Source organism: Gymnogyps californianus, unplaced genomic scaffold (assembly GCF_018139145.2).
Source record: "Gymnogyps californianus isolate 813 unplaced genomic scaffold, ASM1813914v2 HiC_scaffold_60, whole genome shotgun sequence".
Lineage (NCBI taxonomy): Eukaryota > Metazoa > Chordata > Aves > Accipitriformes > Cathartidae > Gymnogyps > Gymnogyps californianus.
Genome location: NW_026114453.1, coordinates 3,013 through 147,191, shown reverse-complemented (window position 1 = coordinate 147,191; position 144,179 = coordinate 3,013). Strand labels below are relative to the sequence as shown.

The following is a 144,179-nucleotide window of genomic DNA, read 5'->3' as shown; positions in this document are numbered from 1 at the left end:
TAAGCAAAGTCATATTTCTGAAAGCATTTCCCAGTAAAAGGTAACTATATTAACATATCTGATCCTTGAGCTCCTTATTCCATGTTCCTTTGCTCACAGTCACAAATCTCATTCCTGTCCACGTTACAGTGCTTCATATTAATTGGTGATAAAACCATCAAATAGTAAACCAAAGTACATTTTAGTGGCAACATACTAAGAACAAACAATTACAGTTCAGGCTGCTGAAGGGTGACACCCTGCCTCCTGACACCCTGCCCCTTGACCTATATCGGCAGCATAGGCAGGATGCCACCCACATTATCCATGTAAAGGTATGAGTCTCGGAAATCACACTGCCATTGGTGGAGCCAAGGGGCGGCGCAACTCTTACCTGCATTCAAAAGGAATTTGCATGCTTGGCTGTTGTTGCCAGATGACCTGGACATTAAGTGTCCCTGGCAGTCTGCCAGAGCCATGGTATCGCTTATGATCCTGTGTTTACTGTCGGTGATCAGGTGAGTCGCCATATGGGTGCATTGTTGCTCATCTTTCTTACTGCCTCAATAAATCTTTGTTTTATAATGTGTTGTCAGACTCCATTACTGTTTGGACCACAAAGGGTTAGCAGTCTTACTTCACAGGAAACACAGAGAATACAAATAGTGAGTGGAAAACATGTCATCAGCATCAGTGTCTGATGCATTAAATATTGAGAAGTGACAGCAGTATGAGCAAATTAGGTAAGTCATTCCAGACAATTGCATTGCCATGCATTATGTATATCCAATGTATTTTGTCAGAAGTTCTTGTTTTAAAATGTTTTGCAGTCTTCAGGGCTTAAGGGGTTTGTTGTTTTCTCACTTTTGCTCTTCCTATTCTCTCCCCCTTCCTGCTGGGGTGGGGTGTGAATGAGCAGCTGTGTGGTGCTTAGCTGCCAGCTGGGGTCATCCCACCACAACACAAGTCAAGTGTATGCAGGCAACTACATATATATAAATATGGAATCTCTTTCAAAGTCAAAAGGAAATATGTGGATGAGGAACTGGCCCCAAATCTTTGTAGGTAGCTTAAGATACCTTTCTTATTTAGTGCACTCTATAAGATAGTAAATAAAGTTATCTTTTCAATAACACTGCAGCTTACAGGCTAGGAACCTGCTAGGTAGATGGGGTCCTTGACCAGATACTACTTTTAGCATGGTGATAACAATACTGAACTTTAGGGATGCTGAAATTCCCTCTGTATTTCGAGTACTAATGAAGCTAACATTGTACTTCTGTCAGCACAGCGGGCTCCAGAGTGAGTCGAAGAGAGAAATACCATTTATTCTCACCTTGAAACAAACCACCACCATCTTTTTGTCCTTTTAAAACCATCTTTGATGCAGTCCTCTCTCCTGGTTCTAGATACTCGGATCTTTTCTAAACATTATCTCCAAACATCTGAATGTTTTCTCTTTGGCTCATAAAGCAAAACTCTTGCACAAGTCATTGTCACTTCCATCCCGAACAGCTGTAAACCCCACTTTTCCTCTTGGCTGCTACAATCTTCTCTGCTATTTGGAAGGTGTACACCAAACCCCTTCACGTGCCTTCTCATTGGTGAGCATGCTAGTCCTCTTCTGAGTGATATTTTTGAATTGCCATTTCCTCCTAAACAATTAATGAGATTCCTCTGTTTCACTCTTCCTATTTCCTTCTTCCCCTATCTCTCCCTTGCTCAAAAATAGCAATGCAACATTCATTAATAATAATTAAGCATCTCTCATGCAAACAGCAAAGCTGGATCAGTTCTTCACCATAGTCATGTGATGGGATGTTGTTTCTCAACTTTCTCAACCTTCCCATTTGTATTTTTAGGGCAGGAATTCTCTTCTCTTTTCTTTCAAGAGTCCAGAGCCACAGGCTGTCTATCCTTATTTGCACTTTTGGGCATTATCAGACTAGAGGTATTGATTACTGGAACTTAAAGTTATTGATAAAGGTCCAATTTTCCAACACTCCATGGAAGTGAGAACACCGCCATAGTTAAGGGATATGCAAAAGTGTTTGGAGAACTAGAACCTTTATTGTAAGCAAAAATAGAAAAAAAAAATCCTTAATTTTCAGATGCTATGAAGAAGTTTTAGCTTATTTGCCTTGAAACCAAAGAAATCTGACAGAACAGTTCTCTAAAGCTAGACTTTACTGGTGCAGGTTGGGGTTTTTTTCCCCTAAGGAAACTTATGCAACTGCAGACTATATGAAAGACAGAATTCAAATGACTATGTGCTAAATGCTCACTGCAGTGAGATGTGCAATTACAGATAGCTCTGATATACCCTGTAAACAAATGTGCTCAAAGCAAAAATGGTTCTGGCTCCAGTTGCAATAATTTGAAAACACATTGCCGGTATCACCTAAATAAATGCTTTGACCATTAGAGTGGAAAGGGTGACACTTCAAATTGTGTTTGGATATGAAATTAAAAAAGCTTAAAAACTATTCACCAGAGGAAGGCACTTATCCAGAGCATAAGACACATTTATTTTGCATAAGTGCACCAGGTGACAGGAGAAGTCTAAGCCATTTTACAAGTGATTTAATAGAAGAGACGGCACATATGATACACTCCATCTTTCTGAAGTCACATAAAGGAAAAGACAAAAAAATACAAACAAAATTCCTCATAAACTTCTTCATTATTCATGAAGGCCATATATAGTGACTTACAATGTGTGTACCTTAAGTTGTTTTTTTTTTTAACTGTGGTTTCTTAGCATTATGTACAGTCACAATGACCCTGATATTTTATAGCTTTTATGCCTATTGTAATATAGACCATACATAAGATAAAGTGGTGTCATTTCTTAATCATTATGGGATTTAAGTTTGGCTTTAAGCATATGACTATACTCTGCCAGTGACACATTAAAAACCCAAGATAAATAATATTGTGGCATTGTGAAATAATATGGGCCAAGATTATGCCTGGTAAAGATGACACCCTTTCAGTGATTCAGGTTTGAGAATCAAAAACCCATATCAAAGTGAGGAAACAAAAATAGAAGCTCAGTTACAGCAGCCTTACAGAACACAGTGCTTAATCCAAGTTTTTATCCTGGCAGCTGTCAAGCAGTTAACATTGATGAAAGTGCCTACAGAACTATAAAGCATTATTATTATGTATGTATGTCATGGCCAGAATTCTTTTTACCTTTATAACATGATATACTAGAGCAGTCTGAATATGAAATACTTCTATATCACTACAGTAAATCATAGCTCATTAAAATGTCACAGTGCTGAAAGGAAGTGCTGGAAGTACTGCCATGCCAGTACTACTAGAAATCAAAATCTGTAAGATGCTATATACCTAAAATATCTCTCTTCCATACCCATTTTAAATTGAAAAAGAGCTCGTCAGAAGCAATGAAATACCTCATTACACATACTGTTACTTAAATTGAAGGATGTCAAACAGTGGCAAATTTTTCTTTTAAAGGTTTGATTACTCCAGAAGGCAACAAGCACCAAAATAATGCATATCTGCTAGAACTAAAATGCAAAATGTCCTGTGAACCATATTAGAAACACAAGATAGTTTTAATGTATTCTTTTAATGGGCTATGTAATTTATGTCACAACAGCTGCACATCACTTGATCAATTAAAAAAAAAAATCCCAAGAAATGACAAAATGTGCTTATCTGTAACTTCCATTCACGTTTAAGGATAAAGGTAATATGTCAACTAAAAACTACACAGCCAGATGATGCCTACTCTAATATTTGGCCCATATGGAAAGATTGAAGGAACTGTGGTTGTTTAGTCTAGAGAAAAGAAGACTGAGGGGAGAAATGATAACAGTCTTCAAATCAGCTGCAGCAAAGAGGGGAACAAATTGTTCATGCCTATGGAGGATGGAACAGGAAATAATGGTCTTCTATTGTAGATCTTCCCCTGTTTTTTCAAATTTTTTTCTCTAGGAAAATTGTGCTTGTGCAAAGCCACAATGAATTCAGTGTGGTTTTCAGTAGACTGTACTCAGTCTGCCTATATAAAGAGTTTTCAGAGATCTTCAAAATCTTCAAGATAGTTGTGAATAACTAAAGCAGAAAAATAAAAAGGTCCAAAAAATTTTAACATATTATCCCTAGTCTCATTGTAAGGATTTCTTTCTTTTCACAGTTAGTACAAATACTGTTGTTTGTTTGACTTTTGTCTACTTTCAATTTGGTAGTCATGACATCAAGTTCCTACAAAAAGAACAAGTAGTTGTTCCTTTAGGGTCAGGAAAAGATTTTCCATGTAAAACTGAGTTTTTATTGAACATATTTTCTGTCTCTTTTAGAGATTTTTCCTCTTTAAATATCACTTTATCTTCTTCCAAAAATTGTTTAGCAGCATCACCAATGTGCATAAACTTTCCAAGATAATGTAAAAGAGATCCTGTCTCATCTTGCTGTTTTTAAATCTCATCAGTGCTATTAAGGGTCCACAGCACATTCTTCCCACCTCATACTACTATTTGTACACAGGTAAAACACATTTACATTTCCATAAACAGGGAAGCCACCCTCGCCAACCCCAACATTTTTACTGAGAGAGAGTGAAAGGGGACTCTGGGTAGTACTTTGGATAGTATTGTTCAGCATATCTACAGTGAATACACTCTTCCATATTAAAAGGAGACACCCAGACAGGCCATATTTTCTTTATTGTCCTTCCGACTCATTGCATGTCCTCATGCACCTCATGATTTGAAACAATGTACTACTCTGACTGAATTGCTCTGACAAAATAAAGTCTCATTGGCCAGTATTTTTCTTCTTTCAAATTCAAAACTTAGAATTAGTTATTGCTTCATTTTTTCCCACATTTCTGTCAACGTTCTCCTTGTGACTTGCATGCATCTGGAGTAGAAAAAGAGCTCAGTCCCACATAGGTCTCTTCCCACTCACCCCAAACCTAAAAATATTACCTTCAGAGTACCGAAGAATATTAACACACCCTTCCATACACTCTAAGAGGAAGATTTTTCCATTTTTATCATACTTCTCTGAACACCCCACAGTCTGTAACATTTCTTCATTAGTATAAGCATAATAAATACAACTTGAGAGAAGATAAATAGTGAACAGGTAGCTGTAATAAAGGAGGTTTATAGTGATAAAGATGGAGGGAAATGCTACAGTAAGTTTTCACCTCCTCTTTTTTATGTGATTGGGTACATATGTGTGTCAAAATGGTTTTGTCGATTTTTAGTTAAAACCCTCAGCTACTTTGTAGCACAGCTACAATGATACAGCTCTCTACAGCTTATATCCAACTCCTATAACAAATAAGTTTATCTTTGAATTTTGTTATATTTCTACAGCAAAGCTTAACTCAGTAGCAAGTCAAATACCATTAGCATGTGATGATGCAATGAAAGGAAGGCAGCTGAATCATAATTCTAAATTCTCAGTAACTTATCATACCAGCAGACAAAATAGACACATGTTCAGTTCTGTGAAAGTGCACTGACACATAGAAGAATCTGACATAAGAGACAGTAAAGTTTCAGGCCTGCTTTGATATTTAAAGAAGAATGCAACCACTGACAACAGGATCAAAGAAGTATTTCTACAGCCTATACGCATCAAACTAGTTTGATTTTAACACTAACACATCTAATTAGCTAAAGGGAACCTGGGTAAATGTCTTGAAACATACCCTGAAGCCCCATAGTTCCCAATGCTGAAAGTGAGTCAGTGCATGCAAGGTTTTGCTAAAAATAATTTGCTAGCCTTGGGTCCCTTTTCCCTGTCTTGGTGTCGTGGTTTAACCCCAGCCAGCAACTAAGCACCACACAGCCGCTCGCTCACTCCCTGCACAATGGGATGGGGGAGAGAATCGGAAGAGTAAAAGTGAGAAAACTCGTGGGTTGAGATAAAGACAGTTTAATAGGGAAAGCAAAAGCTGCGTGCACAAGCAAAGCAAAACAAGGAATTCGTTCACTGCTTCCCATCGGCAGGCAGGTGTTCAGCCACCTCCAGGAAAGCAGGGCTCCATCATGCGTAACGGTTACTTGGGAAGACAAACGCCATCACTCCGAACATCCTCCTTCCTCCTTCTTCCCCCAGCTTTATATGCTGAGCATGATGTCATATGGTATGGAATATCCTTTGGTCAGTTGGGGTCAGCTGTCCCGGCTGTTTCCCCTCCCAACTTCTTGTGCACCCCAGCCTACTCGCTGGTGGGGTGATGTGAGAAGCAGAAAAGGCCTTGACTCTGCATAAGCATTGCTCAGCAGTAACTAAACCATCCCTGTGTTATCAACACTGTTTTCATCACAAATCCAAAACACAGCCCCATGCTAGCTACTATGGAGAAAATTAACTCTATCCCAGCCAAAACCAGCACACTTGGTAGGCAATGGTTTGGGAAAGACATTTCTGTCTGATGAATTTGTTTCGGTGCAGCTCTTTCCTATTTAAAGCCAAGGGTGCAGACATGGGCCCCAAGCTGCATACCCTTACTGCTTACACAAAGGAAACTGGAAAAGTCTTCTACTTCAGTTTCCATATCTCCCAAGTGCCTTACAGGCTTGTGTTGTTTCTCAGCACATTGAACACCTCAAGGATAAAAGAATAATGATCCGTTTTCAAGCTCTCCTGAAGGTCTACCCTTTATGGCTTCTTTACCCAAATTTGGGATCTTTAAGGAACTCTCCTGATCTCACCAAAGTCAAAAGCAGAACTACTTAGCCACCTACAGATAACCCCGTGTCCTGTTTGGCAAGTCTGAGACCCTGAGGAGGCCACTCTGCTTGCTGCCCCCATCTTGTGCCCCCACCTCATGACGGATAGGTGCCATGATCACCCCAGCATTTGGAACAATCACAAAGCGCAGCCAGGGTTCACGGCTTGCCCTGGCAGGCCCCTGTGGTGGGTTGACCTTGGCTGGACACCAGGTGCCCACCAAGCCGTTCTATCACTCCCTCTCCTCAACTGGACAGGGGGAGAAAAAATATGACGAAAGGCTTGTGGGTTGAGATAAGGACAAGGAGATCACTCAGCAATTACCATCACGGGCAAAACAGACTCGACTCAGGGAAATTAATTTAATCTATTGCCAATCAAAATCAGAGTAGGGTAATGAGAAATAAAACCAAATCTTAAAACACCTTCCCCCCACCCCTCCCTTCTTCCCAGGCTCAACTTCACTCCCGACTTCTCTACCTCCTCCCCCCGAGCAGCACAGGGGGACGGGGAATGGGGTCAGTTCATCACACGTTGTCTCTGCCACTCCTTCTTCCTCACACTCTTCCCCTGCTCCAGCATGGGCTCCTCTCTCCACAGGGTCACAGGTCCTGCCAGGAGCCTGCTCCAGTGGGTCACAGCCTCCTTCAGGCACATCCACCTGCTCCGGCGTGGGGTCCTCCACAGGCTGCAGGTGGATATCTGCTCCACCGTGAACCTCCATGGGCTGCAGGGGGACAGCCTGCCTCACCACGGTCCTCACCATGGGCTGCAGGGGAATCTCTGCTCCGGCGCCTGGAGCACCTCCTCCCCCTCCTTCTTCACTAACCTTGGTGAAGCTGATTGGCTCAGCTTTGGCCAGCGGCGGGTCCGTCTTGGAGCCGGCTGGCATTGGCTCTGTTGGACATAGGGGAAGCTTCTAGCAGCTTCTCACAGAAGCCACCCCTGTACCCCTCCCACTACCAAAACCTTGCCATGCAAACCCAATACAGCCCCATACCCGAGACAAGGTAAAACTTCCTTAGAAGAAAGTCACAGGGTTTGAAGACAGACAGTTTTCATAGAATCGTAGAATCATAGAATCATAGAATAGTTTGGGTTGGAAGGGACCTTTAAAGGTCATCTAGTCCAACCCCCCTGCAATGAGCAGGGACATCTTCAACTAGATCAGGTTGCTCAGAGCCCCGGCCAACCTGACCTTGAATGTTTCCAGGGATGGGGCATCTACCACCTCTCTGGGCAACCTGTTCCAGCATTTCACCACCCTCATCGTAAAAAATTGCTTCCTTACATCTAGTCTGAATCTACCCTCTTTTAGTTTAAAATCATTACCCCTTGTCCTATCACAACAGGCCCTATGAAAAAGTCTGGCCCCATCTTTCTTATAAGCCCGCTTTAAGTATTGAAAGGCTGCAATAAGGTCTCCCCGGAGCCTTCTCTTCTCCAGGCTGAACAGACCTTTTAACCAGACGTTTCCCAGTGCTCACCTTAGCTGGACACCTCACCTCACAGATGATCCCTGTCCTGGTTTCGGCTGGGACAGAGTTAACTTTCTTTTTAGTAGCTGGTACAGTGCTGTGCTTTGGGTTTAGTGTGAGAATGATGTTGATAACACTCTGAGGTTTTAGTTGTTGCTAAGTAGCGCTTATCTTAAGCCAAGGACTTTTCAGTTTCCCATGCTCTGCCAGCAAGCAGGTGTGCAAGAAGCTGGGAGGGAGCATAGCCGGGGCAGCTGACCGGAACTAGCCAAAGGGGTATTCCATACCATGGAACGTCATGCCCAGTATATAAACAGGGGGGAGTTGGCCAGGAGGCAGGGATCGCAGCTTGGGAACTAACTGGGCATCGGTCAGCGGGTGGTGAGCAATTGCATTGTGCATCACTGTTTTTTTTTCTTTCCCCCCCCCTTCTTTTTTTTGTTATATTCCTTTTCATTACTATTATTATTATTATATTTCATTATTACTATTGTTAGTATTATATTTTACTTTAGTTATTAAACTGTTCTTATCTCAACTGTCGTGGTTTAACCCCAGCCAGCAGCTAAGCACCACGCAGCCGCTCGCTCACTGCCCCCCACCCCTGGGATGGGGGAGAGAATCAGGAAAAAAAAACTCGTGAGTTGAGATAAAGACAGTTTAATAGGACAGAAAGGAATGAAAAACAATGATAATGATAATAATAATAATATGACAATATCAATACTAAAAGAATTAAACTATACAAAGCAAGTGGTGCACAATGCAATTGCTCACCACTCGTTGACCGATGCCCAGTTAGTTCCCGAGCCGCGATCCGCGCCGCTCGGCCAACTCCCCCCTGTTTATATACTGGGCATGACGTTCCATGGTATGGAATACCCCTTTGGCTAGTTCAAGTCAGCTGCCCCGGCTCTGCTGCCTCCCAGCTTCTTGCACACCTGCTTGCTGGCAGAGCACGGGAAACTGGAAAGTCCTTGGCTGAAGATAAGTGCTACTTAGCAACAACTAAAACATCGGAGTGTTATCAACATCATTCTCACACTAAATCCAAAACACAACACTATAGCAGCTACTAAAAAGAAAATTAACTCTGTCCCAGCCGAAACCAGGACAATATCCACCCCTTATTCTATACCATTTACGTTATGCCCAGATCCCACACTTTCCAATACATTTCCAATTAATCACCATCACCTTTCCTGTCTTTTAATATATACATATAGATATCATTCCCGCAGTCTATGGGCCGTCTCTATCAAATGTCTGTTGAGTTCATTCAGTCCATGACTTTGAGCTCCATCTATCGTAACAGTCTGTCTGGGCAGGAGGGATGATGCAAAGTCCGCTCAGTCGGCAGAACAGGATTGGGCTTCGGTGTGATGTGGCAGGCAGGTGACATTGGGCACAGCAGGAGGATGGTGTGTGGTGTCGGATTGTTGCATGCTGAAGTCAGTCCTGGTTCCATCACTATTGCACTTCACTCAGTTTTATCAAAGTTCATTCTTCATTAATCTAAGTAATTCTTACTGTAATACCATTAATATAGCACATAACAGTTATAATAATGATGACATACAGTGGCAGGATTATATAGCAATTAATAGCATACAATTTAATCTATTGGCTGTTCTCACCTAAAATCAAATCCCCTTGAGGCACACATCGGACTTCCCCATCCTTCCGCATCACCCACCAAGTGCACCCAGGCCCTTGAGCAAAAGCAATCCCAAGAATGGGTTTGCCTTTGCCTGAGGCAGGAGTAACCCAGACTGTTTTCCCTAGCATATTTTTTATGTGCACTACAGGGACTTTATCCCCTTCTACAGTACGTAAAAATTCTGATTGGGCAGGGCCAGCTCGATTGGCAGATCCTCTAGTGTTGAGTAACCAGGTGGCCTTTGCTAGATGTGTATCCCAATGTTTGAAAGTCCCACCACCCATTGCTCTCAATGTGGTCTTTAACAATCCATTGTATCGCTCGATTTTTCCGGAGGCTGGTGCATGATAGGGGATGTGATACACCCACTCAATGCCGTGCTCTTTGGCCCAGGTGTCTATACGATTGTTCCGGAAGTGAGTCCCGTTGTCTGACTCAATTCTTTCTGGGGAACCGTGTCGCCATAAGATTTGCTTTTCAAGGCCCAGGATAGTGTTCCAGGCAGTGGCATGGGGCACGGGATATGTTTCCAGCTAGCCGGTGGTTGCTTCCACCATCGTAAGCACATAGCGCTTACCTTGACGGGTTTGTGGGAGTGTGATATAGTCAATCTGCCAGGCCTCTCCATATTTGTATTTCAGCCATCGTCCTCCATACCAAAGAGGCTTTAACCGCTTGGCTTGCTTAATTGCAGCGCATGTTTCACATTCATGGATGACCTGTGCGATAGTGTCCATGGTCAGGTCCACCCCTCGATCGTGAGCCCATCTATATGTTGCATCTCTTCCCTGATGGCCTGAGGTGTCATGGGCCCACCGAGCCATGAATAATTCACCCTTATGCTGCCAATCCAGATCTACCTGAGCTACTTCAATTCTAGCAGCCTTGTCTACCTGTTGATTGTTTTGATGTTCTTCAGTGGCCTGACTCTTAGGTATGTGGGCATCTACATGACATACTTTCACAACTAGGTTCTCTAGCCAGGCAGCAATATCTTGCCACAATGCAGCAGCCCAAATGGGTTTACCTCTGCGTTGCCAGTTACTCTGCTTCCATTGCTGCAACCACCCCCACAGAGCATTTGCCACCATCCATGAGTCAGTATAGAGATAAAGTATTGGCCATTTTTCTCGTTCAGCGATGTCTAAAGCCAGCTGGATGGCTTTCACCTCTGCAAACTGACTCGATTCACCTTCTCCTTCTGCAGTTTCTGCAACTTGTCGTACAGGACTCCATACAGCCGCCTTCCACCTCCGCTGCTTTCCTACAATACGACAGGACCCATCAGTGAACAGGGCATATTGCCTCTCATTTTCTGGCAGTTTATTCTACAGTGGGGCCTCTTCAGCATGCATTACCTCCTCCTCTGGTGATATTCCAACATCTTTGCCTTCTGGCCTGTCTGTGATCACTTCCAGAATTCCTGGGTGACTAAGGTTTCCTATTCGACTTCATTGTGTGATCAGTGCAACCCACTTACTCCATGTAGCATCAGTTGCATGATGTGTAGAAGGGACCTTCCCTTTGAACATCCAGCCCAGCACTGGCAGTCGGGGTGCCAACAGGAGCTGTGTTTCAGTACCAACCACTTCTGAAGCAGCTCGAACTCCTTCATATGCTGCTAATATCTCCTTTTCAGTTGGAGTATAGTGGGCCTCAGATCCTCGATATCCCCGACTCCAAAACCCTAGAGGTCGACCTCGGGTCTCCCCAGGTGCTTTCTGCCAGAGACTCCAGGTAGGGCCATTCTCCCCGGCTGCGGTGTAGAGCACATTTTGAACATCTGGTCCTGCCCGGACCGGCCCAAGGGCTACTGCATGAACTATCTCCCGTTTAATCTGTTCAAAGGCTTGTTGTTGTTCAGGGCCCCATCTAAAATCGTTCTTCTTCCGGGTCACTTGGTAGAGAGGGCTTACAATCAGACTATAATTTGGAATATGCATTCTCCAAAAACCTACAACACCTAAGAAAGCTTGCGTTTCCTGTTTACTAGTTGGTGGAGACCATAGCTGCTATTTTGTTAATCACATCCATTGGGATGTGACGACGTCCATCTTGCCATTTTATTCCTAAAAATTGAATCTCCTGTGCAGGTCCCTTCACCTTACTCCGTTTTATGGCAAAACCGGCTTTCAGAAGAATTTGGATTATTTTCTCCTCTTCCTCAAAAACTTCTTCTGCTGTGCTGCCCCATACGATGATGTCATCAATGTACTGCAGGTGTTCTGGAGCTCCACCTTTTTCCAGTGCATTCTGGATTAGTCCATGGCAAATGGTGGGGCTGTGTTTCCACCCCTGGGGCAGTCGATTCCAGGTGTACTGGACGCCCCTCCAAGTGAAAGCAAACTGTGGCCGGCACTCTGCTGCCAAAGGGATTGAGAAAAATGCATTAGCAATATCAATTGTGGCGTACCACTTGGCTGCTTTTGACTCCAGTTCATATTGAAGTTCTAGCATGTCTGGCACAGCAGCACTCAGCGGTGGTGTGACTTCATTCAGGCCACGATAGTCCACTGTTAGTCTCCATTCTCCATTAGACTTTCGCACTGGCCAAATGGGGCTGTTAAAGGGTGAGCGAGTCCTGCTGATCACTCCTTGGCTCTCCAGTTGACGAATCAGCGTATGGATGGGAATCAGGGAGTCTTGGTTGGTGCGATATTGCCGCCGGTGCACCGTTGTGGTAGCGATCGGCACCTGTTGTTCTTTGACCCTCAGCAACCCCACAACCGAAGGGTCCTCAGAGAGACCAGGTAAGGTGGACAACTGTTCAATTCCCTCTGTCTCCAAGGCAGCTATACCAAAAGCCCACCGATACCCCTTTGGGTCTTTAAAATACCTCTCCTGAGATAGTCTATGCCAAGGATGCATGGGGCCTCTGGCCAGTCACAATGGGGTGTTTCTGCCACTCATTCCCAGTTAGGCTTATTTCAGCCTCCAATACAGTTAGCTGTTGAGATCCCCCTGTCACACCAGAGATACAGATGGGTTCTGCCCCTTTATAACTTGATGGCATTAGAGTACACTGTGCACCGGTATCCACTAGAGCCTTATACTCCTGTGGGTGTGATGTGCCAGGCCATCGAATCCACACAGTCCAATAAACCCGGTTGTCCCTTTCCTCCACCTGGCTGGAGGCAGGGCCCTCTAATCCTGGTCAGAGTATTTGTTACTCACTTCTTGTAAAAATGACTTAGAGGTCCCTTCAAGAGGGTCAGAAGCCCTTCTACTTTGTCTGGAAACCGGAGCGGCATCTTTCCTGGAAGAATCCCCTTTTCTGGTTGTTTTTCCTTTCAATTCACGTACCCGTGCATCTAGGACCGAGGTGGGTTTTCTATCCCACTTCCTCATGTCCTCTCCGTGGTCACGCAGGTAAAACCACAGGGTACCCCGTGGTGTATACCTTCTATATTCTCTCTCTTGATCAGAGGAACGCTCACTCCTAATAGCTGAGATATTGGTCTGTACAGGTGGGGAGTAGGAGGTTTTGATCAGTTCGATCAGTTCTTCGGACTTTTCGGACAGTTTTTCCACAGCCGAGACACAGGCTCGTAGGGATGAAGAGAGATTTTCTTCATATTGCCGGAGTTGGCGAGCCATTTCATCCACTGTCGGTGCCTCTTCGTCTTTCCAAGTTAGTACTGCCAATGGGTTGGCATACGATGATGGTGCGCTCTGTACAAACTTCCGCCACATGGGTCGTGTGCATTGAACTTCATCTGCATCTTTGGGTAATTGTAAACTGTCCGGGTCATAATAAATCATCTCTAGCACGGCTAATTCCCTCAGGTACTGAATACCTCTTTCCATGGAGGTCCACTTGCCTGTCGCTAGGGTTGCAGTAGCTGCAGTGTCTGTTGTGGGGGCTGGAGTAGCCGCCTTGCCTCTTGCCAGGGTTGCAGTAGCTGCTGTGTCTGTTGCAGGGGTTGGAGTAGCTGCAGTATCTGTCGGTCTGTTTTCCCTCCCTTCCCCCTGAGGGTGCTGCATAGTATTGAGCAGTGTTTGGTAGATACTAGCCAGGGCCCAGCACAGTGCGATAGGTTGTGCCTCTTTGGAATAGCCACAGCATTTTCCTTTCAGATAATCTATCATTTTATCAGGGTCCTGTAGTTGTTCAGGAGTGAAGTTCCAAACCATTGGAGGTGAGAAGTTCTCTAGATACCTGCCCATTTTCTCCCACATGCCATGCCACCCATGGTTATTAAGCCTCGGGGCAGATTTCCGAAAGGTATTCTTAAACAGTTGTTTAACCTTAAACAAGGCCTGGAACACATTCAGGAGACATAACAATAGGAACATGCTGGTTTGAACATCCCAAGGATATTCAAAATTCTCAAGAGCCACTGTAATTTGCCTGGAGGAGAAGGGGAAGGTGAAGAAATGTGTCTCCCCTGTGGCTTGGCTCTCCGATGAGAAAAGGTACAAGGTGTAATTATTAATAGTTTCTGATAGACGGCTCCCGAAGTACGGAGGTGACGGCAATGCTGAGTACAAATACCAGATTAGTTCCACAACCAGCAATTCTATCATATCATAAGCCAGTGTTACAAAGTACAACACCATGATAACTCTGGCCCAGTTCCCACGGGTGATAAACAGCACAACAGGGAGCATATACTGCAAGTAAGGTATTACATAACGCACCTTTAAGAACAAGCGCACCAACTTTGAGAGCAAATACATCAACATTGTGACCAGCAACTATTGAACTAATATAATGTATGTTTATAACAAATTTGTTCTAACACATTCCAGTCAGATTTGTCGTTATCTCAACCCGTTGTGCCCCACGTTGGGCGCCAAAAAGGACTGTCGTGGTTTAACCCCAGCCAGCAGCTAAGCACCACGCAGCCGCTCGCTCACTGCCCCCCCACCCCTGGGATGGGGGAGAGAATCAGGAAAAAAAAACTCGTGAGTTGAGATAAAGACAGTTTAATAGGACAGAAAGGAATGAAAAACAATGATAATGATAATAATAATAATATGACAATATCAATACTAAAAGAATTAAACTATACAAAGCAAGTGGTGCACAATGCAATTGCTCACCACTCGTTGACCGATGCCCAGTTAGTTCCCGAGCCGTGATCCGCGCCGCTCGGCCAACTCCCCCTGTTTATATACTGGGCATGACGTTCCATGGTATGGAATACCCCTTTGGCTAGTTCAAGTCAGCTGCCCCGGCTCTGCTGCCTCCCAGCTTCTTGCACACCTGCTTGCTGGCAGAGCACGGGAAACTGGAAAGTCCTTGGCTTAAGATAAGTGCTACTTAGCAACAACTAAAACATCGGAGTGTTATCAACATCATTCTCACACTAAATCCAAAACACAGCACTATAGCAGCTACTAAAAAGAAAATTAACTCTGTCCCAGCCGAAACCAGGACATCAACCCACGAGTTTTACTTTTTTTTTCCTTTCCTCCTCCTCACCCCACTGGGATGGGGGAGGGGGAAGCGGCTGCGTGGTGCTTAGTTGCTGACTGGCGTTAAACCACAACAATCCCAAAAGCCAGGATCCTGACAGGATCCACGCACCTTGCCCCTCCCTCAAGCCTTCAAAGCTAAGAAGGGCTAGCTAGCACTTGGATGGCAGTCCACTCAGCAGCCAGCATGTGCAACTCCTGCCTCATCACATGGCGTGGGAGGAGTGGGTGCAGGAACCTCAGTGCTATGGGGTGTGGGGGGCCATGGCCAGCTGCAATGACACTGCTCCTTGATGCCTTCACTTGCCTTTGCTTCCTGAAGGCCCTGGCAGCTGATGGCTTCAAGAAGAGGGAGGAGATCCAGTGTGACAGCCAAGGTAACTCTCGCCTGGGGCCGGGGTGACGCTGCTGACTGGGAGGCTGCCAGCCAGCTGTCACCAGAGCCCTGAGCCTCATGCAAGTCACAGACAGGCGTGAGGGGGCCATGGCTTTTCCTCAGCCAGGCTGGGTCCCAAAAGGGGATGTTTTTCATGTCAGCTCCATGTTGGGTGGGGGCTGTTTTGCTGCTTTTTTTTCTGTATTTTTGATCATCTGGTTATATATAAAGCTGGTCTCCCAGTGGCTCACTCTTCCTGGGCAGGGTGAGCTGCAGTGTGGCCGGATTTCAGGCAAAAATGAGGCGTGTGTGTGGGTCCCATGCCACGGGAGACTTTGGAGAAATGCCCTAATTTTACCATTTTATAAGTATTTTCTACCTGTTCAGGCATTTCCCCTTTCTGTAGGTGCTGACACATCTCAAACTTTCATTAAACAGGCATGTCCCTGGTTTATAGAAAGGATATTGTGACTTTAAGATTCATAATTATATTCTTGTTTTGAGGTCTCCGCAATGGCCGTACAGTTTGAAAGCTGTTTTGTAGTGTTTACAATGAGTTGACTAGCACTTTTTTAACTGCTTTGGAGCTCAGTCATGCTAGTTATTTTCTCTTTCCTAAAACTGTTTTGGTATTGTGAGCTCAATCTTATTGCCACCTTCTTTTCCACTGCCTGTTCATACCTAGCCATGACAGGCTTAAAAATCTGTGTCATATCTAGAGGGTTTCACACTATCTAAATTAAAATACAGTCAAAACTCTAAGTCCTGTCACTGATTAGCTCCTGTTGCTTAACTCAGTGTAGTACTTCAGTGTGCTGCTTGCAAAGTTGTAGACAGTAAATAAACTCAGTTTTGCAGATTTGTGTCTAAGGCAAAAGAATTTGCCTTAGACGCATGTAATAAAATTGTGGATGAAGCTGCCTGACAGCCGGATGAATGGGCTGTGCCACGTGGCAATGGGATGGGATGCACAGCCGTGTTGGAACAGAGCACCTGGTTATTGTAATGCAGCGGCATTTCTTTCAAAAAAAATTCTGCTAGTGCAAGAGGCAGGATGTCTAGTCCAGCCTTGGACAAAACAGGGATTAGATGTTTCCACCTTCAAATACCTTTCCACCTAAACTCAAGAATGACTGCAGCGGTCCTAGTGAAAAATGTGTGAATTAGAGAAAAACATGAAGGGACAGGGCAGGGGCAAAGCTGCTTCCTCTGCATGGCCTCAGCTTCCTAAGCCACAGGCTGTGCCTTTATCTGTGAATTTCATTGCCACCAGTAGACTTTTAGGCCGTGAACTTGATTTTTTTTTTTTATTTATTTTTTTTAAATGTCTCATGCTCAGGCCTCTAAATCATCTCCTGGCAATATGTTCCACAGTTTAGTTGCATATAAAGTACTTTGCTTGTTCAGACTGTCATGGTTTAACCCCAGCCAGCAACTAAGCACCACGCAGCTGCTCCTCACTCCCCACTCCCAGTGGGATGGGGAGGAGGTTCGGGAAAAAAAAAAGTAAAACTCATGGGTTGAGATAAGAGCAGGTTAATAACTAAAGTAAAATATAATACATTACTAACACTAATAATAATAAAAATATAATAATAAAATAATAATAGTAATGAAAGGAATATAACAAAAAAAGAGAAATAAAACCCAAGAAAAGACAAGTGATGCACAATGCAATTGCTCACCACCCGCTGACCGATGCCCCAGCAGCGATCCACCCTCCGGCCAACTCCCCCTGTTTATATACTGGGCATGACGTTCCATGGTATGGAATACCCCTTTGGCTGGTTCGGGTCAGCTGCCCCAGCTATGCTCCTCCCAGCTTCTTGCACACCTGCTTGCTGGCAGAGCATGGGAAACTGAAAAGTCCTTGGCTTAAGATAAGCGCTACTTAGCAACAACTAAAACCTCAGGGTGTTATCAACATCATTCTCACACTAAATCCAAAACACAGCACTGTACCAGCTACTAAGAAGAGAGTTAACTCTGTCCCAGCCGAAACCAGGACAATATCCACCCCTTATTCTATACCATTTACATCATGCCCAGATCCCACACTTTCCAATACATTTCCAATTAATCACCATCACCTTTCCTGTCTTTTAATATATACACACAGATATCATTCCCGCGGTCTATGGGCCATCTCTATCAAATGTCTGTTGAGTTCATTCAGTCCATGACTTTGGGCTCCATCTATCGTAACAGTCTGTCTGGGCAGGAGGGATGGTGCAAAGTCTGCTCAGTCAGCAGAACAGGATTGGGCTTCGGTGTGATGTGGCAGGCAGGTGACATTGGGTGCAGCAGGAGGATGGTGTGTGGTGTTGGATTGTTGCATGCTGCAGTCAGTCCTGGTTCCATCACTACTGCACTTCACTCAGTTTTGTCAAAGTTCATTCTTCATTAATCCAAGTAATTCTTACTGTAATACCATTAATATAGCACATAACAGTTATAATAATGATGACATACAGTGGCAGGATTATATAGCAATTCATAGCATACAATTTAATCTATTGGCTGTTCTCACCTAAAATCAAATCCCCTTGAGGCACACATCGGACTTCCCCATCCTTCCGCATCACCCACCAAGTGCACCAGGCCCTTGAGCAAAAGCAATCCCAAGAATGGGTTTGCCTTTGCCTGAGGCGGGAGTAACACAAACTGTTTTTTCCTAGCATATTTTTTTATGTGCACTACAGGGACTTTATCCCTTCTACAGTACGTAAAAGTTCTGATTGGGCAGGGCCAGCTTGATTGACAGATCCTCTAGTGTTGACTAACCAGGTGGCCTTTGCTAGATGTGTATCCAATGTTTGAAAGTCCCACCACCCATTGCTCTCAATGTGGTCTTTAACAATCCATTGTATCGCTCGATTTTCCCCGAGGCTGGTGCATGATAGGGGATGTGATACACCCACTCAATGCCGTGCTCTTTGGCCCAGGTGTCTATAACGATTGTTCCGGAAATGTGTCCCGTTGTCTGACTCAATTCTTTCTCGGGTTCCATGTTGCCATAAGATTTGGTTCTCAAGGCTCAGGATAGTGTTCTGGGCAGTGGCATGGGGCACGGGATATGTTTCCAGCCAGCCGATGGTTGCTTCCACCATTGGAAGCACATGGCGCTTGCCTTGGTGGGTTTGTGGGAGTGTGATATAGTCAATCTGCCAGGCCTCCCATATTTGTATTTCAGCCATCGTCCTCCATACCAAAGAGGCTTTAACCGCTTGGCTTGCTTAATTGCAGCGCATGTTTCACATTCATGGATGACCTGTGCGATAGTGTCCATGGTCAGGTCCACCCCTCGATCACGAGCCCATCTATATGTTGCATCTCTTCCCTGATGGCCTGAGGTGTCATGGGCCCACCGAGCCATGAATAATTCACCCTTATGCTGCCAATCCAGATCCACCTGAGCTACTTCAATCCTAGCAGCCTTGTCTACCTGTTGATTGTTTTGATGTTCTTCAGTGGCCCGACTCTTAGGTATGTGGGCATCTACGTGACGTACTTTTCACAACCAGGTTCTCTAGCCGGGCAGCAATATCTTGCCACAATGCAGCAGCCCAGATGGGTTTACCTCTGCGTTGCCAGTTTACTCTGCTTCCATTGCTGCAACCACCCTCATAGAGCATTTGCCACCATCCATGAGTCAGTATAAAGTATTGGCCATTTTTCTCGTTCAGCAATGTCTAAAGCCAGCTGGATGGCTTTCACCTCTGCAAACTGACTTGATTCACCTTCTCCTTCAGGAGTTTCTGCAACTTGTCGCATAGGACTCCATACAGCCGCCTTCCACCTCCGATGCTTTCCTACAATGCGACAGGACCCATCAGTGAACAGGGCATATTGCCTCTCATTTTCTGGCAGTTTATTATACAGTGGGGCCTCTTCAGCATGCATTACCTCCTCCTCTGGCGATATTCCAACATCTTTGCCTTCTGGCCAGTCATGATCACTTCCAGAATTCCTGGGTGACTAAGGTTTCCTATTCGACTTCATTGTGTGATCAGTGCAACCCACTTATTCCATGTAGCATCAGTTGCATGATGTGTAGAAGGGACCTTCCCTTTGAACATCCAGCCCAGCACGACAGTCGGGGTGCTAAGAGGAGCTGTGTTTCAGTACCAACCACTTCTGAAGCAGCTCGAACTCCTTCATATGCTGCTAATGTCTCCTTTTCAGTTGGAGTATAACGGGCCTCAGATCCTCGATATCCCCGACTCCAAAACCCTAGAGGTCGACCTCGGGTCTCCCCTGGTGCTTTCTGCCAGAGACTCCAGGTAGGGCCATTCTCCCCGGCTGCGGTGTAGAGCACATTTTGAACATCTGGTCCTGCCCGGACTGGCCCAAGGGCTGCTGCATGAACTATCTCCTGTTTAATCTGTTCAAAGGCTTGTTGTTGTTCAGGGCCCCATCTAAAATCGTTCTTCTTCTGGGTCACTTGATAGAGAGGGCTTACAATCAGACTATAATTTGGAATATGCATTCTCCAAAAACCTACAACACCTAAGAAAGCTTGCGTTTCCTGTTTACTAGTTGGTGGAGACCATAGCTGCTATTTTGTTGATCACATCCATTGGGATGTGACGATGTCCATCTTGCCATTTTATTCCTAAAAACTGAATCTCCTGTGCGGGTCCCTTCACCTTACTCCGTTTTATGGCAAAACCGGCTTTCAGAAGAATTTGGATTATTTTCTCCTCTTCCTCAAAAACTTCTTCTGCTATGTTGCCCCATACGATGATGTCATCAATGTACTGCAGGTGTTCTGGAGCTCCACCTTTTTCCAGTGCATTCTGGATTAGTCCATGGCAAATGGTGGGGCTGTGTTTCCACCCCTGGGGCAGTCGATTCCAGGTGTACTGGACGCCCCTCCAAGTGAAAGCAAACTGTGGCCGGCACTCTGCTGCCAAAGGGATTGAGAAAAATGCATTAGCAATATCAATTGTGGCGTACCACTTGGCTGCTTTTGACTCCAGTTCATATTGAAGTTCTAGCATGTCTGGCACAGCAGCACTCAGCGGTGGCGTGACTTCATTCAGGCCACGATAGTCCACTGTTAGTCTCCATTCTCCATTAGACTTTTGCAGTGGCCAAATGGGGCTGTTAAAGGGTGAGCGAGTCCTGCTGATCACTCCTTGGCTCTCCAGTTGACGAATCAGCGTATGGATGGGAATCAGGGAGTCTCGGTTGGTGCGATATTGCCGCCGGTGCACCGTTGTGGTAGCGATCGGCACCTGTTGTTCTTTGACCCTCAGCAACCCCACAACCGAAGGGTCCTCAGAGAGACCAGGTAAGGTGGACAACTGTTCAATTCCTCTGTCTCCAAGGCAGCTATACCAAAAGCCCACCGATACCCCTTTGGGTCTTTTAAAATACCCTCTCCTGAGATAGTCTATGCCAAGGATGCATGGGCCTCTGGGCCAGTCACAATGGGGTGTTTCTGCCACTCATTCCAGTTAGGCTTATTTCAGCCTCCAATACAGTTAGCTGTTGAGATCCCCCTGTCACACCAGAGATACAGATGGGTTCTGCCCCTTTATAACTTGATGGCATTAGAGTACACTGTGCACCGGTATCCACTAGAGCCTTATACTCCTGTGGGTGTGATGTGCCAGGCCATCGAATCCACACAGTCCAATAAACCCGGTTGTCCCTTTCCTCCACCTGGCTGGAGGCAGGGCCCCTCTAATCCTGGTCAGAGTATTTGTTACTCACTTCTTGTAAAAATGACTTAGAGGTCCCTTCAAGAGGGTCAGAAGCCCTTCTACTTTGTCTGGAAACCGGAGCGGCATCTTTCCTGGAAGAATCCCCTTTTCTGGTTGTTTTTCCTTTCAATTCACGTACCCGTGCATCTAGGACCGAGGTGGGTTTTCTATCCCACTTCCTCATGTCCTCTCCGTGGTCACGCAGGTAAAACCACAGGGTACCCCGTGGTGTATACCTTCTATATTCTCTCTCTTGATCAGAGGAACGCTCACTCCTAATAGCTGAGATATTGGTCTGTACAGGTGGGGAGTAGGAGGTTTTGATCAGTTCGATCAGTTCTTTCGGACTTTTCGGACAGTTTTTCCACAGCCGAGACACAGGCTCGTAGGGATGAAGAGAGATTTTCTTCATATTGCCGGAGTTGGCGAGCCATTTCATCCACTGTCGGTGCCTCTTCGTCTTTCCAAGTTAGTACTGCCAATGGGTTGGCATACGATGATGGTGCGCTCTGTACAAACTTCCGCCACATGGGTCGTGTGCATTGAACTTCAATCTGCAATCTTTGGGTAATTGTAAACTGTCCGGGTCATAATAAATCATCTCTAGCACGGCTAATTCCCTCAGGTACTGAATACCTCTTTCCATGGAGGTCCACTTGCCTGTCGCTAGGGTTGCAGTAGCTGCAGTGTCTGTTGTGGGGGCTGGAGTAGCCGCCTTGCCTCTTGCCAGGGTTGCAGTAGCTGCTGTGTCTGTTGCAGGGGTTGGAGTAGCTGCAGTATCTGTCGGTCTGTTTTCCCTCCCTTCCCCCTGAGGGTGCTGCATAGTATTGAGCAGTGTTTGGTAGATACTAGCCAGGGCCCAGCACAGTGCGATAGGTTGTGCCTCTTTGGAATAGCCACAGCATTTTCCTTTCAGATAATCTATCATTTTATCAGGGTCCTGTAGTTGTTCAGGAGTGAAGTTCCAAACCATTGGAGGCGAGAAGTTCTCTAGATACCTGCCCATTTTCTCCACATGCCATGCCACCCATGGTTATTAAGCCTCGGGGCAGATTTCCGAAAGGTATTCTTAAACAGTTGTTTAACCTTAAACAAGGCCTGGAACACATTCAGGAGACATAACAATAGGAACATGCTGGTTTGAACATCCCAAGGATATTCAAAATTCTCAAGAGCCACTGTAATTTGCCTGGAGGAGAAGGGGAAGGTGAAGAAATGTGTCTCCCCTGTGGCTTGGCTCTCCGATGAGAAAAGGTACAAGGTGTAATTATTAATAGTTTCTGATAGACGGCTCCCGAAGTACGGAGGTGACGGCAATGCTGAGTACAAATACCAGATTAGTTCCACAACCAGCAATTCTATCATATCATAAGCCAGTGTTACAAAGTACAACACCATGATAACTCTGGCCCAGTTCCCACGGGTGATAAACAGCACAACAGGGAGCATATACTGCAAGTAAGGTATTACATAACGCACCTTTAAGAACAAGTGCACCAACTTTGAGAGCAAATACATCAACATTGTGACCAGCAACTATTGAACTAATATAATGTATGTTTATAACAAATTTGTTCTAACACATTCCAGTCAGATTTGTCGTTATCTCACCCGTTGTGCCCCATGGTTGGGCGCCAAAAAGGACTGTCGTGGTTTAACCCCAGCCAGCAGCTAAGCACCACGCAGCCGCTCGCTCACTGCCCCCCACCCCTGGGATGGGGGAGAGAATCAGGAAAAAAAAACTCGTGAGTTGAGATAAAGACAGTTTAATAGGAACAGAAAGGAATGAAAAACAATGATAATGATAATAATAATAATATGACAATATCAATACTAAAAGAATTAAACTATACAAAGCAAGTGGTGCACAATGCAATTGCTCACCACTCGTTGACCGATGCCCAGTTAGTTCCCGAGCCGTGATCCGCGGCCGCTCGGCCAACTCCCCCCTGTTTATATACTGGGCATGACGTTCCATGGTATGGAATACCCCTTTGGCTAGTTCAAGTCAGCTGCCCCGGCTCTGCTGCCTCCCAGCTTCTTGCACACCTGCTTGCTGGCAGAGCACGGGAAACTGGAAAGTCCTTGGCTTAAGATAAGTGCTACTTAGCAACAACTAAAACATCGGAGTGTTATCAACATCATTCTCACACTAAATCCAAAACACAGCACTATAGCAGCTACTAAAAAGAAAATTAACTCTGTCCCAGCCGAAACCAGGACATCAACCCACGAGTTTTACTTTTTTTTTCCTTTCCTCCTCCTCACCCCACTGGGATGGGGGAGGGGGAAGCGGCTGCGTGGTGCTTAGTTGCTGACTGGCGTTAAACCACAACAATCCCAAAAGCCAGGATCCTGACAGGATCCACGCACCTTGCCCCTCCCCTCAAGCCTTCAAAGCTAAGAAGGGCTAGCTAGCACTTGGATGGCAGTCCACTCAGCAGCCAGCATGTGCAACTCCTGCCTCATCACATGGCGTGGGAGGAGTGGGTGCAGGAACCTCAGTGCTATGGGGTGTGGGGGGCCATGGCCAGCTGCAATGACACTGCTCCTTGATGCCTTCACTTGCCTTTGCTTCCTGAAGGCCCTGGCAGCTGATGGCTTCAAGAAGAGGGAGGAGATCCAGTGTGACAGCCAAGGTAACTCTCGCCTGGGGCCGGGGTGACGCTGCTGACTGGGAGGCTGCCAGCCAGCTGTCACCAGAGCCCTGAGCCTCATGCAAGTCACAGACAGGCGTGAGGGGGCCATGGCTTTTCCTCAGCCAGGCTGGGTCCCAAAAGGGGATGTTTTTCATGTCAGCTCCATGTTGGGTGGGGGCTGTTTTGCTGCTTTTTTTCTGTATTTTTGATCATCTGGTTATATATAAAGCTGGTCTCCCAGTGGCTCACTCTTCCTGGGCAGGGTGAGCTGCAGTGTGGCCGGATTTCAGGCAAAAAATGAGGCGTGTGTGTGGGTCCCATGCCACGGGAGACTTTGGAGAAATGCCCTAATTTTACCATTTTATAAGTATTTTCTACCTGTTCAGGCATTTCCCCTTTCTGTAGGTGCTGACACATCTCAAACTTTCATTAAACAGGCATGTCCCTGGTTTATAGAAAGGATATTGTGACTTTAAGATTCATAATTATATTCTTGTTTTGAGGTCTCCGCAATGGCCGTACAGTTTGAAGCTGTTTTGTAGTGTTTACAATGAGTTGACTAGCACTTTTTAACTGCTTTGGAGCTCAGTCATGCTAGTTATTTTCTCTTTCCTAAAACTGTTTTGGTATTGTGAGCTCAATCTTATTGCCACCTTCTTTTCCACTGCCTGTTCATACCTAGCCATGACAGGCTTAAAAATCTGTGTCATATCTAGAGGGTTTCACACTATCTAAATTAAAATACAGTCAAAACTCTAAGTCCTGTCACTGATTAGCTCCTGTTGCTTAACTCAGTGTAGTACTTCAGTGTGCTGCTTGCAAAGTTGTAGACAGTAAATAAACTCAGTTTTGCAGATTTGTGTCTAAGGCAAAAGAATTTGCCTTAGACGCATGTAATAAAATTGTGGATGAAGCTGCCTGACAGCCGGATGAATGGGCTGTGCCACGTGGCAATGGGATGGGGATGCACAGCCGTGTTGGAACAGAGCACCTGGTTATTGTAATGCAGCGGCATTTCTTTCAAAAAAAATTCTGCTAGTGCAAGAGGCAGGATGTCTAGTCCAGCCTTGGACAAAACAGGGATTAGATGTTTCCACCTTCAAATACCTTTCCACCTAAACTCAAGAATGACTGCAGCGGTCCTAGTGAAAAATGTGTGAATTAGAGAAAAACATGAAGGGACAGGGCAGGGGCAAAGCTGCTTCCTCTGCCATGGCCTCAGCTTCCTAAGCCACAGGCTGTGCCTTTATCTGTGAATTTCATTGCCACCAGTAGACTTTTAGGCCGTGAACTTGATTTTTTTTTTTTATTTATTTTTTTTAAATGTCTCATGCTCAGGCCTCTAAATCATCTCCTGGCAATATGTTCCACAGTTTAGTTGCATATAAAGTACTTTGCTTGTTCAGACTGTCATGGTTTAACCCCAGCCAGCAACTAAGCACCACGCAGCTGCTCCCTCACTCCCCACTCCCAGTGGGATGGGGAGGAGGTTCGGGAAAAAAAAAAAAGTAAAACTCATGGGTTGAGATAAGAGCAGGTTAATAACTAAAGTAAAATATAATACATTACTAACACTAATAATAATAAAAATATAATAATAATAATAATAATAGTAATGAAAAGGAATATAACAAAAAAGAGAAATAAAACCCAAGAAAAGACAAGTGATGCACAATGCAATTGCTCACCACCCGCTGACCGATGCCCAGCAGCGATCCACCCCTCCCGGCCAACTCCCCCTGTTTATATACTGGGCATGACGTTCCATGGTATGGAATACCCCTTTGGCTGGTTCGGGTCAGCTGCCCCAGCTATGCTCCCTCCCAGCTTCTTGCACACCTGCTTGCTGGCAGAGCATGGGAAACTGAAAAGTCCTTGGCTTAAGATAAGCGCTACTTAGCAACAACTAAAACCTCAGGGTGTTATCAACATCATTCTCACACTAAATCCAAAACACAGCACTGTACCAGCTACTAAGAAGAGAGTTAACTCTGTCCCAGCCGAAACCAGGACAATATCCACCCCTTATTCTATACCATTTACATCATGCCCAGATCCCACACTTTCCAATACATTTCCAATTAATCACCATCACCTTTCCTGTCTTTTAATATATACACACAGATATCATTCCCGCGGTCTATGGGCCATCTCTATCAAATGTCTGTTGAGTTCATTCAGTCCATGACTTTGGGCTCCATCTATCGTAACAGTCTGTCTGGGCAGGAGGGATGGTGCAAAGTCTGCTCAGTCAGCAGAACAGGATTGGGCTTCGGTGTGATGTGGCAGGCAGGTGACATTGGGTGCAGCAGGAGGATGGTGTGTGGTGTTGGATTGTTGCATGCTGCAGTCAGTCCTGGTTCCATCACTACTGCACTTCACTCAGTTTTGTCAAAGTTCATTCTTCATTAATCCAAGTAATTCTTACTGTAATACCATTAATATAGCACATAACAGTTATAATAATGATGACATACAGTGGCAGGATTATATAGCAATTAATAGCATACAATTTAATCTATTGGCTGTTCTCACCTAAAATCAAATCCCCTTGAGGCACACATCGGACTTCCCCATCCTTCCGCATCACCCACCAAGTGCACCCAGGCCCTTGAGCAAAAGCAATCCCAAGAATGGGTTTGCCTTTGCCTGAGGCGGGAGTAACACAAACTGTTTTTCCTAGCATATTTTTTATGTGCACTACAGGGACTTTATCCCCTTCTACAGTACGTAAAAGTTCTGATTGGGCAGGGCCAGCTTGATTGACAGATCCTCTAGTGTTGACTAACCAGGTGGCCTTTGCTAGATGTGTATCCCAATGTTTGAAAGTCCCACCACCCATTGCTCTCAATGTGGTCTTTAACAATCCATTGTATCGCTCGATTTTCCCCGAGGCTGGTGCATGATAGGGGATGTGATACACCCACTCAATGCCGTGCTCTTTGGCCCAGGTGTCTATACGATTGTTCCGGAAATGTGTCCCGTTGTCTGACTCAATTCTTTCTCGGGTTCCATGTTGCCATAAGATTTGGTTTCTCAAGGCTCAGGATAGTGTTCTGGGCAGTGGCATGGGGCACGGGATATGTTTCCAGCCAGCCGATGGTTGCTTCCACCATTGGAAGCACATGGCGCTTGCCTTGGTGGGTTTGTGGGAGTGTGATATAGTCAATCTGCCAGGCCTCCCCATATTTGTATTTCAGCCATCGTCCTCCATACCAAAGAGGCTTTAACCGCTTGGCTTGCTTAATTGCAGCGCATGTTTCACATTCATGGATGACCTGTGCGATAGTGTCCATGGTCAGGTCCACCCCTCGATCACGAGCCCATCTATATGTTGCATCTCTTCCCTGATGGCCTGAGGTGTCATGGGCCCACCGAGCCATGAATAATTCACCCTTATGCTGCCAATCCAGATCCACCTGAGCTACTTCAATCCTAGCAGCCTTGTCTACCTGTTGATTGTTTTGATGTTCTTCAGTGGCCCGACTCTTAGGTATGTGGGCATCTACGTGACGTACTTTCACAACCAGGTTCTCTAGCCGGGCAGCAATATCTTGCCACAATGCAGCAGCCCAGATGGGTTTACCTCTGCGTTGCCAGTTACTCTGCTTCCATTGCTGCAACCACCCTCATAGAGCATTTGCCACCATCCATGAGTCAGTATAAAGTATTGGCCATTTTTCTCGTTCAGCAATGTCTAAAGCCAGCTGGATGGCTTTCACCTCTGCAAACTGACTTGATTCACCTTCTCCTTCAGGAGTTTCTGCAACTTGTCGCATAGGACTCCATACAGCCGCCTTCCACCTCCGATGCTTTCCTACAATGCGACAGGACCCATCAGTGAACAGGGCATATTGCCTCTCATTTTCTGGCAGTTTATTATACAGTGGGGCCTCTTCAGCATGCATTACCTCCTCCTCTGGCGATATTCCAACATCTTTGCCTTCTGGCCAGTCCATGATCACTTCCAGAATTCCTGGGTGACTAAGGTTTCCTATTCGACTTCATTGTGTGATCAGTGCAACCCACTTATTCCATGTAGCATCAGTTGCATGATGTGTAGAAGGGACCTTCCCTTTGAACATCCAGCCCAGCACCGACAGTCGGGGTGCTAAGAGGAGCTGTGTTTCAGTACCAACCACTTCTGAAGCAGCTCGAACTCCTTCATATGCTGCTAATGTCTCCTTTTCAGTTGGAGTATAACGGGCCTCAGATCCTCGATATCCCCGACTCCAAAACCCTAGAGGTCGACCTCGGGTCTCCCCAGGTGCTTTCTGCCAGAGACTCCAGGTAGGGCCATTCTCCCCGGCTGCGGTGTAGAGCACATTTTGAACATCTGGTCCTGCCCGGACTGGCCCAAGGGCTACTGCATGAACTATCTCCTGTTTAATCTGTTCAAAGGCTTGTTGTTGTTCAGGGCCCCATCTAAAATCGTTCTTCTTCTGGGTCACTTGATAGAGAGGGCTTACAATCAGACTATAATTTGGAATATGCATTCTCCAAAAACCTACAACACCTAAGAAAGCTTGCGTTTCCTGTTTACTAGTTGGTGGAGACCATAGCTGCTATTTTGTTGATCACATCCATTGGGATGTGACGATGTCCATCTTGCCATTTTATTCCTAAAAACTGAATCTCCTGTGCGGGTCCCTTCACCTTACTCCGTTTTATGGCAAAACCGGCTTTCAGAAGAATTTGGATTATTTTCTCCTCTTCCTCAAAAACTTCTTCTGCTATGTTGCCCCATACGATGATGTCATCAATGTACTGCAGGTGTTCTGGAGCTCCACCTTTTTCCAGTGCATTCTGGATTAGTCCATGGCAAATGGTGGGGCTGTGTTTCCACCCCTGGGGCAGTCGATTCCAGGTGTACTGGACGCCCCTCCAAGTGAAAGCAAACTGTGGCCGGCACTCTGCTGCCAAAGGGATTGAGAAAAATGCATTAGCAATATCAATTGTGGCGTACCACTTGGCTGCTTTTGACTCCAGTTCATATTGAAGTTCTAGCATGTCTGGCACAGCAGCACTCAGCGGTGGCGTGACTTCATTCAGGCCACGATAGTCCACTGTTAGTCTCCATTCTCCATTAGACTTTTGCAGTGGCCAAATGGGGCTGTTAAAGGGTGAGCGAGTCCTGCTGATCACTCCTTGGCTCTCCAGTTGACGAATCAGCGTATGGATGGGAATCAGGGAGTCTCGGTTGGTGCGATATTGCCGCCGGTGCACCGTTGTGGTAGCGATCGGCACCTGTTGTTCTTTGACCCTCAGCAACCCCACAACCGAAGGGTCCTCAGAGAGACCAGGTAAGGTGGACAACTGTTCAATTCCCTCTGTCTCCAAGGCAGCTATACCAAAAGCCCACCGATACCCCTTTGGGTCTTTAAAATACCCTCTCCTGAGATAGTCTATGCCAAGGATGCATGGGGCCTCTGGGCCAGTCACAATGGGGTGTTTCTGCCACTCATTCCCAGTTAGGCTTATTTCAGCCTCCAATACAGTTAGCTGTTGAGATCCCCCTGTCACACCAGAGATACAGATGGGTTCTGCCCCTTTATAACTTGATGGCATTAGAGTACACTGTGCACCGGTATCCACTAGAGCCTTATACTCCTGTGGGTGTGATGTGCCAGGCCATCGAATCCACACAGTCCAATAAACCCGGTTGTCCCTTTCCTCCACCTGGCTGGAGGCAGGGCCCCTCTAATCCTGGTCAGAGTATTTGTTACTCACTTCTTGTAAAAATGACTTAGAGGTCCCTTCAAGAGGGTCAGAAGCCCTTCTACTTTGTCTGGAAACCGGAGCGGCATCTTTCCTGGAAGAATCCCCTTTTCTGGTTGTTTTTCCTTTCAATTCACGTACCCGTGCATCTAGGACCGAGGTGGGTTTTCTATCCCACTTCCTCATGTCCTCTCCGTGGTCACGCAGGTAAAACCACAGGGTACCCCGTGGTGTATACCTTCTATATTCTCTCTCTTGATCAGAGGAACGCTCACTCCTAATAGCTGAGATATTGGTCTGTACAGGTGGGGAGTAGGAGGTTTTGATCAGTTCGATCAGTTCTTCGGACTTTTCGGACAGTTTTTCCACAGCCGAGACACAGGCTCGTAGGGATGAAGAGAGATTTTCTTCATATTGCCGGAGTTGGCGAGCCATTTCATCCACTGTCGGTGCCTCTTCGTCTTTCCAAGTTAGTACTGCCAATGGGTTGGCATACGATGATGGTGCGCTCTGTACAAACTTCCGCCACATGGGTCGTGTGCATTGAACTTCATCTGCATCTTTGGGTAATTGTAAACTGTCCGGGTCATAATAAATCATCTCTAGCACGGCTAATTCCCTCAGGTACTGAATACCTCTTTCCATGGAGGTCCACTTGCCTGTCGCTAGGGTTGCAGTAGCTGCAGTGTCTGTTGTGGGGCTGGAGTAGCCGCCTTGCCTCTTGCCAGGGTTGCAGTAGCTGCTGTGTCTGTTGCAGGGGTTGGAGTAGCTGCAGTATCTGTCGGTCTGTTTTCCCTCCCTTCCCCCTGAGGGTGCTGCATAGTATTGAGCAGTGTTTGGTAGATACTAGCCAGGGCCCAGCACAGTGCGATAGGTTGTGCCTCTTTGGAATAGCCACAGCATTTTCCTTTCAGATAATCTATCATTTTATCAGGGTCCTGTAGTTGTTCAGGAGTGAAGTTCCAAACCATTGGAGGTGAGAAGTTCTCTAGATACCTGCCCATTTTCTCCCACATGCCATGCCACCCATGGTTATTAAGCCTCGGGGCAGATTTCCGAAAGGTATTCTTAAACAGTTGTTTAACCTTAAACAAGGCCTGGAACACATTCAGGAGACATAACAATAGGAACATGCTGGTTTGAACATCCCAAGGATATTCAAAATTCTCAAGAGCCACTGTAATTTGCCTGGAGGAGAAGGGGAAGGTGAAGAAATGTGTCTCCCCTGTGGCTTGGCTCTCCGATGAGAAAAGGTACAAGGTGTAATTATTAATAGTTTCTGATAGACGGCTCCCGAAGTACGGAGGTGACGGCAATGCTGAGTACAAATACCAGATTAGTTCCACAACCAGCAATTCTATCATATCATAAGCCAGTGTTACAAAGTACAACACCATGATAACTCTGGCCCAGTTCCCACGGGTGATAAACAGCACAACAGGGAGCATATACTGCAAGTAAGGTATTACATAACGCACCTTTAAGAACAAGTGCACCAACTTTGAGAGCAAATACATCAACATTGTGACCAGCAACTATTGAACTAATATAATGTATGTTTATAACAAATTTGTTCTAACACATTCCAGTCAGATTTGTCGTTATCTCAACCCGTTGTGCCCCATGTTGGGCGCCAAAAAGGACTGTCGTGGTTTAACCCCAGCCAGCAGCTAAGCACCACGCAGCCGCTCGCTCACTGCCCCCCCACCCCTGGGATGGGGGAGAGAATCAGGAAAAAAAAAACTCGTGAGTTGAGATAAAGACAGTTTAATAGGACAGAAAGGAATGAAAAACAATGATAATGATAATAATAATAATATGACAATATCAATACTAAAAGAATTAAACTATACAAAGCAAGTGGTGCACAATGCAATTGCTCACCACTCGTTGACCGATGCCCAGTTAGTTCCCGAGCCGTGATCCGCGCCGCTCGGCCAACTCCCCCTGTTTATATACTGGGCATGACGTTCCATGGTATGGAATACCCCTTTGGCTAGTTCAAGTCAGCTGCCCCGGCTCTGCTGCCTCCCAGCTTCTTGCACACCTGCTTGCTGGCAGAGCACGGGAAACTGGAAAGTCCTTGGCTTAAGATAAGTGCTACTTAGCAACAACTAAAACATCGGAGTGTTATCAACATCATTCTCACACTAAATCCAAAACACAGCACTATAGCAGCTACTAAAAAGAAAATTAACTCTGTCCCAGCCGAAACCAGGACATCAACCCACGAGTTTTACTTTTTTTTTCCTTTCCTCCTCCTCACCCCACTGGGATGGGGGAGGGGGAAGCGGCTGCGTGGTGCTTAGTTGCTGACTGGCGTTAAACCACAACAATCCCAAAAGCCAGGATCCTGACAGGATCCACGCACCTTGCCCCTCCCCTCAAGCCTTCAAAGCTAAGAAGGGCTAGCTAGCACTTGGATGGCAGTCCACTCAGCAGCCAGCATGTGCAACTCCTGCCTCATCACATGGCGTGGGAGGAGTGGGTGCAGGAACCTCAGTGCTATGGGGTGTGGGGGGCCATGGCCAGCTGCAATGACACTGCTCCTTGATGCCTTCACTTGCCTTTGCTTCCTGAAGGCCCTGGCAGCTGATGGCTTCAAGAAGAGGGAGGAGATCCAGTGTGACAGCCAAGGTAACTCTCGCCTGGGGCCGGGGTGACGCTGCTGACTGGGAGGCTGCCAGCCAGCTGTCACCAGAGCCCTGAGCCTCATGCAAGTCACAGACAGGCGTGAGGGGGCCATGGCTTTTCCTCAGCCAGGCTGGGTCCCAAAAGGGGATGTTTTTCATGTCAGCTCCATGTTGGGTGGGGGCTGTTTTGCTGCTTTTTTTCTGTATTTTTGATCATCTGGTTATATATAAAGCTGGTCTCCCAGTGGCTCACTCTTCCTGGGCAGGGTGAGCTGCAGTGTGGCCGGATTTCAGGCAAAAATGAGGCGTGTGTGTGGGTCCCATGCCACGGGAGACTTTGGAGAAATGCCCTAATTTTACCATTTTATAAGTATTTTCTACCTGTTCAGGCATTTCCCCTTTCTGTAGGTGCTGACACATCTCAAACTTTCATTAAACAGGCATGTCCCTGGTTTATAGAAAGGATATTGTGACTTTAAGATTCATAATTATATTCTTGTTTTGAGGTCTCCGCAATGGCCGTACAGTTTGAAGCTGTTTTGTAGTGTTTACAATGAGTTGACTAGCACTTTTTAACTGCTTTGGAGCTCAGTCATGCTAGTTATTTTCTCTTTCCTAAAACTGTTTTGGTATTGTGAGCTCAATCTTATTGCCACCTTCTTTTCCACTGCCTGTTCATACCTAGCCATGACAGGCTTAAAAATCTGTGTCATATCTAGAGGGTTTCACACTATCTAAATTAAAATACAGTCAAAACTCTAAGTCCTGTCACTGATTAGCTCCTGTTGCTTAACTCAGTGTAGTACTTCAGTGTGCTGCTTGCAAAGTTGTAGACAGTAAATAAACTCAGTTTTGCAGATTTGTGTCTAAGGCAAAAGAATTTGCCTTAGACGCATGTAATAAAATTGTGGATGAAGCTGCCTGACAGCCGGATGAATGGGCTGTGCCACGTGGCAATGGGATGGGGATGCACAGCCGTGTTGGAACAGAGCACCTGGTTATTGTAATGCAGCGGCATTTCTTTCAAAAAAAATTCTGCTAGTGCAAGAGGCAGGATGTCTAGTCCAGCCTTGGACAAAACAGGGATTAGATGTTTCCACCTTCAAATACCTTTCCACCTAAACTCAAGAATGACTGCAGCGGTCCTAGTGAAAAATGTGTGAATTAGAGAAAAACATGAAGGGACAGGGCAGGGGCAAAGCTGCTTCCTCTGCCATGGCCTCAGCTTCCTAAGCCACAGGCTGTGCCTTTATCTGTGAATTTCATTGCCACCAGTAGACTTTTAGGCCGTGAACTTGATTTTTTTTTTTATTTATTTTTTTTAAATGTCTCATGCTCAGGCCTCTAAATCATCTCCTGGCAATATGTTCCACAGTTTAGTTGCATATAAAGTACTTTGCTTGTTCAGACTGTCATGGTTTAACCCCAGCCAGCAACTAAGCACCACGCAGCTGCTCCCTCACTCCCCACTCCCAGTGGGATGGGGAGGAGGTTCGGGAAAAAAAAAAAGTAAAACTCATGGGTTGAGATAAGAGCAGGTTAATAACTAAAGTAAAATATAATACATTACTAACACTAATAATAATAAAAATATAATAATAATAATAATAATAGTAATGAAAAGGAATATAACAAAAAAAGAGAAATAAAACCCAAGAAAAGACAAGTGATGCACAATGCAATTGCTCACCACCCGCTGACCGATGCCCCAGCAGCGATCCACCCCTCCCGGCCAACTCCCCCCTGTTTATATACTGGGCATGACGTTCCATGGTATGGAATACCCCTTTGGCTGGTTCGGGTCAGCTGCCCCAGCTATGCTCCCTCCCAGCTTCTTGCACACCTGCTTGCTGGCAGAGCATGGGAAACTGAAAAGTCCTTGGCTTAAGATAAGCGCTACTTAGCAACAACTAAAACCTCAGGGTGTTATCAACATCATTCTCACACTAAATCCAAAACACAGCACTGTACCAGCTACTAAGAAGAGAGTTAACTCTGTCCCAGCCGAAACCAGGACAATATCCACCCCTTATTCTATACCATTTACATCATGCCCAGATCCCACACTTTCCAATACATTTCCAATTAATCACCATCACCTTTCCTGTCTTTTAATATATACACACAGATATCATTCCCGCGGTCTATGGGCCATCTCTATCAAATGTCTGTTGAGTTCATTCAGTCCATGACTTTGGGCTCCATCTATCGTAACAGTCTGTCTGGGCAGGAGGGATGGTGCAAAGTCTGCTCAGTCAGCAGAACAGGATTGGGCTTCGGTGTGATGTGGCAGGCAGGTGACATTGGGTGCAGCAGGAGGATGGTGTGTGGTGTTGGATTGTTGCATGCTGCAGTCAGTCCTGGTTCCATCACTACTGCACTTCACTCAGTTTTGTCAAAGTTCATTCTTCATTAATCCAAGTAATTCTTACTGTAATACCATTAATATAGCACATAACAGTTATAATAATGATGACATACAGTGGCAGGGTTATATAGCAATTAATAGCATACAATTTAATCTATTGGCTGTTCTCACCTAAAATCAAATCCCCTTGAGGCACACATCGGACTTCCCCATCCTTCCGCATCACCCACCAAGTGCACCCAGGCCCTTGAGCAAAAGCAATCCCAAGAATGGGTTTGCCTTTGACTGAGGCGGGAGTAACACAAACTGTTTTTCCTAGCATATTTTTTATGTGCACTACAGGGACTTTATCCCCTTCTACAGTACGTAAAAGTTCTGATTGGGCAGGGCCAGCTTGATTGACAGATCCTCTAGTGTTGACTAACCAGGTGGCCTTTGCTAGATGTGTATCCCAATGTTTGAAAGTCCCACCACCCATTGCTCTCGATGTGGTCTTTAACAATCCATTGTATCGCTCGATTTTCCCCGAGGCTGGTGCATGATAGGGGATGTGATACACCCACTCAATGCCGCGCTCTTTGGCCCAGGTGTCTATACGATTGTTCCGGAAATGTGTCCCGTTGTCTGACTCAATTCTTTCTCGGGTTCCATGTTGCCATAAGATTTGGTTCTCAAGGCTCAGGATAGTGTTCTGGGCAGTGGCATGGGGCACGGGATATGTTTCCAGCCAGCCGATGGTTGCTTCCACCATTGGAAGCACATGGCGCTTGCCTTGGTGGGTTTGTGGGAGTGTGATATAGTCAATCTGCCAGGCCTCCCCATATTTGTATTTCAGCCATCGTCCTCCATACCAAAGAGGCTTTAACCGCTTGGCTTGCTTAATTGCAGCGCATGTTTCACATTCATGGATGACCTGTGCGATAGTGTCCATGGTCAGGTCCACCCCTCGATCACGAGCCCATCTATATGTTGCATCTCTTCCCTGATGGCCTGAGGTGTCATGGGCCCACCGAGCCATGAATAATTCACCCTTATGCTGCCAATCCAGATCCACCTGAGCTACTTCAATCCTAGCAGCCTTGTCTACCTGTTGATTGTTTTGATGTTCTTCAGTGGCCCGACTCTTAGGTATGTGGGCATCTACGTGACGTACTTTCACAACCAGGTTCTCTAGCCGGGCAGCAATATCTTGCCACAATGCAGCAGCCCAGATGGGTTTACCTCTGCGTTGCCAGTTACTCTGCTTCCATTGCTGCAACCACCCTCATAGAGCATTTGCCACCATCCATGAGTCAGTATAAAGTATTGGCCATTTTTCTCGTTCAGCAATGTCTAAAGCCAGCTGGATGGCTTTCACCTCTGCAAACTGACTTGATTCACCTTCTCCTTCAGGAGTTTCTGCAACTTGTCGCATAGGACTCCATACAGCCGCCTTCCACCTCCGATGCTTTCCTACAATGCGACAGGACCCATCAGTGAACAGGGCATATTGCCTCTCATGTTCTGGCAGTTTATTCAACAGTGGGGCCTCTTCAGCATGCATTACCTCCTCCTCTGGCGATATTCCAACATCTTTGCCTTCTGGCCAGTCCATGATCACTTCCAGAATTCCTGGGTGACTAAGGTTTCCTATTCGACTTCATTGTGTGATCAGTGCAACCCACTTATTCCATGTAGCATCAGTTGCATGATGTGTAGAAGGGACCTTCCCTTTGAACATCCAGCCCAGCACCGACAGTCGGGGTGCTAAGAGGAGCTGTGTTTCTAGTACCAACCACTTCTGAAGCAGCTCGAACTCCTTCATATGCTGCTAATGTCTCCTTTTCAGTTGGAGTATAGCGGGCCTCAGATCCTCGATATCCCCGACTCCAAAACCCTAGAGGTCGACCTCGGGTCTCCCCAGGTGCTTTCTGCCAGAGACTCCAGGTAGGGCCATTCTCCCCGGCTGCGGTGTAGAGCACATTTTGAACATCTGGTCCTGCCCGGACTGGCCCAAGGGCTACTGCATGAACTATCTCCTGTTTAATCTGTTCAAAGGCTTGTTGTTGTTCAGGGCCCCATCTAAAATCGTTCTTCTTCTGGGTCACTTGGTAGAGAGGGCTTACAATCAGACTATAATTTGGAATATGCATTCTCCAAAAACCTACAACACCTAAGAAAGCTTGCGTTTCCTGTTTACTAGTCGGTGGAGACCATAGCTGCTATTTTGTTGATCACATCCATTGGGATGTGACGATGTCCATCTTGCCATTTTATTCCTAAAAACTGAATCTCCTGTGCGGGTCCCTTCACCTTACTCCGTTTTATGGCAAAACCGGCTTTCAGAAGAATTTGGATTATTTTCTCCTCTTCCTCAAAAACTTCTTCTGCTATGTTGCCCCATACGATGATGTCATCAATGTACTGCAGGTGTTCTGGAGCTCCACCTTTTTCCAGTGCATTCTGGATTAGTCCATGGCAAATGGTGGGGCTGTGTTTCCACCCCTGGGGCAGTCGATTCCAGGTGTACTGGACGCCCCTCCAAGTGAAAGCAAACTGTGGCCGGCACTCTGCTGCCAAAGGGATTGAGAAAAATGCATTAGCAATATCAATTGTGGCGTACCACTTGGCTGCTTTTGACTCCAGTTCATATTGAAGTTCTAGCATGTCTGGCACAGCAGCACTCAGCGGTGGCGTGACTTCATTCAGGCCACGATAGTCCACTGTTAGTCTCCATTCTCCATTAGACTTTTGCAGTGGCCAAATGGGGCTGTTAAAGGGTGAGCGAGTCCTGCTGATCACTCCTTGGCTCTCCAGTTGACGAATCAGCGTATGGATGGGAATCAGGGAGTCTCGGTTGGTGCGATATTGCCGCCGGTGCACCGTTGTGGTAGCGATCGGCACCTGTTGTTCTTTGACCCTCAGCAACCCCACAACCGAAGGGTCCTCAGAGAGACCAGGTAAGGTGGACAACTGTTCAATTCCCTCTGTCTCCAAGGCAGCTATACCAAAAGCCCACCGATACCCCTTTGGGTCTTTAAAATACCCTCTCCTGAGATAGTCTATGCCAAGGATGCATGGGGCCTCTGGGCCAGTCACAATGGGGTGTTTCTGCCACTCATTCCCAGTTAGGCTTATTTCAGCCTCCAATACAGTTAGCTGTTGAGATCCCCCTGTCACACCAGAGATACAGATGGGTTCTGCCCCTTTATAACTTGATGGCATTAGAGTACACTGTGCACCGGTATCCACTAGAGCCTTATACTCCTGTGGGTGTGATGTGCCAGGCCATCGAATCCACACAGTCCAATAAACCCGGTTGTCCCTTTCCTCCACCTGGCTGGAGGCAGGGCCCCTCTAATCCTGGTCAGAGTATTTGTTACTCACTTCTTGTAAAAATGACTTAGAGGTCCCTTCAAGAGGGTCAGAAGCCCTTCTACTTTGTCTGGAAACCGGAGCGGCATCTTTCCTGGAAGAATCCCCTTTTCTGGTTGTTTTTCCTTTCAATTCACGTACCCGTGCATCTAGGACCGAGGTGGGTTTTCTATCCCACTTCCTCATGTCCTCTCCGTGGTCACGCAGGTAAAACCACAGGGTACCCCGTGGTGTATACCTTCTATATTCTCTCTCTTGATCAGAGGAACGCTCACTCCTAATAGCTGAGATATTGGTCTGTACAGGTGGGGAGTAGGAGGTTTTGATCAGTTCGATCAGTTCTTCGGACTTTTCGGACAGTTTTTCCACAGCCGAGACACAGGCTCGTAGGGATGAAGAGAGATTTTCTTCATATTGCCGGAGTTGGCGAGCCATTTCATCCACTGTCGGTGCCTCTTCGTCTTTCCAAGTTAGTACTGCCAATGGGTTGGCATACGATGATGGTGCGCTCTGTACAAACTTCCGCCACATGGGTCGTGTGCATTGAACTTCATCTGCATCTTTGGGTAATTGTAAACTGTCCGGGTCATAATAAATCATCTCTAGCACGGCTAATTCCCTCAGGTACTGAATACCTCTTTCCATGGAGGTCCACTTGCCTGTCGCTAGGGTTGCAGTAGCTGCAGTGTCTGTTGTGGGGGCTGGAGTAGCCGCCTTGCCTCTTGCCAGGGTTGCAGTAGCTGCTGTGTCTGTTGCAGGGGTTGGAGTAGCTGCAGTATCTGTCGGTCTGTTTTCCCTCCCTTCCCCCTGAGGGTGCTGCATAGTATTGAGCAGTGTTTGGTAGATACTAGCCAGGGCCCAGCACAGTGCGATAGGTTGTGCCTCTTTGGAATAGCCACAGCATTTTCCTTTCAGATAATCTATCATTTTATCAGGGTCCTGTAGTTGTTCAGGAGTGAAGTTCCAAACCATTGGAGGTGAGAAGTTCTCTAGATACCTGCCCATTTTCTCCCACATGCCATGCCACCCATGGTTATTAAGCCTCGGGGCAGATTTCCGAAAGGTATTCTTAAACAGTTGTTTAACCTTAAACAAGGCCTGGAACACATTCAGGAGACATAACAATAGGAACATGCTGGTTTGAACATCCCAAGGATATTCAAAATTCTCAAGAGCCACTGTAATTTGCCTGGAGGAGAAGGGGAAGGTGAAGAAATGTGTCTCCCCTGTGGCTTGGCTCTCCAATGAGAAAAGGTACAAGGTGTAATTATTAATAGTTTCTGATAGACGGCTCCCGAAGTACGGAGGTGACGGCAATGCTGAGTACAAATACCAGATTAGTTCCACAACCAGCAATTCTATCATATCATAAGCCAGTGTTACAAAGTACAACACCATGATAACTCTGGCCCAGTTCCCACGGGTGATAAACAGCACAACAGGGAGCATATACTGCAAGTAAGGTATTACATAACGCACCTTTAAGAACAAGTGCACCAACTTTGAGAGCAAATACATCAACATTGTGACCAGCAACTATTGAACTAATATAATGTATGTTTATAACAAATTTGTTCTAACACATTCCAGTCAGATTTGTCGTTATCTCAACCCGTTGTGCCCCATGTTGGGCGCCAAAAAGGACTGTCGTGGTTTAACCCCAGCCAGCAGCTAAGCACCACGCAGCCGCTCGCTCACTGCCCCCCCACCCCTGGGATGGGGGAGAGAATCAGGAAAAAAAAACTCGTGAGTTGAGATAAAGACAGTTTAATAGGACAGAAAGGAATGAAAAACAATGATAATGATAATAATAATAATATGACAATATCAATACTAAAAGAATTAAACTATACAAAGCAAGTGGTGCACAATGCAATTGCTCACCACTCGTTGACCGATGCCCAGTTAGTTCCCGAGCCGTGATCCGCGCCGCTCGGCCAACTCCCCCCTGTTTATATACTGGGCATGACGTTCCATGGTATGGAATACCCCTTTGGCTAGTTCAAGTCAGCTGCCCCGGCTCTGCTGCCTCCCAGCTTCTTGCACACCTGCTTGCTGGCAGAGCACGGGAAACTGGAAAGTCCTTGGCTTAAGATAAGTGCTACTTAGCAACAACTAAAACATCGGAGTGTTATCAACATCATTCTCACACTAAATCCAAAACACAGCACTATAGCAGCTACTAAAAAGAAAATTAACTCTGTCCCAGCCGAAACCAGGACATCAACCCACGAGTTTTACTTTTTTTTTCCTTTCCTCCTCCTCACCCCACTGGGATGGGGGAGGGGGAAGCGGCTGCGTGGTGCTTAGTTGCTGACTGGCGTTAAACCACAACAATCCCAAAAGCCAGGATCCTGACAGGATCCACGCACCTTGCCCCTCCCCTCAAGCCTTCAAAGCTAAGAAGGGCTAGCTAGCACTTGGATGGCAGTCCACTCAGCAGCCAGCATGTGCAACTCCTGCCTCATCACATGGCGTGGGAGGAGTGGGTGCAGGAACCTCAGTGCTATGGGGTGTGGGGGGCCATGGCCAGCTGCAATGACACTGCTCCTTGATGCCTTCACTTGCCTTTGCTTCCTGAAGGCCCTGGCAGCTGATGGCTTCAAGAAGAGGGAGGAGATCCAGTGTGACAGCCAAGGTAACTCTCGCCTGGGGCCGGGGTGACGCTGCTGACTGGGAGGCTGCCAGCCAGCTGTCACCAGAGCCCTGAGCCTCATGCAAGTCACAGACAGGCGTGAGGGGGCCATGGCTTTTCCTCAGCCAGGCTGGGTCCCAAAAGGGGATGTTTTTCATGTCAGCTCCATGTTGGGTGGGGCTGTTTTGCTGCTTTTTTTCTGTATTTTTGATCATCTGGTTATATATAAAGCTGGTCTCCCAGTGGCTCACTCTTCCTGGGCAGGGTGAGCTGCAGTGTGGCCGGATTTCAGGCAAAAATGAGGCGTGTGTGTGGGTCCCATGCCACGGGAGACTTTGGAGAAATGCCCTAATTTTACCATTTTATAAGTATTTTCTACCTGTTCAGGCATTTCCCCTTTCTGTAGGTGCTGACACATCTCAAACTTTCATTAAACAGGCATGTCCCTGGTTTATAGAAAGGATATTGTGACTTTAAGATTCATAATTATATTCTTGTTTTGAGGTCTCCGCAATGGCCGTACAGTTTGAAGCTGTTTTGTAGTGTTTACAATGAGTTGACTAGCACTTTTTAACTGCTTTGGAGCTCAGTCATGCTAGTTATTTTCTCTTTCCTAAAACTGTTTTGGTATTGTGAGCTCAATCTTATTGCCACCTTCTTTTCCACTGCCTGTTCATACCTAGCCATGACAGGCTTAAAAATCTGTGTCATATCTAGAGGGTTTCACACTATCTAAATTAAAATACAGTCAAAACTCTAAGTCCTGTCACTGATTAGCTCCTGTTGCTTAACTCAGTGTAGTACTTCAGTGTGCTGCTTGCAAAGTTGTAGACAGTAAATAAACTCAGTTTTGCAGATTTGTGTCTAAGGCAAAAGAATTTGCCTTAGACGCATGTAATAAAATTGTGGATGAAGCTGCCTGACAGCCGGATGAATGGGCTGTGCCACGTGGCAATGGGATGGGGATGCACAGCCGTGTTGGAACAGAGCACCTGGTTATTGTAATGCAGCGGCATTTCTTTCAAAAAAAATTCTGCTAGTGCAAGAGGCAGGATGTCTAGTCCAGCCTTGGACAAAACAGGGATTAGATGTTTCCACCTTCAAATACCTTTCCACCTAAACTCAAGAATGACTGCAGCGGTCCTAGTGAAAAATGTGTGAATTAGAGAAAAACATGAAGGGACAGGGCAGGGGCAAAGCTGCTTCCTCTGCCATGGCCTCAGCTTCCTAAGCCACAGGCTGTGCCTTTATCTGTGAATTTCATTGCCACCAGTAGACTTTTAGGCCGTGAACTTGATTTTTTTTTTTATTTATTTTTTTTAAATGTCTCATGCTCAGGCCTCTAAATCATCTCCTGGCAATATGTTCCACAGTTTAGTTGCATATAAAGTACTTTGCTTGTTCAGACTGTCATGGTTTAACCCCAGCCAGCAACTAAGCACCACGCAGCTGCTCCCTCACTCCCCACTCCCAGTGGGATGGGGAGGAGGTTCGGGAAAAAAAAAAGTAAAACTCATGGGTTGAGATAAGAGCAGGTTAATAACTAAAGTAAAATATAATACATTACTAACACTAATAATAATAAAAATATAATAATAATAATAATAATAGTAATGAAAAGGAATATAACAAAAAAAGAGAAATAAAACCCAAGAAAAGACAAGTGATGCACAATGCAATTGCTCACCACCCGCTGACCGATGCCCCAGCAGCGATCCACCCCTCCCGGCCAACTCCCCCCTGTTTATATACTGGGCATGACGTTCCATGGTATGGAATACCCCTTTGGCTGGTTCGGGTCAGCTGCCCCAGCTATGCTCCCTCCCAGCTTCTTGCACACCTGCTTGCTGGCAGAGCATGGGAAACTGAAAAGTCCTTGGCTTAAGATAAGCGCTACTTAGCAACAACTAAAACCTCAGGGTGTTATCAACATCATTCTCACACTAAATCCAAAACACAGCACTGTACCAGCTACTAAGAAGAGAGTTAACTCTGTCCCAGCCGAAACCAGGACAATATCCACCCCTTATTCTATACCATTTACATCATGCCCAGATCCCACACTTTCCAATACATTTCCAATTAATCACCATCACCTTTCCTGTCTTTTAATATATACACACAGATATCATTCCCGCGGTCTATGGGCCATCTCTATCAAATGTCTGTTGAGTTCATTCAGTCCATGACTTTGGGCTCCATCTATCGTAACAGTCTGTCTGGGCAGGAGGGATGGTGCAAAGTCTGCTCAGTCAGCAGAACAGGATTGGGCTTCGGTGTGATGTGGCAGGCAGGTGACATTGGGTGCAGCAGGAGGATGGTGTGTGGTGTTGGATTGTTGCATGCTGCAGTCAGTCCTGGTTCCATCACTACTGCACTTCACTCAGTTTTGTCAAAGTTCATTCTTCATTAATCCAAGTAATTCTTACTGTAATACCATTAATATAGCACATAACAGTTATAATAATGATGACATACAGTGGCAGGGTTATATAGCAATTAATAGCATACAATTTAATCTATTGGCTGTTCTCACCTAAAATCAAATCCCCTTGAGGCACACATCGGACTTCCCCATCCTTCCGCATCACCCACCAAGTGCACCCAGGCCCTTGAGCAAAAGCAATCCCAAGAATGGGTTTGCCTTTGACTGAGGCGGGAGTAACACAAACTGTTTTTCCTAGCATATTTTTTATGTGCACTACAGGGACTTTATCCCCTTCTACAGTACGTAAAAGTTCTGATTGGGCAGGGCCAGCTTGATTGACAGATCCTCTAGTGTTGACTAACCAGGTGGCCTTTGCTAGATGTGTATCCCAATGTTTGAAAGTCCCACCACCCATTGCTCTCGATGTGGTCTTTAACAATCCATTGTATCGCTCGATTTTCCCCGAGGCTGGTGCATGATAGGGGATGTGATACACCCACTCAATGCCATGCTCTTTGGCCCAGGTGTCTATACGATTGTTCCGGAAATGTGTCCCGTTGTCTGACTCAATTCTTTCTGGGGTTCCATGTTGCCATAAGATTTGGTTCTCAAGGCTCAGGATAGTGTTCCGGGCAGTGGCATGGGGCACGGGATATGTTTCCAGCCAGCCGATGGTTGCTTCCACCATTGGAAGCACATGGCGCTTGCCTTGGTGGGTTTGTGGGAGTGTGATATAGTCAATCTGCCAGGCCTCCCCATATTTGTATTTCAGCCATCGTCCTCCATACCAAAGAGGCTTTAACCGCTTGGCTTGCTTAATTGAAGCACATGTTTCACATTCATGGATGACCTGTGCGATAGTGTCCATGGTCAGGTCCACCCCTCGATCACGAGCCCATCTATATGTTGCATCTCTTCCCTGATGGCCTGAGGTGTCATGGGCCCACCGAGCCATGAATAATTCACCCTTATGCTGCCAATCCAGATCCACCTGAGCTACTTCAATCCTAGCAGCCTTGTCTACCTGTTGATTGTTTTGATGTTCTTCAGTGGCCCGACTCTTAGGTATGTGGGCATCTACGTGACGTACTTTCACAACCAGGTTCTCTAGCCGGGCAGCAATATCTTGCCACAATGCAGCAGCCCAGATGGGTTTACCTCTGCGTTGCCAGTTACTCTGCTTCCATTGCTGCAACCACCCTCATAGAGCATTTGCCACCATCCATGAGTCAGTATAGAGATAAAGTATTGGCCATTTTTCTCGTTCAGCAATGTCTAAAGCCAGCTGGATGGCTTTCACCTCTGCAAACTGACTTGATTCACCTTCTCCTTCAGGAGTTTCTGCAACTTGTTGTACAGGACTCCATACAGCCGCCTTCCACCTCCGATGCTTTCCTACAATGCGACAGGACCCATCAGTGAACAGGGCATATTGCCTCTCATGTTCTGGCAGTTTATTCAACAGTGGGGCCTCTTCAGCATGCATTACCTCCTCCTCTGGCGATATTCCAACATCTTTGCCTTCTGGCCAGTCCATGATCACTTCCAGAATTCCTGGGTGACTAAGGTTTCCTATTCGACTTCATTGTGTGATCAGTGCAACCCACTTATTCCATGTAGCATCAGTTGCATGATGTGTAGAAGGGACCTTCCCTTTGAACATCCAGCCCAGCACCGACAGTCGGGGTGCTAAGAGGAGCTGTGTTTCAGTACCAACCACTTCTGAAGCAGCTCAAACTCCTTCATATGCTGCTAATGTCTCCTTTTCAGTTGGAGTATAACGGGCCTCAGATCCTCGATATCCCCGACTCCAAAACCCTAGAGGTCGACCTCGGGTCTCCCCGGGTGCTTTCTGCCAGAGACTCCAGGTAGGGCCATTCTCCCCGGCTGCGGTGTAGAGCACATTTTGAACATCTGGTCCTGCCCGGACTGGCCCAAGGGCTACTGCATGAACTATCTCCTGTTTAATCTGTTCAAAGGCTTGTTGTTGTTCAGGGCCCCATCTAAAATCGTTCTTCTTCTGGGTCACTTGATAGAGAGGGCTTACAATCAGACTATAATTTGGAATATGCATTCTCCAAAAACCTACAACACCTAAGAAAGCTTGCGTTTCCTGTTTACTAGTCGGTGGAGACCATAGCTGCTATTTTGTTGATCACATCCATTGGGATGTGACGATGTCCATCTTGCCATTTTATTCCTAAAAACTGAATCTCCTGTGCGGGTCCCTTCACCTTACTCCGTTTTATGGCAAAACCGGCTTTCAGAAGAATTTGGATTATTTTCTCCTCTTTCTCAAAAACTTCTTCTGCTGTGTTGCCCCATACGATGATGTCATCAATGTACTGCAGGTGTTCTGGAGCTCCACCTTTTTCCAGTGCATTCTGGATTAGTCCATGGCAAATGGTGGGGCTGTGTTTCCACCCCTGGGGCAGTCGATTCCAGGTGTACTGGACGCCCCTCCAAGTGAAAGCAAACTGTGGCCGGCACTCTGCTGCCAAAGGGATTGAGAAAAATGCATTAGCAATATCAATTGTGGCGTACCACTTGGCTGCTTTTGACTCCAGTTCATATTGAAGTTCTAGCATGTCTGGCACAGCAGCACTCAGCGGTGGTGTGACTTCATTCAGGCCACGATAGTCTACTGTTCGTCTCCACTCCCCATTAGACTTTTGCAGTGGCCATATGGGGCTGTTAAAGGGTGAGCGAGTCCTGCTGATCACTCCTTGGCTCTCCAGTTGACGAATCACCTTATGGATGGGAATCAGGGAGTCTCGGTTGGTGCGATATTGCTGCCGGTGCACCCTTGTGGTAGCGATCGGCACCTGTTGTTCTTCGACTCTCAGCAACCCCACAACCGAAGGGTCCTCAGAAAGACCAGGTAAGGTGGACAACTGTTCAATTCCCTCTGTCTCCAAGGCAGCTATACCAAAGGCCCACCGGTACCCCTTTGGGTCCTTGAAATACCCTCTCCTGAGATAGTCTATGCCAAGGATGCATGGGGCCTCTGGGCCAGTCACAATGGGGTGTTTTTGCCACTCATTCCCAGTTAGGCTTACTTCAGCCTCCAATACAGTTAGCTGTTGAGATCCCCCTGTCACCCCAGAGATACAGATGGGTTCTACCCCTTTATAGCTTGATGGCATTAGGGTACACTGTGCACCGGTGTCTACTAGAGCTTTATACTCCTGTGGGTCTGATGTGCCAGGCCATCGAATCCACACAGTCCAGTAAACCCGGTTGTCCCTCTCCTCCGCCTGGCTGGAGGCAGGGCCCCTCTAGTCCCGGTCATAGGATTCTCCACTCACTCTTTGTAAAAATGGATTAGAATTCCTTCTCATAGGATCAGGAGTAAGATCAGCCCTTCCACTCTGTTGGCCACACTGCTCACACTGCCCACCGGAGGCTGAAGCAGCAATTTTCCTGGAAGAATCCTCACTTGTGTTTGTTTTTCCTCGCAATTCCCGTACCCGTGCATCTAGGACCGAGGTAGGTTTTCCCTCCCACTTCCTCATATCCTCTCCGTGGTCAAGCAGGTAAAACCACAGGATACCCCATGGTATATACCTTCTCTCTCCTCTCTCTTGCCCAGAAGAATACCTTCTCCTAATAACTGAGGTATTGGTCCGTACAGGTGGGCGGCCAAACTTATCCTCAAATCACTGGAACTCTTGGGACCATTTCTCGGCTAGTATGTCTGGCAGTTTCTCCACAGCTGCGACGAGGGGGGAAGTGAGACTTTCTTTGTATTGCCAAAGTCGGCGAGCCAATTCATCTACTGTTGGTCCCTCTTCATCTTTCCAGTCCATTACTGCCAATGCATTGGCATATGACGATGGTGCGCTTCGTACAAAGTTCCGCCACATGGGTCGTGCACATTGGACTTCATCTGGATCTGTGGGTAACTGCCCATCGTCTGGGTCATAATAAACCATCTCCCGCACGGCTAATTCCCTCAGGTACTGGATACCTTTCTCCATGGTGGTCCACTTGCCTGGGTGACATACAACATCTTCCTTGAAGGGGTACCTTTCCCTCACGCCCGATAGAAGTCGCCTCCAGAGGCTGAGGGCTTGTGGCTTTTTTCCAATCGCCTTGTCAATGCCCCCTTCCCTAGAAAGGGATCCCAACTGCTTGGCTTCCTTACCCTCTAATTCCAAGCTACTTGCCCCATTATCCCAGCATCGGAGCAGCCAGGTGATAATGTGCTCGCCTGGATGACAGCTGAAGTCTTTTCGCATATCTCGCAGCGCACTCGGGGATAGAGATTGAGTGATTATCTCTGGTTCTGCCTCTTCCTCCTGTTCTCATGATGACCCTGCTTCACCTTCATCCTTCGCTAAGCGAACTGATTTTTTTGTATATTTCTTCTTCTGTATAGGGGCGATTGATATTGGCACTGGTTGATTCTCTAGTTCAGCTGCATCATCCATTGCCAACACAACACAGTGCCTGTCGCTGGGGTCTGAGTAGCTACAGTGCTTATCGCTGGGGTTTGAGTAGCCACAGTTGTGGGGACTGGAGTAGCCACAGCACCTGTCATCATGGTTTGAGTAGCTGCAGTGCTTGTTGCGGGAATTTTAGAGTAGCCGCAGTGCTTGTCGCCAGGGTTTGAGTAGCCACAGTGCTTGTCGCTGAGGTTTGAGTAGCTGCAGTAGCTGTCACCAGGGTTTGAGTAGCCGCACTGCTTGTTGCTAGAGTTTAAGTAGCCGCAGTGCCTGTTACCAGGGCTTGAGTAGCTGCAGTCATGGGAGCTGATCTCTGGGTGGTATTTTTAAATAGTTGTTTAACCCTAAACAAGATCTGAATCACATTCAGGAACAGGCTGATTCCTAGCAATAGGACCATGCTGAGTTCAACATCCCAAGGATATTCAAAATTTACAAACTCCTCCAATGCTATTGTAATTAACCTGGCAGAGAAAGGGAAGATGTGGGAAGATGTCTCCCCAATAGATTGGCTCCCAGAGGAGAAAAGGTAGAAAGTGCAATTATTAATAGTCTCCCATAGGTGGCTCCCGAAGTACAGAGGTGACAACAATGCTGAGTACAAACACCCGATTAGTTTCACGGCCTGCACTTATATCATAAGCCAGTGTTACAAACAACAACAACATGATAACTCTAGCCCGGTTCCCACAGATGATAAACAGCACAACAGGGAGCATATAATGCAAGTAGGGCATTACATAACGCAACTTCCAGAACCACAACACCAACCTTGAGAGCAAAAGAATCCACATTGTAACCAGTAACTATCAAACCAATACAACGAATACTTATAACAAGTTTGTTTTAACACACTCTGATCAGATCTGTCGTTATCTCAACCCTTTGAGCCCCACGTTGGGCGCCAAAAGGGCTGTCGTGGTTTAACCCCAGCCAGCAACTCAGCACCACGCAGCCGCTTCCCCCTCCCCCATCCCAGTGGGGTGGGAGGAGGAAAGGGGAAAAAAAAAAGTAAAACTCGTGGGTTGAGATAAGAACAGTTTAATAACTAAAGTAAAATAAAATACACTACTAACTAATAATAATAATATAACAATAATAATAATTGTAATGAAAAGGAATACAACAAAAAAAAGAAATAACACGCAAGAAAAGACAAGTGATGCACAATGCAATTGCTCACCACCCACTGACCGATGCCCGAGCAGCGATCCGCCCCTCCCGGCCAACTCCCCCTGTTTATATACTGGGCATGACGTTCCATGGTATGGAATACCCCTTTGGCTAGTTCAGGTCAGCTGCCCCGGCTATGCTCCCTCCCAGCTTCTTGCACACCTGCTTGCTGGCAGAGCATGGGAACTGAAAAGTCCTTGGCTTAAGATAAGCGCTACTTAGCAACAACTAAAACATCAGAGTGTTATGAACAGTATTCTCACACTAAATCCAAAACACAGCACTGTACCAGCTACTAGGAAGAAAATTAACTCTGGCCCAGCCGAAACCAGGACAAACTACAAAGACAAAAAAGCTGTTCAGGAATCGAAAGCACTGTCAGCCTGCAACCCAGGGGAACTGCTCCATCCTGCAAATCACCCTTTGAATCAAACCACATCAACAGGTCTTTCTTCCTCCCCACTAGACACGTCTCCAATTATTACTAATGCGCTGGGTTGACCCCGGCCAGCAGCCAAACACCCACCCTACCTCTTGCTCAACTCCCCTCTCCCATGGGATGGGGAGAAAATAGAAGGAAGGTGAAAAGACTCGTGGATCGAGATAATGACAATTTAATAAGGAAAGCAAAAGCTGCTTGCAAACAAAGCAAAATAACGAATGTAGTCATTACTTTCCATTGGCGGGCAAATGTCCAGCCACTTCCTGGAAAGCAGGGCCTCATTGCAGTTTCTTGGGAAGACAAACGCCATAAACATGAACATCCCCAATTCCTCCTCCTTTTCCTGAGCTTTTATTGCTGAGCACAACAGCATATGGTATGGAATAGCCGTTTGGCAAATTTGGGTCAGCTGTCCTGGCTGTGTCCCCTCTCAAACTGTTGCCCATCTCCAGCCTACTGGCCTTTGGGGAGGAGGGTTGGAGAGGAAACCTTGATGCAGTGCAAGCACTACTCAGCAACAGCCAAAACATCGGTGTGTTATCAACTCTCTTTTAGCCACAAGCGCAAAGCACAGCCCCATACAGGCTGCTATGAAGAAAGTTAGAATAGAATAGAATAGAATAGAATAGAATAGAATAGTTCCAGTTGGAAGGGGCCTACAATGATCATCTAGTCCAACTGCCTGACCGCTTCAGGGCTGACCAAAAGTTAAAGCATGTTATTAAGGGCATTGTCCAAAGGCCTCTTAAACACTGACAGGCATGGGGCATTGACCACCTCTCTAGGAAGCCTGTTCCAGTGTTTGAACACCCTCTCGGTAAAGAAATGCTTCCTAATGTCAAGGCTGAACCTCCCCTGGCACAGCTTTGAACCATTCCCATGCATCCTGTCACTGGATCCCAGGGAGAAGAGATCAGCACCTCCCTCTCCACTTCCCCTCCTCAGGAAGCTGTAGAGAGCAATGAGGTTGCCCCTCAGCCTTCTTTTCTCCAAACTAGACAACCCCAGAGTCCTTAGCCGCTCCTCATAGGACATGCCTTCCAGCCCTTCCACCAGCTTTGTTGCCCTCCTCTGGATGCATTCAAGGACCTTCACATCCTTCTTAAATTGTGGGGCCCAGAACTGCACACAGTACTCAAGGTGAGGCTGCACCAACACTAAATACAGTGGGATAATCACCTCTTGACCGGCTGGTTATGCTGTGTTTGATGCACCCCAGAATGCAGTTTGCCCTCTTGGCTGCCAGGGCACACTGCTGACTCCTATTGAGCCTGCTGTCAACCAGCACCCCCAGGTCCCTTTCTGCGGGCTGCTCTCCAGCCACTCCTCTCCCAATCTATACTTGTGCCCGGCATTACTCCGTCCTACATGCAGAATCCGGCATTTGTTCTTGTTAAATTTCATGTTATTGGTGATTGCCCAATGCTCTAATCTATCCAGATCCCTCTGCAAGGCCTCTTGTCCCTCAAGAGAGTCAACAGCACCTCCCAGTTTGGTATCATCAGCAAACTTGCTAATGGTACATCCAACTCCTGCATCCAGATCATTGATAAAAATATTGAACAGAACTGGCCCTAGAATTGTGCCCTGAGGAACACCGCTGGTGATCAGTCACCAGCTGGATGTAGCCCCATTCACTACAACCCTTTGAGCTCTGCCCTTCAGCCAGTTCTTCACCCAGCGCACCTTGAACCTGCTCATCCCACAGTTGGACAACTTGTCCAGAAGGATGCTGTGAGGGACAGTATCAAAAGCCTTACTAAAATCCAGAAAAACTCCATCCACCGCCTTCCCTTCATCCACTAGGCAGGTGACCTTATCATAGAAGGAGATCAAATTAGTTAAACAGGACTTTCCCTTTGTGAACCCATGTTGACTGTGCCTGAGGATTGCATTGTCCTTTAAATGTCTTTCAATAGTACCCAGTATGACCTTCTCCATAATTTTTCCAGGAACTGAGGTTAGACTAACAGGTCTGTAGTTCCCTGGGTCTTCCCTCATGCCCTTTTTGTAGATTGGAATAACATTGGCTAGCTTCCAGTCAGCGGGGACCTCCCCAGACTCCCAAGACCTTTGGTAGATGATCGAGAGGTGTCCTGCCGTAACATCCACTAGCTCCTTCAGTACTCTGGGATGAATCCCATCAGGCCCCATGGACTTGTGAACATTCAGCTGATACAGCTGGTCCCTTACTATTTCAGTGCCCACAAATGGAAAATCACTGTTCCCACACTCGTGGTCCTCTGACTCAGGGGACCGGGCAGCCCAAGGTCTATCAGTATTATTAAAGACTGAGGCAAAAAAAGCATTGAATGCCTCTGCTTTATCTTCATCCCTATTAGTCAGATGACCATCTTCATCAAGTATTGGTCCAATGTTTTCCTTAGACCTCCTCTTGCTATTAACATACCTAAAAAAGCCTTTTTTGTTATCTGACACAACACTGGCCAGTCTCAACTCTAATTGAGCCTTGGTCGTTCATGTTTTCTCCCTACATATGTGAACCATGGCTCTGTAATCTTCCTGCAAAGCCTGACCTCGCTTCCAGAGATCATACAATTTCTTTTTCCTCTTGAGCTCCACAAGGAGTTCCCTGTTCAGCCAAGCTGGTCTTCTGTCCCACTTGCTTGACTGATGACACAGTGGAATCGCCTGCTCCTGTGCTTCTAAAAGGTGGTTCTTAAAGACTGACCAGCACTCGTGGACTCCTAAGCCCTCAAAAGCAGATTCCCAGGGGACTCTGCTAAGTAGCTCCCTGAATAGCTTAAAGTTTGCTCTCCTGAAGTCCAGGGTAGCAACTCTGCTGTCCTTTTTTCTCATTACACTGAAAATTTTGAACTCAACCATTTCGTGATCACTGTGGCCAAGACAGCCACCTTCCATCACATCCCCCACGAGTCCTTCTCTTTTCACAAATAGCAAGTCTAGGAGGGCATCTTTCCTAGTTGGCTCACTGAGTACCTGTGACAAGAAGTTATCTATCTCCTACAAACTTCAAGAATTTCTGAGATCTGCCTGTCACAGCAGTACGATATTCCCAGTTGATGTCTGGGAAGTTGAAATCTCCCATAAGGACAAGGGCTACCGATCCAGAGATTTCTCCTAATTGCCTACAGAATAACTCATCAGTGCTTACATCCTGGCTGGGTGATAGGTAGTAGACATCCACAACAACATCTCCTTTGTTTTCCATCCCCCTAATCCTCACCCAGAGGCTCTCAACCACATCATCACTAACTGTAAGGGCTGTACAGCCAAACCTCTCCCTTACATACAGAGTGCAACTCCTCCACCTTGCCTGCCCTGCCTATCCCTCCTGAACAGCCTGTAGCCCTCCATCCCAGCACTCCAGTCATGAAGTTAACAACAACTCCATCCCAGCCAGACCCAGTACACTATAGCACAAACAGAGCTCAAGGCTGAGACTTGGACATTTCATGTACTGACAGACTGGGGAAAATCAACAATTCTGAGGGAGGCAGAGCTTCCGAATGAGAAGTTTGCTCTTCATGTTCATCCCACAGCTCCCAGTGTTTACAGTGTCTGTGAACAATGTTTGTCCTCAAAAGCCAGACATATGTACCTGCATGCACACACACACATTGATTGCAGGAAGGAGTGTGTAGAATTGTTCTTTTGTTTTTAGTTTCCTTTGAGTTGTGAGCAACTGCATCCCACCATGTATATTCTGTTGCAAAATGCCAGCAATAAAAGCCGCACTGCAAGAATGCACTCAGGAAGAGGAGTCCTATAACACTGGTGTTTGGTTTGGCACCACACACACTCTGGTAATTTATACTCTAGCAAGGGTCTTCAGGGCATAATCTTAAAGGCAGGGTAGGTGCGAGACCTTCCAAGACAACAAAATAGTTGTGATTTCCAAATCTAATCACAATGACAAAGGAGAATCTATTTTTAGAAGCCCTGCCTGAGCGCACAAGTATCAGTTGTGAACTAGCTAATGAAACAGCTTAATCTCTTCCTGTGACCAGTTTACTTCATGAGATATGTTCAATGAGCATCCTCAGCCACCTCTCTGTACATTCACATTCCTCCTTGAGCATCTGTCCTGAAGGCCTTGAAGCCAACTCAAGTCCTTTCCCTCGACAAACAGAAGAGCAAGCTGTAAGCCCTTCCTTACAACAGCTTAGGTACATCAGGGCAGGCTACCAGCAGTTGTCGTGGTTTAACCTTAGCCAGCAGCTAAGCACCACACAGCTGCTTGCTCACTCCCCCCTCAGTGGGATGGAGAAGAGAATCAGAAGGGTAAAAGTGAGAAAACTCGTGGGTTTGAGATAAGGACAGTTTCATAAGTAAAGCAAAAGCTGCATGCGCAAGCAAAGCAAAATAAGGAATTCATTCACTGCTTCCCATTGCCAGGCAGATGGTTAGCCATTTCCAGGAAAGCAGGGCTCCATCATGCGTAACGGTTACTTGAGAAGACAGATGCCATAACTCCAAATGTCCCCCCTTCCTTCTTCTTCCCCCAGCTTTTACTGCTGAGCATGACATCATATGGTATGGAATATCCCTTTGGTCAGTTGGGGTCAGCTGTCCTGGCTGTGTCCCCTCCCAACTTCTCGTGCACCCCCAGCCTACTCGCTGGCAGGGCAGTATGAGAAGCAGAAAAGGCCTTGACTCTGTGTAAGCACTGCTCAGCAATAACTAAAACACTGTTTTCAGCACAAATCCAAGACGTAGCCCCATACAAGCTACTATGAAGAAAATCAACTTTATCCCAGCCAAAACCAGTACAGCAGTATTGACTGGAGCAGTTTACACTGGCCCCAGTGTCCTGCAGCATCTGCATGCTGAAGGGAGAAGAAGCAAAGTTAAGAGTTATATTGCTCCATCTGTCCCTTCTACAGGTCTTCTGTGTATGCAGCTAAGACTAATAAAAAATGCCCACCTCTGTGCCACAAGGGGCTGCAATCTCTCTTTCAAGTGGCTACTCATTGTCTTCCAGGTATTCTATTGCTGTTTCAGCCTGATCTTCCTGAAACAAAGTCTAGTCCTGTCCAGGAAAGGCATTTTGATATCAAAAGCTTATGGCAAACTGCTTCTCAGGATAGGGTCTGCCCAGGAAAAGTGCTTGCTACTGCTTCCTCCAGTTCAGAACAGACACTGTTAGATTTACAGACTCTTGCTGCTAGGAGAACAAGAAATGTGCTGTTAGCTAACCACCATCCAGGAAATGCTGCCTGCTGGAAAGAGAATACCACAAGACTTGCCTCTATCTGTAAGCAATGGCCTGTCTCTGTGTGCATGGAGGTGTCATTTGGAGTCCTGGTAGAATCCTTCCACAATACAGACCGGGAATTTCTAACAGAAAGCTTTTTTCCCAATTCAGTTTCACCATCAAGGTGGTGCCTGCCCCTTTAAGCCACCCTCAACACTCCCCCTTTGATCTTTCTATAGGGATGACCATGATATCTCAAAATATGTTGGATTTCTGCATCAAGCCAGGCACCTTCAAGGTGGATAGTACAGGAAATGCAGAAGAGGAATGAGAGTTGATGCTCAAAAAGTTACCTCCTCAGAAAAAAAAAAGCACTAATCCCTAAAGAAAGGCTACAGCCAAGTTCCTTCTATGTCTGTATCTGACTCTTCTTCTCAGCAACTAGCTATTTCAGTTGAAGTAGCTGAAGAACAACCCCAGCCAGAAGACAGCAATGTTCTTATCAATTTTAACTAGAGGTCACTGGAATTCTGGAGGCCACAAACTTTTCAAACAAGAAACAACTGAGTGCTCCATACTCTGGTGCCACCACTCTCTAGATTGGCCAGTCTATTTTTGTGCTCACTGAGATTAGTGGAGCAGGCACTAGTGGCAGTGTGAGAAGCATTTTGTGAATTGGTCACTAGAGCCAAACACGGTTTGATCAGTGCTGTGAGCAACAACTTGGGCAACAAGAGCAGTAGCATCTGACACCTCTACAGCTGCTAATGGCTCATAACAGCAGCCATTCTGTGGGGGACACTTTGTTTTACTGGCCCAGCTTTAGGGGAACCTTGCCTTGTGCCCCCTTTGCTCTCATTCCCATTTTGGCTGTCTTTCAAGCTGTGCAACAGCTAATCACCAGAGAAAGGGGCAGCACTGAGAGAGCAAGATGAAGATGAAGAAGTCCACAGGGTAGTTGGGCTCCCTCTGCCCTAGACAACTCAATGGAGACTGTTGCAATATAACCCCAGCCTTTTCTGCTCAGATACTTGGATTGAGATATCTTCATTAGAACAAATGGTATAATGATCATCAAATGCAAACAGCTTCCCCCTGTAGAATCTATCTAAAACCTCTTCTAGGTATTTGTGAACCCCTCCTTTTAGCTGGAAAATCTCTCTGCACAGTGCCTGTTTAAAGCAAATTGGCAGAAAATCTGAAGGAGACAGTGACAGTGGGCTTGTACCAGATTGCCCAAATCACATCCTGGAAATGACAGGCTGAGAAGTAGCACCTTCTCAGTGACCATCAGAAGACACCACATATGTCCCACAACTCCAGCCAGTTCCAGATGGGATTGGTGGGTTGCCCATACTTAATGCTGGCTTGATGATGAACTCAAATAGATATTTAATGGTACAGTTTAAACATATCCCCCCAAACACATTCAGCAGAAAACACTTGCCTTTGAAAGTGCTTTGTGCTGACTTAATAGAATAGAAAAGAATAGAATAGAATAGAATAGAATAGAATAGAATAGAATAGACTATTTCAGTTGGAAGAGACCTACAGTGATCATCTAGTCCAACTGCCTGACCACTTCAGGGCTGATCAAAAGTTAAAGCATGTTATTAAGGGCATTGTCCAAAGGCCTCTTAAACGCTGACAGGCATGGGACATCAACCACCTCTCATGGTGGTGCCTCATGGTGGCTGGTCATTGACCAACTCTCATGGAGTTCACCTACAGAAAATTTCTCAGCTCCAGTGTGCCATTTCCGATCCATGGGGAAAAGAAGCAAGGTCTGACCATCCTTGGAAGATCCAATTGGTTGGGAGTTAGGATATAGGAGGGACATTTCACTTTCTGCTCTGATTCAAGTCAGAGGCTCTTGCCTGAACGTCCTACTCAAATGCTCCAGTGGCCACAAAACTGCCTATTCTGGAGTGGGATTTCTCTCTTTTGTCATCTACTCTAATCTGCAAAAATAAATAAATAACCATTTGTATTGGGTTTGCGTGGCAAGGTTTTGGTAGTGGGGGGGCTACAGGGGTGGCTTCTGTGAGAAGATGCTAGAAGCTTCCCCTATGTCCAATAGAGCCAACGCCAGCCGGCTCCAAGACGGACCCGCTGCTGGCCAAGGCCGAGCCAATCAGCAACAGTGGTAGCGCCTCTGGGATAACATATTTAAGAAGGGGAAAAGTTACTGCACAGCAGCAATTGCAGCCGGAGAGAGGAGTGAGCATATGTGAGAGAAACAACTCTGCAGACACCAAGGTCAGGGAAGAAGGAGGGGGAGGAGGTGCTCCAGGAGCCGGAGCAGAGATTCCCCAGCAGCCCATGGTGAAGACCATGGTGAGGCAGGCTGTCCCCCTGCAGCCCATGGAGGTCCACGGTGGAGCAGATATCCACCTGCAGCCCATGGAGGACCCCACGCCAGAGCAGGTGGATGCCCGAGGGAGGCTGTGACCCCGTGGGAAGCCCATGCTGGAGCAAGCTCCTGGCAGGACCTGTGGACCCATGGAGAGAGGAGCCCAGGCTGGAGCAGGTTTGCTGGCAGGACTTGTGACCCCATGGGGGACCCACGCTGGAGCAGTCTGTTCCTGAAGGACTGCACCCCATGGAAGGGACCCATGCTGGAGCAGTTTGTGAAGAACTGTAGCCCGTGGGAAGGACTCACATTGGAGAAGTTCATGGAGGACTGTCTCCTGTGGGAGGGACCCCACGCTGAGGCAGGGGAAGAGTGTGAGTCCTCCCCCTGAGGAGGAAGGAGCAGCAGAAATAATGTGTGATGAACTGACCAAAACCCCCATTCCCTGTCCCCCTGCGCCGCTCGGGGGGAGGAGGTAGAGAAAATCAGGAGTAAAGTTAAGCCTGGGAAGAAGGGAGGGGTGGGGGGAAGGTGTTTTTTTTAAGATTTGGTTTTATTTCTCATTATCCTACTCTGATTTGATTAGTAATAAATTAAATTAATTTTTTTTCCCCAAGTCAAGTCTGTTTTGCCCGTGACGGTAATTGCTGAGTGATCTCCCTGTCCTTATCTCGACCCACGAGCCTTTCATTATATTTTCTCTCCCCTGTCCAGTTGAGGAGGGGGAGTGATAGAGTGGCTTTGGTGGGCACTTGGCATCCAGCCAGGGTCAACCCACCACAGTCCTTTTTGGCGCCCGAACAGGGACATGAGGAATTCGAGATAAGGATAGCAATTGGGAGAGGTAACGGGCAAAACATGGACTGAATAATGTTAGAGAGCGGAATGATCGTGGGGAATTTTGGTTGTTGTAATTGTGGTGAAGGGACGAGGGGTGGATTGTGCGTAAATTGTCCACTTTCGTTCGGTGTCATGATGATGTTATTTTGATTTTGGTGTGGGGAATTCTTTTTTGTTGATGTGAGTGAAGTTTGTGAAGATTGTGTGATGAATGTGGATTTTAATGATAATTCTTAAATATGTGATTCACAGAGGCGAGGGGTGGAATGTATTGGGTTTGCATGGCAAGGTTTTGGTAGCAGAGGGGCTACAGGGGTTGCTTCTGTGAGAAGATGCCAGAAGCTTCCCCTATGTCCAATAAAGCCAATGCCAGCCGGCTCCAAGATGGACCTGCTGCTGGCCAAGGCCAAGCCAATCAGCTGAGGAGGGGAGTGACAGAGCGGCTTTGGTGGGCACCTGGCATCCAGCCAGGGTCAACCCACCACACCATTGGAACACAAAGGGATATTCCATGCCATATAACGTCATGCTCAGCAAAATATCTGGGGGGTAGTCTTTCCAAGGTAGCCATTCCTTGGAGAATGGCTGGGCATCGTTCTACTGGTGGGAGGTGGTGAGTGACTGCCTTTGCATCACTTGTTCCTCCCTCCCTTTTCTTCACTTATTAAACTGTCTTTATCTCGACCCATGAGTTTTCTTGCTTTTGCTCTTCCTTTTTTTCTCCTCCATCCTGCTGGGTGGAGGAGTGAGCGAGCAGCTCACGTGTGCTTAGTTGCTGGCAAGGGTCAACCCACTACATTTAGTCATTGCTTTTGCTTCAGGAAAAATCCCAGCCTGAATGACATTGTTACTCAAACGAATCTCCCACCTTGAGGGCAAGTGCTGCAATCATTTAGCTACAATTTATGCTAGGCTTTGCAACTAATGCCAAAAGCTAGTATTCAGAGTGCTATATCCATAGCAGAGAAAGGTGCATTCCTTAGTGGAGACAGGCACCTACCCATCTCAGCTACTAAAGGCCAGAAGCCCTGTCTCGTCCTCTGTCTTTCATTCCTGACTAATCTAGGTAAGGCTTCTCTTAGGCACTAACTTTTCCCCAGGCACTGTAAGCAGAGTGCTTATCTCAGGATTGAGAATTCCATTAGGCAGTGGAGTACCAAGACACTGCAATACCCAAGAAGGTTGGATAATACTGCCATCAGATCTTGTCACAGGTCTGTTAATCTGTATGATTTAGCAGGTGAAGGGGATGAAGTTTTGAGCAACAGAGAAGAGCCAGGGGCTGCTGATGCATTAGGAAACAACAGGGAAACACCTGAGAAATGCTGCAAAGGAATTGGGGCTTGATCCTCCAAAAAGGTGACACGGTCAACAGCCCAACTGAAGTGCCTCTATAGCAATGCACTCAGCACAGGTAACAAACAGGAGGAGCTGGAAGCCACTGTGCAGCTAGAAAGCTACGATCTAATAACTATCAAAGAAATGTGGTGGAACGAATCAAATGACTGGAGCTCTGCAATCAATGGCTATAAACTGTTCAGAAGGAAGGAGAGGCAGGGGGGTTGCCCTCTATGTAAAAAAAAAATAAAATGGATTGACTGCACAGAGCTGTCTGAAAAACAGCGATGAACAGGTTGAGAGCTTATGGGTGAAAATTAGAGGTGAAGCCAACAAAGGAAACCTCATGGTTGGTGTTTACTACAGGCTGCCCAATCAAGGGGAGGATGTTGACAAAGCATTCTTACTTCAACTACAGAAAGCATCACACTTGCAGGCTCTGATCCTGCTGAGGGAACTTCAATCATCCTGACATCTGCTGGAAAAGCAGCGCAGCAAGCTGCAAGCAGTCTAGGAGACTCTTGGAGGACATCAAGGATAATTTCTTAATCATAGAATCATAGAATGGTTTGGGTTGGAAGGGGCCTTTAAAGATCATCTAGTCCAACCCCCCTGCCCCTTTATATAATATATAAAGCCCCCTTTATTTATTGAAAGGCCGCAATAACATCTCCCCGGAGACTTCTCTTCTCCAGGCTGAAAAATACCAACTCTCTCAGTCTTTCGTCATAGGAGAGGTGTTCCAGCGCTCTGACCATTTTCGTGGCCCTCCTCTGGAGCCGCTCTAACAAGTCCATGTATTTCTTGGACTAGGGGCTCCAGAGCTAGATGCGGTACTCCAGGTGGAGTCTCGCGAGAGCGGAGCAGAGGGGGAGAATCACCTCCCTCAACCTGCTGGCAACGCTTCTTTTTATGCAGCTAGCTTTTTTAGTGCCGGCTCATGTCCAATTTTTCATCCATCAGTACGCCAAGTCCTTCCCCACAGGGCTGGTGACAGACAGCGAAATTCCAGTTTTTTAATGAATTAGTGCATGGCACCCCCTGGGAAACTGCCCTCGGGGATAAAGGAGCTGAACAGAGCTGGCAGCTCTTTAGGGATGCTTTTCTTAGAGCACAAGAGCTCTCGATTCCCATGCGTAAGAAATCAGGCAAGGAAGGCAGGAGACCGGCATGGCTTCTGGTCGAGCCGAAGCGCAAGAAGGAAATGCATAGGCAGTGGAAGCAGGGACACGCATCCTGGGAAGAATATAGGGACGCTGCCCGGGTGTGTAGGGATGGGATCAGGAAAGCTAAGGCACAGCTGGAGGTGAATTTGGCAAGGGATGTGAAGAACCATAAGAAGGGCTTCTACAGGTACGTTGGCCAGAAAAGGAAGAAAAGTCATGGCAGTCAAGCAAAGTCCCCAGTGACTGGAGAAAAGGGAATACCACACCCATTTTTTAAAAGGGTAATAAGGAGGACCCTGGGAACAATCTATCAGTCAGCCTCACCTCCGTGCCTGGTAAGATCATGGAGCAGATCCTCCTAGAAGACATGTTGAAGCATATGGAAGACAGGGAGGTGATTGGAGGCAGCCAACATGGCTTCACCAAGGGAAAATCGTGCCTGACTAATCTGGTGGCCTTCTACAATGGAGTGACTGCATCAATGGACAAGGGAAGCGCAACTGATGCCCTCTACCTGGACTTCTGTAAGGCCTTTGACATGGTCCCTCACAACATTCTTACTGCTGCATTGGAGAGATATGGATTTGATGTATGGACTATTAGATGGATAAGGAATTGGCTGGATGGTCACATCCAAAGAGTTACAGTCAATGGCTCAATGTCCAAGTGGAAACCAGTGACAAGTGGTGTCCCTCAAGGGTCCGTACTGGGACCAATACTATTTAATATCTTCATTAATGACATAGCTAGTGGGATTGAGCGCACCCTCAGCAAGTTTGCGGATGACACCAAGCTGGGTGGTGCAGCTGATTTGCTAGAGGGAAGGGATGCCATCTAGAGGGACCTTGGCAGGCTGGAGAAGTGGGCCTGTGCGATCCTCATGAAGTTCAACAAGGCCAAGTGCAAGGTCCTGCACCTGGGTCGGGGCAGTCCCCAATATCAGTACAGAATGGGGGATGAATGGATTGAGAGCAGCCCTGAAGAGAAGGACTTGGGGGTACTGGTGGATGAAAAATGGGACATGAGCTGGCAATGTGCGCTTGCAGCCCAGAAAGCCAATCATATCCTGGGCCGCATCAAAAGAAGCGTGGCCAGCAGGTCAAGGGAGGTGATTCTCCCTCTCTACTCCGCTCTTGTGAGACCCCACCTGAAGTACTGCATCCAGCTCTGGGGTCCCCAATACCAGAAAGACATGGACCTGTTAGAGCGGGTCCAGACCTTACTGCAGTCTTTCAATAGATAAACGGGGCTTATAAGATAGAGACTTTTTACCAAGGGCTGTAGTAACAGGACAAGGGGCAACAGTTTTAAACTGAAAGAGGCTAGATTTAGATTAGATATAAGGAAGAATTTTTTTACCATGAGGGTGGTAAGACACTGGAAAACAGCTTGCCCAGAAAAGTTGTGGATGCCCCATCATTGGAAGTGTTCAAGGTCAGTTTTCTAGTAAAAGATATCTCTGCCCATGGCGAGGGGGTTGGACTAGATGATCTTTGAAGGTCCCTTCCTACCCAAACCGTTCTATGATTCTATGATTCCATATCCGAGTTGCATGGGAAGTCCCATGGCAATAAATGGAACTGCATGCAAACACAATGGGAGGAGAGGAATGATGCACAGCAAGTTGCAGTAGCAGCGCCTGAAAATTCTGCCAATTCCCATCTACATCACTGGTCCTAGTACAGGAGAATTTGTGACAGAAAATACCAGTGGGAACCATAATTTGTACTAAGCAGCTATAGACAGCACAAATCAGACACAATCTGTGTCAGGTGCACATCCAAATTTAGGGCCTGATTCTGCTTCAGTGAAATAAGCAGGAACATTATTGTTAAATTTCAACAGAAGCAAGGCTAAGTCACTAGCTCCTAATTTAGGAAAACACACACAGACACTAAACTTTAAACTTCAGTGGGACTTGAGCGTTTTCTCAAAGCCAAGCATAGCTCCTGGCTGAAGTAGAGCTTTAGTTTTCATTCCGAAACCTATTAAGTCTACAAAAGGACTCCATAGAAGGCTTTTCATATGCAGCTTGGTTCTTATTACTGGCTAACCACAGTGACAATTCATTGAAGCTCTTTATACAGTACCATTTCTGAGTTGTCTTAAATATCTATATAATATTTAGAACAATTATAAATATATTAATGCATTGAAACATTTTTCCTAATCATTATATGTAATTTCTCCTTACATCCTCCTTAAGCAGATGCCTTGTGACTGATTTTCTCACCAAAGCACAACATTGTTACCCCAATGCTAGATAACCGATGTCACTTGAGCTATTATAGTTATGAATAAAACAGATGTTTCAGTCTCAACTTTTCAAAGCAGCTAAAGACTGAGCAAACCAAAACCTGATCCAGCAAATCCTCTGCACCAGGAACTCTGACTACCAACAACAGATCAATTTTCCACATCTACTTTTCCCATGTCCTGGTAACTGTGCAAAAGGAAACTTTTTTGCTGAAGGTGATTTTTTTCTTCACTTAACTCTCACTTAAGTTATAATTTCTTTTGAAGTCAGGTTTTAATTTTCCTTAAATCAACTTACCAGTTTCTCTATAGGAAGTAGTTTTTGTATCAATGCCCACAGGTACAATTTCTTCAAACACAACAACTTGAAGGTGTAGAAAAAGGTGAGCTCCTCCTAGGCTACTGTGCTGGTTTTGGCTGGGATAGAGTTAATTTTCTTCATAGTAGCTAGTATGGGGCTATGTTTTGGATTTGTGCTGAAAACAGTGTTGATAACACAAGGGTGTTTTAGTTATTGCTGAGCAGTGCTTACACAGAGTCAAGGCCTTTTCTGCTTCTCACACCACCCCACCAGCGAGTAGGCTGGGGGTGCACAAGAAGTCGGGAGGGGACACAGCTGGGACAGCTGACCCCAACTGACCAAAGGGATATTCCATACCATATGACATCATGCTCAGCAATAAAAAGCTGGGGGGGGAGGTTGGCAGGGGGGCCGCTGCTCAGGGACTGGCTGGGCATCAGTCGATTGGTGGTGAGCAATTGTTTTCATTTGCATCACTTGTCTTTCTTGGGGTTTATTTCTCTCTCTTTGTTATTTTCCTTTTCATTACAATTTATTATTACTATTATTATTACTACTATTTTATTTTATTTCAATTATTAAACTGTCTTTATCTCAACCCACAAGTTTTCTCACTTTTACCCTTCTGATTCTCTCCTATCCCGCTGAGGGGGAGTGAGCAAGCAGCTGTGTGGTGCTTAGTTGCCAGCTGGGGTTAAACCATGACAGCTGCTCTGAAAAAGTAAACAGAAGAACAATACACTAAAAATATCTAGTTGTCAAGATAAAATTATCCACTTGAATGTGCTGCAAGTACAGTGCATTTCTAATCTTTGCATCTTCACTAGAAGCTAATATTGCAGGGTCCTGGAGGCCTGAGGGGAACAACCATCTCTAATCTTTGATTAGGTTATATACAGAAAATGAAGTGGTACTTTCTGCAAATAAAACTGTCTGGAAGACAACAATACTGATAACAGGAAGAGCAAATAGCTTCTCCTCAAAAATAGCATACAGTACCCATAGCACTATGGGAGGGAAAGCTCATCAGAATGGCATACAGCTCTCTCCAGAGGTACCTCCAGCTGCTGTCACTGTCTGAACAGAGTAGTCAACACATGCTCAGACATAGGCAGGAGTTAGCACCTGACTCCCTCTGGTCAGGCACTGATGGCAGCTGGGAGAAGGGTCTTGACTCTGTGCATTTGTTCTAGAAAACAAAGGTATCTGGTTCATGGAATCAACAGTGCACCTTACAGGGAGCCTGGGACAACAACAAAATCTCCATGAACCCAAACCAGTACATTTGTACCAGTGCAAACTAAGCCAGGGTCTTAAGACAGAGTGAGGAAGAGAGCACAAGAATACATTGCAAGGATAAAGATATGGTGTGTGCGGTTCTCTTTTGGGCAGGATGGTTGGAGTAAAGGTGTGTGATAGGAATGATGGGGCTGGAACACGCCTCTTCCTTCACCTCTGTGCAGCCTGCACAGAGCTGGGAGTGACTCTGAAGCAATTTGTACCTGGGAATCAAAAGGAGAAGCAGGTCCAGGATTTTGGAAGGGGTCAGTGGAACTATGCCAACTGATGAGGCAACATGCAGGGGAAGGGGGAGCAAGGAGGAACAAAGTGGGGGTAGACAAAAGGGGTATAAAAGGGGCTGATTGCATGTAAAACGAGGCCAGTCAGTACCCTTGTCTGGCTGATCCCTGTGCCTGATCACTGCAATCTGTCCTATCTTCTTATTAAATCCTTATCCTTATCTTCTTATTAAATCCCCCAGCTCTGGCTGAGGGGTCTGCACCATCTACCCCAGCGGTGGCTGATGCCTCCACCCAGATGGAGCTGCTGAAGGGAGAGGCTGCAGTGCAGACCTCAGACTGCAGGAAGTGCCTAGACCTTTCTCCTGGGGCAGGGACAGGCAGCAGACCTGCCTGCAAAAGGTGTGCCCAGGTGGAGGACCTCCTGCAGCAGGTGGCTGAGCTGCAGGAGGCAGTGAGAAGGCTGTGTAACATCAGGGAGGCTGAGAAGGAGTTAGATAGCTGGTTCCAAGCACAGTCTGCAGTGGACCCACAGCCCATGGCCAAACAGCCAAAAACTCCCCCACCGGCACACACGGAAGGGAGGGGGGCCAATAATGCAGAAGAATGGAAGCTTGCAACGGCAAGGACCTGCAGGAGGAAGAGACTTCCCCCGAAGCCTGAGGTGCCCTTGCAGAACCGCTTCACCGCTCTGCAGACTGAAGAGGAAAGACCCATCACATCAGGAGAGGCGCTGGAGCTGAGTAAGGCAGCCCGATCTGCTCCCCGTATAACAACCAGTGCAACTAAAAAAAGGCGACGGGTGATAGTAGTAGGCGACTCTCTTCTGAGAGGTACGGAGGCACCCATTTGCCTACATGACGCACTCTCTAGAGAGGTGTGCTGCTTACTGGGGGCTCGTATCAGGGATGTCACCGAGAGACTACCAAGCCTCATACAGTCCACTGGCTATTATCCGCTGCTGTTGTTTCACATGGGCACCAGGGATACAGCCAGGAGCAGCCTGAGGAGTATCAAGAAGGACTACAGAGCCCTGGAAGCAGTGGTAAGGGACTCTGGAGCGCAGGTAGTTTTTTCATCAGTCCTCCCGGTCAAAGGGCAGGGGTTTGAAAGGGCCAGTCGAATCTGGCAAATCAACAAATGGTTATGGGACTCGTGCCACAGCCAGGGGTTTGGCTACTTAGACCACGGGACTCGCTTTGAGAAACCTGATCTACTAGGGGCTGATGGGGTCCATCTGTCAGAGAAGGGGAAGAGCGTCTTCAGTCATAGGCTTGCCAAGCTGGTGAAGAGGGCTTTAAACTAAAGTTGCTGGGGGAGGGGAACCTCAATCCATCCCACTCCTACCAGTTTGATGCCAGGGCCAGCAATAGATGCCCAGAGCCTGGAGAGGGATCACAGGTCAGCTGGAGAGCACCTGAAGAGCAGCACAAAGGAATTCCAGCCAGTAAGTCAGCTTCATCGGGGGCCCAACTTAAATGCCTCTATGCAAACACACGTAGCATGGGGAATAAACAAGAGGAGTTGGAGACGTGCGCACACCTGCAGGGCTATGATCTTATTGGCATCACGGAGACGTGGTGGGATGGCTCCTATGACTGGAGTGTTGGAATGGAAGGATACAGGCTCTTTAGGAAGGACAGGCAGGGGAGATGAGGAAGGGGTGTTGCCCTCTATGTCAATGACCAGCTGGAGTGCATGGAGCTCCGCCTGGGGATGGATGAGGAGCCAATGGAGAGCTTATGGGTCAGGATTAAAGGGAGGGCAGGGACAGGTGACATTATAGTGGGGGTCTGCTACAGGCCACCTGACCAGGAAGACCGAGAGGATGAGGCCCTCTATAGACAGATAGGAGCAGCCTCATGTTCACAAGCCCTGGTCCTCATGGGGGACTTCAACCACCCCGATATCTGTTGGAGGGACAACACAGCAGGGCATAAGCAATCCAGGAGGTTCCTGGAATGTGTTGATGATAACTTCCTTCTCCAAGTGATAGAGGAGCCAACGAGGAGAGGTGCTATGCTGGACCTTGTTCTCACCAACAAGGAGGGGCTGGTGGGGAATGTGAAGCTCAAGGGCAGCCTTGGCTACAGTGACCATGAAATGGTGGAGTTCAAGATCCTGAGGGCAGTGAGGAGGGTGCACAGCAAGCTTGCTACCCTGGACTTCAGGAGAGCAGACTCTGGCCTCTTCAGGGATCTGCTTGGTAGAGTACCATGGGATACAGCCCTGGAGGGAAGAGGGGCCCAAGAAAGCTGGTTAATATTCAAGGATCACCTCCTCCAAGCTCAGGAGTGATGCATCCCAACAAAGAGGAAGACAGGCAAAAACACCAGGAGGCCTGCATGGATGAACAAGGAGCTCCTGGACAAACTCAAACACAAAAAGGAAGCCTACAGAGGGTGGAAGCAAGGACAGGTAGCCTGGGAGGAATACAGAGAAATTGTCCAAGCAGCCAGGGATCAGGTTAGGAAAGCTAAAGCCCCGATGATAGAATTCAATCTGGCCAGGGACGCCAAGGGCAACAAGAAAAGCTTCTATAGGTACATCGGTGATAAAAGGAAGACTAGGGAAAATGTGGGCCCTCTCTGGAAGGAAACGGGAGACCTGGTTACCCGGGACATGGAGAAGGCTGAGGTACTCAATGACTTTTTTGCCTCAGTCTTCACCAGCAAGTGCTCCAGCCATACCACCCAAGTCGCAGAAGGCAAAGGCAGGGACTGGGAGAATGAAGAACCGCCCACAGTAGGAGAAGATCAGGTTCGAGACCATCTAAGGAACCTGAAGGTGCACAAGTCCATGGGACCTAATGAGATGCATCCGAGGGTCCTGAGGGAACTGGCAGATGAAGTGGCTAAGCCACTATCCATCATATTTGAGAAGTCGTGGCAGTCCAGTGAAGTTCCCGCTGACTGGAAAAGGGGAAACATAACCCCCATTTTTAAAAAGGGAAAAAAGGAAGACCCGGGGAACTACAGGCCAGTCAGTCTCACCTCTGTGCCCAGCAAGATCATGGAGCAGATCGTCCTGGAAACTATGTTAAGGCACATGGAAAATAAGGAGGTGATTGGTGACAGCCAACATGGCTTCACTAAGGGCAAATCGTGCCTGACAAATTTGGTGGCCTTCTACGACGGGGTTACAGCATTGGTGGATAAGGGAAGAGCAATGGACATCATCTACCTGGACTTGTGCAAAGCATTTGGCACTGTCCCGCACGACATCCTTGTCTCTAAATTGGAGAGACATGGATTTGATGGATGGACCACTCGGTGGATAAGGAATTGGCTGGACGGTCGCACTCAAAGAGTTGTGGTCAATGGCTCGATGTCCAAGTGGAGACCAGTGACGAGTGGTGTCCCTCAGGGGTCCATAGTGGGACCAGTATTATTTAATATCTTTGTCGGGGACATGGACAGTGGGATTGAGTGCACCCTCAGCAAGTTTGCAGATGACACCAAGCTGTGTGGTGTGGTTGACATGCTGGAGGGAAGGGATGCCATCCAGAGGGACCTTGACAGGCTTGAGAGGTGGGCCTGTGCAAACCTCATGAAGTTCAACAAGGCCAAGTGCAAGGTCCTGCACATGGGTCAGGGCAATCCCAAGCACAAACACAGGCTGGGGGATGAGTGGATTGAGAGCAGCCCTGAAGAGAAGGACTTGGGGGTACTGGTGGATGAAAAATTGAACATGACCCGGCAATGTGCGTTTGCAGCCCAGAAAGCCAACCATATCCTGGGCTGCATCAAAAAAAGCATGACCAGCAGGTTGAGGGAGGTGATTCTCCCCCTCTACTCTGCTTTCGTGAGACCCCACCTGGAGTACTGCTTCCAGCTCTGGGGCCCCCAGTACAAGAAAGACATGGACCTGCTTGAGTGGGTCCAGAGGAGGGCCACGAAGATGATCAGGGGGCTGGAACACCTCTCCTATGAGGAAAGGCTGAGAGAGTTGGGGTTGTTTAGCCTGGAGAAGAGAAGGCTCCGGGGAGACCTTATAGCAGCCTTCCAGTACTTAAAGGGGGCCTACAGGAAAGATGGGGAGGGACTCTTTATCAGGGAGTATAGTGATAGGACGAGGGGTAATGGTTTTAAACTGAAAGAGGGTAGATTTAGATTAGATGTAAGGAAGAAATTCTTTACTGTGAGGGTGGTGAGACATTGGAACAGATTGCCCAGAGAGGCTGTGAATGCCCCCTCCCTGGAAGTGTTCAAGGCCAGGTTGGATGGGGCTTTGAGCAACCTGATCTAGTGAAAGATGTCCCTGCCCATGGCAGGGGGGTTGGAACTAGATGATCTTTAAGGTCCCTTCCAACCCAAACCATTCTATGATTTATGATTCTATGATTCTGTGTAACTCACTAGCAAACTGCAAGCTGGACCAGCTGGTGAGTAGGGGGATCCGTGCAGGTGTACCGGGCAGACAGAGAGGCCGTGCTGGTACTCAAGGGATCCACAAATGTGTGTGTGCTTGTGAATCTAGAGATTGTTGTGTGTGTGTGCCTTCACTAGTGAACTTCTGTCTCTGCCAGACGAAGAGGAGGAAGGGGACTTGGCTGTCTGTGTTTGTGCTTTATGCAAGTCCTATATGTAGGTGCTGTTGAAGGCAGTGCCTTGTCTGTGGCAGTCTGTGTGACTGGCCATCTCAGTGTCCTGTGTACGTGTCTCTGCGATATGTGTTCAGCTTCGCTACTGGTTGAACCTCCAAATGGGAAAGCAGCAGCTATGTCTTTCAGTCTGGGCAGAAACCCCAGGTCCCTGGGTGCACCAGGCTGGGTTCCAGTGGCCGGGCAGGAGGGAGTCCTGGGCCAGAGCTGCTGGAGGTGGTAGCCATTCCTAACATCCCTTAACAATGGTCTTGAGTAAGAAGGATACAATAAAAGAAAAATTGGGAAAAATATTCAGTAGCCACTTTTGTATCTTTTTTTAAGAATGATAGAAAAGAGTTACAAAAGCTTGTGCAAGAAAAAGAAGTGATGACTGGTTAACAGGCAAATCCTGCAGTCATTAGAGTTAAAACTCCCACTGGAAGTTTGCCTGAGGACAGACAGTAGAATTGTGCCCAGTAATTCAGGCAGCTAGAATGAAAAATGTCAGTGTGCATAATATTGACATTAAATCTAGCTGATTCATTCCATCTACAGCACTGACATAAATGAACAAAATCTCTGAACCAGTGAAACAAATTTTACTGAATCAAAGGGAGTGAGGGGGAAAAAAATCCTCAATTGATTGAAAAGTCAAATGCAGTTTCTATCTTGGTATGGTGGGTTAAACTTGTCTGGCTGCTAGGTGCCCACAAAGCCGCTCTATCACTCCCCCTCCTCAGCAGGACAAGGGGAGAAAATAAGATGAAAAAGCTCATGGGTCAAGATAAGGACAGGGACATCACTCACCAATTACTGTCACAGGCAAAACAGACTTGACTTGGGGAAGATTAATTTATTGCCAATTAATAACAGAGTAGGATAGTGAGAAATAAGAACAAAACTAAAAACACCTTCCCCCCACACCCACCTTCTTCCCAAGCTCAACTTCACTCCCAACTCTTCTACCTCCTTCCACTCCGAGCAGCGCAATGGGGATGGGGAATGGGGGTTGCAGTCAGTTCATAACACTTCGTGTCTGCTGCTCCTTCCTCCTCACACTTTTCCCCTGCTCCAGCATGGGGTCCCTCCCACGGGATACAGTCCTTCACGAGCTGCTCCCAACGTGAGTCCTTCCCACAGTCTGCAATTCTTCAAGATCTGCTCCAGCATGGGTCCTTTCCACGGGGTACAGTCCTTCAGGAACGGACTGCTCCAGTATGGGTCCCCCACAGGCCACAGTTCCTGCCAGGAGCCTGCTCCAGCGTGTGCTCTCCACAGGCTGCAGTGTGGATATCTGCTCCACCGTGGACCTCCATGGGCTGCAGGGGGACAACCTGCGTCACCATGGTCTTCACCACAGGCTGCAGGGGAATCTCTGCTCTGGTGCCTGGAGCACCTCCTCCCCCTCCTTCTTCACTGACCTTGGTGTCTGCAGGCTCTCACATTTTCTCACTCCTGTCTCTCACAGCTGCTGTGAAGTGATTTTTATCCTTTCTTAAATATGTTTTCACAGTGGTGCCACCAGCTTCACTGATTGGCTCAGCTTTGGCCAGCAGTAGGTCTGTTTTGAAGCTGGCTAGAACTGGCTCTGTCTGACACAGGGGCAGCCCCTGGTCTCTTCTCACAGAGGCCACCCCTGCAGCACCCCTCCCCCCCCCCAATGTAAACCAAATACACTTGGATAAAAAAGAGCTGGGAAAACTATGAGATAAGAAGCATCAGGACATTTTACCCTGGGAGCTGCAGAGAAGTGTATGTGTATAGGGGGGTACCTTCCTTTCATTTCATCTGAACAAGGAAGACTTGCTTTATACTTGCGGAACACTGAATTTCTTTTGCTTTAAATAGCATCAGCTCTGGGAAGGAGGTCACAGACCAGATATGCAAGTCTGTTAGCTGAGTTAGAATACTGTGTGAAGTTTTGTTCCAATGTTTGACAATATAGAAAAGTAAAAAATAACCACAAAAAGAAGGAAAAAATGATATGAAGTTTGGGAAAGTCACAAAGGACACAAAGCATCAATGGCACAGTTCATCCTGTACCAGGGGATACAGACAAAGCTCAGACAATAATTTCTATGTAGTTAAGCTACAAGTGACTGACAACAACATTCAGCATTCAAGAAAATGGCAGAACAAGAAGCCAAAGCCTGTAGATAAAAAAAAATAATTAAAAAAATCACACTCTACATTAGAAAAAAGGTCCTGGGAAATGGAACACCAAGAGAAGGGGAAATGAGGCAGATATTTCTGGAGATACTCCAGCCAAGCTAGAAAATATATCTTCCAGTGTCAGTAGTGCAACTGAGTAACTTTAGGGGTAACCACAATGGTTAAGTTTAGCCTAGGGAGACCATTCTCCCGCTATCAGCACAGAGAAAGAAAGACTCCTTTGGGAAGGCAATTCAAAGAAGTTTAATTAATTTTCTGCTCAGACTTGCCCTCTAGAGGAGTCTTTCCCCACTGACTATACAGGGAGCCTAAGAAACCTGGCCAACTGACCTCCTTGGCTCTAGTCTCTGAGGAATTAAGAGAACAAGGATATTATGCAGTAATGAGCAGTGCTATTCCTATGATTTGATCTAAGTTGTCAGCTGTTTTGCTCTTTTCATGCCTGACAATACAGATTACATTTTCACTCTTCATATAACACATTATCCTGCACTAAGCAAAGACAAATCTCTGTAAAGAAACTGCTGCTGCTTAAAACATTACCTTACCAGTGAGATGCAGGTGTTGGCACTGAGCCTTTTGCCAAACAGAGAGCTTTCCTGGGTCCTTCACCTCACAGTAACAGTAACATAGCAGTACTTCTCTTACCTTGTTGCCCATAACATGACAAATTAGAACAGATAGAAAGAGGATTTTAGACTTGGCAGCACAAAAAAAATTATGTTTTTAGCATTAACCCCTCAAAAAGCAGCCAATTTTCTCCATGCATCTCGTGAAAAACTTGGTGGAGCTAGCACATCTGTTTTTCATTTAGTTCCAAGAGAGAAATATACACTAAAGTTAGGACATCTCCCACATTCATAGTTCTTTGGAAACCTGACAAAATAAATTAACCTGTGCTATACAGTACATCTCTGTCAGTAGCTTACAGCATATTGTGATCAGTTTTCTTTTAACACACTAGACACAAGAACTCCTGTTTTCTGGACACATTAGTGTCTCATTAAAAGCTAAATTTGAAAAATTTTATCCTAAGAATCCAGTTACTTGTATTATCTAAATAAAGAAACACAAATTGTTCAAATGGATAGCTTTTGGATGCATTCTGAGCAGCACAAGCTAGACTCCCTCATGTGCAGTTAGATTCTTCTGCATCTACTTATTCATATCTGAGCCCTTAACATACCTGCAAGGGAGGAGAAAATGGATCTATGAAGAGCATGACCTACTTATTCCTACTCCCTCCTGTTGCTGGCTTTCCTTGCTGCGTGTCTGTTTATAGACATGAGGTGTTGAGTAACATTAGCACAGGTCTGCTTTGACACTGCAAGAAAAATACAGTTTCGGGGGGGGGGAGGGGGTTGATCCTATAAAGTCCCCATCTTTGCCATTGATTATACCAATGTAAAATGGAGGCAAATGCTTCTGTATCAGCACAGCAGTAATGCTTTGTGCAGGTGTAAGCAGCTGTGAAAGGTGCATAAAATTGGGAATGAGTTCAAGGAAACTGGATGAATCATAGAGGGGATCTAAACCAGTTGAGTAAAGGAAGATCAAAAGCTAAGGTCTTTTCTGTACCTCAAAGTTTCACTTGTCTAAATTTCATTTTAAAAAAAGAGAAATTTGGACTTGTGCTAGATGATGTGAGGTGTGAGCCAGATGCAAACCTGCTTATAGCAAGTAACTTTTTCAAATTGTCAAGGGATTTTCTTACCTTGTCAGATCATCAAAGCTAATGTGGCTTGTGTCTGGGAGCCTACCATAAACTTTGGGATGTCACCAGATGTCAGTAAGGTATCCCAGGGATGGGGCCCACAGAGCGCAATTCACACGCGCAGTGGGCAAAATATAAGCCTTCAAAAGAGACCAGGCACAAGTGAAAGTAAATAAAACTTTTTCATTTAATGGAAAATTCACTAACTTTGTGTCTATCCTTCCCCCATCTTAGAAATCATCCGAGTTCTTTGTACTATAGAGAAACAGGTAGAATAGCGCTAAGTCCCAGAGAGTCGCGGGAAGTCACGAAAAAGAAGGCAGTAGCTTTTCCTATTGCTCTTTTACCCCGGAAGAAGATTGAGACGAACAGGAAGTAGGGAGGGGGCAAGCGGAGGAAAATATTCTGATCCCTGTTGTATGGTCTTTACATAGTGCTCTTCCTTCTCCTACTGTGGGTATAGCATTCCTGCTTTTTCTCTTTCACACGCAGATTTCTCGCAGGGGTGGTGCTAGTATGTCGCGGCGGCGGCGGCACAGCGACGAGAGCGATGGTAAGCATGGATGGAGTGAGTTAGTTCCAGGGTCTGGACTCCTCATACCCTGTGCTTGGGGCCGTGTCATCCTTAGGGCTGGGGGAGGGGCAGGTCTCGGCTGAGGTGACTCCCCGCGGCGCTGCCTCGCCTTTGGCTCGGGGTGGTGGCGGCTCACCCTGTTCCTTTGTCAGGACTTGTAGGGTTCTCTGGTGCAAGGAATCGGCTTATGTAACTGGGGCTAAAGACTGTCCTGAGCCGTTGCTTCGGTCTGCCTCAAATATAGGGAGCGCCCTGGGTGAAAGTAAACTGATCAGAGCACTCAGCTCTGCATATGTGTAGTCAGAAGGATGCGTTCTCGCATCTTGTAGAGGCTTAATGGAAAACGTTCAGAAAACATTGAGAGTGGAGAACGACCGACTTCAGAAACTGAAGCAAATGCTGTTTCTCTTAATAACGTAAATCTGCGTGAGCGGAGAGTTGGACAGTTTTGCGACTAGCTTTTTCAGCTTTTGATTGCAAAGATAAACTGGTTTTTAATCACACTTTTTTTTTTTAATTGCTTTGATGTGCAGTTTTTTCTAAGCTTAAAAAACCCCTAAAAATATAAGCAAGGATTCTTAATATCTTTTTTTTAATGTATGCTGAAGAAGGTGTTATAAAGTACTAACAAAATACACAGTAACTGGTAACTCTGTAAAGTATGTTTAGTTTATCTCACATATACTGTCTCATACTGTAGCAGAAATGCAGAATTATTTCTAAATAAAATTTGAGACAGCTACAATGTTAACTGTTTCTACTTCATGGATTAGGTCATCAGTAATATGGCTATACTTTTGTTTTTCTTGTTTATTGGGTCAATTTTGAATGCTTTGTCAGGACTTTTTTTCTTAGAAGTATGTTGCTGGAATGGTAAAAGTATCTAGAGAGTTCTTTTAGAATAAGCAGGTGTACTGGGTCTGGCTGGGATGGAATTAACTTTCTTCATAGCAGCCCATATGGTGCTGTACTTTGAATTTGTGACCAAAACAGTGTTGATATAACACATCAATGTTTTAGCTATTGCTGATCACTGCTTGCACAGTGTCAGGGCCTTTTCTTTTTCCCACTTTGCCCCTCCAGCGAGTAGATTGGGGGTGGACAAGAAGTTGGGAGGGGACACAGCTGAGACAGCTGACCCCAACTGACCAAAGGGATATTCCATGTCATATAACGTCATGCTCAACAATAAAACTGAGGGGTAGTCTTTCCAAGGTGGTTGTCACTCAGAGACTGGATAGGCATTGGTCTGCTGGTGGGAGATGGTGAGTGACTGCCTTTGTATCACTTGTTTCCCTCCTGCCCCCCTTCTTCACTTATTAAACTGCCTTTTATCTCAATCCATGAGTTTTCTCACTGTTGCTCTTCCTATTATCTCCCCCATTGTGTTGGGGGTGGGGGGAGTGAGCAAGTGGCTGCATGCATGCTTGGCCGCTGGCCGGGGTCAACCCACCACAGCAGGCAAGTGGCTGCATGCATGCTTGGCTGCTGGCCGGGGTCAACCCACCACAGCAGGCAAATAATATATTTAATGTATTGAAACAGGGCAACCTCACAAAAGGAGGAGAACATCTGAGCCATCTGAAATTGAAGAGAGACTTGAATCTTTAATATGCAGAGTGGGAGAGAAGGTATAAATACTATTTCCATATTGTTTTGTGACTTAGGGTCCTTGAACATAATACATTGTTTTCTTTGTTTTATATGTTTTTATGTGTTAACAGAACATTAGTGGTCCAAAAAAAGAAAATCCATTGGAAACTTCCTAGCTGGATGTCCTGGTTTTGGCTGGGATAGAGTTAATTTTCTTCTTGGTAGCTGGTACAGTGCTGTGTTTTGGATTTAGTGTGAGAATGATGTTGATAACACCCTGAGGTTTTAGTTGTTGCTAAGTAGGGCTTATCTTAAGCCAAGGACTTTTCAGTTTCCCATGCTCTGCCAGCAAGGAGGTGTGCAAGAAGCTGGGAGGGAGCATAGCCGGGGCAGCTGACCCGAACTAGCCAAAGGGGTATTCCATACCATGGAACGTCATGCCCAGTATATAAACAGGGGGGAGTTGGCCGGGAGGCACAGATCGCTGCTCGGGCATCGGTCAGCGGGTGGTGAGCAATTGCATTGTGCATCACTTGTCTTTTCTTGGGTGTTATTTCTCTCTTTTTTTTTTTTTTTTGTTATATTCCTTTTCATTACAATTATTATTATTATATTATTATTATTAGTTAGTAGTGTATTTTATTTTACTTTAGTTATTAAACTGTTCTTATCTCAACCCACGAGTTTTACTTTTTTTTCCTTTCCTCCTCCCCATCCCACTGGGAGGGGGGAGGGGGAAGCAGCTGCGTGGTGCTGAGTTGCTGGCTGGGGTTAAACCACGACACTGGAAAATTGTTGGCCTGTGCAAAACTGGGTTTTTAAAAAGAAAATTCTTAAATGCTAACCCTGTGATATAATGCTGAAGTATAACTAGTGAAGAGGTATCATTCCAACTCTGAACTTTATCACTACTTCCATTTTTTTCAAGGAGTAGAGGGTAAATAATGAGATGTGTACCAAAAAAACCCAAACAAACAACAAAAGACCCCACCAATGTCACAACTGATCTTGGGACTTGGCTGGGTTTGGTGCTTGTAACAAGCGTAGAAAAAAGCGTGACAACAAATATGATGGGTCTTATACATTAATTTAAGCCACATACAAGCTATGTAGTTGTTTCACTTCCCCTGATGTCATTAATATAATGTTTAATTCAGTTACTGAGAGACCTCTGAAGCTGTGTTAACTCTTACTTCCTAGGAAAACACTAGAGCTCCTTGCTGTGGAGAAGTCACAACTGAAGCTCTTTTTAGTCATTTTTGCTTCTTATTTCTAGCAAATGAGAGAAATTGTGAGTTCCTAATGGCATTTGAATCATTACTTCTAACAGGAAGAAAATGCGAAGTAATATTTTGTTTTATCCTATTTGTTTGTCTTCTGCTTGTTACTGTGGGGATAGTTGATATACCTGATTGATGAGAAGACACTCTTTTCTTTCTTAGAGTACTTCCTCTCTGGAGAGCAACTTGGAGGGTCTAGCTGGTGTCTTGGAAGCTGATCTACCAAACTATAAAAGCAAGATATTAAGAATTCTTTGTACTGTGTACGTATGCAGAAGATTTGGGAGGTGCTCTGTTATCTATGCTAAATAGAAAACTTAAATTATTTGAAGTACTTCAAAAGCTGTGAACAGCTTTTAGTTCTTGAACACTGTTATTGCTTAGGGTTTGTCTTACTCCAAGCAAAAGAAATCTGAGGAGAAGCTTAGTCTATTGACTTAGGCATAGATCAAGGAAAATATCCATGTACAGTACTCTCACTTGAAATGTGTGCACAAGGTCATAAGCAGAGTAGATCCCAGAGCTGCTTTCTTGTTGCCATGGGGAATATGCTGGGTAGTATCTTGTTTCTGAATTGAACGGTCACTAAAGAATACAAAAATCTGTTGGGTGCCAATTCTTATCTGTGTATTCCTACTTTTCCTATTCCCCTTTTTAGAGGCTGAGGTGCTCCTCTCTCCATGAACCTACCCTCTAGTAGTGGAGAGATGAAGGGACCAGAGGTAGGCTCCCCCCTTGACTAGCAGCACTCCTTCCTCTCCCTAGCAAAGCACTGAAACAGAGTTACTTTGTCTGTTGGGCCACTGGGGACGTGTCCCAGGAGGGGATTGTGTAGGGTCTGCAATAGTATACCACATTTTGGGGGGTGTGTGGTGTTTCAGTGCCAGCTTGTGCTATAGCTGTAAGGAAACTTTAAATCCATTTTGTAGCACTGTTCATAAACATAAGTCAAACAGTACATCTGTTTCCTACAACAGTTGAATGCCTTTGAAGGCATGGAGTGAGCTTACACGTTTACAAAAAATTTGAAGAAAATAAGTGGTTACAATAGGACCTAACCTGTCTATTTCTTTAAGACCTTATACTGAAAATTGCTTACTTAAGTTTGAGATACTTACAATCAAATTTAACTTTTAAGTGATGTAAAATGTTTACATCTCTTGTGTAATCTTGCTGTTCTAGTGTAATAGAATGGCTAACTTATGCTACACTGAACAAGTTGTCTTAAATGGTATTATTCGGCCATATTCCCATAGAGTATATAAAACACTGGAAAATGAGGCAGAATAGTCAGAATGGTTTCTAATATATATATTTAATTAACAGATTTATTTTTTTAAATGACTGATACTTTCAAAACTCTCTGTTAAATGATATATTTTGGCAGTACTTAAAATTATATTACTAGAAGCTTTTGTCAAATGTCATTCCAGTCTGATATCTTATGCCCTTTGCTTCAATAACAGCTTTTGTCCAGATTGAAAGTTTTGCTGAGTTGGAGACTGCAGCTGAAAATGTCTTAAAGTATAGTTGCTATAGGTTTTAGAACCTACTATAATCCTAAATGCTTACGAGTTAAAAAGAAAATATACTGAAATGTAGTTAAAAGTAGCGTATATATTCCTAAAGGATTATAGTCCTAAAAAGGATGTTCTGTAATCTTTTGTCCACAGGACATGACTAATGTCAGGTTAGCAGTTTACCTTGCTTACACACAATAGAAGCGTGACCTATACAAAGCAGGTTCAAAGATGCTATGTAAATGCAGTGGTTGGCATGTGATAAATGAACATCTAACAAAATGTTTGTTTTTCTTCATTTAAATCAGTGCACGTCTATTACCAGAAAAGCTTACCATTTACACAACGTTAGTTGGGCTGCTGAATGCCAGGAACTACAACTTTGGTGGGGAATTTGTAGAAGCCATGATTCGTCAGCTCAAAGAATGTTTGAAAGTCAACATGTATAATGAAGCTGAGTACTTAGTAAGTGGAATCTTTCACATCTCTCTTTCCCCTAGTCTTCCTCTCCCCGTCCCCACCCAATATTACTTACTCTTCCTTTTGACATCCAGAGGGGCTGGAGGTTTTCTGTATGCAACATGGTCTTTTCTGGCATCCCCATGTAGTGCTCCATAGACATGCCAGGAGAAAGTGTGTGGTATTCCTTCCTAAGGAGATGAAAAATTAGGTTATGATTGCAAAACTGACCTCTAAACTATGTGTGAAATTTCCCACAGCCAAATAAACTCTCAGGAAATCAGAGGTTTTCTTTCTCCCCCCCCAGTTTGTTCAGTTTGTTCTACAGGAGAATCTAGAAGGTGAATGAAAGCTATTCATTTCTACTGTGCTCAGAGACAAATACTGTTCCTGTTGAGTCCCTATTTATTTATTTATTTATTTTAAAGGCAGCTTATTCCCAAGTGGATAGGTTATATTGGACGGCTGTAATCAGTCCTGTATACTCATCCTGCTTGTGAGTAACGAAGACCAAGTGGGTAATTCTCAGTGCTGGCTCCTTTTGAAACCACTTCAATTTGATTAGCAGCATACCATTAGTTTGGTGCCTTCTTAAAACCTGACAATAGCAGTGGTTTTAAGGGTCTGTCTGTATGAAACTAGTTCAGTTATGGATAAGTGAGCGTAGAAATGTATTTTGTATGAATGTCATGTATGAGCAGCATACTGATTTAACACTGATGTGTACTGTTATTCTTCTGGATACATGCAAAAAGTGAATTTCCATCTTCAGTCTTGCATACTGTGTGTGTGTGTTTGTCTCTTTCATCCCCAACAGCTCCCCTGCCCTACCCCTTGCCTCTGTCTCTCTGACTCTCGCCCCTGCCCCATGTAATGCTCTCTCGCTCGCAGGACCCTGCCCTGTGTCTCACGCATGCTCTTTCCAGCCCCTGGCCCGTGTCTTGCTGGCTATTTCTTTCTCTGGCTTGTGCCCTGCATCTTACTCTCTCGCTTGTTCTTTCTCCAGTGTCCTGGTTTCGGCTGGGACAGAGTTAACTCTCTTCTTAGTAGCTGGTACAGTGCTGTGTTTTGGATTTAGTGTGAGAATGATGTTGATGACACTCTGATGTTTGAGTTGTTGCTAAGTAGCGCTTATCCTAAGTTAAGGACTTTTCAGTTTCCCATGTTCTGCCAGCAAGGAGGTGTACAAGAAGCTGGGAGGGAGCATAGCTGGGACAGCTGACCTGAACTAGCCAAAGGGATATTCCATACCATGGAACGTCATGCCCAGTATATAAACAGGGGGGAGTTGGCCGGGAGGGGCGGATTGCTGCTCAGGCATTGGTCAGTGGGTGGTGAGCAATTGCATTGTGCATCACTTGTCTTTTCTTGGGTTTTATTTCTCTTTTTTTTTTTTTTTTGTTATATTCCTTTTCATTACTATTATTATATTATTATTATTATTAGTTAGTAGTGTATTTTATTTTACTTTAGTTATTAAACCGTTCTTATCTCAACCCACGAGTTTTACTTTTTTTCCAGATCTTCCTCCCCATCCCACTGGGAGGGGGGAGCAGCTGTGTGGTGCTTAGTTGCTGGCTGGGGTTAAACCACTACATCCAGCTACCACCCTGTAACGTGCTCTGGCTCATGCCTCGTGTCTCACTCATTCTTAGGCTTGCACCCTTTGGCTCGCTCTCTTGCTCCTGCTTTCTCCAGTTCCCTCCCTGTGATGTGCTTTAACTATCATGCACTGGATTGCATTCTCTGTGTCTCACTCGTTCTTTCTTCAGCTGTCAACCGTTGGTGCTGTCTGGCTCGTTCTTTCTCGAGCTCCCACCCTGTCATGCACTGTAGCTCATGCATTTTGGCTTGCATGTTCTTGCTGCTGCTTATGCTCCCATCCTGTGACACATTCTGGCTTGTGCCCTGTGTCTCCCTCTCACTTCTTTCTCCAGCTGTCACTGTGTGTCCCATCCATTTCCCCCCTGCTCTGTTGTGCCCTCTTCCCCCCTTCCCCCTCCCCCTGTGCATCCATCCCTCTCTCCCCCATTTCCTTTGAAGTTGAATTAATGCTTATTTCTTTTTGTGTAGCTGAATGCAAGAGTATTCATTTAAAAATTAATAAAATAACATTTTTTGTTGTTGTTCAATAGGTTCGTTTTCTGTCTGATCTTGTGAATTGTCACGTAATAGCTGCACCTTCAATGGTAGCCATGTTTGAGAACTTTGTGAGTGTGACACAGGAGGAAGATATACCGCAAGTAAGCATAGTAACTGCCATCTCAAGTGTTGTGCTGTTTTTACACAATTTCACTTTATCATGAATAAAACATTCACTTAGCATGAATAAAAGGATCCTGTGAGTTAGACAATACATGCATACAGTCAAATAGTTAAGTCTTCTGTAGTGAGGTAACTCAAGTAAATTTCTTTTACTTCTGGCAAGTATATAATACTCAGTGAGTTCTGCCAAGTTTATTGAACAGTTGTAATATATAGTTAGTTTGCAGAAAGTAATATTTGTTCTCTTATGTGTGCATGTCATGTTCCAAATAAAATATAGCATCTTTCAGGTAAGAATATGTTTTTTCCTTGTCTGCCAATCCAGCTAATGCACCGTGGACTATGGTAATTGGTTTTAGCTCTTTCTTTGCTGATGAGTGCATTGCAGTAGCCTAAAGAATTCATAGATCATGTTAAGGTCACTGTAACAGTGATGCACCTTATGGGTTGCGTATGCCTACTTTATGGAAGGATCAATTATTAAATCATTCTGCTGATAGCTTAGTTCAACTTCACTTTTTTTCTTTGTTAAGAGTTTTAAAAGAAATTCGTCAGGAAACTTGGCATTGGTAACTTTGAATGATTTAAGTAAAGAGGCTCTGTAGAAGGGTTTTTATGTGGGTCTCCAAATATACTGTATATCTAAATGTCTGCCTCTTGAATTATACATACCTGTTTTCAAACAGCCTCTTGACACGTCTTCAGGAACTTGAACTGACACACAGTTGTAATCCCAAGTATTGATTGCTGATTTAACTGGAGTTGATCTCTACATCCCCTTAAATACTCCTGGGTTTGCTATTCTTTGCATTGAGACAAATTCAATAAGTTTGTCAAAGAAATCCCTTTTTAATTTATTTCCTGTAGGTACGATGTGATTGGTATGTGTTTGCATTTCTGTCATCTTTGCCTTGGGTTGGAAAGGAGTTGTATGAGAAGAAAGATGCTGAAATAGATCGCCTCTTGTCCCACACAGAAAGCTATCTGAAGTAAGCTATAACCAGTAAAAATATACTCTTTCTGGTACCTATTCAAGTATGGATCAATAGCTTTGATTATTGTTAATTTAGAAATACTCTAAATTCTTAGACCCAAACAACTGTGAGGAAAAGACCCTGAAAAATAAAATAGATGGAGAGATTTATGAATCTAAACAACTTAAGTATCACTCTCAACTTCTGTGTGTGTTGAAGGTAATATTTTCTTGATGCATATATGTCTGCATTGTTATGACTAGGCTGCTGGTCACCTGTGTCTGTGTGTCTGTCTGTCTGTGTGTGTGTGTGTCTTTTTCTCTAAGTGATTTGAGTTAACACTGCTATTGAGACTAGGTGTTAGTGATAACTTAAATGTTCACAAACCTGTTTTTATGTTACTGCAGACCTCATCAGCTCAATAGACCAAATAGTAGTACACTCACAATAAGAAAACATTGCTTTCTTAGATCAGCTTCTTAAGTGTTAGGTTTTCTTTCCTGTATAAACAGGCGTCGCCAGAAGATTCATGTACCCATGTTACAAGTTTGGACTGCTGATAAACCACATCCACAAGAAGAGGCAAGTAGGCTTTATTTATTTTGTACTGTTTAAAAGATGCTTTAAAAGAATTATTTGGCTGAAGTGTTCTTTGGAAATTTAAAATTAAAGGTACTTTAAGAAAAAATTTAATTCTTTTGAATCGCCCTCCCATGTGTCTTTATTCCAAATGGATTCTAGGTAAGAAGTTCTCTTCCAAGTCTCGGGCTAAAACTTAGAGCTGCATTGGGTGAGTGGGAGAACATTTTGTCATTTGGTGACAGTCCCCTTTAGGAAATGCTGCTAAACAAGGAATGATCGCTGAACATAATATTCTTGGGAAATGGGGTTACAAGGCTCTGTACTGAAAGTACCTTTTGGAGAAGGAGGATGTAATTTACCCATTAAAACATTTCCCTTCTGCAAAAAGAAAACCTTTAGAGTGTTCTTCCTGCAGTGGCTTTGCTTTTTACAGCTCTAGAAAGTGCTAAACAGATACATGCAAATGTTATGCAGCACTAATTGCACCTCTTTCATAATGAAACCAAAAATATTAGAGGGGAGAGGTGGCTGATATGGGGTGGTTTTTATTGAGCCTTTACTTTTTCCTTCACTGGACTCAGTCCAGTATATATCAATGTCTGCCTTGTACTGAGGAGCCCAATACTGGATACAGCACTTCAGATGTGGCCTTACAAGTACTGAATAGAGGGGAAGGATCACTTCCCTCGACCTGCTGGCTATGCTCTTGCCGATAAAGCCCAGAATGTGATTGGCTTTCTTTGCTGCAAGGGCACATTGTCGGCTCACGTTTAACTTGTCCACCAGGACCCCCAGGTCCTTTTCTGCAAAGCTGCTTTCTGGCTAGTCAGCCCCCAACTGGTGTTCCTCCCCAGGTGTAGGGTTTGGCATTTGCCTTTGTTGAACTGCATGAGGTTCCTGTCAGCACATTTCTCCAGCCTGTCCAGGTCCCTCTGAACGTCAGCCCTGCTCTCCTTGTATTAACCGCTCCCCCTCAATTTGGTATCTCTTAGACTGTATTTAAATCTTTAATTGTAATATTGAAATAATGTGGGTCTTTTTGTAGGTGGAATGAACGTTGATTGAATTAATATTGATGCAGTGAATTTGTGTATCACACTTGGACTCCTGGACTGCACTCTGGTGTTTATTTTACTAGTAAAATGGCAGATGCCTTTAATGTGTGAAATTAGGAGCAAGATTGCTGTTCAGAGTTGTTAAGTTGTCTCTTGGTTTACTGAATCATTAGATGGCTTCTAATAAGCAATTTAAGTAGCTGCTTGTTTTTTTTTCTGAATGCAATAAGGAATTTACCTAAATGTTTGATAGTCCATATGTCACAGGGAGCTACAAGTTCAGTTATAAAATTCAGCATATCTGATATTTCATGTCTTTTCCTTCAGTACTTGGACTGCCTTTGGGCCCAGATTCAGAAGTTGAAAAAAGACCGTTGGCAAGAAAGACACATTCTGAGGCCTTACCTTGCCTTTGACAGTATTCTTTGTGAAGCATTGCAGCATAACCTGCCTCCATTCACTCCTCCACCTCACACTGAAGATTCAGTGTACCCAATGCCAAGGGTTATTTTTCGGATGTTTGACTACACAGATGACCCAGAGGTATGTATTTGCTAGGGTGGAACTGAATGTGCAATGGGGGGGTTGCAAGGCAGTGCTGGTCAAGATGCAGTATCGCCTCTCCCAGAATGGTTATCAGTGTGAAAGTCAGCAGTAATTACATTTTGATACTGCTGGGGAGATTAACTAGATGACAGAGTTAATGCTGACAGGTAGATTATTGAAGTTTAAAATTTAATAAGTGACTTACAGATGTTTTCATTAAGGATATGTCTTGAATGGATTCTCTAATGTCTAATAATATAACTGTGTTCGGGTAGCAGCCTCTCCTTCTGTGAGGATGGTGGTTTGGGTTTCCTCAGCCTAGCTGCTTATAGGAACTTTATACATTGAAGACTATCCTCTACTCATCTGTTCAAATTGGTTGATATAGATCACAGAACATAGTGGTTGACCTGGGTTAGATCAAAAGTCCATCTAGCCCAGTTTCTGTCTTCAGCAGCGGCCAAGAGCAGATGTTTTGACATGAGAATTTAGGCATAGGGGAAGAAAAGAAAATACTTTCCCCATATACTTTTCCACCTGTTAGCTTCATTTGATGGCCCCCAATTCTTGCATTGGAAGAGACAGCAAACATTTGTTCTCTCCAACCTCTCTAGGCAATTCGTCATTTATAAAATCTCTAGCATATCCTGGCTCAACTGTGTCTTTTCTAGGTTGAATGATAGTAGCCTGTCTAATTGTTCCTTATACAGAAGCTGTTCTATACCCTAGGTCACCACCATCACCTTTTTCTGAAACTTTTCCAGTTCTGCTATACTGCTATATCCTGTTGGGGGAGGGGAGAGTGGCAAGTATGACTAGAACTGCATACAGAATGGAAGATGTGGATGCACCATGAACCTATACAGTGGCATAACGTTCAGTGTTGTTCCCTATTCCTTTTCTGATAAGTCCAGTCTGTTATTGAATACTGAGATAAGGTTTGTATAGAACTGTGTCACAACCAAGTTTGCATTCCTGAACAATAGAGGGCAGTTCAGTGCTCACCACTTTATATGTGAAGCTGGTCTATTTTTCCCATCTGTAGGCAAAATTCAACCAGTCATTTTATGATTATCTTCTGCTTTAACACCCAGACACCAAGTTTCTCAAGGTTTTTTTTTATCTGCAATTTTTCATGGATGGCCCTTGTTGTTACCAAGTTATTTAAAAGTAGCATCTGCAAGCTTTTTCATATCCAATGCCTGCTCCCTTTCCAGATAATTTATGGATCTGCTGAACAGCACAGGTCCCTGGATAGATTCCTGTGGGATTCTGCTGGTGACCCTCCTCTGCTGTGAGAACTGATCACTTATCTTTTAACCAGTTATTTATATGTGTAAGGACTTTCCCTCTTATACTGTGGTTGCTTAGTTTACATGAAAGCCTTTTGAAGATCCAGCTAGGCTGTCAGCCATGTTTCTCATATCTACACACGATTGTTGACTTTGTCAGAGAGCTCCAATAAGTTTGAGAGGCCTGACTTTACAAAAGCTGTGCTGCCTCTTCCCCAAACAGCATTTATGCTTATGCTTCCTAATGCTGTTATTTTTTTAATAGTTTTCAATAATTTGCCCAATATGGAAGTCAGCCTTGCTGGTTTGCAATTTCCTGGAAGACCTTTACAATTGATATCATCTTAGTTGATTAGATATCAGGTTGATTTTGAATGAGAGGATATGCACCCCAATTAATAGGTCAGCTATTTCATTCTCAAGTTCCTTGAACTCTTCGGTGGGTAATCACTTGTTGGCATGTCTTCATCTAGACACAACTTCAGCTTTCAGGATTCTTTTTGCTAACCTCTCTTGTACTACCATTTAGCACATCTGATTTCCTTTTTGCCTCTTTGCAAGTCTCTCTCAGTAAATAGTATGCATTTGCTACACGGTAACTTTAAATAGTCTCTGTGCCACCCTCAAAAATGGAACTTTTTAGCTGCCCCTTTTAGCTTCTATTCATAACACCCTTTTTGAAGCTAAGTATGTAAAATGAAAAAATGCAGTAGTGTATTTTTTACTTGGCATGTTATAGCCTGTGTTGCTGTCACAGTCAGTCATGTAGTCAAATACTATGTCTTTTCCCTGTTTAGGCCTGGAATTTCAATCCATCAGGGTTCTGTTACTTATTTACATGTTTAGCTTGTTGATCTGATTTGCATCTGTGCTCTCTTTAACATGCAACACCACTCCTCTACCAGTATGGCCTATACTCGCTCCTGCATGCTTTATACCTTGATGGTTCTTTAGTTTTACAGTGAGATTGCCCTTGCCTAGTCAAAATTTCCACCTTTCTGTGAACAGAGCTGTTGTTATAGCCACAATGAGAAGAGCAAATAGATACAGTAATCTCAGTGCCATTTAGTTGTATTTTCTGGAACATTGATACATAACTGTGAGCACATTACAAAGAATTAACAATGTGATTACAAAATCATTCTATCATTTTTAGGATGTTTCTGGGACTGTTTCTTTTAGGTTTTTGGAAGATAATTCTCAGAGCCAATGAAACAGTTATCTTTTGCAAGTATTGCACTTGCTATAAATGTAGGTTTGTAATGCTTTGGGTCTAGTTTTGCAGGGCTGTAAAGGATAATAAGGTACTGGTATGCAATCGAGTTCTTGCAGCTTGAGTTCTTGCATCAGCTGATGCATAGTAACAGACAGTGAATATACAACTAAGCCACACTGGACTAATTATGAAGTAAAGCATGTTTGTTAAGCTAGCTATTAAACTATGCTTTTATAACCAGCATAAAGACAGAACATTGAGATGATTAAAGCTGCAATGTTTTCACTTTGCAACTAGAGCAGGCTGCATTGTCAGTTCCCAGATCGCTCTGATCTTCTGTGCTATAACTGGAAAAGATGAAGTGTGTATTAATACACTCCTGATGTATAATAATTTTGTGTAACTTGAAGAAACAAAAGGTGCAAAACATCAATTGTTTAGCATGGTCCCAGCTGCCTAAATATAGAAGTACTTAAGTCTTGTATGTGAAATTAACAAACTATAAACGGCACAAAAACTGTTTCATTGTAAATATGGGTGCAGTTGAAATCATAGCTGGCTATTTGTTTATAAGATTTTTACATGATTCAGGTACAAATCTGGTACAAAAATCCAAAATCTTTTCTCATTATAATGTTGTATTTGGTAACTTTGTTGACTCTAAAACTTGCTGATGTTAAATCTCCATGAGTGCCTAATTCAATCTGTCAAGTTTTATTTTTATTTATATATGTGTGTGTGTGTGCATATTAAAAAATTGTGTTTCTCAACAGTGATCTTTCATCAATTTTGATTCCATTTTAATAGGGCCCTGTCATGCCTGGCAGTCATTCTGTTGAAAGATTTGTAATAGAAGAAAACCTCCACTGCATCATCAAATCCCACTGGAAAGAAAGAAAGACTTGGTAAGATGCTGCTTATTGTTATGGGTTCCCAGCACTGTTTATATATAATCATGGCTTCCCCTAACATCAGGGACCTTCAAAGCCCAACAACATTTAAGTAAAAGTTTGAAATTCAGCATTTCCTGAAGTGTTCAGTGAACTATGGTTGACGCTGTTATCTGGAATAATGTGAGGCTGGAGTATCCTGTTCATGTAATTCAGTAGGGCTGAGGCACCCTGATGATCGCATCCTGGATTATCCAGGATTTCTCTACAGAGGATGGCACAGACCCACTCTTTGCAGTACTGCAGAGACTCTCAATGTGTTTGTACTGTGCTTTCCAGCACAAGCACGACGAGTGTTGAACTGGCTCTGTCTGGAAGTTTCCTGTTGCTCCTGCTTCTTCTTCATCCCATTCTTTTTTCCTCTTTTTGTAATTATATGGAAGAGATAATTGAGCTAGGTCTGCATGGGAGCCAGTACAGTGTCAACAAAGTTTATTATTTAAAGTTCTATGCAGCTGTAGGAAATGATGTTGTAACAATGTAGCAAATCTCAATGAGAGACCTTATGGGAAGGGAAGATGGTTTAATTTTAAAATAAAACTGAAGTAAAGCTCATTCACGCTCACCCTCTCAGGCATCAAAACATGAGTGAATCCCAAGTGGTCTGTCCAGCAGTCAGGCACCAAGATGGCTGTATCTGGGTAATCTGTTCAAGATTACTTGAATTGACAAGGACAAAGGATTCCCACCAGCTACTGAGTCTTCCTCGTGTCTCCTGGGTTGTTCTTCATTTGGCAACTGTGCTGGTTTGGGGCCTTTTTGTATGCTTAAGGAGTTGACAAGTGGTTGCAATCTTTTGTCTTTACATCCTGTGTTGAACACCTCTGAGAGTCAGTAGGATTTGCTCACTGTTTCTGTTCTGTATCTCCTTATCTGGGTGTCTTATGGCTCCTACCCTCTTCTGTCTTCCCACCATTATCTCTTAATGGCTTGAATCTTTTAGTCTGGATGTGGGCTATCACTTCTTTTAGGCTGCCCTTCCTTTCCCCAAGTTGGGTATCCTGATAAGCTGCAGGTAGAGGTGTGCTAGGATCTTGATGACCTATAAATCTAGGTGACATTAACATATGCTCTTATAGCCTGTCAGGGAGCCACAAGGGTAGGGTGCCTTGCAAGGAAAGGGGAGCCAAGGGTGACCCCAGCACAGGCAGGGCAGTGGCCTTGCTGACAGGGTGCAGTCCCTCAGGACCCAATCAAGAGCAGAGCGGGTCCATGATGATAACCAGGGTCAAACACAGTCCAGTGATCGCCAGGCAAGTCTGTAGTGATGAGGCAGGGCTGAGGTCAAGTCAGTGGGTCAGAATCGGGGAGGTAAAAGCTCAGGTGTAGGCATAGCCGCAACACAACTGCAGTGTAGCTCATGCAGGGCCAGGTGCAAGAACCTCAGCTTAAAAGCAGCTCCCAAGGAAAAAGGGTTGGGGGGAACCTCTGCTGAGCATTCTTCTAAGTCATTATTTTAAGGCCACATAATGGGTCTGGCTGGGATGGAGTTAATTTTCTTTATAGCAGTCCATATGGTGCTATGCTTTGGATTTGTGACCAAAACAGTGTTGATAACACACTGATATTTTAGCTATTGCTGAGCAGTGCTTGCACAGCATCAAGGCCTTCTCTGTTACTCACTGCCCCCTCAGCAAGTAGGCTGGGGGTAGGCAAGAGGCTGGGAGGGGACACAGCTGACCCCAACCAACCAAAGGGATAGTCCGTACCATATGACATTGTGCTCAGCAATAAAAGTTTGGGGAAAGAAGGAGGAAGGGGGAGACATTCATGGTTATGGCATTTGTTTTCCCAAGCAGCCATTACATATACTAAGGCCCCACTTTCCAGGAAGCAGCTGGACATCCTCCTGCCAATGGGAAGTAGTGAATGAAATCCTTATTTTGCTTTGCTTGCATGTGCAGCTTTTGCTCTCCCTATTAAACTTTCATTATCTTGATCCATGAGTCTTTTCATCTTCCTTTGGTTTTCTCCCCATCTTGTGGGAGAGGGGAGTGAGTGAGCAGCTGGGGGTGGGGCGTGTGTGTGGTGTTGGCTGTTAGCCAAGGCTAACCCACCACAGTCCAGCAGCAAAACCTTGGGGAGGGGATGTACTCAGGGCCTTCCTTCTCTCTCTTCTTTCTGGTGCTTTCACACCCAGACATTCCTATTAATTTTCCATTGAGGCCAATCTTAACACTTCTCTTGCAATTCTTTTTGCTGCCAGGCAACGGTCCAGTTAGATTTCTTCATTTCTGCTGAAATATCTGATATGGGTAATTGGTAACCCAGATAATTTACCACAGATATTTAGCTCTCTTGTGCTCCCAAGTAAGAGCCAGCAAACTTGGTATACTGTGCAAAAATTAGGCAGGAATAGTGTTTTTGGTGCGGATATGTGTTGTAGGTTTTTGGTTACAGCTTTTTGACTCAGCAGAGACTAGAAATCCAGCACTGTTGAAGTTAATGGAGGGGACTTCTTTATTTCCCCAAAGAAAGTAAGACTAGAGGGAGGTTATAAGAAGTGCTAGAGAGATAAAATTTGAAAAATAGCATTTTTTTGCTTTTTATAAATAATGGGTAATGCTGTATCTTTTAATCAATTCATTTGTAACACTAATATGTCTTCTATAGCCCATTAGTTTGATGGATTGAGAATGAATGGAAAGCAAATCTATTGTTTGGATCTTTTTTTTATTTTTCCTGATATACCAATGTGGTTTGTCCTTTAGTGGACAGATGACAGCATCACAGGTCACTGTGAGGGTTTATGTAAAACTGCGTTTTGTTTAGCAGTCTGTGTTCAAGCGTTGCTTGGGTATGGAGATGAAATGTGTCTCTCCGAACCATGGTTCGGGTACTGCTGTTAAGAGCTTGTGCCAGGTTTTTGTATGTGTTCTGTGAATAAATAGACAATTTCAGTCTTTGAGGTCTGCTTATTTTACCTGCTTTATAAGGGTAAAATCTTGCAAAGAATTAAGTATTTCATGTCTGTTTAGTATCTACATCATTTTTGCTGTGTTTCAGTTTAAACTAAATGCATCTGTTAATTTGCAGTGCTGCACAGTTGTTGAGCTATCCAGGAAATAATAAGATCCCCTTGAACTACCACATAGTAGAGGTATGTGTTTTACAGATAACTTCTTTATTTCCAAAGTAACAAACCCCAATGAACTCCATGATGGATCTATTAAATTACAGTATGATTTAGGAGTCTGCAGTCTTATCCTGTTGACTTAAAGTGCAACGGCTTTGAACAGGTTAGATAATAATAATAAATTCAACTATTATTATTATTACTGTTGTTATTAATTTATTTATGTGATGTTTAGGAGCCTTGTTCAGGAATCAGGATCTTACAGTGCAACAGCATTCTAAGTCATGGTATTTCTCGAGTTGTTCTTGAATGTTTCTCTGTGTTAATCACTCTGTGCTAGACTGTCTTGGAGATGACTGCACTTAAAAGATCTTGCGAATAAAAGTTACTTAAGTTAGTCTTTTTTTTAGTGATCTTCTAAGTCACTTGGATGAATTGTATACCAATGCCCCTGAAAGGCATTTATTGTGAAAGTGGTATGTTTTCTCCTTCAAGTTGGAGGATTTTAAATAACCATAAATATATATTGGAATAGGAATGTAGTTTTCCTCTTGCTGCCTCCTTTCAGTGGACTGCTAACAAGATGCAGAGCTGTATAAAACTTGCTTCAAAAACTCCTGTCTAAAGTTAAAAGATAAAAAGTGATTGTAGTAATAACAGCAAATTGTCATGTGAAAAACTTAAAAAGGGGTCACTAGAAATGAAATTCAGAGCTAATTGCAAGAAGTCATAAGATTGTGGAATGCTTACCTTAATCAAGATGGGATTAACAATTCAACTTTGCACCAAAATCCCAAATATTCCGAATGCCCTGAAACTTAGTTTTGGTCAGCTTGAGACACTTTCCGTACTCCAAGTTCAGTCAACAGAAATCTTAGAGTTAGTAAAGTTTTTCTGCCGTTAACATCTAAGTACTTTCAGGGACCTTAAAACCTCAGGTGTTTGTGCAACTGTTTTACAGAATATTACTTTATGCTCAGTTACACATTACTTCCAAAAAGAGTTATCGCAGATCATGATTAAACAGACTACTTAAAGGCCTTGAAAAATTAGTTGATTCAGAAATGCATCAAATCTGAAAATAACCAAAGTTTGTATAGATGAAATTCTTAGAATCATAGAATGGTTTGAGTTGGAAGGGACCTTTAAAGATCATCTAGTTCCAACCCCCCTGCCATGGGCAGGCACATCTTTCATTTGATCAGGTTGCTCAAAGCCCCATCCAACCTGACCTTGAACACTTTCAGGGATGGGGCATTGTCCTGGTTTCGGATGGGATAGTTAATTTTCTTCTTAGTAGCTGGTACAGTGCTGTGTATTGGATTTAGTGTGAGAATACTGTTGATAACACGTTGATGTTTCAGTTGTTGCTAAATAGCACTTAAGGATTTTTCAGTTTCCCATGCTCTGCCAGCAAGGAGGTGTGCGAGAAGCTGGGAGGGAGCATGGCCATGGCAGCTGACCCGAACTAGCCAAAGGGATATTCCATACAATGGAACGTCATGCCCAGTATATAAACAGGGGGGAGTTGGCCAGGAGGGGCAGATTGCTGCTTGGGCATTGGTCAGCGGGTGGTGAGCAATTGCATTGTGCATCACTTGTCTTTTCTTGGGTGTTATTTCTTTTTTTTTTTTTTTGTTATATTCCTTTTCATTACAATTATTATTATGATATTATTATTATTATTCTTAGTAGTGTATTTTATTTTACTTTAGTTATTTAACTGTTCTTATCTCAACCCACGAGTTTTACCTTTTTTTCCGATCCTCCTCCCCACCCCACTGGGATGGGGGAGGGGGAAGTGGCTGGTGGTACTTAGTTGCTAGCTGGGGTTAAACCACGACAGGCATCCACAACTTCTCTGGGCAACCTGTTTTCCAGTGTCTCACCATCCTCATTGTAAAGAATTTCTTCCTAATATCGAATCTAAACCTACCCTCTTTCAGTTTAAACCATTTCCCCTTGTCCTGTCACTGCAGGCTTTAGTAAAAAGTCTGTCCTCATCTTTCTTATAAGCCCCCTTTATCTATTGAAACGCCGCAATAAGGTCTCCCTGCAGCCTTCTCCAGGCTGAACAGCCTGCCTTTCAGGTTGTTCAGCCTTTCTTCACAGGAGAGGTGTTCCAGCCCCCTGATCATCTTCGTGGCCCTCCTCTGGACCCGCTCTAACAGGTCCATGTCTTTCTGGTACTGGGGACCCCAGAGCTGGATGCAGTACTCCAGGTGGGGTCTCACCAGAGCGGAGTAGAGGGGCAGAATCACCTCCCTTGACCTGCTGGCCACGCTTCTTTTGATGCGGCCCAGGATATGATTGGCTTTCTGGGCTGCAAGCGCACATTGCCAGCTCATGTCCCATTTTTCATCCACCAGTACCCCCAAGTCCTTCTCTTCAGGGCTGCTCTCAATCCATTCATCCCCCATTCTGTACTGATATTGGGGACTGCCCCGACCCAGGTGCAGGACCTTGCACTTGGCCTTGTTGAACTTCATGAGGATCGCACAGGCCCACTTCTCCAGCCTGCCAAGGTCCCTCTAGATGGCATCCCTTCCCTCTAGCAAATCAGCTGCACCACCCAGCTTGGTGTCATCCGCAAACTTGCTGAGGGTGCGCTCAATCCCACTAGCTATGTCATTAATGAAGATATTAAATAGTATTGGTCCCAGTACGGACCCTTGAGGGACACCACTTGTCACTGGTTTCCACTTGGACATTGAGCCATTGACTGTAACTCTTTGGATGTGACCATCCAGCCAATTCCTTATCCATCTAATAGTCCATACATCAAATCCATATCTCTCCAATGCAGCAGTAAGAATGTTGTGAGGGACCATGTCAAAGGCCTTACAGAAGTCCAGGTAGAGGGCATCAGTTGCGCTTCCCTTGTCCATTGATGCAGTCACTCCATTGTAGAAGGCCACCAGATTAGTCAGGCACGATTTTCCCTTGGTGAAGCCATGTTGGCTGCCTCCAATCACCTCCCTGTCTTCCATATGCTTCAACATGTCTTCTAGGAGGATCTGCTCCATGATCTTACCAGGCACGGAGGTGAGGCTGACTGATAGATTGTTCCCAGGGTCCTCCTTATTACCCTTTTAAAAAATGGGTGTGGTATTCCCTTTTCTCCAGTCACTGGGGACTTTGCTTGACTGCCATGACTTTTCTTCCTTTTCTGGCCAACGTACCTGTAGAAGCCCTTCTTATGGTTCTTCACATCCCTTGCCAAATTCACCTCCAGCTGTGCCTTAGCTTTCCTGATCCCATCCCTACACACCCGGGCAGCGTCCCTATATTCTTCCCAGGATGCGTGTCCCTGCTTCCACTGCCTATGCATTTCCTTCTTGCGCTTCGGCTCGACCAGAAGCCATGCCGGTCTCCTGCCTTCCTTGCCTGATTTCTTACGCATGGGAATCGAGAGCTCTTGTGCTCTAAGAAAAGCATCCCTAAAGAGCTGCCAGCTCTGTTCAGCTCCTTTATCCCTGAGGGCAGTTTCCCAGGGGGTGCCATGCACTAGTTCTTTAAACACCTGAAAGTTCGCTCTCCTGAAATTCAGGGTCTTGACTTTACTCTTTGCCTGGCCCATATTCCTCGAGATCGCGAATTCCACCAGGGCATGATCACTGCGGCCCAGGCTGCCACCAATCTTGACCTGTCCAATTAGGTCATCTGTGTTGGTGAGCAACAGGTCCAGTAATGCTTCTCCCCTGGTTGGGCTGTCTATCACCTGAATTAAGAAATTATCCTCAACGTGCTCCAAGAGTCTCCTGGACTGCATACAGCTTGGTGCGCTGCTTTTCCAGCAGATGTCAGCATGGTTGAATTCCCCCAGCAGGATCAGAGCCTGTGAGCATGATGCTTCCAGTAGTTGAAGTAAGAATGCTTTGTCAACATCCTCCTCTTGATCAGGCGGCCTATAATAGACACCAACCACGAGGTTTCCTTTGCTGGCTTGGCCTCTAATTTTCACCCATAAGCTTTCAACCTGTTCATCGCTGTCTTTGAAAGACAGCTCTGTGCAATCAATTTTTTTTTTACACAGATGGCAAGCCCCCCACTCCTCCTTCCTTGCCTGTCCATTTACTGAGAAGAAATGGAAAGCTTATATACAAACTGTTTGAGCATAACTGCTAATTTCCTTGGTTTCCCTCCCAAGTATTTGAATTTATTTTGGAATACTAACCTTATTTCTTGTCTACAAATGTTTTCAACACAGCTGCATTGTTTTAAACTTTAGTGTGAATTCTGCAGCCTTGTATTCCGTTTGCTTATTGCTATTTCCTTGTAACACCTGTCAAGTTGATAATACATTGCCTTCAACTACAATATAATAAACATCTCTAAGAGATTTCCCTGGCTTTGCAGATGGACATAGAGCAATAGATATAATTTAGCCTAACTAATATTTTCTACATGTTAAAACAACACTTTATTTGCAAGGCAGATGTAAATATAAACTGAAAGCGCTCTATGTCTTTTCAAATAAACCCACTTGTAGTGGTGACTGAAAGGGTTAATCACCTGCGGGACCTCATGTCTTTAAAGTTCATAAGGCCAAGCCCAGAATTCTCCATACTACTCTCTAGTCTGTGTGAAACACTCTGAAGTGTGGCCCCTTTTTCTTAATAGGTCCACATAGATGTATGTGTTGTTATTATTGGTGTCTGTCAAACCAAAGTGTCAAAACAACATAAGAACTTAGAATTTAACTTAGAACTGGGTATGTCATCAGTGCCCTGATCTTCCAGGTAGCCAGGTGATTTCTTCCCCCCCCAGTATGATATGCCAGTTTGAAACTTGTATCTGAACATTTGATAATGAACACTTGATGAATTTCAAAAATATGGTCCTATGTAATGTCTCAAGTAGATCAGTCCTTATCTTTTTTTTTTTCTTCTGTTTTGTATCCTGAGGATAGGATCAGTTTTTTGCCTAACAGACATGCAAATACCCTTATATAACTTTTTAGGTGGGAGTAAAGTAAATGCAGTGCTATAAGAAAAGTACAGATGTCACTTTCATGCAACTGTTTTTTCATGTTAAATGCTTATCTTTCATTTAATACTTTCCTAGGTCAGGAGCAGATGAATTCAGCTAACTTGCTCACTTCCTTCTTTCCTCAGATTCTGCTATAATATTGTGTTAGCTTATGCTATAACTCAGTGCACATTTCTACACTGTTCGTTGTATTTACTAGACATAACAATTGTTACATAATACTCGTCTTATGCATGGCATTAATCTAAAATGATAGGAGTAATTAAGGAGGCTTATATTAGTATGGTGAAGAGTTTGCACTATCTTTTGAAGTTCCTCTCTTATTTCCAGAACGCGAGTTTGACAGAATAAAATGGGCCTTGTTTTGGTATATAATTGCTGAATGTGTGCATTGCTGTTCCCAAGTTCAGGACTGTGCAGGCTGAGTCTGACTGCACTCTGGTTCTGTGTTCTGATTCTGTGCTTTCCTCCCACGTAGGTAATATTTGCAGAATTGTTTCAGCTTCCATCTCCACCACATATTGAGGTTATGTACACAGCACTCCTCATTGAACTGTGCAAACTCCAGCCTGGCTCTTTACCACAAGTTGTATCCTTTTCATGCTACTAAAGAGCCTTTTTAAAATGGAGTATTTTTTCTTTTGTTCTGTACAAGATGGAATAGCAATAAATGTCAGCAGTAATAAATTTTCCTTCTTTCCATATTTAGTTGTATGAAACTTTGCCAATAACACTGCTCACATGAAGGAATAACACAACTCAACAGTCATAAGTAAAGCCTGCATTCTCATCTAAGCCTGTTCTTTAGCTTGCAGACCAGGCAAACTGAGAGACCTTGTTCCGATTCTTCCTCAGATCTTTTTGAGGAGCCCTCTTGTAGCCAAGGGATGGAATAAATAACTTGCATGATTCTGAGCCCTGTTTTTACATCAGGGCAGCTTGTTTTTCCTGGAAAAGGAAAGGAAATTATTAATTTCTTAAATCTTTTGTTGTAACAGTGGTATGAGTGCTCCTAGTCCATTTCACTGCAAAGTGTAGTAGATAAATTAACCTGTTTGAGTTTGCACTGAAATGGACTAGGAGTATTCATAAAGTCAATAATAATCTCTCAGGTCAGAGAGTAGCTAATGGTGAGGAAGGAAGTATCAGCTCCTAGCTAATTCTGAGTGTTGCATTGGCTCCTTTTCATTGTAGTTTTAGATTGTGGCTAATGAGCTACAGTCACTGAGAATGAAGGAGTAACAGACATACCTACTGGTAATTCCATTCCCAAATTTTTATTCTACTGCTTGAAATCACCTAGTGATTGTAACCGCACAGCCTAAACTCTCACTGAGACTATCCCTAAAATTGTGGGGACCTGCTTGCAGTATCAATAGGGATACAGCAACAAAGGATCAGGGTTGGCTGGCCATGGTCTTTGGGTCGGGCCAGTGTGGACATACTTTCTTGAGCTGTTAATGATGAGCAAAGATGGTCCGTTGATTAGGCAGCAACAGGAGCATGTGAGGCTAAAACTGTGAGATCATAAAAATGTGGTCTATAATGAGGTTAATGTCCATTCGTATCATTAGTGTGCAGTTTTTGTTGTCTTATGGTGGGGATTCTGGCTTCCAGTAAAAGCAGCTAATGGTCTCACTGTAATTAATGGAAGAAAACCAGACTTGGATTAGAGAATAGATGTTACTTATTGGAGAAAACTGCATGCTTCATTATTTATTTATTCCTGTGGCCTTTTCAAAATGGGGTAAGTCATGATACAGAGACAGGGAGCTGTCAGTAGAGATCTGATTAAATCATCTCTGAAAAATGGAGAGTAACTTATGATTTCAGATGCTTCTCTGTTAACTTTAATAAGAAACTTTCAGCTTGCACAAGCCACAGAAATGCTTTACATGCGCTTGGATACAATGAATACTACGTGTATAGACAGGTAAGTATATATTTTGGGGACAACAGAAAATGTTTCTCATTTTTCTTGTGCATTGGATATTGATGCATTTTTGAAAAGGATCATCTGAAATCCTTGATAAACAGTTTGGTTCTGTACAAAATGTTTTTGGGGCTCTAGACTTGAGCTATCTGAAGAGAAGGTAAGGGACAGACTGACCACTTGCCTTTCTTCCCCTAGAAACTCTTTCCTTCAAGTCATTAGTCTGATTAGCTATACAGTGCAGCTATAAAAACTATGACAATTCTTCCACATCCATACCCCCTTCTGTTATGTACTACTTTCTCCTCTCTATTGGCCTGAGGAAGGAAAGGGTCGGAAGTGGGTTTATGGGAAGGTTGGCTAGCTGGAAAAGAGCAGTGGTGTTTCTGTGGTTTGAGTGGTCTGCATTATGTAGAACTAAAATTACTGTGCAAAAATGTGAAAACCTGTAGACTTGCACTAAGTTTTTTTCACTGCTTATTTTAGTAAGTCATTAGTCTCGTATATGCACCAGAATAAGAGAGACTGCACATTCATCCATAAAGGCTGGCTTTTGACTCTCAATTCAGTCTTTTTGTATGAGTCAACATTGATGTCTATTTAATGCGTTAACGACTACAGATTGGAGAGTTTGGGCTTATATTTGAGATTTTCTTATAGATGTATTCTACTTGTCAATTAGGAGGTTTGTGGGGATTTTTTTTGTTTGTTGTTTTTCTTTGCAGTTCTGGTATTTAATAGAGCTTTCTTCTTTTAAAAAAGGTTTATTAACTGGTTTTCCCACCACCTGAGTAACTTTCAGTTCCGTTGGAGCTGGGAAGATTGGTAAGTCAGTCTCTGTCTCCCATCAGAACTTAAACCTTCAAACTTATCCAGCAAATGTCACAACATAGTGGTTCTGTTAACTGCTTTCCACTAACACTTTTGACCCCTCCCCCCACCTGTTTACTACCATTCCTTGGTAGACAAGGTTGGTAACCTTTAGTCACTATAAAAACAATCCCAGTTTTCTGTAATGAATATCCAAGCAATACTGTGTTCTGTAAACAGTGGAAACCTGATTTGCTTGTAGATTTTTGTCCTTATCACCTCAGTCAGTTGTTTGCAAGCTTTTCAGAAGGGTTCTCCTACTTAGTAATTTGCCTTGACTCTCCTTCTCTTTGGCTCCCTGCATTCATATGTGTAACCTCACTCTCTGAGTGCCATCCTAACATGACACCCCCCACCCTCCCCCTGAATCTTGATCTTTTGGCTTCTAGCAGGAGCTCCCTGCCACCCCCTCAGTGCCTAACCATAGCTTTCCCAAAGCCTTGTATTCCAGGTACCATGCCTTCTGCTTACTCCCATCCTGTCCTGCTCCCACATATAAAGAAAGATTACTTGGGGGCTTAGTCCTCCCTACAGTCTAACTTCTGCAGCCTACTACCATACCTGCATCCCATAGCCAATGTGCCTAGGTGTCCCTGGGAAGAGGGGAGCAGCCCTGTATGTGATGCATTACTTCAGATTTACTTATGTTCCCTGTGTTGTGCCAATTGGGAATTGTGCGTTTGCTGCTTATCAAGTTTGTTCATGTTGACTGACCAAGTGGGAGCCTCCAAATAGCTGTTTTTTGAATTGCCTGCATTCCCCTTGTTGGGAACACTGATGTGGATATCTCTCTACCAAGCTGCCAGTTTTCACAAAACTTTTAAGAATATAACTGTCTTTGAGACTTCTCTTTCTCTGAAATGTATTTAATATCAGCTAAGAACCCAAAAATTGTTTGGAGGGAGGAACATAGTGAAATCATACAAGCTTTATTTCCTCGGGAAAGCAGTCTAACCAACAGAGCAAACAGTGCTTTAATTTTTTGGAGAAGCCATTCAAAAAGTTACCTTATGAAGAAGGGATTCCTAAGATTGCTAATGGCCAATAAGGAAATAGTGATAGACTGGCTCCTTATCTTCAAATTGTGTACACTGTAAAACATGAAAGTCTAAAACAGACTGATGATCAGGGGGCTGGAGCACCTCTCCTATGAGGATAGGCTGAGAGAGTTGAGATTGTTTAGCCTGGAGAAGAGAAGGCTCCGGGGAGACCTTATTGGAGCCTTCCAGTACCTAAAGGGGGCTTACAGGAAAGATGGGGAGGGACTTTTTACAAGGGCATGTAGTGATAGGACAAGGGGCAAGGGTTTTAAACTGAAAGAGGGTAGATTTAGATTAGATGTAAGGAAGAAATTCTTCACTGTGAGGGTGGTGAGACACTGGAATAGGTTGCCCAGAGAAGCTGTGGATGCCCCCTCCCTGGAAGTGTTCAAGGCCAGGTTGGATGGGGCTTTGAGCAACCTGGTCTAGTGGAAGGTGTCCCTGCCCATGGCAGGGGGGTTGGAACTAGATGATCTTTAAGGTCCCCTCTGACCCAAACCATTCTATGATTCTATGACTAGGGAGTAATCTGCTGGTCAGCTGCTGTGGGTGACACCTATTTAGCTGGTAAGCAGAAATGCAGCTCCCAGAGTACAGAAAACAGAAGCAGTTAGCAGGGCAGTCAGCACACCAGGGAGCTCCAGACAGTGTGGGGCTGTACAGCAATGGTGGTGATGTGCCACAGGGCTCTGTCCCCAGCACTGGTTGGAAACACAACCCCTGGTGAATTAAAAGCCTTGTTCCAGATGGAGCTTTAGAGGAAGAATGTCACTGTCAAGGTCTGGGGCTGCAGGAATTGCCTGAAGCAGGAGGTAGTGGTGGTTTTGCTTGTGGGAGATGTGCTCTGGTCAAAGAGCAGAGTCGCCAGGTAAAGGAGCTGTGTAAGGAGGTGAGCAGGCTGTTGTAGCATTAGGGAAGGCAAACGGATCAACAGGGTCTGTGCAGAGACCTTGCAAAGACCAGAGCCCGAGCCACATAGTGCAAGGAAGAAGGGACAGCAAGAAGCTACACTTAAACCAGTGGTGGATGGAGATAGCCAAGATAGGGGAGGCTGGAGACTTGTAACTTCTGGAGCAGGAGAAAGGCTCCTTCTCTGCCCTTAGATCTGAACTTATAGGATCAGTATAGTCCTGTAATAGCTAATGCAGGGGAACAGGCTCTGTAAGGGAGACTTCAGAGCCAGCTGGGCATGAATTGTGCATTAGCACCAGGAGGAAGCAGTGGATGATAATGGTTAGAGATCCCTTTCTGCAGGGGATGGAGGCACCCATCTGCTGATCAGACATGCTTTCATGGAAGGTTTGTTTCTTGCTAAGGGCCCATATCCAGGATGGTTGTGGAGAGACTGTTAAGACTTGTCTGGCCCTTGGACTATTACTTCTTGCTGCTCATCCATGTGGGCACCAATAACACTGCCAGGGGAGACCTGGAATATATCAAGAGTAACTACAGAGCTCTGGGGACAAAGGTGAAGGACATGGGTGGTATTCTCAAACCTACATGAGGAGTGGATGCATTTTGTGAGTTAACAGCTGGCTGCATGGCTGGTGTTGCAGGCAGCACTTTGGCTTTTATGACTGTGGGTCCCTCTGAGGAATAAGGATTGCTAGGGAGAGCCAGGATCCATCTGACAAGGTGAGGCAAGAGCATCTTTGCCAACAGGCTTGCCAACCTGGTGAGAATGGCTTTCAACTAGGTGTGTTGGGTGATGGAGTTCATACCATGAAGTGACATGAGGGAATGGAAAATGGGGTGGAAAGTACATGGGGCGGGGTGATGGGAGCGAGAAAGCACTTGGACAGATAAAGCAGGACAAAAGGGCCCCCTTCAAGTGCCTGTGCACAAATGCACACAGCCTGGGAAACAAAGTGCTAGAGCTCTGTGTGCAGATGAAGAACTGTGATGAGTAGCTGAGCTGTGGTGGGAGAGCTCATATAACCACAGTTCTGTAATGGATGGATTCAGACTCTTCAGAAAAGACAGGCAGGGAAGAAGAGGAGGGGAGTTGCCCTCCATGTGAAGGACCAGATTGAATACATGGACCTCTTCTATGGAATGGGCAACAGGCCGAGTGAGAGCTTGTTGGTCAAGATGGGAGGAGAGGCCAGTGAGGGTGACATCATGGTGGGAGTTACAAACTACCTGATTGTGGGTTTAGGCCCAGCCGGCTGCACCATGCAGCCACTTGCTCCCTGCTCCCTCCCCCCCCCCCCCCCCCCCCCCCCCCCCCCCCCCCGGCGGGATGGGGAGGAGAAAATACAATGAAAAGGCTCATGAGTCGAGATAAAGGCAGGGAGGGATCACTCACCAATTATGGTCACAGGCAAAACAGACTCGACTTGGGGAAAAAGAAATCAATTTAATTTGTTACCAATCAAATCAGAGTAGGATAATGAGAAATAAAACCGTATCTTAAAAACACACCTTCCCCCCACCCCTCCCTTCTTCCCGGGCTCAGCTTTACTCCTGAATTCTCTACCTCCTCCCCCCGCAGCAGCGCAGGGGGACGGAGAATGGGGGTTGCAGTCAGTTCATCACACATTGTTTCTGCCGCTCCTTCCTCCTCAGGGGGAAGGACTCCTCACACTCTTCCCCTGCTCCAGCGTGGGGTCCCTCTCATGAGGGTCAGCCCTCCATGAGTTTCTCCAACGCAAGTCCTTTCCACAGGCTGCATTCCTCCATGAACTGCTCCAGCATGGGCTTTCCCAGAGAGTCACGGCCTTCTCCAGGCCCAGCCACCTGCTCCAGCATGGGGTCCTCCACAGGCTGCAGGGGAATCTCTGCTCCACTGTTAACCCTCCATCGGCTGCAGGGGGACAGCCTGCTGTCTCACCACAGGCTGCAGGGGAATCTCTGCTCCAGTGCACCTCCTCCCTCTCCTTCTTCACTGACCTCGATGTCTGCATGGTTGTTTCTCTCACATCCCATTCCTCTCTCCACTGCAGCTTTTTTTTTTTTTTTAAGCCATCTTTCCCCTTCTTAAATATGCTATCGCAGAGGCGCTACCACTGTTGCTGATGGGCTCGGCCTTGGCCAGAGGTGGGTCCGAGTTGGAGCCAGGGAAGCTTCTAGCAGCTTCTCACAGGAGCCACCCCTGTAGCCCCTCCCCCGCTACACAAACCCCTGCCACACAAACCCAACACACTGATCAGGATTAGAAAGTGGTCAGTCATCTTTAAACAACTGGAGGAATTCTGTGGATCACAGACCCTGTTCTTTATGGAGGACTTAAACCTCCCTGACATCTGCTGGAAGGGCAACACAGAGGGATGCAAGTAGTCAAGGAGATTTCTGGAGGGTGTCAGGAATAACTTCTTGACACAGGTACTGGATGGGCCAACCAGGAGTGACACACAGCTGAATCTGCTATTCACTAACAAGAAAGAACTGGTTGAGGATGTGATAATCAATGGCAGCCTTGGCTGTTGTCCTGGTTTCGGCTAGGACAGAGTTAATTTTCTTCCTAGTAGCTGGTATAGTGCTGTGTTTTGGATTTAGTAGGAAAAGAATGTTGATAACACACTGATGTTTTTAGTTGTTGCTAAGTAGTGTTTATACTAAGTCAAGGATTTTTCAGCTTCTCGTGCCCAGCCAGCAAGAAGGCTGGAGGGGCACAAGAAGCTGGGAGGGGACACCATCAGGACAGCTGACCCAAACTGGCCAAAGAGCTATTCCATACCATATGACATCATGCCCAGTATATAAACTGGGGGGAGTTAACTGGGAGGGGGGATCGTGGCTCGGGAACTAACTGGGCATCGGTCAGCGAGTGGTGAGCAATTGCATTGTGCACCACTTACTTTGTATAGTTTAATTCTTTTAGTATTGCTATTGTCATATTATTATTATTATCATTATCATTGTTTTTCATTCCTTTCTGTCCTATTAAACTGTCTTTATCTCAACTCACGAGGTTTTTTTTTCCTGATTCTCTCCCCCATCCCAGGGGTGAGGGGGGCAGTGAGTGAGCAGCTGCGTGGTGCTTAGCTGCCAGCTGGGGTTAAACCACGACAGCTGTAGTGACCATGAAATAGTGGAGCTCAAGATCCTGAGGGGAGTGAGGAAGGAGAGTAGCAGAGTACAGACCCTAGACTTCAGGAGAGCAGATGTGGTCTTATTCAGGGGACTGGTAGGGAGGATCCCATGAAAGACAGCTCTGAAGGACAAAGGAACTCCAAAGAGCTGCCAGGTCTTTAAGGACACCCTCCTCCAAGTGCATGAATGGTCTATCCTGATACTCAGGAAACCAAGTAGGCCAGCTTGGCTAATCAGGGAGATCATAACTGAGGTCCAATGCCAAAGGATGTGCACAGGAGGTGGTTGCTTCCTGTCCTTGCTTGGACAGTCTACAAAGGAGGAATTTCGAAACATTGCCTGGACATGCAGGGATGGTATTAGGAAAGCCAAAGCTCAACTTGAATTGAGATTTGCAAAGGACATAAAGGGCAATGAGAGCTTCTGCTGCTACACTATCAGTAAAAGAATAAACAAGGCCTGCAGCTGAATGGGGCAGGTAATTTAGTGACAGCAGAGGTAGCTAAGGTACTCAATGCCTTTTTTGCCTCAGTCTTCACAAACATGGTCTCCTGAGTCTCTGTGCTTAGAGATAGTGTTCAAGGAGGAGAAGAATTACCAGTAGTGGAAGAGGATCAAGTCGGGAATCTCTTGAGAAATCTCAACCCATACAAATTCATGGGACCAGATGGGATGCACCTGAGGGTGCTGGAAGAGCTGGCCAATTTCATTGTGAAGCTGCTCTCTATTGTCTTTGAAAGGCTGTGTAGATCAGGAGAGGTCCCTGATAATTGGAGAAAGGTAAATGTTGCACCCATTTTCAAAAAAGGCCAACAGAACAATCTGTGTAACTGTAAGCCTGTCAGTCTCACTTTGGTCCCTGGGAAAATCATGGAGCGAGTCCTCTTGGAATGCATTTCTGAGCACAAGGGATAAGAAGGTGACTGGGAACAGTCAGTATGGGTTTACCAAGGGTAAATCATGCCTGACCAACCTTATTGCCTTGTATAATGAAAGGACTAAATTTGTGGACGAGGAGAGAGCTGTGAATGTCATCCACCTTGACTTTAGAAAAGCTTTTTACGTGGTCTCCTACAGCATCCTTGTATCCAAATTGGATTGTTATGGTCTAGATGGATGAAAACCTGTCTGGTCTCTCAGGCTTAGAAGGTAGTGGTTAATGGTTTGTACTCTGCCTGGAGCCTGGTTACAAGCAGAGTACTATAGGGGTCAATTCTGGGACCTGTCCTGTTTAAGATCTTTATCAATGACCTGGAGGAGACAGAATGCACCCTTATCAAGCTTGCAGACAACATTACATTTGGAGGTGCAGTTGATATGCTTGAGGACAGGGCTGTCATTCAAAGGGACCTATTCAGGCTGGAGAAATGGCCTGAGAGGAACCTCCCAAAATTCTACAAGGACAAATGCAGAGTCCTGTACTTGGAATGAACTAACCCCCTGCAATGGTGCAGGTGGGGGACTGACTGGCTGGGGAGCAGCTCTGCTGGAAAGGACTTGGGGGTCCTGCTGGACAATAGGCTAAACAAAAGCCAGTAGTGTGCCTTGGCAGTGACAAAGGCCAAACAGTATCCTGGGCAGTGTCAACAGGAGTGCATCCAGTAGATTGAGGGAAGTGATTATTCCCCTTTACTTGGCACGTGTTAGACCTCATCTAGAGTACTGTGTCCAGTTTTGGCCCCCCCAATACAAGACAGACATTGAGAAACTGGTGGGAGTTAATCAGAGGGCCACCAAGCTGGTCAGGGGGCTGCAGCACATGCTCTATGAGGAGAGGCTGAGGGAACTGTGCTTGTTCAGCCTGGAGAAAAGAAGGCTTCAGGGGGACCTAATAACAGCCTTCTAATACCTACGAGGAGGTTACTGAGAGGACGGGGCTAGTCTCCTTACTGAGGTGCATGACAGGAGGACGAGAGACAGTGGCCATAAATTCAAACAGGGGAGGTTCCATCTGGATATAAAGCAAAATATTTCATTGTGAGGATAAGCACTAGAGTAGGGGCCCAGAGAGGTTGTGGCATCTCCATCCTTGGAGGTTTTCAGAACTGATTGGTCAAAACCCTGAGTGACCTGGTTTGAATTCATTGTTGACCATGCTTTGAGCAGGAAGTTGGAGTATGTAGCCTCCTGAGATTCTTTCCAACCTGAATGATTTTATGAATTGTGATTATCCAGTGAATGTTCCCTACCTGTTGTATCAGACCAAAACAGATTAGAACACAAATACATTTGTTAGACATGATCGTGTGGGGTTTTTTTGGTTTGGTTGTTTGTTTGGTTTTTTTCTTTGATAGGTCAGACTGTCTTACTCAGGACCTTGAGAAGCCCAAATCCAAATTTGTGAGAGAGGTTTTGGAAAAATGCATGAGGTAAGTAAGACTTCCGAACATCTTGCTTTTGTAGTTATGTTAAATTGAAGTTTGGCCATTGCTTCCAGGTAATGATGCATTCCTTTTAATGTGGCTCTTGTCTTAAGCATACATATTTTCTCAGTTAACTTTTTTAGCTAAAGTCTGTTCTGTTGTCTTGCTCAGTTTTGTTCTAGTGCATCTGTTGTAGGGCACTGCTTTTCTTAGTGCACTGGGGGACAAATAGGTGGAGCAAGTGGAGGTGACATCCTTCTAGGTACAAATTAAGAAGGCTTTACTTTTTCTGCTTGGGGATAGGTAAAAAGAGTTGATAATAGGGCAGGCAGGGAAGGAAAAAGAGTTCAGGTAATTTGCTGGAAAACAGTGGTTATTAACAGAAATAGGGGGGTTTATTATATCCCTAGCTTAAGATAAATAAGTATCTTGATTGTTCTGGGCATCTCCAATTCTCATGGACCTTAAAAAGAAGCTGCAAAAACACAACAGCTGTCAGGATTGGGCTAATGATTGTGGAAATGGGGGGTATAGGAGAGTGCAAGAGCAAAATGTTCAAAGAACCTATGTAATTCAGTATTTTACACGGAAAAAGCTTACCTGTTTTGCGAGAGTTTAATGTATGAAGTGTGAAATTGCTGTGCTGCAGAAAGATTTCATTTTGTCTGTGGCTCCTTTTGATTTTACTGTGAATTTAGTAGAGGAATTCAGCATTTGTAAGGTAAGTAAGATGGAAGGTAAAATGAAGCCATTTGGTTTAATCTTTTTTTTTTCTTTTTCCTCCCCCGCCCCCCCCCCCCCCCCCCCCCCCCCCCCCCCCCCCCCCCCCCCCCCCCGCTTTTAATACCGGTTTTTTACCAGTTGTCCCCGTAGCATCTTAGACTTCTGTGAGGATTAAATTCTAGTATTAATCATCTACTAGAAAGTTTTGATTAAGTTAGCTCTTGCTATCTGTCAGGAACTACCATTGCATTGAGTAAACGTTTTGATTTTATTTTTTTTGCACAGTCCAAATTAAAAAATAGGAAAAATACTTTAAATCAGTGAGTTGAGTCAGTCCTGATGATGATATGCCATTATAATTCTACTGCTGTGAAACTTACTTTTGTAGGCTTTCCTACTATCAGCGAATAATAGACATTGTTCCTCCAAGCTTTTCTGTCCTCAGTCCTGCAAACCCAGTGTGTATTTACAAATATGGAGATGAAAGCAATAGTAAGTATTTAAGTTACTGAAACTTCAATTCCAAGCAAATTGTTTCAAAGCAAGGGAATGTCCTAGCTTGAGTGTCAAGTCACTTAACTTCATGAAGGAGAACTCAGCTGAAATAAATATGCTTGATTTTGATCTAGTGCTATGTCTGGATCTTTTAAAAAAAATAAAAAAAGTCTAGCTGTATGAAGTTAAATCATACTGAGGTGACTGCAGTCTAGATGCTACAGCATTGCTTTGGTTTGCCAGGAGTCTAAAAAAAGAAAATTTCATTTATTTCCATCATTCAGGCAGAATACTGTGCAGAAATGAATGTAGCAAAAGATAATATGGACTTGTTTTTGAATGAATGGGGCACTTAACAATAAAAGATTTTACTAAATAAATTTGGTTTAATGATGCAAGCAGAGAGGCAGCAAATCATGTGAAGGATCTGTCATTATCAAAGGCAGAGATAAGTGAGAAAATGCAGGTAAGTATTGTATTTTCAAGAAGCTGATGGAAATTAGAATGGAGTTTTAATCAGGGGAGTTATTCCCCCCTCAACTCTGAAGATGCTAGAAAAGGGCTTGAATTTGTGAAGAATAGGAAACCCGTTGATGAATTTTATGGAACGGTCATATGGACAGTGGTATTGGGAGCAGCAAGTTTTGGGGGTAGCTGGGAAGCGTACATGCTTCTCTGAGAAACACGCTGATGTAAAAATATTCATTCCATCCTAGACTTGAAAAGGATTATATGAACTTTCTGTTTTCATTTAGGGTCTCTTCCTGGGTATACTGTAGCACTCTGTTTAACGATTGCAATTAAAAATAAGGCCAGTAACGATGAAATCTTCAACATTTTAAAAGATGTGCCTAATCCAAATAAGGATGACGACGATGGTAAGGACATCTGATATTAGGCATTGCAAGGTTGTCATTAGTTTTGCATCTAAACCATTTTGCTGTCCTGTAGTTATGGTTTCTGCTGCTAATTGAACTGTATGCTTTCCTTTCTAATAGTTGGTTTCAGTTTAACAATAAATGGAAGTAACATACAATTGTCAGTGTTTCTTCTATTCTTGTCACGTACAGAGACAGGTCTGTTCTAGTTAATAGAAGCAACCTGGCCCTTGATGTGGGTTCTGCTAATTATCCACAGAGGTGGCATGAAGGATTTTTAACATTTTCCTTTGCCTTCAGCATTAGAGCTCATTTCATGGTGTCAGCTTTGTCCCGAAGATCCAGTGCCTTTGCCCTACTTAAGAGCTTGCCTCCTGTTGACATAGTCCCATAGCAGTTAAAGCTAGCACCCTGGCTACCTTAGCTTTCCCTAGATCTAAATGAAATGGGCATTCTCACAATAGGACTTTGCTCAAGTTCTTTCCAGCTTTGCTGTTGGTCCAGCCACACCTAATGCTCAATTTCCAAAGCCAATGTGCTCTTGGGGTCTGAAAGGAGTGTGAGCTACAGGTTTGAGGAGTGATCTTTAAAACATAGGGACAGTTTGGGTAATACTGCAATACTTGTAAGTGTTCTGTTATGCAGGCACAGAGCAGCAGTGAGCCTTTTTTTGCTTGAGAGCCAGTATTGTTTTCCTTGATTTGCTATAAAGACCACGTAGTAATCGATGTTCCTTTTCTTACCCGTTGTTGCCAGCAGGTCTACAGCAGTGTCCAGGGGATTCAGAACCGTTCACCTCAAGTGTCCCACATCCCCTATGCACAATTGGTGCCCCCCTTCCCCAACCATTACAAATACCCAACCTCTGTATTATAATCATCTGCAGCTTCCTCTCTTCTCATCCATTCCCCCTTTCCCATGCTCTATGGCCTGCCTTGTCTCCAACCCAATGCAGACTTCTGCAGCGTCTTCAGCTGTTGTTCCCTGCTTCTCTCCGTCAGTGCTGTTAGATGCCACTAGCATAGTTGTCTCTCTGCTGCTATTTCTTGTTAACCTGGAACTATTTCTACATGTTTTCTCCATGACAAATGGAAGTCCCAAGATCTGCTCCTTTTAGAAGATATTTACTAACTCCCTGTTCAGCCTTGCAAAATCCAGTCGCTGAAACTTAATTTATTGTTTTAATTCATTTTACAAAAATTATCTTTAAAGATTCTGGAGCAAATTAAAACCTCTACTTGAAGTACTTATTGTTTTAACTTTAAATAACTTGCAGATGAAGGATTCACCTTCAATCCTTTGAAAATAGAAGTTTTTGTACAGACTCTGCTCCATCTAGCTGCGAAGTCTTTCAGCCACTCCTTCAGTGCTCTGGCTAAGTAAGTGTGGCATGTGCTTTATTTTGGGGCTTACAGAACCATTTCATTCTGACAGTGAAGTGCCTGATAAAAGAACTCATCTACAGGCTTCAGTAACATTTTTAGATGCTACACAGTGTGATGTGATGGTGTGTTTTGGGCAGAAGCAGTAACACTACTAAAAGGAAGGTAATGTGAAAACTAGGTTACGTAGCTGAATGGAGTTATTAACAAGACCATACACATCTTAAGCATGTTGATTGCATTAGGGTGAGGGTTCTGTCTGCTTTAAGTCTCTTGCAAGTATAAAGGTACATATCAATTTGGGGTTTTCCTGTTGTCAAATCTGGGCATATCAGTGTTCTTCACCTGAGCATGACTGAGTACATCCTTGAATGTCTGTGATTCTACCAGTAGCCCTGTAGGGGTTCTAAAATAGAGACTGTTTGGTACTCAGTCACTGCACAAAAGCAATTAGGTCTTTCCTGGAGTTTAACGTTGGCAGAAAGTGCGAGAGGAAACGTACATCTGTGCAGTGGAGAATGTTGTAAATGTCTGTTATTGAAATAAAAAACCAAAAATCTTTGTAGCTTTCTCAAATGCAAATGTTACTCCTGAAATTGAGCTGAAATAAATCCCCTTGTACCCTTCATTGTAGCCTACAAAGATGTCCTTCAACCCAGCTCTCACCTTGCTTTTGTTACTAACAAAAGGTATTGCGCTATGAGTTAGTTGTCTGCACAAGCATACTGCTGTTGGGTTGTGCTGTTGTGTTTAAATCAATCAATAACATGCAGGTTAGTCAGTTGGTTTAAAAAAACAAAACAAAAAAAAAACAAACAGGGGGGAGATCATTTGTGTGGCAGTTCATCAACTCATTAAGTGTGTAGATATTTCTGTATGTGACTCCTAATTATGAAAACTTAATCTACCTAAAATATAAAGAGAGTTAATAGGAAGTCTTAAGTAATCTTTCTAACAAGTGTGGTGTGTTATGATTCTTTGTGCATACTATTGCAAAGTCTTGAGAAACACCCACTGTGTAATGAAAAATATCCTAGCTAGTGTCCGGATTAGCTACTTGCAAATCTATTACATCCTCTTAATGATAGTTTCTAAATCAAACAAATGAGGCACTCTGTCTATACTTTCCTTTGAAAGAGGAAAGTTATTGCTCAAGCCATGGGTTCTCTGTTTTCGGTTTCATTTGCATTACTGAACTTTATTTAGACTTACAAAGTCCATGAGACAAAGAGCTGTTACCTGACTGGAAGAAAAGTTGGAGCTGAAAATGGTCACAGTGCAGCAGATAGCTTATTGCCTGTCCTGGAGGTGCTTGCAAGTGCTTGACTGCTTTGTGATGCTAATGAATTTTATGTTTAGAAGACCCCAAAGAATAATGGGAGAGGAGTACTGCTGCAGCTGGCTTTAAAATGTACTTACTGTAGTTTGCCCTGCTTTTTTTCTCTCACATCAAACCTTACCTATTTTTCCTTAACTGTCCAACAGCACATTATGCTACTAGTATCTGAAGTGCTGGGAAGCCATCGTAGAGTGGATCAGGTGGTTTGTTTCTTTGCTGTGTATTCTGTATTCCAAAGACTGATGCATATTTAAATGTACAAAGCCATATAATGTATGCATGGGGGGAACCTTTCCTAAACCCCTTTGGCTGGCTCCATCTGTGAGTTCACAAGCATAATGTACTTTGGAGCATCACAGAGAAGGAACAGCTGGTAGATTAGTTCATTTTAAAATTAATCATTTGCTGAGTGTCCTGAGGAGCAAGTGATATTGCTTCATGTTGAGTGACTGCATACCTCCCATGACAGTATCATGTCTTCTACAGTGTGTTGCAACAACCAGTATGACTCAAAATCAGTTAAGTTGGTGGGGTTTTTTTTTAAAAATTAAAAATAATTAAAAAAAAAAAATCAACCCACAACTTCTTAAATATACCTAAGCAATATAAAATTTATTCTAGAATATTTTTGGAGTGCATGCTCTTAAAGACATGCTTTAACTTCTAGAGGACTGACTGCAACGGTTTAAGCAAAATGAGATGAAAATAACTTATTTTTGACACTGCATACTTGATGCTGTTAAACTGTCTCAGTATGAAAGAGGTGGTCGTGACTTACTGAATTATTTTTCTATTTATACAACTTTATATACTTTACAAATGTAAAAGCTTGATTTTTGTCTGCACATGGAAGATTTATGATGACGGTTTATAACAAACGATGGTCACTAGCCTACAGTCAGTAACATAAGGAGCAGGACTGTGTATTCAGAGTTATAGTGGTTTCACTGCTGCATATCAACAATCCATAAGGTCAAAAGGAGCCATTTAAACTTTATAGCTACATTACATAAACTGGGCTGTGAATACTGACATAGGAGTCAGCTTAACTCTACTGAACTAGATGCTCTCAGTGCTTTCCTCAGTAGAGGGGAGATTGAATAATGGTCTACGGTTATGGAAACACCTATCAATAGGCAAAGTCCAAGGCACAAAAAGCAGCAAATTTCACTCTGCCTGCATATAGATAAGCACACCAAGCAGCAGAGTTCTCTCCTGCATTTAAAAGCATGAGAACTGTAGCCTAGCTTTGAGGAGTAAGTTTGCCCCTGAGGCAGGGTTACATTGCTTTTAGGAGTTGTCTTGTCTCTGCAACGTTTTAAACTCAGGACAGTTCTATTTGTCAGGGGGTAGCCTTTCCAGAATTGTTGCAGATTGGCCAAAAGAAAATGTTGGGACCATCTAAGCCACTTACTATGTGTCTCCTGCTTCATTGCCCTGATCCTAACCCCTCCATTGACTACTTATATTTCTTTAAAGGTTTCACGAAGTCTTCAAAATACTTGCTGAAAGTGATGAGGGGAAACTCCATGTCCTGAGAGTTGTATATGAGGTTTGGAAGAATCATCCGCAGGTAAGAGCATCAATGGCAGATATTTGTTGAAGTTTCCACTCATAGAAAGTCATGATAAAATATAAAGCATTACAATTTCCTTTGTTTACTTAAAAATACTGTCTATTGTCTATTTGTATTTAAAAGAATTGAAGTTGTGTTTACTACTGTTAAGTGCCTTAAACTGGACATCAAATTTATTCTCTGTCAGTGAGACTTTCACATTAAAAGTTCAGTGTAGAAGACTTTCAGCTTTGTGCTCTGCTCTGGTTTACAAGAGAATAACTTAAAAACCAAACCAAAACAAACCCAACCCAACCCTGTTTTTCTTCAAAATTTCAATACTAGAACAGTATTCTCGTGCTTTATGCTTTTTAAGATGTAGATCTTGTAACACAGAAGTAGGCTGAAGAGAGAACCTGGTTAGTAGGCAAAAAGAGAGAACCTGGTTATTTAGCACTTGTGTGGTTTTTCACTAGCAATCACAATGAGCCAGAAAGACCAGGTTGGAATCAGTGTTATGCACAGACAGAGCAAGTAAATCTGCTCTCAACCACCGTTCAGAACAGATTTGTCTGTGACACTACCATGGTTAAAGTTCATTCCCGAGTCTGAAATAATGTGCTGAAAGAACTATGAAAAATACCTCAGTTGTTTAAAACATGCAGTTTCTTCACAGCAGTTGTTGTTTCCCCATGTTGTCGTTGTTTTATAAATGGAGATCAGTAAGAAACTTGTGTTCAGTTTTTCTGCATTAGTTATTTGGATATTTCTCCCTGGTGTGTTTGTAATATATGATATTATGTCTGGAAGCGATTGGTGCCTCAGTTGCATGAGCCAGACTTCCAAAAGTAATCTCATTGAGTGCTGGAGAATCCTTGCATCTGCTACTGGGCCTAAGGCCCATTTTCTAGGGTTACTAAAAGATTAATTTTAATATTCTTAAAAGTCAGGTCCAGAAAGAGAGGTAAGATATTGTAAAATAGCTTCTTAAATAAAAGGATCAAAAAAAAGCAGAGATTAAATATATATATATATATAAATTTCTACCTGAAATATCAACCTTTAAATTATGGATGGTCACAGCCTCAACTATTTTCTGGGGGCACAAAGGCTTTGATGTCATAAAGGAAAACTTTAAAATCAAGATTGAATAATTTCACAAATTCCTATGTCTGTGTTACATGAAGGCTCAAACTAGGTAATCTGGATAATGCCAGGATGAATTTCTGCATATAGGAAGCAATCTTGGAAATTGAGAAATGAGTCATGAGTTCTCTGATTCATTCCATTAATTTAGTTTTATACCTTAAATTGAGCTTTGTTACACTTCCCTATTCTATTTGAGAATGGATGATTATGAGAATAAATATGTTGCAGATTGAGTTTCTTGGGTATTGCAGTATAGAGTACATGAATAATTAAGATGGGCCCTTTCTTCTGAATGGCACAAAGCTGTTCTAATCACAAGATAGTTTTTGTAGCTACTTGCTTGATCAAGGTAGGGTCCTGTAGTAAATACTTATATACAGTGCTGGTTTCATTCTAAAATGAAGAGGTCCTGCAGGAAAGAGCATATGGTTGTAGTTGGGGACTGTTGCAGTCCAAGGAGAGTAGGCTAGCAATTGCTGTTACCTTATGGTTATGTAACAGGAACACATCTTCTGGTTGGATACTCCAATGTTGACTATTGGGACTTGCTTCTCTGATGCCTTGTCTCAAAATTCAGTTCTTGTATTTTTGCTCTTGGGAATAGCAGTAGTACTCACTTGAATGAAAAGTGAAGTCATCACTCTCATGAGGAGTAAAGATGACTTGTTAAAATGTGAATGCATACTTGGCATGATTGATACAGCTCCCCTAGTCTGAGCATTTTTAGGTTCAGCAAATGAGATGTCTGCTTTAAGCAGTACTAGCTTCCTAAAGTGTTTGAAAATACCCATTAGTTTGACTAATGTATTTGCAAAGTTACATAAACCCAAACTTGACTCTAATAGCTTTTCATACAACCCAGCACTGGTTGTACCTTAGCCCACAGTAATTTCACAGGCTCCATGTTGCAGCAGGTAAACTTGACCGTTTCTTGCGGTAGGAATGACCATCTTGCCTTTCCCAAAATGTAGATGATTGCTGTTCTTGTGGATAAGATGATTCGAACACAGATTGTTGATTGCGCTGCGGTAGCAAACTGGATCTTCTCTTCAGAACTTGCGCATGATTTTACTAGGTAACAAGTGTGGAATTTCTGTCTTCAGTTGCTTTTTATCTGAATTTTTATTTTAAATGGTTAGAATCCATTTTTTTTTTAACATAAAATAATTGTAGTTTTTACTTTCATTATTTTGCTTTAAACTCTACATAAAATTGTGTTGCTTCCCTAAAACACAAGCTTTAGTATTTTCCTCTGAGCTGCAGTGTGCATTTCTATGTCCTGCAAAAAGCTATGCTAGCAAGATTCATGCAAGTAGCCTGTAAGTTTGCCAAAGTCGAAGGAGAAGCTCTAGGACCATTTCTGGACAAGAACCATTAACCCTGTTGTATAGCTGCTAGCCTGGTGGAGTCTTGGCTTGCACCTAGGGCATGTATCCTGCATCACCCTCAGATATATTGTTTACTGAGAGTGGGAAAAATGCTCAGACCTGGCAGTTTGATGCTAGTAGTGTTGCAGAATGATTCTGAAATAAAGCACTGGTTTGGTAATTCAGTGCAAAGTACAGGTAAGAAGTGAGTGATATGCTTTCTTAATATTGAACGTTTGCTCACTCCAGTAATCTCCTAGGTAATAACGATGAAATGTTGTAAATTTCCCCCAGATCAGTGTTGTGTGCTTCTTTATTTGTTTATTAGTTTAACTTGCTCTGTAGCAATAGAAAGTTGCCCTGTTTCTGATGGTTTGAATAAGAAGAGTTGAGAGTTATAGCAGACCTGTGCATTTTCTGTCTTGGAACAGTGTGCAATTTACTGTTTTGGGTTCTGCATCTTTCCTAGGTTCTATGTCTGGGAAATCTTACATTCCACAATTCGTAAAATGAACAAGCATGTACTGAAGATTCACAAAGAACTGGAGGAGACTAAGGCAAGATTGGCAAGACAGCACAAAAGAGTAATTTGTTTATTTTTTTTATACATATATTTGACGCTAAGTAACCTGCAGGCTGTCATGTTTCAGACTGACACGCAATTGGTTCTCGGAGGGGCTGAATAAAAATACTGTCAGGAGGCATATCTATGTGTGTTGCTATCTCTAGTACTAGGACACTAAAGCTGACACATTTTTCGTTTGTTTTTCTAAAGGCTGTTAGAGCCTGAGAATTCAGTGAAGTCTTTAAAGAAGTTCACGTGCATTTGCACCATTCAAAGTTTTTCTTGTAAGTTTTTGTTCCAACATGAGCTTCTTTCACTCTCTTTTTTGAATCTTGGTTCCTGTTATATTATTGGGTAGCAATAGGAACAGTCAAATTCATACTCAAGTTTACTGTAGGTTCTGTTAGTTACTTTCAGATTTTACTAGTAAGTAGTCATTTAGGACCTCGTATCTTGTGTGGAGAAGTGCATGGAAACAGCCAGCTGTCATTGAGAAGCAGAGATAGTTGTCACTGTTCTTTTGACAGATGCTGCTGGATTCGGACAGTTGCATCTGCCTTTTGCTTCTCTTGGATTTTGTTTTTGAATGTCCTTGTATGACCTAGACTACTATTTACAGTGAGATGACTATCAAATATTTTTAGACACATTGAGTGGACTCTTAAGTCCTAAGTGATAGTAGAAGCTTGTTATTCCTGGACAAGCAGCTGGGTTACTGGGATTTTGTACTGCACTTGGGAAAAGAAGGTGCTTTCTGTGCCTTCCCCATCTGAGTGTTTTATGGCACCAAATACTTTCAATGTCCCTAGCCAGCCACTCCATTCTAATTAGTCCTTTTTTTAATTCGCTTTTGGCTATTTTGGGGCTTCAGGTCTAAGTAATGATGCTGTAAAGTACAGTGAGAGTGGTATCTCCTGTAGCAGCCCCAGAGGGCAGGACCCAAGACAGTTTGGCTGACTACAATATTTAATCCTGATATCGAATGAAGCCAATTTATAGAAATTATCTTAGTTTCATAGAAAGGAGAGTATTTCCTTGTTGATCTATGGTCTTCCAGTACCTGCACAAAACACTAGGCTACTTCTAAATCTTTGGCCTAGGTTAACATCAGAATTTGGCACAACATGAAACACATGCAGGATCATGCAAAAATGTCACCAGCACGAGTCATTTCCTATGAGCATCAGCTGAGAGATCACTAGGACCTCATGGTTTGCTGATGTCAGTTCATCCCAACTCTTTCAGCTCTTTTCCTTGCTCATTCCCAGCAACAGCCACGGTAGTTGCTTACCTCCTCAATCTATATTCATCAGCAATTAACAAATGTTTGTGAGTATTGAAGAGCTATTCATTGATTTCACTGTGAGGCAAAGAGATTGTCTGGTATCATTCAATGGATATGCCTATGTTTTTGTTTCTGTACTGTCTCCTAGCTGCAGCTCTTGAGTACCGAGTGCTTTAAAGGGCATTGTTATGCCATGAGATAACTTTTGTAAGTAAATGTATTGGGTCTGGCTGGGATGGAGGTAACTTTCCCCATAGCAGCCCTCATAGGACTGTGCTTTGTATTTGTAGCTAGAACAGTGTTGATAACACACCAGTGTTTTGGCTACTGCTGAGCAGTGCTCCCACAGCATCAAGGCTGTCTCTCCAACCCCCCCACCCCCAAAGTCCAGTAGGCTGGGGGTGGGCAAGATCTTGGGAGGGGACATAGTCAGGACAGCTGACCCAAAGTGACCAAAGGGGTATTCCATACCATATGACATTGTGCTCAGCAATAAAAGCTAAGAGAAAGGAGGAGGAGGGGCATTCGTTATTAAGACGTTTGTCTTCCGAAGCAATCGCTACGTGCACTGAGGCCCTACTTCCCAGGAAGTGGCTGGATATTGCCTGCTGATGGGAAGTAGAGAACGGATTTTTTTTTTTTTTTTTTCCTTTGATTCCTCCCACGGACTTTGCTTTTCTTTATTAAACTGCCTTTATCTCGTCCCACGAGTTTTTCATCTTATTTTCTCCCTCTGTCCTGCTGAGGAGGGGGAGTGATAGAGCGGCTTGGTGAGCACCTGGCAGCCAGCCAACATTAACCCACCACAGTAAAATAGACAAAATATGAGTAGTTCTGGAAGCAGATGCTTTACCAGACTGCAGTTCCTCATTGAGGATGTAAAATGTCAAATTGTGATGGCCCCAGTGCTAAGTGGACTGGCATGTTATGGGATGAGGCCAAGGCTTACCTGCCTGCTCCTAGGGGAGTTAACACAGTGTCCACTGGTCCTTGAGCAGTTAGTCTAGGTTGTGTGTGTGGGGGTATGATCCTGTGGTGAAGAAAATGTCAAAATTCTCAATTACTACAAATTCTCAAGTCCTTCTGCTTTAAATATTGCAGTAATTCAGAGTTGTCAGAGTATCTTTCAAGTTACTAGTTTGCATTCAAAAATATGAATTGCAAGTGTGTTTTGCATACAGTAGGTGAGTTAGCACATGGCCCTATTTCTGTCTTAAGTTGCACATACTCTTTTTACAAAAAATTGATGTTTATAGCTGTTAATTTATGGATATTATTGCAGAGAAACAACATTGTGAGACTGAAGCGATATCTGTAACTGAATGTATTGAATGTGCCTTACTCTACCAGATTCCCCCTTTCTTGCTATACATCATTTAATCACAGAATGATTGAGGTTGGAAGGGACCTCTGGAGGTCATCTTGTCCAATCCTCCTGCTCAAGTAGGGCCACCTAGAGCCGATTGCCCAGGAACATGTCCAGATGGTGTTTGAATATACCTAAGGAGGGAGACTCCACAACCTCTCTGGGCAACCTGTTCCAATGCTCAGTCACCCTCACAGTAAAAAATGTTTTTCCTTATGTTCAGACAACACCTTCTGTGTTTCAGTTTGTGCCCATTGCCTCTTGTCCTGTGTCGTGGTTTAACCCCAATCAGCAACTCAGCACCACGCAGCCATTTCCCCCTCCCCCTTCCCAGTGGGGTGAGGAGGAGGAAAGCAAAGGAAAAAAAGTAAAACTCATGGGTTGAGATAAGAACAGTTTAATAACTAAAGTAAAATATAATACTAACAATAGTAATAATGAAATATAATAATAATAGTAATGGAAAGGAATACAACAAAAGGGGGGGGGGAGGAAAAAAAAAACAGTGATGCACAATGCAATTGCTCACCACCCGCTGACCGATGCCCAGTTAGTTCCCGAGCCACGATCTGCGCCTCCCGGCCAACTCCCCCCTGTTTGTATACTGGGCATGATGTTCCATGGTATGGAATACCCCTTTGGCTAGTTCGGGTCAGCTGCCCTGGCTATGCTCCCTCCCAGCTTCTTGCACACCTGCTTGCTGGCAGAGCATGGGAAACTGAAAAGTCCTTGGCTTAAGATAAGCCCTACTTAGCAACAACTCAAACATCAGAGTGTTATCAACATCATTCTCACACTAAATCCAAAACACAGCACTGTACCAGCTACTAAAAAGAAAGTTAACTCTGTCCCAGCCGAAACCAGGACATCCTGTCACTAAACACCAATGGAAAGAGCCTGGCTCCATCTTCTTTGCACCCTCCCTTCAGGTATTTATATATATTGATAAGATCCCCCCAAGCCTTCTCTTCTCTAGGCTAAATAGTCCCAGCTGTCTCCGCCTTTCCTCAGGAGAGATGCTCCAGTCCCTTAATCGTCCTTGTGGCCCTTCGCTGGACTCCCTCTACTATGTCCATGTCTCTCTTGTACTGAGGAGCCCAGAACTGGACACAGGACTCCAGGTGTGGCCTCACCAGTGCTGAGTAGAGGGGAAGGATCACTTCCCTCGACCTGCTGGCAACACTTTGCCTAATGTAGCCCAGGATACCATTAGCCTTCTTTACGGCAAAGGCACATTGCTGGCTCATGTTCAACTTGGTGTCCACCAGGACTCCCAAGTTCTTTTCGGCAAAGCTTCTTTCCAACTGGTCGGCTCCCAGCATGTACTGATGCATGGGGTTGTTCCTCCCCAAGTGCAGGACTTTGCACTTCCCCTTGTTGAACTGCATGAGATTCCTGTCAGCCCATTTCTGCAGCCTGTCAAGGTCCCTCTGGATGGCGGCAGCACCACCCTCTGGTGTATCAGCCACTCCTCCCAGTTTGGTGTCATCTGCAAACTTGCTGAGGGTACAGTACACTCTGCCCCATCATCCAGGTCCTTAATGAAGATGTTGAACAGGACTGGACCCAGTATTGACCCCGGGGTACACCACTAGTTACTGGCCTCCAACTATACTTCGTGCCCTCTGGGCCCGGCTGTTCAGCCAGTTTTCAGTCTACCTCACTGTCTGCTTATCCAGCCCATACATCAACAGCTTCTCTATGAGGATCTTATGGCAGACAGTGTCAAAGGCCTTCCTGAAGTCAAGGTAGACAATATCCACTGCTCTCCCCTTGTCTACCAGGCCAGTCATTTCATCATAGAAGGCTATCAGGTCGGTCAAGCATGACTTCCCCTTGGTGAATCCATGTTGATGACTACTGATGACCATCTTGTCCTTCATGCGCCTGGAAGTTGTTCCCAGGATTAGCTGCTCCATCACCTTCCCAGGGTGAGGCTGACCAACCTGTAGTTCCCTGGGTCCTCCTTCTAGCCCTTCTTGTAGATGGGGGTGACATTTGCTTTCCTCCAGTCCTCAGGCACTTCTCCCAATCACCATGATCTTTCAAAGGTTATTGAGAGTGGCCTTGCAATGACATCTGCCTGCTCCCTCAGCACTCGTGGGTGCATCCCATCAGGGCCCATGCACTTATGTACATCCTTTTTGCTTAAGTATTCCCTAACCTGATCCTCTTCCACCAAGGGTATGTCTTCCTTGCTCCAGACTTTCCCCCTGGTCTCTGGGACCTGGAATTCCTGAAGGCTGGTCTTGCTAGCAAAGACTGAGGCAAAGAAGGCATTCAGTCCCTCAGCCTTTTCCATGTCCTGTGTCACCAGGTCCCCCCGCCTCATTCAGCAGAGGGCCCACATTTTCCATAGCCTTCCTTTTGTCACCCATGTACTTATAGAAGCCCTTCTTGTTGTCTTTGACATCCCTTGCCAGATTCAATTCCAGTTGGGAATTCCAGCTTTCCTAACCTCAGCCCTGCATGCTCGGACACCGTCTCCGTATTCCTCCCAGGTTACCCGTCCTTGCTTCCACCCTCTGCAGGCTTCCTTTTTGTGCTTGAGTTTGGCCAGGAGCTCCTTGCTCATCCACGCAGGCCTCCTGGCATTTTTGCCCGACTTCCTGCTCGTTGGGATGGACCGCTCTTGAGCTTGGAGGAGGCGACCCTCCAAGGTTAACCAGCTTTCTTGGGCCCCTCTTCCCTCCAGGGGATGCTATCCCACGGGACACTTCCAAGCAGATCCCTGAAGAGGCCAGAGTCGGCTCTCCTCAAGTCCAGGGCTGTGAGCTTGCTTTTTACCCTCCTCTCGGGATCCTGAACTCCACCATCTCATGGTCACTGCAGCCAAGGCTGCCTTTGACCTTCACATCCCCAACGAGCCCCTCCTTGTCGGTCAGTAGGAGGTCCAGCAGAGCACCTCTCCTCGTTGGCACCTCTATCACTTGGGTGAGGAAGTTGTCGTCGATGCGCTCCAGGAACCTCCTAGATTGCTTATGCCCTGCTGTGTTGTCCCTCCAGCAGATATCGGGGTGGTTGAAGTCCCCCGTGAGGACCAGGGCCTGCAAACGCCAGGCTGCTCCTATCTGTCTGTAGAGGGCCTCATCCGCTTGTTCTTCCTGGTCGGGCGGCCTATAGCAGACACCCACTACAATGCCACCCTTACCCGTCTTCTCTTCAAGCCTTACCCATAAGCTCTCAGTTGGCTCATCAGCCCTCCCCAGGCAGAGCTCCATGCATTCCAGCTGTTCTCTCACATAAAGGGCAGCTCCCCCTCACGGAGAGTACCCAGCCACAATCTTACTGAAAGTATTAGTGCATGGATTTTCAAATATCTGTATGTTCTTGCGTATGGCTCCTTTGACCAGTAACCCTTAAAGGAGCAGACACTCTCCTTCTACATACCCTTACAATGAAGTGGTCAAGGAACCTGGGTCATACTTTGTTCTGCACAGACCATCAGTGAAATGAGTATATTTCTACTAAAAATGTATCAAGGCTCTAGTGTTACAAAAGTTAATGCTAACACAAACGTATAAAAACACAGCAAATACTGTGGATCAGGGTTTATGCTTTAGACAGTAAGCAGTTTAGCTAGGGTACATATACATGAGATGCAGTCACGTAGTTTGCTTCAGTGTAGACACACTCTAATTATTAGCAAGTGGAAGAAGCTGTTCATGAGGGTAAGGGACAGTTATCCTTGGAGATACTGTAAATTTCACTGGACAAGGCCCCGAACAACCTGTTCTGATTGGACCTGCTTTGAGCAAGAGTCTCCATCAGTGGAGATATTCAAAACCCAATTGGACAATGTCCTGAGCAACCTGCTCTGGTTGACCCTGCTTGAGCGGGCGTGGTGGTGGTGGACTAGATGATCTCAAGAGATTCCTTCCAACCTCAATGATTCTGTGATACCACGTGATTCTGAGCAGCGTGTTGGACCAGAGACCTCTAGACATCCCTTCCAACCTACATTATTCTATGATCATTCAGCTCCACCCATGACTCCTTCAACGACCTCCACCCCAGTGCTGTTTTGTTCTTAAGAAGATTGACTAAAGGGTCCTCTGTGAGTCATCTGTCTTAATCCTCAATTGCTCCAGGCTGTGCTGACAGAACAGAGATCTCTCAGGCACAAACAGCTGCTGCAGAATCTCACCTGGTTGTTCAGGTGGACAGAGTCTTTTCTGATGCTTTGCACCTGACAAAGCCAAAGACAAAGCACTGTATGATCATGCCTCTCTGCTGGCCAGAGGTTTCAGCACCATCTTTGTCCATCACCATCTTGAAACTGTTGTCACTGTGTTATTCTCCAGCTTCAAGGATAGAGACACTGAGCTCGTCACTGAGCAGTCTCATCAGTAAGAGCCACTGTAAAATGCGTTGCTGCCTGAGGTATTACACTCCTTTTTAGTACCTGACTTTCCTGGCACCATTGCCTTGGCACTAGGAAATGGGACCCCAGGGCTCTCCATATTCCTTGTCAGACTCTCTGTTGGGATAAGGCTGCAGCAAAACCCTTTCTGTCCCTGGCATGCACGCCTCCTTGTTGGGCCATTGGAGTCTAAGCCTTCCACTCTGTGATTAGAGGGCTGGTGCCCTCTGCCATTTCACAGCATTAGCTTGAGCAACCTTTCTCACTTGCATGAATCTTATTGGTCTTTCTGGGACTGGTTGTCCCTGGAGTTTTTGAAGAGGGCCACCAGCTTGTGCTTACATCTTCATGTGGTTGCAGAGGCTTGCCACAGCCTAGTGGACATTTTCCATTATCTAAGCCCATCAAAGGGTTCCTTGCCCATCAGTAGGCCTTGCTGGAGCCAACCTTGGTGGTACAACAACTGTCTTTTGTTGCCCTTAGGTGAAGCATGTGGAATGGTACTGTTGGGTTGTATTGGGCAAATTGGCAATTATGTCCGGTAATGGAGATCAGATTGGTATTGTGATTGAACCGTATATTGCAATTGCTATATTTTGCTAAGTGTAGCTCACATTTGTATTGTGATTTCAGTATATTTTATATCACTCTGCTAAATTAGAAATCTTGTGTAACATCAACTGTCTTCAAATAAGTAAATTTGATATCAAACATTACACTCTCCACACGTGGAATATCCAAAAGAACCTGATCAGAGAATATTGGACTCTGACATCTGGTCATAGGGGATGTGCAAGAAAGCTGAGCCCCCATTAAAATTGATTCTGTCATGGTTTCCCTGTGTAACGTCACGCAAGTCATTTCACTCCTTATTCTTCCACTGATCACAAAAGTAAATAACACTGCTCTGCCTTTGCAGGACAGGACTTGGTCACGACAGGAACCTGAACATGTGTGCTGGAAGTGCAGGCCTCATAGCTGTGGGGACTCTGAACTTTGCAATTGCCCAGTCTCTGCAAAACAAACCCTCAGTTGGAACTTCTTCATTCCTGACACTTCACAGATTGTCTTTTTTTGCCAACTGCCTCTGACTTTCTCCCCACAGCCCCAACCCTTGACTCCACATGCTTTCATTTTTTGGTGGTGGGCACTCAAATATGTCAAAACCATTTGACAGGCTTGTTTGCCTGTCTTTCAGCACTTCCTCCTCCACTTTCATCTGTTTTCTGTTGTCTTGGATCTTACTTCGCTTCTGGATTTCCTCCAGTGGCATCCCTCCTCTCCAGTCATGGTACTGGTTTGTGTCTGGTTTTCTGGAATGTCTCTTCCCCAAGAAATTGTGGCAAGGAATTCACAGTTCCAGAGCCTGGTCTCAAGCATAGCAGGACAGGCCCTACAAAGGGAAGTAGGCAGCTGTTTAGCACTCACAGAGGACATACATTAAAAAAACCAGCATTAAACAATGCATTAAAAAATCTGGAGGGGAAAATATTAAAGCACTTGACTGGAAAGATTTCTGGAGTTTATTCACTGTGGGGAATATTTTAGCCATTAAGTAATTTTGGTTTATATTTATAGTTTTTATGCATCTCATTTTCCTCCTTGCTTGTTTCTCTGGAAGTTAATGGACCCGAGAACTAACAGCACCTTACACAAACACTGGACAACTGAAAAAGGTTCAGGCTGCTCTCCACATGCCAGCCTTTGTTAATTCTATTCAGCTACTCCTGTGCTGTCGGTGCTGGCTGGACTCCAGTAGCCAGGGGGTAGATGTCTCCCTGGCATGATTCCGACTGCAAACAAATAGGAAATCCAGAGTCACATCAGACACTAGTTACAGTTAGGTTTGGCACCATGCTTAGGAGCATGGCAGAGGAAGTAATTTTTTTTATCTTGGTTTGAGATGTGCACCACAAATGTTTACCAGCACTGACACAAAATTTTCTCACCTGCCCTGAGCTTCCCTCCTCCTGATCTAAATCATTACTTGAAAGAAGAGAATTTTGAAGGTCTATTTCAATTCATTTCAGTAAGGCTTTTACACATCCAGACAACATATTGGGAGATGGGTAACATGGCCCTTGTTAACACAATGGATACAAAGGATTGGCACAAGCCACAAATCATCAGCCAGTCTGAGATTAATTGGTCCAAGGAATAATGTTTGAGGAACACAGGCTGCACAGCCTGCTCACTTCTTACCATAACTCTTCCAGTAGGCAACACAGCTCCTCCAAGACAGCATACCTCCTGCAGAACAGAGGGCCTTCTCCCCTGGTGTCAGAGAGAGGCCCCAGGCACTCCCTGCAGCTTGGGACTTGGAGAGGTGCTTTTACCACCCAAAGCTCTGTCTGTGCCAAAGCCTCTGCCCTGGCAGGGGCAGCTGCTCTGTGGCATGTTACCACCATATCTGAGACTGTTATGCTGGTACAAATTCAGCTGAGGCACACTTCTGCACAAACTGCTGCACCTGTTGGCTCTGTCTGTGAGCTGCCTTCTAGGCCTGGCTCTTATATTGGCCTCTCCCAAGCACTGGCTAAAAGGGTGCTTGACCCTCCATAATCAGGGGACAGCTGCAAGAAAGGCTCCATGCACCTTGGAGTCTTTTATAGGACTTTCCTTGTGTAGGACTTTTCCTTATTCAATTACTAGATAGCAGATCTGATATAATGTACTCTTTTTTTAAAGGGGAACTAGCATGGTATTTTTATTGTTATGAGGTTGGCTGCCTTTCTGGCCCTTTTTAATTGGAGAGCATCCACTTAAGTTTCATATGTAGTCTTCCCACTTGAACACCCTGGGCTCCAGTCCCTTTCCTCTAGCTGTGCTAACCCACCAGATCCATCTGAGTTCTGGCACAAAAGATATTTGATTTTGGCAGTCCTATGACATCAGTGAGGTTCTTGAATGAAATCTGAGTCCTGGAACAGTGTTTAGACAAGTTTTTAAAAAGGTCTGCTATGGATATGTTACTGAGCTGCTATTTCTCTGTTGATGATAGTCAGCCTACCATCTTTTTGTGGCTCCACTAGAAAATGATCTTGCAAGTCTTTAAACCTGTGTGGTGGGTTGACCTCAGCTAGCAGCCAAGCACCACACAGCTGCTCGCTCACTTTCCCCTGCGGTGAGATGGGGGAGAGAACAGGAAGAGCAAAAGCAAGAAAAACTGGGTCGAGATAAAGACAGTTTAATAAGTGAAGGAAAGAGGAAAAAACCAAGTGATACAAAGGCAGTCACCCACCACTTCCTACCAGCAGACCAATGCCCAGGCACTCTCCGAGCAATGGCTACCTTGGAAGACCAAACCTCCATTTTTTTATTGCTGAGCATGACATTATATGGCATGGAATATCCCTTAGGTCAGTTTGGGTCAGCTGTCTCAGCTGTGTCCCCTCCCAGCCTCTTGCCCACCCCCAGCCTAGTCACTGGAGGGGCAAAGTGGGAAAAAGAAAAGGCCTTGATGCTGTGCAAGCACTGTTCAGCAATAGCTAAAACATTAGTGTGTTGTTGTGGTGGGTTGACCTTGATTGGCAGCCAGATGCCCACCCAGCCACCCTCTCACTCCCCCTCCTCAACAGGACAGGAGGACAAAAGAGATGGAAAATCTCATGGGTCAAGATAAAGACAGGGAGATCACTTACCAATTACCATTATGGGCAAAACAGACTCAACTTGGGGAAAATTAAATTTATTGCCAATTAAAATAGATTTGAGTAGTGAGAAACAAAGACAAAATTAAAACAACACCTTCTCCCCAACATTTATCCAAGGCTCAACTTCACTCCTTTATTCCCAACTCCTCTACCTCCTCCCCCTCAGCGTCGCAGGAGGGATGGGGAATGGGGGGTTGTGGTCAGTTCATAACAGTTCCTCTCTGCTGCTCCTTCCTCCTCACACTTTTCCTCTACTCCAGCATGGGTCCTCTCCATAGCCTGCAGTCCTTCAGGGAATATCCACCTGCTCCACTGTGATCTCTCCACAGGCTGAAGAGGAATCTCTGCTCCAGTGCCTGGAGCACCTCCTCCCCCTCCTTCTTCTCTGACCTTGGTGTATGCAGGATTGTTTCTCATACTTTTTTTCCCTCAGTTCTCTCTGCTGTGTAGCGTTTTGCCCTTTCTTAAATATGTTTCAAAGAGGTGCCACCGGCTTCTCTGATGGGCTCAGTGTTGTCCAATGGTGGGTCTGTTTTGGAGCTGGCTGGCACCAGCTGTGTCCAGCACAGGGCGGCTCCAGTCTCTTCTCACAGAGACCGCCCCTGCAGCCCCCCCGCTGCCAAAACCTTGCCACATAAACCCAATACAGTTTTCAACACTGTTTTAGTCACAAATCCAAAACACAGCACCATATGGGTTGCTATGAAGAAAATTAACTCCACTCGAGCCAGACCCAGTACAACCTGCCATGGTTCTTCTGTTTGTTTTTGTTTGTTTGTTTGTTTCCAGGCCTTTTCCATCCTGGCATTGTCTCAAGTTGATTCAGCTTAAGCTTCTCATTCTCCTTCCTTCCAAATTTCTTTCCTGAATTGTATTTATAAAGTAAGCAGCCCTCAACATATAGCATTTGAAAGGCTACAGAGCAGCTTCAGTTGTGCTGCAGACTTTGTGTTTGGTCAATCAAGAGGCCTGTTTATCATTCCAATGGATACTAGCAGAATCCACAGGTAGTCACATCTCCAGTTAGTTGTGTTTCATTTTTATTTACAGCGAGAAAGTGATGAAGATGATGACGACGATGACCGAAGTAGTGATAGGGAAGATGGACCTCTAGAAGAGCAAATAGAACGCTTGCAGGAGAGAGTAGAATCAGCCCAGAGTGAACAGAAGAATCTCTTCCTTGTTATATTCCAGGTAATGATGGGTGATGTCTTTGCAGCATCATTTGTATCAATCATTTTCTTGGGGTGAGTACACGGGAAGGGGTAGATGGGCTTATTCTGGATAAGAATCAAAGAACTGCCTAACTCCCCTAAACAAGAATTGTTTCAGCATCAAGAGCCTGAGAAAACGAGTTCTTTTGATAGCATGCAATTTCCTAAACAAACAAAAGGTATTTTGAATATAAGTAGTTACTCTACTTAGTGTCTCCTAAGTGAAATATTCATTCTGACATTGCCGTTCAAAGCTTCTGTCTGTCAAATGTCCCATGGATTATCTCATCTGAGGCTAGTAACGTATTTTCATCTGAAAAGATTTGCTGAACCAACATTCTATTTGTGTTCTTCTACAGCGTTTCATTATGTTGTTAACTGAACACTTAGTGCGCTGTGAAACTGGTGGGATTGATGTATTTACGCCTTGGTACAAAAGCTGTATAGAGAGGTTGCAGCAAATCTTCCTACAGGTAAGTTTCACTTCTTGGTTTGGAAGGCTTTGGGCAGCTGCTGGAAAGAAAAGCTTACATGATTTGAGAGCTGAGCTTGGTCACTTATTTTTACCAGCTCCATTAGAACAGACATATCTGGCATCACCAGTCTTTTTCAGGGACTAGTGTGAGTTTTGGCTGTGTCTGATTTTGACCCCATCTTTGCTACAGACTTGCTAAATGACTGGAGGGTGAGCTCCTTGATTTGTTTCTTGCACTGTGAATATAGTGCAAAACAATATTGAGATGTGGTTGTAAATGTAGCTGAGTTTTTCTTACCACATGTTATAGTAAGGGTAGAGTCTTGAGAGAACAAGTATACCAAAATAAGTGCCTAACAAGTGGATGAAAATGTTTTAAATTTATGTATCTGATTATAATGAATAGCTATTTAAAAATATAGTTTGGAACTCTTGGCTCTGTATTAAATCTGGCAACAGATGTAAAAAGCCAGTTAAGTAACTGCCTGAAAGCAACAGCCAGAGTAATAGAAAATTATTTGTGTTTACATGAACATAAATTGTGTTAGAGGATGGGAAGCTGCATGGGATTAATGGCATAATTCCCCCTATGGGTTAGTCTCTACCCTGATCATAAAAATGACTTAATGCTAAAGCAAATGTCCTGAGTCCTAGCATATCTGTGCAGTTGCCTCTACATGCTATTCAGAATCAGGATTAGAACTGAGTAGCTACAGGGAACCCAGTACTTCTCAAAACAGGATTTCAATGTACACTCCATTCTTGCAGTCAGCAGTGATTAATGTGTTGTGGAAATTAGATGTGCTTGTTAGTTCTGGTGAAAACTTTTGATCTGTGATACAATATGTCTTGACTCTTCTGCCTGTTCTTGTGTATGAAGATGAATGAAAACAACAAAGGTTTATCTTTTTATCTGCAGCATCACCAGATAATTCAGCAGTACATGGTGACCCTGGAGAACCTCCTGTTTACAGCTGAACTGGACCATCACATACTGGCTGTATTTCAGCAATTTTGTGCTCTGCAGGCCTGAGGATTTTCATGTGTTGTTTTATCTGCAAGACTTAAAACCATTTTTCTTTAATGAGAGAAGCTCACTATGGGGAAAGAGGAAACTCTTTAATTCAGAACAGCTTTCATGTGTTCCTCTATAAAGCAATACATTACTCTAATAGTAACTGGTTTAGCATCATAAGTCTTATTAGCTATGATTGATAGAGGATTGGTGTGGAATAATGTATGTACTCTTTTAATTGGTCCTTTAATTTGGTTTGAATCTTTACTTTATGATAGTATTTTTGCTTCTTCCCTCTGTCATTTATATGACAATAACAAATAGGTCAAAAAATTACAGAATTGGTTACCTCTGACTGTTTGTTAAAGTAAATAAATTTTAGAAATGTGAAACAGGATTTGTGGATGTGGCAGAAATGCACCTCTTCAGTGAGCAGTTTGATAAGATCTTGGTAGTATGGCACAAGAAAAATGACTTAACTCTGGGCATGTGAAACACTGAGCTTTCAAAATAGTCTAGAGCATGTGGGTTTGTCTGTCAAACTGACTAGATTATCACAGTTTGAAAGAACATGGTTGACAAACAATTGAAATATGTTTTTTAAATGTATTGTCTGGTGTATTATTACAGTAGCTGCAAACAGCCAGTAGAGAAATTTCATGAACAATTTTTGAAGACTGATTCTTTTCCTAGTGTGTCTGAAAAAACATGAATAGCCCCAACACTGGTCCCAGCTGGTAAATAATTGAGACCAATCAGAGGCAATCTGTCCTGAATGGGGCAAAGTTTCCACTTCAGTATTGCAAAGTACATAAACTTTGGACACCTTGCACACACATTACAGGGGGTGTTTATCCTGTTATTTTGTTTTAGCTTGTAACTCCGTGGGCAGCTGAGCTTGCACTGGATTGGACCTATGGGTCAGCAATGATGCTAAAACCTTTTTTGATGTTGATTGTGGATAAACCAAGTGCCCATCTCCTGTGATTCAGTAACAGCTGTTCCATGTCAGTTGAATCTGCTTGCTTTTTAATCTCTAAAACGTGAAGGCAGTGTCTGGCTCCCACAATTTCAGAGCATTTTAGAGCTGAATTAGGTGGGACTTTGCAAGAAACTTAAATTGGGGACATGTACAACCTGGAAATGTAGTAGCCTTATCTTTTGTTTGATAAGTTTGAGTTATGCAAATAACATTACTTACATAAGCATTAAGGTGGTTGGTATCAGGGCAAGCAATAAGAAAGGCAGGGTGGAGGCATTATCTTAGGTGCTCAGTTCTCTGCAGTAATTCTGGTGTATTTACAAGCTGTTTACAGTCTCTGTCAGATAAGTGTTCATACTCAGTGCTATTCAATACTTGAACTAGAAAATTGTGAGCTTTGAAGGATTTTGTTCTATAGTGGTTGTTTTTTCCCCCCAAATAAGTACCAAGTAACGCGTAATCACTTTCATTCCTACATTAATCAATTGGCCTGATACTCAAGTGCAGAAGGCAAAAATTAATTGTTTCATCATAAATGTAAAGCTTTTGTGTGGTCTGCAGCGATTGGGCACATCTTCAGAATCTTGAATCTGCTACTTTTCTCTTTACCTGTTCTGTGTGATTTGACTAATTCCTCTACTCTTCTAGAGTCAACCTTAATGTGTTTATAAATTTGTTTTATACAAGGTGTTTGTCAGTTATGCACAGACACTTGCTTCAGTCAATATCACAGATGCCCCCACTCTGACTGAGTGAACAGTACTTTGGTTCAGGCATCACCAACAAGTAGGCCTGACTGAAATCAACCCTGCTGTGCAAACCTTGAAAATTGTGCTAGACCATATCTTCTCAGGAACTAAGGAATCTAGGCCACATCTTATCAGGAGCTAACAGTACCAGCTTGAGCTGGGACTAAACAAAACTACAACTGCTACAGCTGCACTCCTGCACATACACCAAAGGGGGGTTTGACTACAAGTCAATCACTTTACGCTATAAATATCTGTAGCCCCCTTGAGCCCATTGAGCTCTCCTGTATGGCAGCAGGCTGCATGGCAATGATCTCCCCCTTGAGCAGGGACGCCTCTCAAGGTTACTCCTCGAGGCTGAGACCCCTTACCTGGCATCTGATATCTATAACGAGGTAAGCGACATTTTACATTAGGCCTAAAGGTATATTGTATGCTAGCGACATTTATATATCCAGCTATAGCTTAATTATTAGAAGTGTAGTAATCATAGAATCATCGAATCATAGAATGATAGAATACCAGGTTGGAAGGGACCTCAAGGATCATCTGGTCCAACCTTTCTTGGCAAAAGCATGGTCTAGACAAGATGGCCCAGCACCCTGTCCAGCCAAATCTTAAAAGTGTCCAATGTTGGGGAATCCACCACTTCCCTGGGGAGATTATTCCAATGGCTGATTGTTCTCATTGTGAAAAATTTTCCTCTTGTGTCCAATCAGAATGTCCCCAGGAGTAACTTGTACCCATTACCCCTTGTCTTTTCCATGTGACCCCTTGTAAAAAGGGACTCTCCATCTTCTTTGTAGCCACCCTTTAAATACTGGAACATGGTGATAAGGTCTCCCCTAAGCCTTCTTTTCTCAAGGCTGAACAAACCCAGTTCTCTCAGCCTTTCCTCATATGGCAGGCTTCCCAGTCCTTTGATCATCTTTGTGGCCCTTCTCTGGACCCTCTCCAGCCTGTCCACATCTTTTTTGCATAGCAGGGACCAAAACTGAACACAGTATTCCAGGTGTGGCCTGACAAGCGCTGAGTAGAGTGGGATAATGACTTCTTTATCTCTGCTGGTGATGCCCTTGTTGATGCAACCCAGCATCCTGTTGGCTTTCTTTGCCCCAGCAGCACACTGTTCACTCATATTGAGCTGCTTGTCCACCAGGACCCCCAGGTCCCTTTCCACAGAGCTGCTCCCCAGCCGGGTAGATCCCAGCCTGTGCTGCACTCCTGGATTATGTTTTCCCAGGTGCAAGACTGTACATTTATCTGTCTTTGTTGAACTTCATAAGGTTCTTGTTAGCCCACTCTTCCAGCCTATCCAGGTCTTCCTGCAGGGTGGCTCTCCCTTCCGAAGCGTCCACTTCCCCACTCAGTTTGGTATCATCGGCAAACTTCATCAGGGTACGCTTGATCCCATCATCCAGATCACTTATGAAGATATTAAACAGCATTGGGCCCAATATCGATCCCTGGGGGACCCCACTTGTGACAGGCTGCCAGTTTGAAAAGGAGCTATTTACCACCACCCTCTGGGTGCGGCCTGTCAGCCAGTTCCCCGCCCACTGCACAGACCACTTGTCTAGACCGTAACGCATCAGTTTCTCTAGGAGGAGGCTGTGGGAAACCGTACCAAAAGCCTTGGAGAAATCCAGGTAGACAATGTCTACTGCTCGCCCCACATCAACCGAGCAGGTTACTTTGTTGTAGAAGGCGATCAGGTTTGTCAAGCACGATTTGCCCTTGGTGAATCCGTGCTGGCTTTTCCCAATCATGTGCTTCATTTGACTTGTGATGATAGCCCCCAGGAGGATTCGTTCCATAACTTTCCCAGGGACTGAAGCAAGACTGATGGGCCTATAATTTCCTGGATCCTCCTTTAAGCCCTTCTTGTAGATGGGGGTGACATTAGCCTTCTTCCAGTCTTCTGGGACATCCCTCGATCTCCACAACTTCTCAAAGATTACGGAGAGCGGTCTTGCAATGACATCAGCCAGCTCTCTTAACACCCTTGGATGGATAATGTCAGGGCCCATTGATTTGTAGGGGTCAAGCTCCTGTAATAGTTCACATACCAACTCTTCCTTCACTGATGGTGGGTCTGTGTTTGCATCAACCTGGATTTTTGTTCCCAAGACCTGGGGCCCAACAGTGCTGCTGGTAAAGACAGAGGTGAAGAAAGTGTTGAGAACCTCTGCCTTTTCAGCGTTGTTGGTGACTAGTAAGTAGTAGAGTGTTTGACGGCTGTCTAATCACCATCTAAATTATTGTTTAAATTATCATTTAAATCATTGTCAAATCATTTAAATCATTGTCAAATCACTGTTTAATTACCATTCAATTATTGCTTAATCACCATTTGATTACCATTTAATTTTCATTCAATCATCGATTAATTATCATTTGATCATCATTTAATCATTAATAAAACCCTGTTTGTTAACCCCATAATTATCTCTTAATAATTCACCTGTGACAGTGAAATACCCTATTTTTCTTTAGAAGCAGTTAATATAGTACAGAGGTGTGAATTGGGATCATAGCCTTTGATTTCCAGTGGGACTGACCAATAAAGGATTCTCTCACTTTCATTAATGGAGGGGATGTCATTGAATTTAAAGTTGATTTCTCTAAAACTGAGAATGCAATGACTTACAGATGTGTAACTTCCTCTCCAAGCCTTTCATCAAGTAGACAAATGCTCCTGCTGGGAATATAGCAGCAAATAACTGAGCATGGACAGCATAATACTAATCACATAATTTAAAACCAAATTACAGTGCCTTTAAAAATAATCATAATAAAGACCTGTCATAATAATGGCTGTTGAAGCCTCTCTTGTAGAGTGTTTTTATCAGTGTTTTGCTGGTGTTGATTTTGGTTGTAAGCACTGAAAGTACATGAGGATGTGCTTGACCATGTTCGTGTTAGTGACTATATGACAAGTTATCTGTGTGTCTGTGGCTTGACAGTACTGCTCTCCTGCAAAGGAGAAGCATTTTCCTTTCCCAGCTGAAGTCCTCTTCAGAGAGTTGAAGTTCTCAGAACCAAAGTAGAAAAAGGAGTTCTCATGGCTTTACCAACTACTTGCCTTCTGCTGGTCCATGACAAACCACTCATAGATATTAAATTGGTAACTACACAACAGATTGAAAACTAGTCACAACACAAGTAGTTTCATTTTACTTTCATACAAAAATCTCCTTAAAAAGATATGTAGTGAAAATAAAATCAGGGTAACACTACCTCTTGTTAATTTATGGTCACATACAGTATGTCTTTGTATGTGTATCTACTCTTCTCTGAATGACTTTTGATTTGTCTTGCAGAATCTAACTTTTCCTTGTTCACATTATCTTAATGGACAGAATTACAGAAATATGAGATCTCATGTGTGTTGCAGGCCAAAAAAGAGTTTTGAGTCAGGGAATTTTGATGAAGTTACTGCCAATTAACAAACATTTAATTACTGATTCTGGTATTGAGAAATAAAACCGAACAAATACATAAACACTTAGAGAAAACACAACTCAGCTCCTCTCCAGACACCTCTCTTCCCCTCTTCCTGGTCTCCATTCCCCTTGTTGTTGACACATTACACTTGGTCCCTTCAGTGAAGTGTATTGGGTCTGGCTGAGATGGAGTTAATTTTCCCCATAGCAGCCCTCATCATAGTGCTGTGCTCTGTATTGGTAGCTAGAAAGGTGTTGATAAGACACCAGTGGTTTGGCTACTGCTGAGCAGTGCTCCCACAGCATCAAGGCTGTCTCTCCAACATTGCCCCCCCCTCACCAGTAGGCTGGGGGTGGGCAAGATCTTGGGAGGGGACATAGTCAGGACAGCTGACCCAAACTGACCAAAGGGATATTCCATACCATATGATGTCTGCTCAGCAATAAAAGCTAAGATAAAGGAGGAGGGGGGGGAATTCGTTATTAAGGCATTTGTCTTCTGGAGCAACTGCTACACATACTGAAGCCCTGCTTCCCAGGAAGTGGCTGGACATCACCTGCTGATGGGAAGTAGAGAATAAAATCTTTTGTTTTCCTTTGCTTCCGCATGCGACCTTTGCTTTTGCTTTATTAAACTGCCTTTATCTTGACCCACGAGGTTTTTTCCATCTTATTTTCTTTCCCCCCGTCCAGTTGAGGAGGGGAGTGATAGAGCAGCTTGGTGGGCACCTCACATCCAGCCAAGGTCAACCCACCACACAGACAGTGCAGGAGATTGGGGTCAGTGCATTGTGGTTCCTTTTTTTTTGTCATTCCCTCTTTCTTGCTCAATTCCTCCAGCATGTGAAGGGGAAATTCGAATTGTAACTGCTCAGCAATGGTAATTTGAGAATGAGGAATGATCTGACCTGGTGGGCAAGAAGGCCTAACTGCAGAACCAGGTTAAGCAATAGAAGCAGGAATGCTGGAGGTGGAACAACTCCCTTGCTGATAAGATAAGAAATGCCACAGTATTGACTTGTAACAATATGATTGGTGCTGGTGCAAGTGTATATAAGGAATCGGCTGGTGCCACATCTTTGCAGACTCCTTGTAGAACCACTTATGGCAGTAGGGCTCTGTCCAATGCATTGTTCATTAAATCTCTTTATACTTAAGTACAAATGTGTGTTTAATATTTGCCTCAAGGGATACAATAAAAATTCCCCGGCACGTGGGTTCCTCCACCAGCTACAGTCCCTTCAGAGTTGTACCTCCTCCTCTCTGTCCCTGCCTGAGCAAGTCTTTTCCTTTGGTGTTTTTCCTGCTATACTGCCCTACCTGCCCTGGCATCTCACTTGTGTCTCCTGTCTAGCAGCTACCACCCTTTCTTAAATATGTTTTTGCAGAGGTGCCATATACTTGTCTGATTGGTTCTGTTTTGGTGCACAGTGGGTCTGTTTTGTCCATTGCCAAGCCATCTGGAACTGACTGTGACTGACACAGGACAGTCCATGATCTCCCCCTACACAGATCACCCCTGCAGCCACACACACCCCCAAAACCCCCTGCCAATTATGCCCAATACACATATGTGTATTGGGTTTTCATGGCAAGGTTTTGGTAGCGGGGGGGCTACAGGGGTGGCTTCTGTGAGAAGCTGCTAGAAGCTTCCCCTATGTCCGATAAAGTTAACGCCAGCGGATTCCAAGACGGACCCGCCGCTGGCCAAGGCCAAGCCAATCAGCAACAGTGGTAGTGCCTCTGGGATAACATCTTTAAGAAAGGGAAAAGAAGTTACAGGGGAGTAGCAGTTGCAGCCAGAGAGAGGAGTGAGAATATGTGAGAGAAACAGCTCCGCAGACACCAAGGTCAGTGAAGAAGGAGGGGGAGGAGGTGCTCCAGGTGCCGGAGCAGAGAGATTCCCCTGCAGCCCGTGGTGAAGACCATGGTGAGGCAGGCTGTCCCCCTGCAGCCCGTGGAGGTCCACGGTGGAGCAGATATCCACCTGCAGCCCGTGGAGGACCCCACGCCAGAGCAGGTGGATACCCGAAGGAGGCTGTGACCCCGTGGAGAGCCCGCACTGGAGCAGGCTCCTGGCAGGACCTGTGACCCTGTGGAGAGAGGAGCCCATGCTGGAGCAGGTTTGCTGGCAGGACTTGTGACCCCGTGGGGGACCCACACTGGAGCAGTCTGTTCCTGAAGGACTGCACCCCGTGGATGGGACCCATGCTGGTGCAGTTCGTGAAGAACTGTAGCCCATGGGAAGGACTCACGTTGGAGAAGTTTGTGAAGGACTGTCTCCCGTGGGAGGGACCCCATGCTGGAGCAGGGGAAGAGTGTGAGGAGTCCTCCCCCTGAGGAGGAAGGAGTGGCAGAAACAACATGTGATGAACTGACCAAAACCCCCATTCCCCATCCCCCTGCGCCGCTCGGGGGGGGAGGAGGTAGAAAGTTTCGGGAGTAAAGTTAAGCCTGGGAAGAAGGGAGGGGTGGGGGGAAGGTGTTTTAAGATTTGTTTTTTATTTCTCATTATCCTACTCTGATTTGACTAGTAATAAATTAAACTAATTTTTCCCCAAATTGCGTCTGTTTTGCCCGTGACGGTAATTGGTGAAGTGATCTCCCTGTCCTTATCTCGACCCACGAGCCTTTCGTTATATTTTCTCTCCCCAAAGCCTACACTCTCTGGCATCCAGCCAGGGTCAACCCACCACAATATGAAAGGCCCTTTTGTCTGTTTTCCCCTGTTTAAAAAGTTATTCAAGTGTATTTAAGTGGGTTAGTTTGAGGTTTGGAGGTATGAGGAGAAAGTGTAGAAAGGAATTTTGCAAAATACTTTACTGCAAGCCAGGCACACCTGAAGTCTCTGAAGTAGACGTGGCAAAAGAAGCCCAACATACCATTCTAGTATAGTAAAGACTCTCATTTCTTCCGTTAAGCTCTCATCACCTTCATGGCTTCATTAAAAATATTTCTAACTTTTAAAGAATAATCCAAATACTTAAAATATGGAGAGCTCATATTTTGACTATGATGCAACCACTTCCATTTACCTCAACCATTCCATGTTACACAGTGGTCAGAGACAGGAATGGGAACCATCCGTTTCAACAGTCAGCTCTTAATTTGAGTTGTGTTTCATCTGCACTGTAAGTCTCTGAGTCCCTGCAGCCTTCCTACCACAATTATTTTCCACTGACCAAGAGGAACTACTTCTCATTCACTTCTGAGTATTCATTCCAAATGGTTCAAAGCTCTTTGTGAACTTTAGGCCAAATCTTGTGAGTTCCTACCCCAGCAGTACCAGTGAAATATCAGTAGGTTCTCAACCAAGCATAGACAGGAGGTTGAGATACACACATTAACAGTATCTTCCACACAGGCAGCAAGTACATCATACCTACACAAACTTTTAATCACATCAGAGGTCAAGGGTACCTATGTGGTATCATGATGGATGGTTATTAAAGTTTGTTGTGTCTACTCTTTTGCCTGTTTCAATACTTGATGTAAGTTTTTGTGTTGCAAAAGCTATTCAGTTAGAGATAAATTCATACCTATAGGGGTAGGGGTGATGTGGTGGTAGAGGGTTATTAGCTGACAGTACTTGATAAGTGATAATTGGGGCAGTATAGTTAAAATCACAGATAGGGTAGTGTCCTGGTTTCGGCTGGGATGGATAGAGTTAATTTTCTTCTTACTAGCTGGTACAGTGCTGTGTTTTGGATTTAGTGTGAGAATACTGTTGATCATAACATGCTGATGTTTTAGTTGTTGCTAAGTAGCGCTTATCCTAAGTTAAGGACTTTTCAGTTTCCCATGCTCTGCCAGCAAGCAGGTGACAGTAGACTATTGTGGCCTGAAGGAAGTCATGCTGCTGCTGAGTGCTGCCGTGCCAGACATGCTAGAACTTCAATATGAACTGGAGTCAAAAGCAGCCAAGTGGTACGCCACAATTGATATTGCTAATGCATTTTTCTCAATCCCTTTGGCAGCAGAGTGCTGGCCACAGTTCGCTTTCACTTGGAGGGGCGTCCAGTACACCTGGAATCGACTGCCCCAGGGGTGGAAACACAGCCCCACCATTTGCCATGGACTAATCCAGAATGCACTGGAAAAAGGTGGAGCTCCAGAACACCTGCAGTACATTGATGACATCATTGTATGGGGCAACACAGCAGAAGAAGTTTTTGAGAAAGGGGAGAAAATAATCCAAATCCTTCTGAAAGCCGGTTTTGCCATAGAACAGAGTAAGGTGAAGGGACCCGCACAGGAGATTCAGTTTTTAGGAATAAAATGGCAAGATGGACGTCGTCACATCCCAATGGATGTGATCAACAAAATAGCAGCTATGTCTCCACCAACTAGTAAACAGGAAACACAAGCTTTCTTAGGTGTTGTGGGTTTTTGGAGAATGCATATTCCAAATTATAGTCTGATTGTAAGCCCTCTCTATCAAGTGACCCAGAAGAAGAACGATTTTAAATGGGGCCCTGAGCAACAACAAGCCTTTGAACAGATTAAACGGGAGATGATAGTTCATGCAGTAGCCCTTGGGCCAGTCTGGGCAGGACCAGATGTCAAAAATGTGCTCTATACCGCAGCCGGGGAGAATGGCCCTACCTGGAGTCTCTGGCAGAAAGCACCAGGGGAGACCCGAGGTCAACCTCTAGGGTTTTGGAGTCGGGGATATCGAGGATCTGAGGCCCGCTATAGTCCAACTGAAAAAGAGACATTAGCAGCATATGAAGGAGTTCGAGCTGCTTCAGAAGTGGTTGGTACTGAAACACAGCTCCTCTTAGCACCCCGACTGTCGGTGCTGGGCTGGATGTTCAAAGGGAAGGTCCCCTCTACACATCATGCAACTGATGCTACATGGAGTAAGTGGGTTGCACTGATCGCACAATGAAGTCGAATAGGAAACCCCAGTCGCCCAGGAATTCTGGAAGTGATCACAGACTGGCCAGAAGGCAAAGATGTTGGAATATCGCCAGAGGAGGAGGTAATGCATGCTGAAGAGGCCCCACTGTATAATAAACTGCCAGAACATGAGAGGCAATATGCCCTGTTCACTGATGGGTCCTGTCGCATTGTAGGAAAGCATCGGAGGTGGAAGGCGGCTGTATGGAGTCCTATGTGACAAGTTGCAGAAACTGCTGAAGGAGAAGGTGAATCGAGTCAGTTTGCAGAGGTGAAAGCCATCCAGCTGGCTTTAGACATTGCTGAACGAGAAAAATGGCCAATACTTTATCTCTATACTGACTCATGGATGGTGGCAAATGCTCTGTGGGGGTGGTTGCAGCAATGGAAGCAGAGTAACTGGCAACGCAGAGGTAAACCCATCTGGGCTGCCGCATTGTGGCAAGATATTGCTGCCCGGCTAGAGAACCTGGTTGTGAAAGTACGTCATGTAGATGCCCACATACCTAAGAGTCGGGCCACTGAAGAACATCAAAACAATCAACAGGTAGACAAGGCTGCTAGGATTGAAGTAGCTCAGGTAGATCTGGATTGGCAGCATAAGGGTGAATTATTTCTGGCTCGGTGGGCCCATGACACCTCAGGCCATCAGGGAAGAGATGCAACATATAGATGGGCTCGTGATCGAGGGGCGGACCTGACCATGGACACTATCGCACAGGTTATCCATGAATGTGAAACATGCGCTGCAATTAAGCAAGCCAAGTGGTTAAAGCCTCTTTGGTATGGAGGACGATGGCTGAAATACAAATATGGGGAGGCCTGGCAGATTGACTATATCACACTCCCACAAACCCGTCAAGGTAAGCGCCACGTGCTTACAATGGTGGAAGCAACCACCGGCTGGCTGGAAACATATCCCGTGCCCCATGCCACCGCCTGGAACACTATCCTGGGCCTTGAAAAGCAAATCTTATGGCAACATGGTACCCCAGAAAGAATGGAGTCAGACAACGGGACTCATTTCCAGAACAATCTCATAGACACCTGGGCCAAAGAGCACGGCATTGAGTGGGTGTATCACATCCCCTATCATGCACCAGCCTCTGGGAAAATCGAGCAATACAATGGATTGTTAAAGACTACACTGAGAGCAATGGGTGGTGGGACCTTCAAACATTGGGATACACATCTAGCAAAGGCCACCTGGTTAGTTAACACTAGAGGATCTGCCAATCGAGCTGGCCCTGCCCAATCAGAACTTTTACATACTGTAGAAAGGGATAAAGTCCCTGTAGTGCACATAAAGATTATGCTAGGGAAGACAGTTTGTGTTACTCCTGCCTCAGGCAAAGGCAAACCCATTCGTGGGATTCCTTTTGCTCAAGGACCTGGGTGCACTTGGTGGGTGATGCGGAAGGATGGGGAAGTCCGATGTGTGCCTCAAGGGGATTTGATTTTAGGTGATAGATTTAGCCAATAGATTAAATTGTATGATATTAATTGCTATATAGTCTTGCCACTGCATATCATCATCATTATAATTGTTATATGCTATATCAATGGTATTACAGTAAGAATCACTTAGATTAATGAAGAATGAACTTTGACAAAACTGAGTGAAGTGCAGTAGTGATGGAACCAGGACTGACTTCAGCATGCAACAATCCGACACCACACACCATCCTCCTGCTGCACCCAATGTCACCCGCCCACCGCACCACACCGAAGCCCAATCCTGTTCTGCCGACTGAGCGGACTTTGCACCATCCCTCCTGCCCAGACAGACTGTTATGACAGATGGAGCCCAAAGTCATGGACTGAATGAACTCAACAGACATTTGATAGAGATGGCCCATAGACCGTGGGAATGATATCTGTGTGTATATATTAAAAGACAGGAAAGGTGATGGTGATTAATTGGAAATGTATCAGAAAGTGTGGGACCTGGGCATGATGTAAATGGTATAGAATAAGGGGTGGATATTGTCCTGGTTTCGGCTGGGACAGAGTTAACTCTCTTCTTAGTAGCTGGTACAGTGCTGTGTTTTGGATTTAGTGTGAGAATGATGTTGATAACACTCTGATGTTTGAGTTGTTGCTAAGTAGCGCTTCTCTTAAGCCAAGGACTTTTCAGTTTCCCATGCTCTGCCAGCCAGCAGGTGTACAAGAAGCTGGGAGGGGGCATAGCCAGGGCAGCTGACCTGAACTAGCCAAAGGGGTATTCCATACCATGGAATGTCATGCCCAGTATATAAACAGGGGGGAGTTGGCCGGGAGGCACAGATTGCTGCTAGGGCATTGGTCAGCAGGTGGTGAGCAACTGCATTGTGCATCAGGGGTTTTTTTTTTCCCCTTTTTTCCCCCTCTTCTTTTTTTTGTTATATTCCTTTTCATTACTATTATTATTATTATATTTCATTATTATTATTGTTAGTATTATATTTTACTTTAGTTATTAAACTGTTCTTATCTCAACCCACGAGTTTTACCTTTTTTTTCCCGTTTCTCCTCCCCATCCCACTGGGAGCGGGGAGGGGGAGTGAGGGAGCGGCTGCGTGGCGTTTAGCTGCTGGCTGGGGTTAAACCACAACAGGTAGTAAAGTTGCAGATACATAGATGTACACCTGTAGATAAAGTATGGTTATACATAGAGTACATATTCAAAAGGGCATGAAGATTGTAAGCATACACAGCCATTCCTGACATACATGAATATTTTCTCAGCATGTTCATTGGGGTGTACTGAGAAATGACAGACTCCACTAGGGGAATTAAGGCACATATCAGAGGTTCTAAAGGAATTTCCTTCACACACAAACCCCAGACCTGGCTCAGGGATGCAAGCTTCAATGTCTACTGATTGCCATCTTTTTGTTCCCTGCTGGGCCCATTGTCGATGATTCATGGGATAGATCACAGATCTGGCTTGGTGTAAACTCAGAGATATGAGGGGATAGATTAATTCAATAGTAACATCTCGTATAGTTGATACGTAGGCAACAGCTAAGTCTGCATTTGCATCATAAGTAAAGTTTACCAAGTGCCAACAGGCTTGTAGGTGTTATTCGGTGTTGGTGGCATTATCCTAAACAACCTTACCAATTTCAGCAGGTAGAATTCCGCTGTCACCTTCTCTTAAGATTCCAGCTACTGCAGCTTGGACCTATAGCTGGGCTTAAAGGCAGTTCAAAGCCAAGGAAACATTCCCTTGGGTTACCCCTAAGCCATTTAATAATATAGTCACCATGATTTAGACATCCCCATAAAGGGAAAGTGTTTGTGGTCAACCACTGTCCCATTCCAACTCAAGTAGTGATGATTGTAAGGGAATGTGAAGGTTTCGCAGTGAGGTAGTCATTGCGTCTAGCTTATTGGTCAGGACTCCTGCATCAATACTGTTCAGCATTCCCATGCCTGTCCCCAGATAGCCCATTAGGTCTCTACATGGACATAAGTTTGGCTGAGGTAGGGTACACCTATGGAGCCAGGCTAGCCATCCCTCATAAGCGGTAGATGAGAAAGGGGCACACTGTGGGTTCAGTCTAGATACATTGGTTAACAGTGTTAACTACCCATTTTAAGGACCAGTTACAATCCAAAAGTAGTTGTTGCATATGATTTTTTCCAAATCACATATGGATCTACTTTGGTAATGATGGGGGATGAAGCCAAGGGTGAATTGGGAAGGATAGTTGGAGGGATGAGGGATGGTTGTGGTAAGTTTGGGAAGAGAAGTAGGAGAGGAACTCAGAGACAAGGGAATAACATTAAATTTAAAAGAGAGAGTGATTGGAGCCTTAGCCCAAAGGCACACAATGGCAACAAGTGGGAAAGTACAAGAGTCAAACTACAAAAAGGGTTGATGTAGGCACATGACACGCTGATTGTTGGTCTGCTGATGGGTCGGTCCATTAACTGATATAGGGGTGTCCCCATTATATTGTTTTCAATCCCACAATTAACTGTGACATTCTGCCCTTGAGGTACGGAGGTATAATATTGTCTCAAAGTAGGATCCCATACTGGGGGAAGTGTGGGGTTTTCCTCCTACCAATATTAAAGTAGTGAGGTTCCATGAGCCAGGTTGTCTCATTTGTCCTGTAAATTTAGTGAACCAAGAGGCATGGGAAATTGGGATTTCTTCTTCAGAGTAGCAGGATGTCAAAGGATGCAATCTGTAAGAAAAAGAACAAAATGCATCCTGTCTAGGCTACAAGCCAAGTGGCAGGTTATGTTATTTGAGTTCCTCCTTCCAGAATTCCTTCATACAAATTTGATCATAGTAAACCTGTATTTAGAGCTGTGGTGCTGGTGTTGGTAGGAGGAATACATGCTCACACAATAGTCCTTATGAGAGCTTGTGAAGGTGTCAGGGTTTCCATGGAGTGTAAAGATGAGTTTTCTGAGTGTGGAATGGGCTAATATGTGAGTTTTATGGGGCTACCCATTAGTCCTCTTCAATAGTTCAAGAGGGCAGCTGCTTGGGGTAATAACATATTCCAGTGTTGCTGAGGAGAGGTTATTTCCCTAAGTGTGTTTAGTTCAGCCTTTAGCAACCTATTCATCCACTCCACTAGGCCATTGGCCCATGGGTTGTAAGGGTGGTGGAATGCCTACCTTTTACTTCGTGTTTATCTGCCCAGGCATGAACATGATGGTTCTTGAAGTGCAACGTGTCTGATTCAGTTGTTATCATCAGTTGTACGTGGGCTGGCTGGGATGGAGTTCACTTTCTTCATAGCAGCCTGTATGGTGCTGTGCTTTGCACTTGTGGCTAAAACAGTGTTGATGATAACACAACAATGTTTTGGCTATTGCTGAACAGTGCTTGCACAGTGTCAAAGCTTTCTCACCAACTCCACCCCCACCCAAAGGCGAGTAGGCTGGAGGTGGGCAAGAGGTTGGGAGGGGACACAGCCAGGACAGCTGACCCAAACTCACCAAAGGAATATTCCATATCATATGATGTCATGCTCAGCAATAATAAGGTCCCAAATACTGATACTGTTGAATACTTTTTAGGAGAAGGGTTAGGGCCTGTTGATGACTCACATTCCAGCCCAGGTGGAATGTTTGCGCAGCAAGGAATACAGAGAATGCACTAGCTGACTAAAACCAGAGACATGGGCATGCCAAAAAATTAAAGTTCCTAGGAGGCTCTGGAGGTTGTGTTTGGAGGAGGGAGAAGGTAAAGATAAATTGCAAGACATTTTCAGGAATACCTTAGGTACCAACACACAAGGAGACTCCTAAGAAAATTACATTCTGGGCAAGACTCAGGCATTTACCAGAAGGAACAGAAAGATCCCAGCGTTCTTTGAGGGATGAAATTAAGAGGGTCATATCTTGTGCAACAGATTTGCATGTAGGTCCACCCAGGAGTATGTCATCAATATACTGGTGGTGAGAAACATCAGGAGTGGGAGAAATTTCAGCTAAGGCTGAGGCTAACAGGCCATGAACAATGGTAGGAGTATGGCGATAGTCTTGAGGTAAACGAGTAAAGGTGTACTGAATGCCATTCCAAGTAAAAGCAAAGCGAGCTTGGTTGTCTGAGCAGATAGGGTACTGGAAGAACATATCTTTAACATCCAAAACCGCCATGCATAGATAAGAAGCAACGTGAATGGTGTTGAGTACTTCAGCAGCTGTTGGGACTGCTGCGTGAAGTGGAGAGGAGGCAGAGTTTATGCCTCAGTAGTCAATGATCAGACACCAAGACACATTGGGTTTGCATACTAGCCATATGGGGCTGTTAAAAGGGGAGTTGGTGAGAATGACTACTCCCTGTTCTTCCAATTCTGTGAGAAGGGAGGTGATGGGTTTTGGGGCTCGTGGGTTCACAAGGTACTGTTGTAAATTAACAACATGGGTCATTGGAGGTAGGGGAGGTGCTTTTCACAGTACGCAAACTAGCAGGAGGTTAGGTTCAGAAGTACCAAGAGGCCATATCTTCCCTTTAGCATCACGGAAGATTTGGCCTCTGAGTAGATAGAGGGAGAAAAGACACTAATTAGTGTATCCCATTTAACTTCACATTATCTT

The 144,179-nt window shown here is 44.7% G+C and overlaps 1 protein-coding gene across 1 annotated transcript; it reads left to right on the top strand.

Annotated features, from left to right (window-relative positions):
- Nucleotides 1–73,107: 73,107 nt before the first annotated feature.
- On the top strand, nt 73,108–128,867 carry LOC127029009 (nuclear cap-binding protein subunit 1-like). The gene is made up of 23 exons (XM_050914681.1): nt 73,108–73,166; nt 74,733–74,818; nt 76,223–76,323; nt 77,889–78,045; nt 80,175–80,282; nt 81,172–81,293; nt 81,791–81,860; nt 83,243–83,458; nt 86,777–86,874; nt 89,956–90,019; nt 95,466–95,576; nt 96,856–96,920; nt 97,683–97,745; nt 105,160–105,234; nt 106,340–106,443; nt 107,202–107,324; nt 108,601–108,703; nt 111,525–111,618; nt 113,721–113,824; nt 114,586–114,700; nt 126,399–126,542; nt 126,922–127,035; nt 127,957–128,867. The coding sequence occupies exons 1-23, from the start codon at nt 73,130–73,132 to the stop codon at nt 128,068–128,070; spliced, it is 2,388 nt and encodes a 795-aa protein (XP_050770638.1). The 5' UTR covers nt 73,108–73,129; the 3' UTR covers nt 128,071–128,867.
- Nucleotides 128,868–144,179: the final 15,312 nt, after the last annotated feature.

Excerpts from the sequence above, each read along its gene's own strand:
- LOC127029009 (XM_050914681.1), top strand. The coding sequence starts at position 73,130 with ATGTCGCGGCGGCGGCGGCACAGCGACGAGAGCGATG. Across the intron at positions 76,324-77,888 it reads TTAAGAATTCTTTGTACTGT|TGCACGTCTATTACCAGAAA; the intron begins GTACGTATGCAG and ends CATTTAAATCAG. Across the intron at positions 114,701-126,398 it reads TGGCAAGACAGCACAAAAGA|CGAGAAAGTGATGAAGATGA; the intron begins GTAATTTGTTTA and ends TTTTATTTACAG.